General features: G+C 37.5%; 1 pseudogene; it reads left to right on the forward strand.

The window, feature by feature from the left end:
• The first annotated feature begins 14,162 nt into the window (after nucleotides 1–14,162).
• LOC112923865 (centromere protein V pseudogene) lies at nucleotides 14,163–95,003 on the forward strand (annotated as a pseudogene).
• Nucleotides 95,004–118,825: the final 23,822 nt, after the last annotated feature.

The raw sequence follows: 118,825 nt of genomic DNA on the forward strand, positions 1-118,825 counted from the left end.
ACTCCCAAGAAGTTGGAGGTTGGAGTCATTCATTTTCTTCCTGTGTAAAGTTTGAAGGTGAGGAGAACCAGTTTGTTTCAGAGAAGTGTCTTCAGTTCTTAGTAGGAATTTGAGCTGAGAGACCACCACATCCTGAGATGTCACCCACTATTTGTTATTACTTGTAAAGAAAATCTGTGCAGGAAGCCTATATGTAACTGGTTAAACTGAACTTTTCTGATTAAATGTCCATTTTACTAAACTGGCCACTTTCTATTCCATAGGCATTTTCAAGCACTTTCTATGTATCAGGCCCTGCCAGACACTAGGATTATAAAGATGAAAGTGCATATTCTTAGAATTCATAATCTAGTTGAAGAAATAAGTATAGAACACACAAGTTATAATAAAGCAAGTTAACTGCAATGAAGTAAGTAGATTCAAAGTATAGTCACCAGGAAACACACACACACTGACATTTATAAGAGGAAACCACCTGCCCACTTCAGCTTCTGAGCAGCTGAAAGGTTTAGAGATCATCCTAAAGCTTTTGTGAGGATGAACTGTATAATGTTGTAAAATAACAAGCTAATGGGGGGGACAACAGTCTTGGGGGAACATAAACCATGAAAGAGGTTTGTGACTGTCCATTTATGAAATGCATCCTGTTTTCATTCTTGAGAAGTTCCCTGTTTTTCCAATTCACACTGCAAAAAAATCAGGGTCCTCAAGCATTTTTTCCAAATCTGTTCATTGAGAACAAATTTTCCTTCTGCATATTGTACAAGAAACAAACAAACAGGATTGGGAGGAGGAGGATGAGGCCTATGACAGAGGGGCAGGGCACAGGGAGCACTCGGAGCCAACCCCAGAGTCCAGGAGGCCAAGCAGGTGAGGTCACTCTTTCCTGCCATCATTGGGGGAGGTGATTCCCAGTGTATGCAGTATCTGCTGTTTACTGAATAAACTTTTTTCCACATTAAAAAAAAGGATTGTTTATAAAAATTTTTAGGAAATTTTGAAGCAAAAGTTAGCAGCTATCAATAAATAAGAAAGCTCTTGACACTCTTAAAGACAATTAGATTTTTCTTTTCTATTCTAACATCTTCCACACTTGTCAATTCCATTTATTTTTGAATCATTCTTTTTTATTTTTTATTTTTTAAAATATTTATTTATTTATTTATTTATTTATTTATTTATTTATTTATGATTGACACAGAGAGAGAGAGAGAGAGAGGCAGAGACACAGGCAGAGGAAGAAGCAGGCTCCATGCAGGGAGCCCAATGTGGGACTCCATCCTGGGACTCCAGGATCGCTCCCTGGGCCAAAGGCAGGCGCCAAACTGCTGAGCCACCCAGGGATCCTCAATTCCATTTATTTTTAATTATACCACAACGAGTGAACCAAACCACATGGAAAAACAACAGATCTACTTATGTTACTTACATATTGAAAGATCCAGCAGATTAAACTGAACAGAATAAATGTGTATATTTTTCAGTTATTTTTGTTTTCCTGCCTGCTTTATCTATTTTAAAAGATTTATTTGTGAGAGAGAAAGCACGAGCAGAGAAGCGAGGGAGAAGTAGGCATCCCCTGAGCAGGGAGCCAGATGCAGGCCCATCCTAGGATCCTGAGATCATGACCAGAGGGGAAGGCAGACACTTAACCAACTGAGCCACCCAGGCGCCCCTGTCAGCCTATTTTAACAAGCACTACCCAGATTTACTTTAGCATAAAGGGAAAGCAAAAGGAATATGATAGGTAAATCTAGGATTATGTTCAACTAAAATAATAGAATTAAAAATAAAGAGCCCGAAAGTTGTAGACAGTGGTACAGCAGTCCCCCCTTATCCACAGTTTTAGTTAACCATGGTCAGCCACGGTCTGGAAGCAGATGACCCTCCTCCTAACACGTCATCATTGGGGTCAGCAGTAGCCTAACGCTATGTCACAATGCCTACATGATTAATCTCACTTTGTCTCAGCACACTGGCATTTTATCATCTCACATCATCACAAAAAGGAGCGTGAAAAACAGTATAAGATTTTGAGAGATACCAGTCACATAAAACTTTTATTAGAGTATATTGTTATGATTGTTCTATTTTGTTATTAGTTATCCTTGTCAATCTCTTGTCACGCCTAATTTATCAATGCAACTGTACCATAGGTACTGGATGTCCAGGAAAATACATGGCCTCTCCAGGGTTTGGTACTATCTATGGTTTCAGGTATCACTGGGGGTCTTGAAATAGGTCTCCCACGAATAAGGTAGCATTACAAATAAAGCTACTGTAACTTTTTTTGTTGTTCTGTAGTTTGATATTTAGGGCCCTCTAGAATGTAAACTCTTAATTTCCAGAAGGTTTGTGAGTTCTCCCCATGTAGGGTTTGCATATGCACTGGGACGAAATCAGGAAAGACATTCAAATTCACATTGAATGTCTCTTGTGCTATTGGCCATGGCTGAGCACCCCTCTCCCCCAGCATCTTCATTTTTGTTTTTTTATAGCACCTTGCTATTGATACGTTTTATCTTCTGTCTTTACTGCCAGAACAGATTGGCCAAATTAAAAGAATTCCATTTATTTTGCAAGACTGATGTGTCTAAAATATGGCCTTCACAAACAAATGAGTTTTAGGGGAAGAATGAGTGAATGCCTCGACCCGAACTTCTCCCTCTCAAGCTTACCTGGGTGGTTATATTCTTAAGCAGGAGACAAAAAATGTAGTTAGATAAACTGATTTACTAATGAATTATTTTTTCTATTCTAGCAAATATCTTGTAAATAAGGGTGTCCTGATTAGTTTTATTCTGGCAAATAAGCTCTGTTTGATATAAGAAAGAAGGAGATGGGTTTTAGTAAAGAAAAAAGGAATTGATAAAATAATGAATATGAAAAATTAGGTTTATGGAAAGGTCAATACCTGAAATTGTGACAGATAATTTCTCTATTGTTCTAGGATAACTACACTGACTTTGAAAGCAAATCATTACCTTAACACCTTATGAAGTTGTCACAGGGTATAATGAATCAAAGATTATTTCATCATTACATATAAACAAAAGCAAATAAGCAAAGCCACAGGAAAAAGCCCAAAGGACATTTTCTCATTAGATGAACATGTGAGGTCTTACTGGCCATGGGTTAACTACTTGGAATATTTCATATTTTGAAATTGTAGGACCATTCACATGGGAAACAAGATTTACCATCATTTTTGTTCTTTATCCTTTTGCCATTTCACATCATCATGGTGCTTGTGGAGGGGTGGTCCCCTGAATCTCTAACTGCACTTTTAATCATAAAAAACTAGTATTTCCCACCCACCCAACCAGACACACATCAAGAAGTTAGGAAAAGAAATGCATTTAAAATACCAAGTCCCTCTCTCACAAATTGTGGCATTTCATGGAAAACACTATGCCAGACAGCAAGCTAGCATCATTCTTTTATGTGTAGGCTAAGAGGTCAGCAGGATTGCAGCATGGGAGAGAGTGCAAAGGTCTAGAGGCCGAGGACATACAGAACTGACAGCTTGCTGCAATTTTGTTATGTAAGATCAGTTGTTCGGGAACAGATCTGTTAAATCTTGCACTTACTTCTTGTCTGTCACTGGGGTTGACCACTTGAACAGATGCAGATGACAAGAAGAAGGCAACTGTAACAAAACAGAGCCTTGCATCTCAGAGAAACATCTGTCACTGCCCCTTTCATTTAACCTCAGCACCGGGTCCTGTTATACCAGTCTTCCAAATACCTCCTTATCTCTGGGCCAGATGGACCCAGACAAGACCCAGTTCCATCAGACTTGGGGAAAATAGAAAGTAGGTACATGAATACCTAAGGCTGGGGATTCTTGAACAAAGCTACTTCTAAGAGTTTATTATTCTTAGAGCCCCTAACTTACTTAGAAGACAGATAGCAATGAAAGCATAGGAAATAAATTCTACCATCACTAAAAAAACAGCTGCTATTGGCAACTTTTTATATATAGTCATGGTACCTCATAGGTTTTTTTATTCATGCCAACAGGTGATGAGAATGAATATATTGCCTTCCTCACCAGACATGTATAGTAGGCCCTCATTATTTATATATTTTGTATTTGTGAAGGTTGAAGAACACGGAAATCTGTATTTTGAATAAGCTTTCCAGGTGACTCCTACTTTATAGCATTTTAGAATACTGTTTAGGCTCCAAAATAACAGACAAATGGGAAGATTGGCACAGGCTGTGTTTCCTTCTCCCACCCCTCATTCCAAAGGCTTAGTTGGCCTGTGAACCTCTGAGGCAATAAGAGAACTACATGCTGGGAGGGGCTCTTCTTGGGAGTCACTATAGATGCCCTACTGGTTGCCTTTGGAAACATCTGGAAGTGTAAGTCTGAAGCAATATTTAGTTCCCAAACTGCTTCAGTTCTCTGACTTTGGCTCATGTCTCCAGCTTTTCTTCTTGAAGACAAGTAAGGAACAATCCCAGAACAGTCAGTCCATCCATCACCCCTTACACAGCCCTTCAAGATGTTCCCTCTAGCTTTTACCTCCTGCCTCCTCAATACCACTCTCCCCTCACGTTACTCCCTATGCATGGGTCACTTATGCATGGGAACACAGGAAGCCCACTCCTGCCACAGGGCCTTTGCACTTATACTACCCTGGATCTTCGCATGCTTGGTGATAGCTCTCACTCGATTTAGCTCTCTTCTCCTGTTACCACTTGAAAAGCCTTCACTGGATGCTCTATCACTTGCCTATTATCCTGTTTTATTCTTTTTAAAAAATTTCTCTCAGTACCTATATTATATTATGTAATTATTTTTTTAATTGTCTCCACCCTAACACCCCTCCTCAGAATGTTAATGTCATGCAGATAGAGCCTTTGTCTTGTTCATTTGCATATTTTCAGCCTACTATAAAACACTTGAGGGGTGCCTGGGTGGCACAGTCAGTCAAGTGTCCAACTCTTGGTTTCGGCTCAGGTCATGCTCTCATGGTCCTGAGATCCAGCTCTAAGTCAGGCTCCATGCTCAGCATGGAGTCTGATTGAGGTTCTCTCCCTTTTCCTCTGCACCTCCCTACTCATACTCTGTCTCTTTCTAAAATAAATAAATAAAATTTTAAAACAAAAACAAAAATACTTGGCACATATTCAGATTAACTGAATAAATATTTGTCCATAAAGGGATCTTTAGAAATCTTTTGGCCCTATTCTCAATGCTATTCACCTAGTAAGGGGAATCCAAAATGTGATTAAACAATAGTCACTTTATATTGCACTAACACATGTTTGCATTCAGGACACATTATACTTAAAGTTAATTGTAAGACACTAACACACAACAAAGAGAGTGCAAAGTATATTGTGAATGCTTCCTAGGAAAACATTTATCCTGTAATAGGAGGGCCTGGGAGTGTGGATATTAATTCAAAATATACATCTGGGGATTGGAGGTGCTTTAAGTAGTCATAGGGGATTTCAGAAGCAGGAACAGCATGAATAAAAGCAAGTTATATTTTTGGAAACTGGGAGTAAGTACCAGTGACTAGAGATAAGGGCACATGCAGGGAAGTGGAAAGAAATGGTGGAAAGATAGAGAAGTTATGAATAGCTTTTCCAACTACACAAAATACTCTATTTTCAATTTTATTTGAAGAAATGGGAAAATCATAAGCTTTAAAATGATGAAATAACATAATTATGTCTGTATTTTAACAATACCAATGGTGGGAGGCATATGGATTGTAACAGTTCTGTTGGAATTAGTGAGGAGAATGAGTTAGCAAATATGGAAAAGCAGGAGTGGTGGCAATGAGAGAGGGGAGATTGATATTTTCCTGAAATAGAATCAGTAGAATTTGGAGATAGTATGGGTGTGAACAGAATGCATATAAGTTACTCATTTGACAGTTCTGTCCTTTAGATGTGGGGTGGATGGAGAACTCTACTGAACAGGGCAGTGCTTTAGAATGATCACAGAAAGGGAAAACCACGGTCCCCAGTCTAGAGGAGTGTAAAGTAGGAATAAAAAAAAATTGTTAACATGTCAAGGAATTTAGGATATTGCATCAGAATTTAGAATCATTCAGGCCCTGGGTAGGTTTCTCCAGAAGAGATCTACGATAAAAAGAATATACAGCAGAGATGTAAAAAAAAGATGTCAGAAGATTATTAACTTAAAAGCAATGAGAGACACTTAACAGCCAAAGGGAAAATGGATTTAAATTTCACAGTTATACCGACTGACAACATATACCTATACCATCTTCATTAAGATAATTAATGGCAGGAATACCTCCTTTAAGCTGGCCAGAAAGTCTCCTGTGGCTTTTCCCTAACTCAGGCAGATCTAACACTAGAACTGGGTATCCAACTCCAGGCACTTAAAAAAAAATGAAAAAGGAATAGAGACTACTTGATAAGCAGCAAGGGGCCAAGTGGAAATACAGAGAGCAACTGTCCACCCTTAGCCAGTTCTTTTGCCCCCAGCCACATCTGGGGAAATTTTCCCTAAAGTGCATGAGACTAGTGAAGGATGTCGGCTTAACAGCACTTCCATGAGGACTGAATAATGGCAGCTCCCTTCCCAACAATCATCTTCAGGAAGCAAACAGAGAGGCACACAACAATAGGGCTGGACTTCTAGGTATGGTGTGTAGCATGTCAACTGCAACAAAACTGCATTCTGTGATCTAAAAAGCTCCCCCTTCCAGCTTCAGAATATTGGAAATGTAAGGTTTTTCCTCAGGGTTTTATGTACCCTTAAGAATCACTCACAAAAGTAGGGGCTCAACTGATTGCTCTCATTTAGAAGGGTCAAGTTCAGTAAGATTTAGGCACCTTTTATACTCAGCATTTTTTATGGCTAGGTTGTGCTCACCATTTCAAACGTATCTTACATCCACTGTAAATTTTAAACAAAAACAAACTCAATATCCAGAACTAAATATGTCCAGTATGGCTTTCCCTTTCCTTCTTTTGGTGAGATAATTGCATCAATTCTTTAGAGAATTCCTCACGATGATTAGACTGGTCCCAAATTTTCTCACCTCCCCAATTGAGAACATCACAAATAAAACCCTGAAAATTCTGTTGAACTATTAAGTGTTGCTTGCATTTTTGGGTGATCAAATATGAAACATGGAGTGAACTGGAGACTTCAACTACAATTTTCACACACAAATTTTCTTCAGAAAATGGTCTTATTCCTCTTAGTTGACCTTTGCAAAGAAAATGCATGGTCAGTTAACACCTACGTTCAGTGATTTCCAAGCCTTTCTTATTCATCTTTGGCTTCATAAAATATATGTACAAAATGCCATATGGAAATCAAGTAAGTATTCAGGAATTCCTCTTCTGTAATTAATGTGTTTCATAAATAAGTTTTTATGCTTTTTCTGCCCTGATGTATTAGCCATCTGTAGCTTGCTTCAGAAATTTTGAAAAATCTTCCACCTACATATATGTGGTGGAACACACACACACACACACACACACACACACACGTGAGCATGTCCATAGTTATATATTTTCATAATAACCTAGTGCATACTTAAGAGTCCATTTCACTACCATTGCTAGCATTATTCTAATTGAAATGTTTGGATTGAAATTATATAGGAAGATTGTTCTGAAGAGCTTAGAGATCATAAGACTGGCTGTAGAACTATGGGTTGGGAAAATAAAGGGCTGAGTTAGGTCAGTAGGATGACAGGTCTAACTATTTGTCTAACTTGGGTCTGAGTATGTTGGTAAGTTTGATCATTTTATAAATGATTCAAATGTTAGTAGTTTTGCATAGAATAGAATTTAGAATAATGAACATCATCTGCAGGGGATAAAATGGGATGAAGCCTGTATGCTACCTCAGGAAGCCTATTGTCCAATGATGGGCAACAGACTTCAATATATCAGACTTTAGTAAAATGTACTACATGGTAATTATCTCAAAATGAGGAATAAACACAGCACTATGTAAATATTATAATTCTGAGCAATGTAATTGGTAAGGGCTTTAGGGAGGAGATGGCATTGGAACAGGCTCTGAAAGACAAGGGAATAAGAACTGAGGCTGATGGAATAGCACCACTGTCATATCCAGGTCAGAGATAATGAAGGGCTAAAGGAGGCCACAGGGAATTGAGAAAGAATCAAAAGTGTATTCAGGGAATGGTCTATAGTTGTACGAGGCTGGTGTATGGAGTACCTATGATTAGACTTTTCATCGCACTTAAGAGGAAATCAGAAGCCACTTTTGTGTGCCAGGAAAGGCAAAGACAGGATCTAAAGCATGATTCCCGGTAATTCTATTCAACTTTATAATTCACAATTCTATAGGTCAATCCAAAAAGGCCTACTGATGATACTGAATAATTTCCTAGTCCCTAGTGATACTATGAGAGGGTATAGTTTCACATAATTGCAAGGCATCATTATGAACATTCATTTCCTTCAGATTTTTTAATTGAGTGGCTGATAATTGCTCTCTTCACACCGAGGTTCCAGGTGTAATCACTGGTGGTTGTTTTCATTCATCAATAATGTTCACTATATTATGGTGAATTGGTCCATGAACATCTTCTGAAACTCTTTATTAGGTTTCCCTTATTGCATTAGGAAGATCAGCACCACGAACAGATCATGTGCCTGAAGAGCAATCATTAATTTTGTTCCTGTTGCTGAATCTCTCTAGTTCTTTGTAAACTCCCTGTGTTATCTGAGCTGTAGTCATAGTCTGACAATTCATTTATAGGACCAAAGTCCTTATCTGAAAGGCTCCATGCCCTTCCAATATGCTTTTTTGAAGAATGATGAAATGGGTGGTCATCCCTTACTCATGTAGAAAAATCAGGTTCTGTTTAATAAATACATTTTAAAAAACACATGTCAGTGGGAGTGGCAGTAGAAAATGAAACTATTTCTCATCAAAATCATATAGCCATTATGACATAGTGTTAAGGAAAAGAACAAATTCAGGGGACTGCCAGCAAGAAACTGACTCAGGGTAAAGATGAATTGAAGACTGGTTGTAAGACTCTTTGCTGAGACTCTTGAAATGATTAAGGTGTCTACTAGATCCTCTTACACAGACAAAGGACTTCCTACAAAGATTAAGGTTTGGGTCTATAGATGCCCCAAACCATCAAACTATCTGTAATTGAGTCTCCAGAGAGAGAGGCATGTCTCAGAAAGAATTACGGATGTCATCTATTTTGGGGCCTGGTGTTTGGAACTTAGAGTGTTTTTGAAAAGAACCATATTGGGGAAAGCACGGCCAGCCTGAACTAAAAGACTGAAATCCTCTGAGATATAAAAAGTTCTTGGGACCTGCCTTCCTCAGGCAAGAGTCTGTGTGTGAAAACCGTTCACTTGTCTAATGGGAGTTGTTATTTAGCCTATCCCTGTTCTGCATTTGTATGTTGGATGTGTAGCAGGCAAATAACTTGTCATTTTATTAAGAGATCTCTGGATCCAGAAAAGCTGCATTTAGATGTGATGTAGATCACAAGGCTCTGGACTTTGAATTTGATGCTGGGATTACATGGGACTTCAAGAGGGTCTTGGGATGGGGATGGATGTGTTTTGCATATGGCGAGGATATCAATTAATGTAAAGACAGTTGACTGAAAAAAGAGAGAGAGAGAGAGAGAGAGAGAGAGAGAGAAACAACTTTCCCTCCCCTCTCACTGCCTCATTGGTGCTAAGTGTGGCCATGTGATTTGCTTTGGCTAACAGTATATTAGTGGAAATTATATAAGCAAATGCTTGAATCATGCTTGCATGCCTCTGCTTCTGTCATGGTCATAAGAACATGCCCTGGGGAGCTCACCGGTGCCAGGAGAAGGGAGACACACATCAGACATGTGCTCAGCTCCCCCGCTCACTGGCAGCTTCCAGTTATCACCTTAGTCAACTCTAGACCTATGCGAATGAGAGTGAAGCTCACTGCTGTCATGCCACTGAATTTGGGATATCTTTGTTATACATCAATAACTAACTGATCCAAGGCTGTATCCTAAGCACAGACTAAGCTCTGAAGCATCTGTCAGCCTTGTGAGCTATATTATTAGCTCTGTTTTGCAAGAAACTAAAGTTTAGAGAAGTTCTGTAATTGAGTATAGTTTCTAGCCAGGCCTGCCTAAGGCCTGGCTTTAATCCTTTCTTTAATCCTATCAATACCTTTCAGTGTTCTAGAAAATTCAGGTTTGATCCTTTTCTTGAACTTTCCTTTACCCTGCTTTTGGATGGATATACTCAGTGGGTAGGACTAGAAGGCTTTCTCTCTTGTGTTTTCTGTTTTTGACCTGAGTAATAATGACACTAACAAGGGCCTGATTGTGAAGCTGGAAAAAGCTAATCTGCAGCTATGCAATTGCTCTAATTTATGTTGCTATTTCTTCTTCCAGAGAAGTATACTACTCTTTCCTTTCAGGTACACATTTTTTTTTTTTGTTTGAATCCTTCTCAAATTAAAGAGAAAAAGATCTGAAATATGTGCTTGGTGAAAACAACTCACCAACACTGTATGATCTTGATCCTAGTTAATTGCTGATAATTTTAACCTTATCTCTAAATGAGGAATTTATTTATTTATTCATTTTTAAAGATTTTTTATTTTAAGTAATCTTGATATCCAACATAGGGCTCAAACTCACAATCCCGAGACCAAGAGCCCCATGCTCTACCAACTGAGCCAGTCAGGTGCCCTGCTAAATGTAGAATTTAGGGCTTTGTTTTTTTTTGTTGGTGGTGGTTTTTTTTTGTTGGTGGTGTTTTTTTGTTGTTGTTGTTGTTGTGTTTTTTTTTTTTTTTGCCTAGGGCTTTGTATTCTTTTAAATATACTTGAGACAAATCTAAACAGGTTAAAAAAATTGTTGGGGCTAGAGAGAACTTCTTCAGCCTGAAATACTATAGTAAATAAGTCTAGCTCTGAAGGGAAGGGAAGAAAGGAATAAGTGTGTAGCTTATAGGAAAGAAAAAACAAAATACAGATTTGAGCTCACTTTAAGTGCTGGACATATGTTCTGATGTAGCAGGTAGGCCACCTGGATAGAAACTGCCACACAGCCCTTTCATCTTCTTTTGGGTTCCTGGGCCCAATTTCAATGTATGTTTGAGACTTCTCATGTCAACCGAGCAATTTTTGGATACCAGCAGGGTGTCTGAAAATTCAGTTCTGACACTATCTGACACCTGGGCAGAATATCATATTCTATAGGTTAATGGTTTAATCCAACAAGAATGCATTGTCCTTCGCACTTCAGATGCTAGTCACAAACCCAGGTTGTTGCTACCTGTACTTCTGACCAACTGGCTAGAAATCAGAGATTCCCATGACTTCCTCCTTGGGTTCCATTAATTTACTAGAGCAGCTCACAGGACTCGCAGAAACATTTTACTTACCAGATAGATCACTTGTGTTTATTATAAAAGGACAGAACTCAGGAGCCAGATGAAAGAACTGTGTAGGGAAAGGCATGGGGAAAGGTTATAGAATGTCCATGCCCTCTCCAACACCTCCCTGCATTCACCAAACAAGAAGCTTTCTAAACCCCATCCTTCTGGGTTTTCATGGAGGCTCCATTACATAGACATAACTGGTTAAACCACTGACCATCGTAGATTGAAAATCAGTTTCCAACTCCTCTCTTATCCCTGGAGTCAGGGAGTGGGCCTGAAAATCGCAGCTCTCTTTTTTAAAAAAAATTTATTTATTTATTTGAGAGAGAGTGAGAGTGAGCCCAAGTGTGCATACACACAGTGGGTGTAAGGGCAGAGGGAGAGAGAGAAGCAGACCCCACCACCACCACCAGTGAGCAGGATGCCCTATGCCAGGCTTGGTCACAGGGCTCCACCCTGGACCCTAAGATTGTGACCTGAGCATAAGGCAGCCACTTAACCAACTGAGCCACCCAAGTGCCCCAGAAATCCCAGCTCTTTAATCAAAAGGTTGGTTCTCAAGACAACCTGCCCCTGTCCTTAGGTGGGGTCCAAAAGTTACCTCCTTAACATAACAAGATATTTTTATCACTCTCCATCACAGGAAATTCCAAGGGTTTTAGAAGCTGTGAGCCAGGAACCTTAGACTAAGACTAGATATATATTTCTTATTGTAAATCACAATATCACAATTTTCTATGAAAAGTTGAACCTTGACTGATATAGATAGGGGTACTGTCCTGTAAGCCTTCCCACCAAGAGAAAAATGATTGAAAGCAATTCTTGGGAAAAAGTCCTTTTAACTGCTTTAGAGAAAACTATGCCTTATATTATATGTAGTCCACTTTCAGATTTCTTGCTTTTTCTTCATTAAGGAAATGGTGAAAATCCTTAGCCAAAGAAAAATTTCCCCAAACTTCATTGGAACAGAATTGTTTTGTGCAATGTAATTCATGACTCTCCTCTAGAATGTGGCATGGCTAATAAAATACTAAGCAATTCTTTCTTTCTTTTTTTTTTTTTAAGACTTTATTTATTCATGAGAGACAAAGAGAGAGAAAGTGAGGCAGAGACACAGGCAGAGGGAGAAGCAGGCTCCACGCAGGGAGCCCGACATGGGACTTGATCCCAGGACTCCAGGATCATGCCCTGAGCCAAAGGCAGGCACCAAACTGCTGAGCCACCCAGGGATCCCCTTTCCTTTCTTTTCTTAAGAAAGAGAGAGAGAACACATGGACATGCATGGCAGGAGAGGGGCAGAGGGAGAGGGAATCCCAAACAGGCTCCACACCTACTTGGGGCTCAATATCATGACCACAAGATCATGACCTGAGCCACTCGGGTATCCCACTAAGCAATTTTCTGATAAACTCCATGAGAATTAATAAGGGTAAAATTAGTTCTTAGGAAAATTATCACCCATCCTTTCAAGAGTCTATGATACTTTACTTTGCTGTTCTTTTGTATTTGACTTAACAAATGCAAACAGGCCTCCTAACCACAAAACTATAACCAAATGTTTGCCTATCAATAGCAAGATTATAACCAAACAGAAATTGGTAACTCAATTATCAATACTGGAAAAAATTTAAAAATATGTCTGGTCCAATATGTCGCCTCATTCTGCTGCTTTAGGCTACTTACCCTCCGTATCTAAGACGAGGGAGCTGAATGCAGCTCTGGTGGGCCGCACATTATCACAGCGGACCCCACAATAATATTTGCAAAATGCCTGGCATGAAATATCTGCTCAATATTGACCTCCTTCCTTCCCTTTCCATTCCCTCTGTTCAGAACAACCATAACTGTCAAATGATTTTAGGGCAAGAAGATTTGCTCCCAAACACCAGGCTCTTATCCTCACTGTCTGCTCATGACTTTTCACAATTTTCACTTGAAGTATTGCCTTTATGTTTTTAACAGGAATCTGTTCTTTCAATATACTCCATTAATCACAATGATTTACTGTATCTGCGTGGCTGACCCTGAAGGTTGCCTTTATTGAAATTGAGTGCACTTGTTCGCATCCTCTGGGTGGGGACTGGCTCTGTGTGGGGATGAAACAGGTGTGGGGGTTTTGTTCCAATCCCTTCAACTCAAAGAACAACTTCATGGCTGAGGTCAAGCTGAGAATAGATCCCTCCCCACTGGGCAGAGACCTGGCTGCCAGGACACTTTCTGTCGGGTATGATTAAAGCCTACCCCTGACAGCAGAGGCCCGGGGCTGTCCTTCGTCCACTTCGTGCCCCCCACGGTATGCGCAGGCTAAATATCACACTTCGTCACTGCAGGGAATCCGAACCATGGGGACAGGTTATCTTTATTTCGTAGAGGGAAAAGCAGATTCTCAAAGGGATTAGTTCAGTTTTCCCAAGGACATATGGCCAGTGAGTGGTGAGTGGCGGACGGAGGTCCCCACTGGCTGACTGTGGAGTCCCTGTGTCTCAGGGTGCATTTCGGGACCTGCCATGCTACCACGTTGTCTAGGGCCTGCTGTACAGAGCCCGGGCTGCAGACCAGCACCACTGGCATCTCCACGAACCCCTGGGCAATACAGACGCTCAGGTGCCACCTGGAATCAGAATCCTCATTTTACTAAGATTCCCAGGTGATCTGTATGCACAGGGACGTTTGGGAAGCACATCGATAGGGCATAATATGCAGTTGTGAAATAAAGTCCTACAGAGAGTGAAAGAAGTTTCTAAAACATGTAGGATAGGTGAAGAAGGGCTGGTATGGGTCAGGTAGGCCATCTAGAAGACACCGACAGAAGGGATGGAAGACAACATGCCACGAACAGCAGAGCGGGGTTTCTCTGCAGTAAGTGTCAGACTGGATGGGTTCATCGAGGACCGAGTAGGACAAAGGAAAAACGACATCCAGAGACACTGGATAAACGGAAGACACGTTTCAGAACACTCAGGATGAGGAAAAACCTGGTAAAACTTCCAGAGAGAAGAAACAGGTTTACTAGGGAATGAGAAGCAGGGATATATGTCACAAGAAGAACTGGAATCACCAAAAACGTCTGAGGGAAAAGATACTTGAAGCCAACATTTCGTACCCAGCGGATCCTTTATTCAAAGCCAAGAACAAGAGAAACTTATTTTCAAGCACAGTTGATTCAGGTAGATCCTTAGTGGCAGATCACAGGCTGTCCCTCGAGGTTAAGCAGAAAAGGGCTTCTTCTCAGCCGCAGGCCCCCGGCCAGGAAGGAGGCAGCCAGAGGAGGGGCTGCACCCACAGTCTGGGTGTTGCTGTGGAGAGGATCCTGGGGACACCCCGGTGTCATCCCTCGCTCCGCCCACGCGCTGTCCTTGGAGCTGGCTCCCACTCTGCTGTTAGGTTTCTCCTTCGGCCCTGGGGCCTAGGAGGCCAATGAAGTGCTCCAGCTCGCAGGAGGACTGGGTGGCTGCCAGGGGGTGAATCAAACGTCAGCTGGCCTTACAGGGTGAGAGACAATCTGTTCTAGCTGTACTTGGACGCCAAAAAGAGCTGTTCTATAGCATACCGGGCCCTCAAGGAGCTGGGGAAAGCCCGCTGAGTGCCAGTTTACTACAGGGTCGGGACTGTGCCACTTATCTATCACAAGAGCAATCATTTTCTTAGCATGAAGGATAAGATTTTCTGAATAACATTGCCTTAGATGAAAAAAAGTAGGAAACAGATATATGTATAGAAAACTCAGTGCTTAGAATATGAATCAAAATTCATAACCTCTGGATTTTGGTACTAACCTAAGAGGGATACTGGAAAATATCCAATAGACTCCTTAGCCTCCTTATTTCAGATTACCTTTTAAGCCTTAAGGATTTAATTCTTTGTAAATTGTATTTTCATTTTTTATAGATTTTTTTAAAAAATGAAAATGTTACTTAAGGAATATATGAGTAAAATACGTTCAGATACAAATACTCAAGCAATAACTTAATTTTAAAGGAAAAAGGAAAAATCAATCATAACCCACCATTCAATAAATTTATTCCTAGGTTTACTTTATGATCTTTCCTGATGATCATATATAGGTAGAGAGAAAGGGAGAGAAATTTAAAAATGTATTTGTGGATGCATTTTTCTATATTTACAAAATGAGATCACACTATACACATTGCATTTATAGCATGTACATGCATATATCTTTTTTCATCTCACTATATCATGACATCGTTCCATGTTAATATATACATGTAAATCATATTCCATCATATGAATGTATAAGGATGTATTTAAGGACGTATTGGTGGGTATTTGAAATATTTCTCACTAGGGGCTATTGTAAACAATAAGATTATTATGAATTGAATTATATGTCACTCCCACTCCTACACACACAGATTCATATGTTAAAGACTTAACCCCCAATGTGACTATTTTGAAGGAGAGAGCTCTAAGGATATAACAGGTCATGAGGGTAGGGTTCTAATCCTGTAGGACTGCTGTCCTTAAGAGGAGGAAGTACAGAGATTTGTCTATTTCCATGTGTGCATAGAGGAAAGGACAATGCGAAGACACAGACAAACAGCATCTGCAAGCAAAGGAGAACAACCTAAGAAAGCACCAAATGGCGATCATCCTGACAAAAATTTCTGGTCTTCAGAACTGTGAGAAATCAATTTCTGTTGTTTAACCATCCAGCCTGTGGTGTTTTGTTTTAGTGGCCCTTGTGAACTAGGACCAGAGCCATCCTCATGGGTGTGAGGTAGTATCTCATTGTGGTCTTCATGAGCACTTACTTGCCTTTTTCTAGTAATTAGGAATGTTAAATAAGCCTCTAAGACACAAATTTTTAAGGCTTCTGATTTATACTGCCAATTGTTCTTCACAAATGTTTTACCAACTAAAACTCTTACCAAATGGTGGCTTATTTGCTCTCTCCAAAATCCACAGGTTATATTTATCATATACCTTTGAAAAAAACGCTGATCACATATAAGGAGAATGTTGCTGCAAGCCCCTCTGATTGCAGTATAAGGTCCTACATTTCTTCAGTATTATACATGGATTTAGCACGCTTGGCACTAAAAAGATATACTTATTGAATTGAAAGTTACATTTTTAACAGACAACAGACTTTTAAAAGATTATATGAGATTAAATATCGGATTTTATTCTTTTATATCTGCATTTTCTCTGCCTCTCCTAACTCCTGCTACCTCTAATTCCCATGGATTCCATGTGGTCTCCCATCTCCCTGCAGACTCCTTGATGATATCTGTTTACTTACTGAATTCCTACTTCATTTCATTTTCCTTCTATTGATATAGTCAATAAATACCAGTTATTCCTTTATAAGGAAGAAAGGAAAGGAGAGCAGAAAATGCCTCAAGTATATTTAAAAGAATACAAAGCCCTTAAAAAAAAAGCCCTAAATTCCACATTTAGCAGGGCACCTGACTGGCTCAGTTGGTAGAGCATGGGGCTCTTGGTCTCGGGATTGTGAGTTTGAGCCCTATGTTGGATATCAAGATTACTTAAAATAAAAAATCTTTAAAAATGAATAAATAAATAAATTCCTCATTTAGAGATAAGGTTAAAATTATCAGCAATTAACTAGGATCAAGATCATACAGTGTTGGTGAGTTGTTTTCACCAAGCACATATTTCAGATCTTTTTCTCTTTAATTTGAGAAGGATTCAAACAAAAAAAAAATGTGTACCTGAAAGGAAAGAGTAGTATACTTCTCTGGAAGAAGAAATAGCAACATAAATTAGAGCAATTGCATAGCTGCAGATTAGCTTTTTCCAGCTTCACAATCAGGCCCTTGTTAGTGTCATTATTACTCAGGTCAAAAACAGAAAACAAAAGAGAGAAAGCCTTCTAGTCCTACCCACTGAGTATATCCATCCAAAAGCAGGGTAAAGGAAAGTTCAAGAAAAGGATCAAACCTGAATCTTCTAGAACACTGAAAGGTATTGATAGGATTAAAGAAGGAAGACTTAGGCAGGCCTGGCTAGAAACTATACTCAATTACAGAACTTCTCTAAACTTTAGTTTCTTGCAAAACAGAGCTAATAATATAGCTCACAAGGCTGACAGATGCTTCAGAGCTTAGTCTGTGCTTAGGATACAGCCTTGGATCAGTTAGTTATTGATGTATAACAAAGATATCCCAAATTCAGTGGCATGACAGCAGTGAGCTTCACTCTCATTCGCATAGGTCTAGAGTTGACTAAGGTGATAACTGGAAGCTGCCAGTGTGTGGGGGAGCTGAGCACATGTCTGATGCGTGTCTCCCTTCTCCTGGCACCATTGAGCTCCCGAGGGCATGTTCTTATGACCATGACAGAAGCAGAGCTGAGCATCTGCCTTCGGCTCAGGGGATGATCCTGGAGTCCTGGAATCAAGTCCACCTCAGGCTCCCCACAGGGAGCCTACTTTTCCCTTTGCCTGTGTCTCTCCTGAATAAATAAATAAAATCCTTTTTTTTTAATTTCTGCCCCTCCCCCTGCTAGTGTGTGCTCACTCCCTCTCTCTCTCAAATGAATAAAATATCTTAAAGAAAACTTAAAAAGAAAATTTCATTTGCATAATAAATAACATGATCGATCTACCTATAAAAGAGCAAAATATGATCGCATATAGATGCACTTCTTGTTACAGGATTTCCTCATGTACCTATAGCAGGAGACCAGTCTAGGAGGCATCATGGAACTATGAAAATTTGATTTACTTCAGATTGGTAGATCAGGTTTGTGGGAGAATTGACAGGCAGATGTTCTTGAGCTCATGGGCTCGAAGATTTCCCTTTAATATACACAACCTTTTTCTTCCCATATCATCTCAGTCATTGTTCTTACCAGAAACTATACCTTAACTACAGGTCCCCTACTGACAAAGACATCTTTTGCTTTGTGAATCACATCTCTGTCATTTTGTTGATAAAATCATTCTGCTTTTACCATAGTGCAGAATCTCTTTTAACATATTGCCCATCCTAAATTTCTCCCTGATTTTAGTATAGTAAATTTTCCTCCTAATAGTACTGCCTAGCCCTTCCTCATTATGTATTACACGTGTCCTTCTAAAATTTTTCTCTCTTTTTATATGGAGCTAACATCTAAGTTTTCTACATTCTTCTTCCATGATTGGTATTACATTAAAATAAAAATATAAAAATATTGCCATTACCATTGCAAACTGTACTGAAATATAGCCCATTGCATGAATTGTCAGTTACTAGTTTATGTCACAGTTCACAGTTGATGTCACTCACATTTTTTACTGACAAAATTTTCCCACAAAAGGTCTCTGAGAAATCAAGATGAAAAAACTGGAAAAATATTTTAGATATTGTGTCAGGGGAGCATTAGAAGGGATCAAAGAGTCTAGGCTTATTTGATATAACAGTTTGAACATGCAAAACACCAAATTCAAAAACTGACATGTCAGTATTTGGGGGAGTGTAGAAGAAAGAGGCCAAGAAAGCAATCTAGAAGAAAACTTTGTTTATAATGGACAAGGTAGACCCAGGTGAGTCAGGACAACTAAGTGAAGCTTAATTTATCAACATTGACAGTGGCTATAAGAAGACAATTTAGGTTTAAAAAAAAGATGACTTATAGGTGCTTTATGTGGTTATGCACAGTTGCTTACAGTACTGGTTTATTTTACCTAATAGTCAAGTTTTATGAAATATCATTAAAATGAAGATGTTTGAACTAAAAAAGATTTCACTGTGCAAAACATTTATGGAGTGTCAAGACACAATTATTTATAGTGAGATATATTTAAGTATATTACTGGAAACAATATCATTATTGGATTATTGGCTGCTATATGGGGAGATTCAGAATGAGTTGAAGCTGTTGGCAATGTTAAATGAGATTTCCTATTTTTCTTATTTTAATAACACCAGTAGGGCTCGTTTCTTATCTCGGGGGCTGGCAACAAATAGTTGATAGAAAAGAAGACTGCCACCAGGCTGCTCGGGTCCTAAAGTGCTGCTGCAGATGGTCTGAAGCATTTTAGGACCATCTCTTTATTCAGACCAAATCCTCTTTATTATGTTGTGTGCTCTGTCATAAATGCTAACACTGAATTTCTTTTTGTTTGCTGACAACATGCCAGCTAAGCACTGTGCAGTGTTCCAGGGAAAACATATTTTCTTTGAAGTATTTGCTTTATGATTTTTCAAAGGTTTGCCTTGTTGCTAGCTACCTCTTCTGTATCTCAAGTGTGTGTGTGTGTGTGTGTGTGTGTGTGTGGCCCAAAATTGAAGAATTAAACAAAAAAACCTACAACAAAATCCTGATCACTGTTTGGGCACTAACTGGGTTTCACACATTCAACTATCCTCGTAGGTAATGAACTAAGAATTTATTTTCTTATGAGAGAGAGAGAGAGACAGAGACAGAGACAGAGAAAGAGCGCTTGCACATATGAGTGCGCACACCCAGGAGCTGGGGGAGGGGCAGAGGGGGAGGCAGAGGGACAAGAGGACTCTGCATGGAGTGTGAAGACTGACTTTGGGCTAGATCTCAGAACCCTGAGATCACGACTGGAGTCAAAATCAAGAGTGGGATGCTTAACCTACTGAGCAACCCAGGCACCCCAGTAATGAACAATTTATGAAACATTGTCATGACACTTTCATCATTCCTTGAAGATGTCCAAGCTGTTTATGTGTGGGCAAGTAGAGGCTCTCAGTTATTGACTACATTAAGCAAGAGACAAAATGGCATGGGGATTTTTTTTGGACATACAGGATTTCAACATCTCAGGAGTTTATATGTGAGCCTGACAAATATAAAGGAATATTCTGAGTAAAATGTGTAATTATTGCAAAAAATCCTGAGAACCCTGCCATCATTCACTGTGGTTAGCCCCATAAAGTCTATTACCCTGTATTTTGTTTTATATAGCTTATATCCCAAATTATAAGGTAACTACACGTGATATTCTTCGACTAAATAATTACCATAACCATTAGTAGAGGCATTTACACGCCCTAAGTGGCTCCATCTTTCACACAGTTCTTCTTCATTAAGTGTTTTGATGATGATGCTACTGACTGTATCTTTTTGTTGAGGGTAAGTGGAAATTTGACAGTTTTCTCTTTCAGCAGTCCTTAGAGCCCTAGGGATTTGATTTTTTTTCTACTATGTTGAAGACGAGTTTTTAGTTCTAAATTCTGTGATTCGCATGTAAAATTCTTCCCATCTCTGTCCCTTGTGAATTTTCCATTTGGTGTGAAATGAGAAAGCTGAAGTAAATGCTACTAGTAGAATGGTAGTTTAAAATAATCGTTGTTTTGGGCTACACTGTAAACTCCTCTTAAAGTCCTCTCTGTCCTCACTACAATGTCCTCCTGATGCACCTGCAGTGCTCCTGGGTTTTTCTCCCAGGGTCATGGCTACAGCCTCTTCCCCGTTTTTCTCCCTCAGTTTCGCTCTAACGTATTCAATTTTCTTTTCAAATGCCACTTCCTCAGAGAACAATGCTCTGGTCTCCCCATGGAATACAACACCTCATCACTCTCTCTGTTCTATTATCTGGCTTTGTTTCCCCTTGAAACATGTATCTGTCATTACTTGAAAATATGTTTATTGACTCTTTCCCCTTTACTATGTAGATTGCAGTGTTCATAGATTTGTTCCCTGCTGTACTTGGATACGTAGGAAAGTCCCTGGCCTACAGTAGATCCTTACACAACATTCCTAATAGAGGAATAAATATTGGTACTGAAAGAGGACTTCAACTACCCCCATTTTGGCCTCCATCTGCACTTTCTTTTTTTTTTTTTTTTTTCTTTTTTAAGATTTGAGAGAGAGTGGAGCAAGAGGAAGAGCATGAGTGTGTGTGGAGGGGGTGTCAGAACAAGAGGGAGAAGTAGGCCCCCAACTGAACAGGAAGTCCCACCCGAGGATTAATCCCAGGATTCCAGATCAACCCGGATGGAAGGCAGTCGCTTAACCCACTGAGTTGCCCAGACACCCCACCCCCCTGCACTTTCTGATTAAGTTCTTTTCAGCTTATGTTTTAACTCAGGCAAAAGACCCTGCAGGCAAAGCATCCCTTTTTTGGGAATCAAAACTACTCCCTCAAGCAATAGGGACTGGCCTAATACCAATAAGACCCCATGGGATTGACTTTAACACAATGATCAGCCTGACCTTTACTGCCCACCTGCTCTTACCCACTGACCTTTGTCCCACATCTTCTTTATACAAAGCAGAGAAGTACTTTCTGCACTTCAGAGACTTTTTGAGACGTTAGTCAGCTGTCTTTCCAATATTGACCTCACTGAAATAATTTTCTTTCTTGTTTCACCACCACTTGTCTCTCTGGCTTTGAATTTTGTCAAGGCCAATGACTGATCCTCCGCTGTTTGGAACCCTCAGAGCCAGGTGCTCTTGCACCCTTGGGCCTCATTGACAGTAGGTCTTAATGGCTTACCACACTTGTATTTTAATGAAAATTCTAAAATACACTGTGCACATACAATAGGTCACACACACAACAAAACTAGGTTCTGCTCAAAATGTTAGCCTAAGAGGTAAACTCAACTCCTTCCACAAATACACCAAAGCTACACTACATTTGGAACAAATGCCTCTGAAAAAAAAAAAAAAGACAAAACAAAACAAAACCCCAAACGCTAATGACTCCTAAGCACCGGGCAAATGGAGGTCTACACTGACCTCCCTCCAACATACGGAGGTAGGAGACACTAGGACACCACCAGCCTGGCAGTTGACCTCACCCCTCGCGCAGTGATAGGGTGGGAACTCGAAAGTCAGAGCTTCTCCCAGAGGAGCCAAGGGTTCAAACCCCACAGGGGGAACCCCCAGCTTTAAGACCACAACCTGGGAGAGGAATCTTGAAAACCATCTAGCTCTGAAAACCGATGGCGCTCATGTCTCCAAGATCTACTTGGCTACAGAGACTGGAGAAGTAACTCTTCGAGGGCTCGTGTCCCCCGACCCCGCCTGTGCAGGTCCCTGGGCAGGGGCTGCCAGTCTAGGGGTGCCGCATGCCGCGTGCGAAGGTTGGCCTGCGGGGTAGGCATCTCCCTGAACACGCACGAGGCCCTCTGCTGGGATGGAGATGGGGGGCGGGGGGCTCCCCTTGGGCTCTTGCTACAGCTGAAGGATGCTATATATATATATATATATATATATATATATATATATATATATTTTTTTTTTTTTTTTTAACTCCAGGCTTTTTATTTTCTTTCTTGCCTTTTTTCCTTTCTTTTCTGTTTCCTGGCAGATACCATCTCTGTGCCCTCTCTCTCTGTCTTGCTTTAGCTGGCAGATGCCATTTTGTTGTTGTTTCTTCTTTGAACTCTAGGTTTTTCTTTCTGTCCCCCCCCCCACTCCCCCACTCCCCTATAAATGTTCCTTTCCCAGCAGGTGCCAGCTCTGTGCCCTCCGTCTGCCTTACTCGGCCCTGGGTGGCATCTCTGTGCCCTCCTCCCTCCGCTCTTCTCCCGAGCGCCACTGTCCCCTGGGGGGCAGCGAGTAGGCTCAGGTGCCACGGTTTTTGGGGCTTCTGTGAGGGGCGACCTCTGCATCACCCCGCTCCCGTGGTCAGTGGGGCTTATGCTCGGGCATCCTACAGGATTCTAATCAACAGGGAAAGGGTTCTTAAACGGGCTACCACCCGCAGGGCTCAGCAACAGGCGACAGACCCAGCACATCAGCCTTTCTGTGAAAGAGGCCTATTAGCTCTTCATCATTTCAGCTGCAGCTTGAGGGCGAGGCTTCTCATGAAATACATATGTAAGGGCCACCTGCAGCCCTTTCCAGAGACCTTGGAGGGTGGGTGCTATCTCCATGCTGTCTTGCTGCTGCACTCCAGCCTGCCAGGATTTCCCAGAATGCAGCTTTTATGCATGTCTGGTGTGCTGGTCTTTGCTGCTGCCACCCCAGGAATATCCTTGGTGACCTGGGCCTGGTAGCCAGGGGGGACTCGGCATTCCCCGATCTCACAGGACTGTAGTAACCAGAGAGAGTTCATGGTAGGTTGCTGCTTCCAGGGCATTGTAAGGACAGCAGACTGAGACTCACCCTTAGTCTTTCCGTGAGGGAGGCCTATTGGTTGTCCTGGAGCTTTAGCAGGACAATAGCCTTGGCATATCTAGGGGACTATGAATGTACTTTGTGGGAATGTAGGCTGGCGCATGCCATCTTTGTGTTCTCCCTCTACATCACTACAGCTCACTGGTATCTCCCAGACAGGAGCTTATAATTTACATAGTGTTCTGCTAAGTATATGGCCCCTTCATCTTATGTTGTTCACCAGCCTCATTGTCTTAATGAATGCAGTGATCATACCTGCTTTTCTTTCTACAATTTAAATCTCTTCATGATTTAAAATATTTATTGGAATAATTTTTGTAGAACTATTGCCAATTTGCTGAATCTCTATGTAGGAGAGGAAAAGGTTTCTTTTTCCTCTACCCTCTTGAGGTTCTCCAGGTAGGACCCTGCAAATTAGATTGACAGAAGATGAACAAGAGAAAGACAAATAGAAAATTGTGCATTGCACATATACATGGGAGTTCTCAAGGATGAATAACTCAAAGGAGTGGTTAGAACTTGGACTTATGCAGTATCTTAATAGAACAATAAAGTTTTAGATAAGTGACAGGACAAAGGAAAGAGACTGAGTTTCGAGGCTGGGGATTGTGGGAAGGTAAATGTGTGGGGGAACTAATGGGCAATAAAGCCTGGTAAGTAAAGTTTGAGATGTTGATTCCTGTAGTGCATCTCTGGGCTGATAAGGGTCTAGAGTTGTCACTGGTGACTAAATTGTGTCCTTCCTGGTAGAAAAGGGAGGAGGAACAACTTGACAAATTTATGTCCTACTCTTAAGCAAATGGGGAAGGGCCAAGAGCTTTATGTGTATGTGTTTTTCTCAATTGCATTCAGGCTAAAATTTTCTTTGTGCTAATGTGGCATATTTTGTTACCCATTGCCTATTATCTCAATTCACTATTTTTATGAAGCTCCAAAACCCTTTGTCATAAGATGAATACTTCCTCATCTTCAACAAACTTTTCCATTTATATGTCTCTTTATGTTTCATAACTAGATCTGTGAAATTTCCCACACAAAAAAAATCCACTTAAATTATAATCTAGTTTATTTAGTACCCTTTATTGATAATCCAAAAATAATACTTCAGTGAAGGGCTATGTCAAATTTCAGGAAAAATTATTGTCTTTGTTACTCATATAAATTTACTCTTTATTTTCTAGTTACAATTTATTGCAGTTTTTAACATCTAGCTGAGCTTAGAATTTCTAGCTCCTTTTTTCTTTTTCTTTAAAAGAAATCCTGTCCTAATAGGATGTTTCTGTAACTTGAATCTATCTGAGTGTAAAAAATTACTCAGAACAATATAAACATAAGCACTTTCCATTAAGAATTTCACTCAAAAGTGTTTTTCATTTAATAAAAGCTAGTGAAGAGATACCACAAGAAAGAAAGCAAATAACTCTTTATTCTTTCTTATTCCCACAAATGATTTCATTATTTATTTAATTACATAATGTCTTTCTCCGTCTTTGAAGTATTATACTTGAGGATAAAAGTTATTTTTATCTATTTTTAACATTTTTCTAAAAGTAAATAAGCTTTATGGCTAAAACTCATGACCTTGAGGTCAAGAATCCCATGCTCCACCAACTGAGCCAGTCAAGAGCCCAAGGATAGAGGTTTTATGATACTATTCATTGTAGTGTTATCTTGCCAAAATAAAAAGTTTTATGAGATATAATGTGATTGTATTTGTATTCAGCCCTGATATTTGCTCTTTCTCTCCTGTACTCCATTAGAATGTGAGTCAAATCATGATTCCCACTTAGATCCAAAGTAATACAAATTGAGTTACTTGAAACATGGCCTTGCTTTGTGAGTATGTTTTAATTTTGGAACTCAGGCTGACAGAATGTTTCTTTGGTCATTTATCTGGACATAATTCTGAGTACAAAGTTAACATCCATGGAAGTTAGACATACCTCATCTCAACTTCAGTGCTCTAAATTAAATACTTTTATGTTAATCAACCTTTAGGTAAATATTTAACTGTAAAATCAATTCCCAGTTTTTTCTTTGTTCATCAAATAAAGCAAAGGCAACATTAATGTGAGTTCATGAGTGCTCATTTACATTTTATTTTCCTTCCTATTTTCAACTCATGGCCTGCTTTGGCCCTCAGTTATCCTGCTTTGTCCAGCAAAAATCAACGGGGCTGTTTTCCACAATTCAATTTGCCTTTGGGATGTCAGCCAATGCTTTTCTGAGAAAAGTGACCTGATGACAGTTCTACTGGCCTTGTTTTATTTTTGAAACAGAAAAATAGCTAGTTTCCATCTTTCTTTAATTTTTCTTTTCACAGGTGAGAATGCTAAATGACAGCTGTGTGGACCAAGTTCAGCTTTTCACATCAAGAGAACTGACTAATGGGGCATGTGATAAAAGTGTTGCTACCATTTGAGCATCACAATAGTTTCACTCCTCCAAAAGACATCAAAACAAGCATGAAACTTGAAAACTAGAAACCAAAGGATCCTTCGTCATTTTGTTTAACAGGTACATTAACCCCAAATTCTTAATTATTTTTTTAATAACTGGGCTCAGAAAGAAAAGCATCCATCAGAGTCCAAAAGGCAAGAGTCAGAGTTTATAAACAACTGTGGCCACAATCTAAAGTACTTACCAATTTGAGGTTTGTGACAGACCTGCTGGTCCCTTGTTTCATACCCTCATAATAATCACTATTATGATTGTGCTCAATATACAGTTTCCGTGATGACCAGTAATAATAAAAAGGAATAATTTCTTTTTAAAAAATATAGAAGTAACATTTTACTTAATTTTTTAATTAATTAATTAATTATTTTTTTAAGTACCCATACCCAACATGGGGCTTTTTTTTTTTTAAGATTTTATTTATTTATTCATGAGGGACACACAGAGAGAGATGCCGAGATGCAGAGACATAGGCAAAGGGAGAAGCAGGCTCCATGCAGAAAGCCCGATGTGGGACTCAATCCCGGAATCCCAGAATTCTAGGGTCAAGCCCTGAGCCAAAGGCAGATGCTCAACCGCTGAGCCACCCAGCCATCCCCAACATGGGGCTTGACCTCATAATCCTGAGATCAAGAGTTGACTCACTCCACTGACTGAGCCAGCTAGGCGCCCCCCCAAAGTAATAACTTTTTATATCTACCTTTACAGGTCCATTTTAATGCACTCTTCAGTACATACTTTCATTTAATTCTCACATCAAACCTATGCAGTAGATATCCCATTTTACTGATGAATGGACTGAGTCTTGGAAGAGTTCAGAAACTTGACCTCTGATCACATAGCTAGTAAATGGCCAAGCAAATATTTGAACTAGGGTCAATCTGATTTCAGAGTCTTAACATTTACATATTCTTATATATCTATACTATTTCTAATATAATGTCTATATTATTTTAAAGAAGAGTTGCCTGAAACTTGAAATCAGTAGCATCAGTTTAGAGTTTTCTTTGATTTGATAATTTATTTTTAGCTTCATATGTTCATTTTGATTGTACTGCCTAAATGTCAGTATTTGAGGAATCAAAATAATTATATAAAGGGGATGCATGGGTTGAATGTGTAAGTGGGAAATTCTATTTGTTCTTCATGGAGATCTTGGCAGACATTTTAAGGAAAAATAATCTGATAATCTCCATGACAAAGGCAAGGTGTATCATTTAACTTTTAGAGTGATAGTACCCATTCTTATACATGAAGTCCTATGTTAGCATTTGAAATGTGCTTCAGTGAGGCATATAAGGCTCCTTTGTCCACTGCCCAGAGATACCATATGGAATGATTAGAAGAGCATGGATCATTTTGTGTCCATCTACAAAAATCTCAATTGTCATTCTCAGAGATTCCAAATTATCCTCTTGAAAGTATATACCAGTTTTCTCTTTCTAGTAAGATGTAGAACAATTCCCTCAACAATCACAATCAATCAATCAATCAATAAATAAATATCGTATTTTTACTATTTGTTTTAGAGTTGTGAACAAATGTCTATGCTTTAGGGGATGCCTGGGTGACTCAGCTGAGTGTCCAGCTTTTGATTTTGGCTCAGATCATGATCTCAAGCCCCTTGTAAGGCTCTGTGCAGGGCATGGAATCTGCTTAAGATTCTCTCTCTCTCTCTCTCTCTCTCTCTCTCTGCCCCAGCCCTGCATGCATTCTCTCTCCTTCTCAAAAACAAAAACAAATGTCTGTAGTTTTAGGGAAGTAACCTAAAAAGACTGAGATTCACAGAAATCACTGTTTCAATTATACAGAAGTTCTCTGACATACATATACTTGGGAGCAAGAACCTCTCTTCCCTAAGACCTTCCTTTGAAGTTTTCTGTGCTCTATCACTAAACATTCCAACCATACCACCTGTTTGCTTCCTGAACTCTGGGCTTCTGGGCTTCAAAATTTCTTAAGTGATATATACATAGTCTTTGCATTAGCACCAGCATCACCTGAGGTATTTTATAAAAACATATATACTTGGGTTTCTCTCCTGAACTACAGAATAGAATCTCTTTGCATGATGGAGGTACTTAAATTAGCATTCAGATGTTTCTAATGCAGACTAGAGTTCCCAAATCAGCTATATTGCATTGAAGGTGTTGAAATTGCAGACAAATTGTATCATGCACCTGAGATTTTTATGTGATCAAGGTATTGTGGGAAGAGAGAAAATATTCAGACCAATGAAGAAAATAGAAAAATTTCAGCACTGAGCCTTCTTTAAATCTCACTTTCTCAAGTTTATAACAAAGAAATATGAAGGATGTTTGGGTGTTATATGTGTAATGTACGTAAAGCATGGAGTATTACCCATAGTAAGTGTTAATAAGTTGTTCCTTTGTGATATTCATTCATTCATTCATTCATTCATTCAACTAATTTTTTAAGTAAACTGTATGTCCAACATAGGGCTTGAACTCATGACTCTGAGATCAAGAGTTGCATAGTCTACCAACTTAGCTAGGCAGGCACCCTGTGATTTTTAAGTGCCTGTAATAGTCAAGCCCTATGTTAAGTACAAAGATGACAAAGATGAGCTAAAGCAGACAGGGCTTCCTCTCACAGGGAACAGAGAATGTTGGCATAGACAGATAATACTCAAGTAAATACAAAAATGAATATAAAATAACAACTGAGACAAACACTAGAAAGAGGAGAGAGATGATGTTAAGGGAATATGCATAAGAAGGAATTTAATCTCAGCAGAGAAAATAAACAGTGTGTTTCCCAGAAAAATCCAAAAGAAAAGCAGAAGGCTTGGAGAGTTGGAGTATTATAGGCAAAAAGATCAATGTGTGCTTTACAGCCCTGCCTGTAGTTACTCTACATTCTTGTGCTCAGTGAATTTGCCTCTTAAGTCTTTAGACTTGTTACTCTATTATAGATGAGAAAACTGAGGCTTAGAAGAGTTAATATGGGCAAAGTTACATGTGTTCTAGCAGATAATGAATTTATAATTATAAATAATAGAAATAATAATAGAAATAATAGAACCAATAATTAGAAATTGGTTCTGTTTGGAGCTTATGGTATTTCTTTTTCATGTAAATATGAGTGTATTTCAAAGGGCAAATGACACATCTTCTCAAGCTTTGCTTACAGAGGTGTTATAAATGCAGCATTAAATCTATACAGTTGAGAGCATGGAGCAAAAAGAAATGAAAATATAAATATGCTTTCTGAATAACAATTTTGCTATGAGTTGAGAAAAATTGGTATGAACCCCATTGTGGTAGGAATGGCAAAGAGGAAGCATTTGAAATGTCTATTATTTTCCAAAAGAGTAAATCATAATCAATCCTGTATCTCTGGAGAAATTGTAGATGTTAGTGCCACTACTTACTACTAAAGGCTTAAAAGATGAAGATTGATGATTCTTATCACATCCCCAGTTAGATTAATGCAGAAGGCAGATGTATCTTGGAGAATGATGGTAGATTATTATAAACTTAATCAGGTAGTGAATTTAATTATAGTTGCTTTTCTTGATGAGGTCTCCTAAGTCGAGAAAATCATTACAGCCCATTGAATCTGTTATGCAGCCATTAAACTGGTGAATAGTTTTTATCTGTGTCCAGTAAGTAAAAGGTATCAGATTCAGTTTGTTCTTACCTGGTAGGGAAAATAGTACACTCTTACTGTTTTGCCCCAGGGTCTGATCAATTGTCCAGCTTTATGCTACAAATTTGTCTAAACGAAACGTGGTTGTATCACTGTCCTACTGAATGAATGTCATGCTGGTTCACCACATTTCTCACATCCTGATGATATGAGGAGAAAGGGAAGTAGAAGAAACCCTGGAAGCCTTGGCAAGACATCTTACCAGGAAAGAAGGATAGAAATCTGGACAATATAGCATCCTGTCACCTCTGAAAAATATCAGGATTTTTTTCCTTCAAAGTGAAAAACAGTTATTCAATGAATAACTGTTATTCAATTGAATAACTAAGAAAGAGGTATAAATCTTTGGATTTGTGTGTGTGTGTGTGTTTGTGTGTGTGTGTGTGTGTGTGTGTGTATGTATGCTTTAGAGGTAATGCTTTTTACATCTGCATATGTTATGTGAACCTGAAGGTTTTCAGAACAAGAGAAGAGCCCTCAAACTGGTCCATTAGTCATGCCACTCTAATGAAGTAGCTGATATTGTGATGAAGAAATTGCCTGTGGCAGATTGGGAAGTTGAGTGAAAACAAGTCAAGCTCTAAGACAAATATCTATTATGGGGAAGAAGCAAAATAATTCCCTTTGTTTAAGTAACTGTGGTCACATTAAGAAGTAGCTCTTATCTGCAACTAACTCAGTAGATATCATAGGACCAAGAGAGGGAGTGACCTGCGTTGCCTCTCATAAAATGGTGCTATCATATCTGCCTAGCCATTAAGTTGTGGGTACCCAGCAGCACCCTATCATCAAATTGAATATCAAACCAGCGGATCCTGAAGGCACAAAAAAGTTACCTAAGTATACCTACTTAGTCAAACTCTCAGTGTCCTACTCCTCCTTACTGCTACACCTTTGTGAACCTACATTCATGGCCACCTGGGGAGTCAATTATGATGCTGAGGAAAAGATTCAAATCTTAATTACAGATGATGCTGCACGATAAATAGTGTTCCTGAAGGACAGTAGGAAAGAAAGTTCTCTAGGTGGGATTAATTCCAAGGACATCATACTATCCTCTTGGTCTGGCAGAAGAAAAGCTTGAGATAAAGAATTGTATGAATCATGTGTTATGACAAAGATTGGCTGAATGACCAGGGTCTTAGAAACAGAAAAATTCAAGGGTTGGAGACAAGAAGGTGTAAGGGAAGGTAAATAGTTTTTGGGTTTTCTAATATCACCCATTTGGGTCTTATGTGAATTCTTATCAAAAGTGCCCTATTGCAAAGGACAAGCTGACCATTCAATGGATGTTAATCTCATTCTCTTGCCTCTCCAATGCTTCTTTATTAAATTAGCTCATTCAACCAATCAACAAATATTTACCAAATCCCTGTATATTCTGAGTACTGTTTGAGGAAGTGGAATATAGCAGTAACAAAACAAAAAATGCCCACTGTCTTATGGAACTTATAAACTTCTAGTGGAGAAAAGAGATATCAAATAAAAATACACATACTATTTTCAGGGGGTAGTAAATGCTAAGAAGAAAAAAAAAGTATCAGTAGGTAGAGAGTAATAAGGTGATATTCTAGGTACTATTTAGGGAATTTCACGCTAGTAAGTGGTAAATATGTTACAGAGAATTTGGAATAGTGGGAATATACTTGGTTTGTTCTGAAAATAGCAAGGAGGTCAGTTTGACAGCAAGTAAGCAAGGGGTAAAGAGAGGAAGGAGGGGCCTAATCATGTAGAGTCTTATAAAGCTCAATAAAAACTTCAAAGTTTAATTCTGAGATGGGAAGATACTAGAGGATTTCAATTAGAAGATTGACATGATAGAACTTAGGTTTTAAAAGGATCATTTGGAATGCTGTGTGGGAAATAGACTGAAGGAGGTGAGAGAGAGAGAAGGAGCCAGGTTAGGAAACTCCTTAGCAGTTCAGGAAAAGAAATAATGGAGTAGGGCACCTGGGGGGCTCAGATAAGTGTCTGCCTTCTGGTCAGGTCATAATCCAAGGGTCCTGGGGTCAAGCCCCACGTTGGGTTCCCTGCTCAGTAGGGACCCTGCTTCTCTCTCTCCCTTCGTCACTCCCCCTGCTTGTGCTCTCTCACTCACTTTCTGTCAAACAAATAAGTAAACAAATAAATTAATTAATCTTTTTTTTAAAGAAATAATGGATTAAACTAGGGAGGTTGTGGGCAAGGTAGTAAGAAGTGGTTGGATTCTGAATATACTTTGGAGATAGAGCTGACAGGATTTGCTAATAGCTTGGATATGGGTATGAGAAAAACAGAGGTGTCCAGGATGGTTCCAAAGCTTTTGGTCTGAACAACAGAAGGACAAAGTTGACATTTACTAAGTTAAGGAGGACTTTGTGAGAAATATACTATGGGATAGGAAGAAATAATTTTTGGATGTATTACTTTTGAGATTCCTATTAAATGACTACGAAGATATTGAGTAGGTAGTTGTATGGTATGGAATTTGGGGAGGTCTGAACTGATGATATAAATTTGGAAATTCCTGGCTTACAGAGGAAAGTTAAAGCTAAGAGAGTAAATGATATCACCTCTAAAGGGAGTGTAGACAGGCAAGTGATATCTCTGATAGAGCCCCGGGGATGGGAGATGAAAAGGATCTAACAAAGAGGAGAAGTAAAATAGGAAGAAAATGGAGAAAATGAGGTTCTAGAGGCCAAAATAAGCCAAGTTTCAAGGAAAAGAATTGGAGAGTGTTGAGAAGGATGCAGTTTAATTACTGACAATTGGATTTGTTCAAATGGAGGCTTTTAATTGTCTTAAAAAGAACTTGTGAACAAGGCACATGGGTCGCTCAGTCCGTTGAGTGTCTGAATCTTAATTTCGGCTCAGGTCATGAACTCAGGATCATGAGATCAAACCGCTAGTCAAGCCCTGCCTCTGACTCTACACTCAGCAGAGAGTCTTCTTGAGATTTTCTCCCTCCCTCTCTCCCTCTGCCCCTCTCCCATCTCAAATAAATTAATAAATCTTTTTAAAGAAGCTATTTAAATCTGGTGGTGGGTATGAGTGCCAGATTGAGTCAGGTTCAAGAGTGAATTGGAGATGAGATAGCAAAAATAACTAACATTGAAAGCTCCTTTGAAGAGAATAAATAGATTAATGAAGAAATTGATTGTGATGTCAGGGATGGGGGACTAAGCATGAGCCCAACAACATGTATTTTTCTTCCTAGAAATAGGAACCTGGCTACCTATAACTATTTAGTGACGATCTGTGGTTGGAGGGCCCAGCACTGAGCCTCTGATTTGGTACTAACCCTGAAGAGACATGTCATCCCACTAATCACAAAGTCAAAATCATTTTTCTCTTAGGTGTATTTTGGTTAAAAATTCCAATTTAAAGCATCATAGATGGTCTACATCCATTAGAAACAACACATTTTCTATTGCTTAAGAGATAAGGGAGATAATTCTGTTTAAAATTACAACTTAGGAATAAATGAGACTTTCCAAATAGAAATTCATTTTTTTTAAAGATTTTATTTATTTACTCATGAGAGACATACAGAGAGACAGAGAGAGAGGCAGAGACACAGGCAGAGGGAGAAGAAGGCTCCATGCAGGAAGCCCCATGCAGGACTCGATCCCGGGACTCAAGGATCAGGCCCTGGGCCAAAGGCGGTGCCAAACCACTGAGCCACCCGGGCTGCCCAGAAATTCATGTTCTAATGGAGAATGAAACAGAGTCTTCTGAAATGTCACCAACTCCAAATTTTACAACTAAAAGCAAATTCCACTTTTGTGACAAAGAATATCTAACTTGAAATTTGAAAGTCATCACCTACAATTTTTCTTCTCTCTTTCTCTTTTTTTAATGTTAGTAACCTTTTACTGCATTCTCACCAACACCAAATAGAACAACAATCAGGATCAATGTCTCTGTCAATCAAGTATGTGGAATAAATTGCTTTCTGAATTTCTTTTTATTCAAATAGAATGAACATACAGTGTCATATTAATTTCAGGTATGTAATATAATTAAACAATTCTATATATTAGCTCACCTACATTTTTTTTCTTTAAGTAAGATAAGATATGAACCTGTAAGTCAGCAAACATTAGACATTTTTTCATTAGCCTTGTCTGTAACACTTTGAGTGAAGAAAATGTTGCATCTTTTCAGTTTTGGCTGAAAGGATTAGAACAGAGAGAACTCGGTAAATGTATCCCACCATGGCATGGTAGTACCTTTCATTTTTCCTTCTAATTTTACTGCTTCTTTTAAAAAAAATATATTTTATTTATTTATTCATGAGAGACACAGAGAGAGCACAGAGAGAGGCAGAGATATAGGCAGAGTCAGAAGCAGGCTCCCTTCAGGGACTCAATCCCAGGACCCTGGGATTATGACCTGAGCCAAAGGCAGATGCTCAACCACTGAGCCACCCAGGAATCCCCTAATTTTACTGCTTCTTAAGAGAACTTCATTGTACCAATTAGATAGACAATTTAGAAATTGATTAAAGAATTTAGAAAGAATTCAAAGTATGCTCTGGAATATTTTATTTTCTTACTAAAAGATTTAGGGAGATTAGATGATAAATTGAGAAGGAGGTGGCATGAAGCGGATAGAATGACAGAATATTAGGAAGTAGCCTCTGTGGAATACTTCCTGTTAATGAGTTGTGCTAGTCCTCTCTAAACAATGCGCTCATTTAATCTCATAAGTACTCTCAAAAGAAATATTACTATTCATAATACAAGGAGGGAAACAAAAACTAACAAATATGAAATAATTTGTCCAACTTACAATGAGTAAGTGACAGTGACAGTAGTTGAATTTCGCTTTTCTGGCTCTAATAATCAGAGGAAAAGAAGAAGAATGGAAGAGATCACAAATTTTGAGCACATTGCTGGATCTAGTAGAACTGATAAATGGTTTCATTAGTCATTCTTGGTGCATTAATTACATAGAAAGTGAGACCCCAACTCATAGAAGGATCCTGCAGAGTAAGGAAATGCAAAATGTTATGATCAATTCCCCGAAAAAGATAAATGAAGTTACTGATTGTGTGTGTGTGTGTTTGAGATTGCAGTATATGCTTAGAAGGACTGTTAAATGGCATGTTTGTTAGACACATGGGTTCTCAACAAATAGGGCTTTGGGGAAATTTAAGTCCTCAGCTTTGGGTTTGAAAGAAATTTACTTGTCATGTATGGTTCAACAAATACACATTTCCTATAGATAAATGAACATTCAAATGTATAGCTTTGTTTTACCATATTGGTGTAAAAGGATGAGAAAATATAGTGAACTTAAGGTATCCTATAAATTTCTATTTATGCAGTATGTTTTGAAAAATATCTGAGAAATTGTACAAAGAAAACCATTTAGGGATCCCTGGGTGGCGCAGCGGTTTGGCGCCTGCCTTTGGCCCAGGGCGCGATCCTGGAGACCCGGGATCGAATCCCACGTCGGGCTCCCGGTGCATGGAGCCTGCTTCTCCCTCTGCCTATGTCTCTGCCTCTCTCTCTCTCTCTCTCTCTCTGTGACTATCATAAATAAAAAAAAAAAAAAAGAAAACCATTTAATTGTTCTAAACCCACTTTTTGGGCAGCCCCAGTAGCCCAGCAGTTTAGGGCTGCCTTTGGCCCAGGGTGTGATCCTGAAGACCCAAGATGGAGTCCCATGTTGGGCTCCCTGCACAAAGCCTGCTTCTCCCTCTGCCTCTCTCTCTCTCTCTCTCTCTCTCTCTCTGTCATAACTAAATAAATAAAATCTTTATAAAAAAAAGCATTTAAATGCACTTTTTTTCCTAGTCTATTTGATCAAAGACCCCATTTAACATGAAGGGTTGATAAGTGTTTTGAGGAAAACCAAGTCAAGGGAGCACAGTGTGAGGAATATTCTCTAAACTAATAGTTTCCCCCCCACCCTGCCAATTCTTTAAGAGCTTCCTATTAGTTATTAAAGCTAAGTTCATGAGGAAATAGGTACTTAATATAATAACCAGAAAAGGAGTCAAGGCATGATCCTTCTCCTGATATGGATAGTTGAGGATATAACAGTCTATCTTAGTCTCTTTTTTCCTCTATCTTTCCCTCCTTCTGCCTATTTTGTTATAATTGGTGATCAATACATCTAAGGAGATGGAAATTTCTAGTGTACCTTTCTACATGAAATGGTGAATTTTGTGAATCTTATGTTTAGTATCAGATTTCAGTGACCTGTTTCCAGTCTCTCAGCCTGGATTCTGGAAGACACTAGAGGGCAGTGGGGGAATTCATGTATAATAAATATAGTAGTAGTCATCTGAGTTTCTTTTTGTGAACTCAGGGAGAACTTTCTCCTTGGGTTTCAGAAAGGTGCACATGGAGGCTATAGGACATGGTACCAAATGACTAAAGAGCATGGAGGAGATAAAAAGCAAGTATAGTTCAGTAGATACCAAAAAGCTATTTTGGGGTCAAAATCTACAGCCAAATTTTCAGTGTATTGGCAAAAATTAACAGTTGATAAAGACTGTGTCTGAGCATTTCAGACCAAGAACCTAAAGATTTTGAAACGTGTATTAAATTTTTAAAAAACTTCTTAATAAAAAGGCTTTCGCGTATAGATGTTATTAATGACAATGATAAATCAGAAACAGTGGAGAACTTGAATTCATTCATTCCCTCCACAAATATTTATTAAGCATTAATTACATTCCTGGCATGGTGCTGGATGTTGGCCTGATCTCTGCCCTCAAGAAACTTAAAAGGTACAATGGGATAGAATGAAATACCCTACATAGGCCAAGGACATTTCCTTAACATATGTTGCTGAAAGAACTGGAAATTAAGATTAGACACTGTAAATTAACTGTAAATTATTGTGTGTATTTATTTCATACTTAAATTAACAGATAAACGAAGTCCTCATGTATGGTGTGGTGGTTTAGAATGGCAGAGATTAAGAGTGTGGATTCTAGGTGGAATGTCCAACTTAAAATCTTAGGTCTACTACTTAATAGATGTGTGGCCTTGAACAAGTTATTTAACTCTTCAGTTATCTCAGTCAAATGGTGTAAGTATTAGTATGTACCTTAAAAGGCCGTTCTGAGGATTAAATGAATAGTACCTATTAAATGTTAAAGTGGTGCCTGGCACATAATAAATGTGCAGTACATTTTACTATCATTGTAGTTTGATCTTACTATATTAGCTATTGGGTGGTCCAGTTGCTTTAAATTAATTCTTTGTTGTCATTTTAAGAACTTTATTTAAAGACCTTTTTAGGGTCTATTATAAGTAAATATCTGGACAGAACAGAAAAAACTAAAACATATTGTAAAACTCTCTTTGAAATAAATAAACCCACAAAACAAACTTCTTTACCAAATGCTGCCTTATCTATAGTTATTCCTATACATTCAGTCAAATTTCCTGCAATAGCATGATTTCTTAAGGATAAAAGTCTTGTAGCAGGATGCAGGTTATTTCTTCGGGCACTACCATTGACGGCTGTGTGAATTTCATCTCTCTAGGACTGCATTCCACATCTGTAAAATGATAGGATTTTGCAAGACAACCTCCAAAGTCTCTTGAGGCTCCAGTATTTTATAAGGTGGTATAATTAGGGCTGTTAATAATGTTCTGGATTTTCTTTTGGACACACTTGAAGTCGGTAACTTCCCTGGCCAATAAAATGTGAGTGGAAGTGATGTGTGTGTTTTCCAGACAGAAGCTTTTATAAACCAATGCACAAATTGCAACAACCTTTCCTCTGTCTTGGAGATGTTTGAAGCAAGTGTCGACATAGTATTAGTTATAGTCAGCTCCAGCTGGTCCCTGCTGGCAGAACAATGTGGGCCAGAAATAAATCTTTGCTGTTTAAAGGCACTGATATTTCAGAGCTATTTGTTTCATAGTATTAACTAACATGTCCTGACTGATACATGTGGTGTAACCCAGTGCAGAGGCAGCATATATAACATGATGGTCACAATATGTAGTGCATAGTAAGTACTTAAAATGACCTTCCTTATGGCTATCATTATGATTTGTTATCTGACCCCCAAAATTGATAATGAATATCAGGTGGCTCAAATTTGCTTGTGTAATGAATTGTTGAGTAACATTTTCAGCCTAATTTTTGGGTGTATCCCTTTCTCTTTGCAAGGTTTGTCAGTCTGTTACTATCAAGCTCTGTGTCTGTAGTGTAAAATGTGTGAGAACATCTTCTCTTTCAGTCTGCTGAAAATTGTTATGATTAGGTCAGTGTGGTTAAAAAGCTATTGAGCCCATTTATTGTGCCAAGTACTATTTTATGTGACTATTAGAATAATCTTCTGGTGTTAAGAAAATAATTCTCAGGAAGCCTGGCATGAGGTACATTTTTTTAGACTCAGAAAAATAATATGTGAAGTACTTCTGTTTACCATGGCCCTTTAGTCATTGAATGTGGCTACACTCTGGAAGCCTGGGGTCTTAGACTAGAGAGAGAATATGGGGTAAGTTGTGGTGGTTTGGCACCTAAAGGGAGCTCAAGGTTGAGAGTCTGACTGAGGTTAGAGATGAAGTGAACAAAGTACACTTTGTTGATGTCTAAGCTTTAGGCCCTGCTGAAGGAGAGAAGAAAAACACCTAGAGAATATATGTTTTGTAAACCTGTTACTTTTATACTTCAGTTATAGACTTTAGGATAAGGAGCTTGAGGATATCAGAGAAACATTATAATGCAATACTTTTTTTTCCTGCAATTTTTCATTGCATTTGGAAGTCATCATTGTCCATTTCTAGAAGCTGATAAGTCCTACAAAAGAAAAAAGTTTAAATTGCGGTTGATTACACGGACCTAGGAATCTTCTAATATCTAATTCTTGCATAAAAATGTAAGTAACCGGATAGCTCCTGCTGGCTTATAATATGCTTATTTTTTTCCAAAAAAGCCCACTTATCAGACACAGAGCCTTGATCTGGGCATTTTAACATTATGAAAATGAATTCATAAGCCAAGTTTGTCTGTCAGATGTTTTAATTTAAATGTTCTGATGGATGATGAGACTCAGCATGAGGGCATCCAAAATTGTCTTATGAAATTAAAACAAGTCAGGGAAAGAGGCTAGAAAAATCTTGACATTTAGTTCATAATCCATGTGCCAATTTGGAATATAAAGTTCCAGGTCAAGAAAGGTTTTGATTTTCCAAATGTAGACTTTATTACTTAAAAATCAAGTTCATTCCATTGGCATTTCTTTCTAATGACAGAGGTTATACATTTTACCATGAATTTCTTATGGAACACTGGAGAGGTCATTTCAGTAATAATATGAATACTTTTACCTTCTATGGTGAACAATACTATAAATTTCTCTTCCTGAATAAACATAGGTAGCTTGAGGCCATGCTAACATCAGGCTATTTAAAAATGTATACCTAATTTTTTTTTTTCAGATGAATGTTGTAGTTTTCATGTAGCTTAAGTCTTTGGTGCAAGACCACCTACTTGACAGCAATGTTCTACTATACAGCTCCTGCACAGGGTCATTACACAGCCTTATTGCTAATACCAGAGTGGCCTATAGTTATTTGGAGATCCACAGCCAGATGATTGTTAACTGTGGCCCACTCTGTTTTAGTTCAGAGCTTAGAGAAGCTTTGTGTTGGTGCCTTCTTAATTCCTGCTGTCCATCTGTATCGCCATCATGGCAGTGGTATCCTTAATACTATCAAAATGATATTTAAGAATGATAAATAATTTGTTGCAGATGGCAAGAATGATGATGTAGGCTCTTTAAAAATTAGGCAATGTCAATATGCAGCACCAATTCAGAAATCAGATTTGGAGATGAGTTCCTATTGATTCCTTCACTTTGTCTGGATCTTTTTCCAACATTCCAAGTTTAGCCTTATTCTTAACTTTAAGCCGATGCCCAATTTCTCAAGAAGACTTTCTTCCTTGTTTATAGTCTTTTCCTAAACATTTCCTATAACCTCTTTCCCCTTTACATTTTTGTTTTTCTTCTCAAAATATTTTTAAGTATTATTATTCAATGAGACTTTTTGGTGTAATTATCACTATATGCAGTGTAGGCATTAAATGAATGGTAATTTATTAATTAAGTATAATCTAGTTGGAGGTATTATATTTCATGTACAAAACATTTAAATAACAAGGGAGTAACAATAACTATGAAGGGTCTGAGGTTTTACTGTACTAAATAGCTTATAAGTTAGCCTGTCGATTAGTTTTGTGTATGCTAGCAGAAGACAAAAGACTCCTAGGTGGGAGAACAAGGCCTTCAATATTACAGAAGAGCACACTCTATGAGCAATGGCATATTTGAGTCAGTTTCCCTTGCTTCTAAGTTTCAAAGAAGTAATACCCATGGGCCTGATGAATACTTGCATACTTACTGGGTTTTGTTACAGAAGAGCAACTCTATGCTTAGGAAATCTGAATGTTTTATAATAGGCAGTAAGCATGCCTTCCCTTTGCTCCAGAGGGAAACACTACTCTGTATTCTGAGGCTGTTTGCTGTATAATAATCCTTGAAAAGATAGTCCAGAACAAAGATCAGTCAGTGTCTCTGCTTATGAGATATGCAGAAATGCAAAAGATTTATGGAGAGTTGACATTGCATAGACCACATATCTTAAGTGAGCCACATAAGCAGTCCTTGATATAGAGAAATTTAAATAAGGGAGGATTCAACTTGACTTTTATACTAAACCACTTTGGATAGTTCAGAAAAGTTTTACAGAAAAAGTTAACATTAAAGAAATCTTTGAAAGATGGGTAGTATTTGGAGGGATAAAGGAAAGGGCAATGGTATTTCTTTTGGGGAATGCAGTACGAGTTGGGAAGTGCACAAAGTTGATATGTTATGGGGAAACATTGATTCAGTCTTATTACTTGTTAACCATCTGTATCTATTCTGATTGGTCAGTGTCCGTGCTATTTTGTTTAGAATGTTTTTTTTTTTTTTTTTAAAGTAGGCTCCACACCTAGCATGGAACCCAATGTGGGGCTTGAACTCATGACCCTAAGATCACGACCTGAGCTGAGATCAAGTTGGATGTTTAACCAACTGAGCCACCCCAGCTCCTCTGACATTTAATTTTTTTAAAGGATTTTATTTACTTATTTATTCATGAAAGACACACGCAGAGAGAGAGAGAGAGAGAGAAAGGCAGAGACACAGGCAGAACGAGAAGCAGGCTCCATGCAGGGAGCCTGATGTGGGACTTGATCCCAGGACTCCAGGACCATGCCCCGGGCCAAAGGCAGGCGCTAAACCACTGAAACACCCAGGGATCCCCTGACATTTAGAATTTTAAATAGTAGCAAGCATAGTATTTGATTTGGGAGTAGTTTGGTCTCACCTCTATAGTTGGCTGTCCTTCAGTAAGGATGGCTAGATAAAGTCCTCTATTTTTATTTGCTAAATATGGCAACTCTATCTTCAGTACAGTAAGGCTAGGTCTCTACAGTGCAGGAGCTTAAATCCAAACTGATATTTACTCTTGTATATAAAGGGGAACCCATTAAAGGTATTTGGGCAAAGGGTTATATATAAAGAGCTATGTTTAAGGAGAACAAGAATGATAGTGGTGTGTTAGGATAGATGATGAATCATATCTTCCTGATTACCTAAGTTCAGGAGATAAGTGACTTAAGTTTGGGTTTTATGAAGACAGAGAGTAGATTCTGTGAGTACAGCATACATATCATGTAGGGGAACTATGTCCCAAAGCATGGTTATTACATGTTTGCACTGTGATTGTTCTAGGAGTGTGGTATGGAATGTGTCAGTAGTGATCCAACTGAGTGGTAGAGAAGGACAGAGGAGGCTGATGCCCTTTTATTCTCTAGTCTGCTCTGAGTGGAAGGAGCCAGAGGCAGAAAAACCTTTAATAGGCTGGTAAGAAATGATGTCAATGCATTACTTAATATCTTTTAGCATATGAGCCATAATGGAGTAAAAAAGTTTTCACACACTAAGATGTAGGTTTGGATAAGCTTTCATTTATGTAAGGGTAGTAAGTTTTGGTGCCAAAGGTATTGATGAAGGGAATTAGGATGAATAAGACAGTGGGTTGAAATGGGTAGGGAATATATTAATAGTGTGTGTGGGGTGGTGGTGGTGGGTAGGCTTGGAAAGGGGAGTGATGAGAAATCAGAATGTCTACCAGAATTAGGTAATTTGCAGAGTAGTAGACCAGAAACACTAAAGAGGGAAGTAGACAGAGGTAGCTCTAATATTCTAAAAAAAATAAAAGAAAAAAAAAAGAGTTGGTGAGGTTTCACTAGAATAAAATTGTCTTCTCTGGGATTCGATGAGGGCCCTGGAGATGAAATTTAGGCCTTTTGTTCTTACTGTTTAGAGAAAGCATATAATTCTTGTGATAAACAGAGGACAAGTAATAAGGCAATTCTGTTTTTGCTTTTGTTTTTTTCTGAAAGGTAACAGAATAAATCCTTTGAATATCAGATTTGGTTTATTTTCATTTGTTATAGAGAGCAGGTGCTCTAATATACTAACAGCTAATATTTGGGGGAACTAGTATAACTTCTAAAAGTTATGAACATAAGGCAAAAGGGACACATAGAAAGATGTCAGAAGTTTTGGTTGAAGCACTGAGAAGATTGATACTGTATTTCAAAGCAAAGTATAAAAACTCATACATGTTTCGAAGGAGGTATTTGTTTTAACTTTAAAGCAGTGTTGAATTTGACCATTATATAGAAATAAATCACATAATTACTGCAACTCTATCATGGAACTTGACCATAGAACTTTTTATTACTTAAGAAGTACCAGAAAACATCAAGGGACTGTCCTTAATTTTCACCTAGGTACCTACCAGGAATGATCTAGTCCATAGAGTGTACTTTAAGAGATGATAAAATACAGAAATAATTTTCCTTTTTTAATATTTTGCAAATCATGATTGTTGAATATAATGATTATACAAAGTTAATACAGCAGTCTGGGGGTGCATGGTTGGCTCAGTTCATAGAGCATGTGACTCTCGATCTTGGGTCATGAGTTCAAATTCAACGTTGGACATAGGGCCTACTTTAAAAAATATATGGCAGTCAGAAGAGTAGAATCTACGAAAGAGAATTGTTAAGTTCCTAGAAATTTGGTGAACAAAACCTATGTGATAGGAGTAACATTTGTATAGTTAAGCCATTCTAAAAAATATGATTTAAATACACAGAAAGGATAGCCGTTTTTCCCAAATACTATAATTTTCTCCAAACTTATCAGTAGGTGAAGCTTAATTTTTATAAAGAAAAATAATAACATTGGTTATCTTATCTTGTATAACATATTAGAATTTAGTCTTTAGAATATGCTGAATTGAATTCAGGAATGTCTTAATAAAGATAAGTATAAAAAATATCATCGGCCAACAATTACCCCAGGCATATAAGTATAAAATTAAGGCAAAAACATCCTTTTCCTCTATGTATGATACATTATAAGGACTTCTGCCAAAAACAAGACATGGAGAACGCTTTAAAATAATTCATCTAATCGACTAGAAAAATGTATTCCAATTTTTTTAGTATATTTTTTTATTGGAGTTCGATTTGCCGACATATAGTATAACACCCAGTTCTCATCCCGTCAAGTGCCCCCCTCAGTGCCCATCACCCCATCACTCCATCCCCCACCCACCTCCCCTTCCACTACCCTTTGTTCATTTCCCAGATTTAGGAATCTCTTCCAAGGAGTTGCTGTAGCCAAGTTCAAAAAGGATGTTGCCTGTGTTCTCCTCTAGGATTTTGATGGATTCTTATCTCACATTTAGATCTTTCATCCATTTTGAGTTTATCTTTGTGTCTGGTGTAAGAGAGTGGTCTAGTTTCATTCTTCTGCACGTAGCTGTCCAATTATCCCAGCACCATTTATTGAAGAAACTGTCTTTTATCCAGTGGATAGTCTTTCCTCCTTTGTCGAATATTAGTTGACCATAGAGTTGAGGACCCATTTCTGGGTTCTCTATTCTGTTCCATTGATCTATGTGTCTGTTTTTGTGCCAGTACCACACTGTCTTGATGATCACAGCTTTGTAGTACAACCTGAAATCTGGCATTGTGATGCCCCCAGCTCGGTTTTCTTTTTCAATATTCCCCTGGCTATTCGGGGTCTTTTCTGATTCTACACAAATCTTAAGATGATTTGTTCCAACTCTCTGAAGAAAGTCCATGGTATTTTGATAGGGATTGCATTAAATGTGTAAATTGCCCTGGGTAACATTGACATTTTCACAATATTAATTCTTCCAATCCATGAGCATGGAATATTTTTCCATCTCTTTGTGTCTTCCTCAATTTCTTTCAGAAGTGTTCTGTAGTTTTTAAGGTATAGCTCTTTTACCTCTTTGGTAAGGTTTATTCCTAGGTATCTTATGCTTTTGGGTGCAATTGTAAATGGGATTGACTCCTTAATTTCTCTCTCTTCAGTCTCATTGTTAGTGTATAGAAATGCCACTGATTTCTGGGCATTGATTTCGTATCCTGCCACGCTACCAAATTGCTGTATGAGTTCTAGCAATCTTGGGGTGGAGGCTTTTGGGTTTTCTATGTAGAGTATCATGTCATCGGCAAAGAGGGAGAGTTTGACTTCTTCTTTGCCAATTTGAATGCCTTTAATGTCTTTTTGTTGTCTGATTGCTGAGGCGAGGACTTCTAGTACTATGTTGAATAGCAGTGGTGAGAGTGGACATCCCTTTTGTGTTCCTGATCTTAGGGGAAAGGCTCCCAGTGTTTCCCCACAGCAACTTCTTTCAAGATACATCTATGAAGGCAAGAGAAACAAAAGCAAAAATGATATTGGGACTTAATCAAGATAAAAAGCTTCTGCACAGGGATCCCTGGGTGGCGCAGCGGTTTGGCGCCTGCCTTTGGCCCGGGGCGCGATCCTGGAGACCCCGGATCGAATCCCACGTCGGGCTCCCGGTGCATGGAGCCTGCTTCTCCCTCTGCCTGTGTCTCTGCCCCCCCCTCTCTCTCTGTGACTATCATAAATAAATAAATAAATAAAATTAAAAAAAAAAAAAAAGGCTTCTGCACAGCAAAAGAAACAGTCAACAAAACTGTAAGACAACCTACAGAATGGGAGAAGATATTTGCAAATGACCTATCAGGTAAAGGGCTAATATCCAAGATCTATAAAGAACTGATTAAACTCAACAGCAAAGAAACAAACAATCCAATCATGAAATGGGCAAAAGACATGAACAGAAATTTCAGAGGAAGACACAGACATGGCCAACACGCACATGAGAAAATGCTCTGCATCACTGGCCATCAGGGAAATACAAATCAAAACCACAATGAGATACCACCTCACACCAGTGAGAATGGGGAAAATTAACAAGGCAGGAAACAACAAATGTTGGAGAGGATGTGGAGAAAGGGGAACCCTCTTGCACTGTTGGTGGAAATGGGAACTGGTGTAGCCACTCTGGAAAACTGTGTGGAGGTTCCTCAAAGAGTTAAAAATAGAACTGCCCTATGACCCAGCAATTGCACTGCTGGGGATTTACCCCAAAGATTCCGGAAATGCCGGAACACCTGCATCCCAAAGTTTTTAGCATCAATGTCCACAATAGCCAAACTGTGGAAGGAGCCTCGGTGTCCATCGAAAGATGAATGGATCAAGATGATGTGGTCTATGTATACAATGGAATATTACTCAGCCATTAGAAACGACAAATACCCACCATTTGCTTCTACATGGATGAAACTGGAGGGTATCATGCTGAGTGAAGTAAGTCAATTGGAGAAGGACAAACATCCTATGGTCTCATTCATTCGGGGAATATAGAAAATAGTGAAAGGGAATAAAGGGGAAAGGAGAGAAAATGAGTGGGAAATATCAGAGAGGGAGACAAAACATGAGAGACTCCTAACTGTAGGAAACGAACAAGGGGTGGTGGAAAGGGAGGTGGGCAGGGGGTTGGGGTGACTGGATGACGGGCACTGAGGGGGGCACTTGGCAGGATGAGCACTGGGTGTTATGCTATATGTTGGCAAATCAAACTCCAATAAAAAAAATAATTTAAAAAAAGAAGTCTCATGTTCTGTCACCCTCTCTGATTTTTCCCACTCATTTTCTCTCCTTTCCCCTTTAGTATTCTGCATTTCTAACTTTTCTAATGTATTACTTTTAAAATAATGGAAACATTCTAGATTTCTTCTCTAGCATTAAGAATCAGATGCTTTATGGGAAAATAGGAATGTCGATTGACACAGTAGCTGTGAATTCGTGAAGCAGTGGCTCATCCCAAAGAGGAAGTGGCTCTTTGCAGGGTCAGTGCTTTCTGTCTGAAATACCTTGTCTGGCTAATAAAGAAAGGAAGCGTAGGTAAATTTATTGGTATGGATCCCTTTTCTCCTGTATATCCTGATGGACTGTGACAAGTAAAACTGTGCTTTAGCCATAGGGAAAGAAGAAAAGGACTAGCAAAGGGACAGCAAGCTGGGGAAATCAGAAAACTAGGCTAAGTCACAGTGGTATGCCCAAACAGGTTGCAAGCAAGCCACCCACCAAGTAGCACTGCACGGCTGTAGCAAAATCTTTAGAGTAAAACACCAGCATTGTGCCCAGAACATAGAGATTTTTCGGTTGGAGTCCAAACGCAGAGCATCTGTCACTAAGTCACTTATAATTAATTCTGCCTTTAAATTAGCAGCTGTCTTAGGACATTTTGCTGGTGGGTGGGTTGCAGATGAAGATACGTTTAGAATGTAATGGATTTGAGCTTGTCAGTTTTAGGGTGTCTATGTTATCCAAGATTGTGCTCTTCTGAGAACTGTTCATGTCTATAACAGTGATAGTGACCAGTTTTTGACATCTTTAATATTTTCTTGGTAAAGACTAGAGAGACAGCTATTTTAGTTCAGGATTTAGACCATCAAATTCTTTGAATTCCTCTTTCATTTTCTCCTACAGTGTGTATTCACTAAATTTGAAGGAGATCTGATTTGGCTTATAAAAATCATTGTCTAGCCATTCTGCCAAATTCCTGAGGTGATAGATAATAATTTTTCTTTGCCCCACATTATCATTTGAAAGATAGCAGGACATTTCTTAATTCAGGTCTCTTCAGTTGTAGAATCTAGTGGTCATGGTGAGAGCAGGCCACTTTTTTCAAATCTTCAGAGTGGATAGATGATACTAATCCTCCTCATAGCCTTTTGCTGCTGTCTCCCTTTTCCCCTGATACAAATGTTTTCTAATATTGTGTGTTCAGGTAAAACTTGCTGGATTAATATTTTGACTTGAGTTTCAGGCTTGGGTATATCCCATTTTATTTGCTTTTTAGGATATTACTTGAAGCTTGAGCACAAGTAGTGCCTCATCTGCTAACAATAAATAGCTGTTTTTATAAATTTTCCAGATGATAATAATCCTAGGAGCATGTATTGAGCTTTCATTATATGCTAATACTTTGCTAAACACAGTTGTGGCAGGCAGTCTCCAAGAAAACCTCCAATGATCCCACCTCCTGGAATTCATGCTTTGTGTAATTCCACCCTCTGAATGAGGAACTGAGTTAAGTGACTATAACATGATCAAATTTCAGTCACTAAGTTTTGAGGTAATTTGCTACACAGTAATCAATAACTAACACAACTTTAGATGTATTATTTCATCTTTTTAACAGTCTAGTAAGGTAAGTATTGTCATTACTGTTATGAAGAAAGACTGAGATGTTAAATATCTTGTCCAAAGTAATACAACCCAGTGAAATTGGGCTTTAAACTCAGATCTGGCTGACTCCAAAGTCACTTCTTAGCACTGTTAAACTATTCTATCTCCGGTGACAGAAATTTTAAACAGTAATGCATAAATAAAATTTGGGTTTTTCTCATTAATCAGAAAGTTAATGCCATCCAAATCCTCTCTGTCTTTCAGAAATTTAGGTGGATATTGTTCTGAACCTCGGTTCTGGTTGTTGCTGTGCATGCATTACAATGTTCAAATGGGGTTCCATGGCATTGCTTCAGTTCCCATGCCCTCTGGTTCCTCTGCCTCTTCCCAAGTTGTACTCCCTATTTCTAACAGCCTGTTAGGAAACTTGGCCATTTTCTCTCCCTAATCCTATGCTGCTATCCTCTTGAGAATCAGCCTCACTTTGCTATTGACCATCTGTAGCTCTTGAGACTTCTGGAGAAAACATTCACTCTCTTGTTGGGTTATAAATATAACCAAACTCATCTTGATGATGATGTTAGATTAAAATGTTCCCTAGGGGTATTGCTATAGTAGTTTTTCTCCTTTTATGTATTTTTAAATTCTCTTTCGTTTTAAAAATACTTTTTTTGCAACCTGGGATGGACTGCGTGATTTCTATGTAAAGATAGGCTCTGAATAGGGCTGAGGGTCATTTCTTGTGCATGTGCTTATGGTCATTTTTTGTTCCAGGGCAGGTTCATAGCTTTATATTTAATGATTACCACCTGCCAAAAGTTCATTTTTATCTAAGTGAGGTATTACTCTATTTTTTCATTTCATTTCATTTCATATTATTTGCAAAAATGGACACATTTTTCTCATTTTATTCCTGAATGACTCCGACAACCTTCTAAGTATTCTTTCTCCCAACATTCTTTTCCTCTCCAGACTAGCCCCTCTGTGACTTCCAGAAGCACATTTCTAAAACCCCACTTACATCATGGGGTAGCCTGATGGTGGCCTCCAATGTATCTTCACAAAATAACCCGAGGTTATCTTTCTGGGGTTAAATATTGATTGTTTAAACAAACTAAAGTGGAGTGTTTAGAATGAGGACTTGGCTAAAGTTAAGCTTAATCTATTAAAAATTACCAAATAGAGTTATGATGACTATACTACTAATCCTGATTTATATTAAATTACATTCAAGTGTGAAAAGGAAAGGAAAAAAAGTATGATTTTTTAAAATTAAAGTTTTATTTATTTATTTATTTATTTATTTATTTATTTATTTATATAAAAAGTGTGTGGGAGAAGGGAAAGGGCGAGAGAAGATCCCAAGCAGACTCCACACCATCCAGTATGGAGCCCAAGATGTGGCTCAATCCCATGACCCTGAGATCACAATCCTGAGATCACTACCTGAGCTGAAATCAAGAGTCAGATGGTTAACTGACTCAGCCACCCAGGTGTCCCCTCAAAAGTGCAATTTCTAATAGATAGTAACTTCTGATATAATGAAAGTCATTTAAATGTGACATAAATATTATATAATTATTATATGATGTTGCTTAAGGTATATTAGTAGTAATAGAAGTAACACTATGGAGCACCTGGCTAACTCAGTCAGTGGGGCATGTGACTCTTGATCTCGGGGTTGTGAGTTCCAGCCTCATGTTGGGTATAGAGATTACTTAAAATCTTAAACAAACAAGCAAAAAGTAACACTGGTGGTGGTGATAGTAGGTATTTGATGGAATACCTACTGATTGTGACAAGGACCTTATGAAGGTAGCTACTAATACCATCCTACAATTTATGTAGTCTTATCCTAATTTCACAAATTAGCTTACTGCTTTTTTTGTTTTGTTTTCAGATCCTAAGTAACTATCAGTCCTGTTTTCGTCAGTCAATAAAAATCTCGTGTTTTTTGCTCTTCTCTTATAGGCATGTGCAATACAGCAGTTTAGGGAAATGAAATATCTTCTATCATGAAATATTACACTTCTCTAAATCAAGATTTATTATAGCTGTTTGAAGCTTCCACCTGAGGGAATTTTCTGTCATACAAGTCAAAGAACTTCTATTTGTTCTGCCTAGTTTAGCTTTTCTCTCGACTTTGCTGAATAAAATAAAAAGATGTGACAAAAGGAGACATTAATATCCACAAATCCATCTCTGCAGAAGTGAAAATCGGTAGCTTTTATGATTCCTTTGGCAAGGGGCTCCTTTTAAAAGGGAGCAGCAATTATAAATAATACTAATAGCTGTGGCTTTAGTAATAGTAGTCCATTTATCTTAGAACTTTTTAAATGTACTTTTATTTTTCCAAGTGAATCAAGATAGAATAAAGTTCATAGTGTCTCTATTATAGTTGTAATGTAGAGGGGGGTTAGGAAGAAAAAAATGTAAGTAGTTTTTTTTGTTACAATGTACCATAAAGTATCATCAAGCATTACTTGTTATAATGCTTTTAAAGTTCTCAGATCTCTATTATTTCCAAACTTGTTTGATTTAGAATAGTGACCTTGATGGTAATGTTAGATAACAAACTGTGGAAAGATAAATAGACCCCAATCTGTTATAAATGATATCTTTTGAGTATGTGATCAAATAAAAGCCAATCCTCCCAAATGCATCCTTCCCAAGACAAGTCCCCATATGCTTCTTATAAAATCATGTAGTTGAAATAATTTAGAGAAAACTCAACAATAATCTTGGTTAAAAATATAAAGTATAGTATATATAAAAATATAAAGTATATATAAATATATTTAAATATAAAAAAAATATATATATATATTTTTTTTTAAAAGATTTTATTTTTATTTATCCATGAGAGAGACAGAGAAAGGCAGAGACATAGGAAGAGGGAGAAGCAGGCTCCCTGCGGGGACCCTGATGTGGGACTTGATCCCAAGATTCTGGGACTATGGCCTGAGCCAAAGGCAGATACTTAACCACTGAGCCACCCAGGTGCTCCAAAAAACTATATTAAAGGAATAAACAAATTCACCACTTAGTGTACTATTCATTCTCTCACTTCCTATATTTGAGTGCCTGGTATAAAAGTCATATGGAATAAGAATGGAGTTTTGGAGAACTGCTGATGACAATTTTAAAAAGACAAGGTTAAGGTGAACTGTATCTGTTATGAGAAATTTTAACATTTCAGATCAAAGGATACATTCCAATGAATGAAAACAAAATAGTGAAACAACTACTAGTTTAGCTGTTTTATATCTTCCAAGGATAAATGCCTTCAATAGTCTCTTTGCTTCTGCATGTGTGTGCTCATTTGCCCAATTACCTATGATTATTCTTTTTTCTTTTTTTAAAGATTTTATTTATTTATTTATTCAGGAGAGACACAGAGAAAGAGAGAGGCAGAGACACAGGCAGAGGGAGAAGCAAGCTCCATGCAGGGAGCCTGATATAGGACTCGATTCTCGGTCTCCAGGATCATGCCCTGGGCTGAAGGCGGCACTAAACCCCTGAGCCACCCAGGCTGTCCACCTATGATTATTCTTGAATAATCGCTTCATGCTATGTTATTTCAACTGGTAGGAATTCCAATAAATAATAAACAATTTCTCAGTGACTTTGTTCATATTGCTCTAGTGCACTCAATGAATTTGGTAAAGTTAGCAAATAAGAAAACTCATACCCCACAAGGCTGTCCACAGTCTTGAGTGGCTTAAATGTCTTGTTAATAGTTTTGTCAGCCCCAGAACAACAGAATTTTGCATCTTACTCTTCCAACTTACTGCCCTCTTGCCATATCTATATTATCTCTATTTTTGTCCATACTTAAGTGCCTCTCCTAAACTTCCAGGCTTGTTACCTTCGTTTCAATTTGTATTAAATTCTTATCCTTATTCTTCATCTAGAGCCACAATTTTGTCAGGGCTCACTTTATCATATGCATCACATCCCCTTTTCTCATTTTGATCTCATTCATTCAAAATCTTATCCAATTGGTATGTTTTCGTCATTTTGCATAAAATTGTTTAATATTACCCAATAACATATAGGATAATATCCAAAATCTTTAACCTGATATTCAAGATTTTCACAGCATAAACTAAAGTGAAGATGTTCTATCTGATTTCCCTTTCATTTCCTTCACATTCTGCTGCAACCAACTTTATCTTTTCTCTGTCTTGGAAAATGCAATTCTCTTTCCTGCCTCTATATTTTTACTTCTGAGGTTCTCTTTGCTTCTATCCTTCAATGACTGCCCCATCTAAGGCCTGATAAACTCCTCAGATCATTTTGGTTTATAGCGATCCGTCTTGCATTTGAAGTCAGAGAGTCTGGTAATCTCAACTTTCACTGTTCTTCTGTGTGTTTGTCTTTACAATAGAACCATACATATATTTTTCTATGTCTCTCCTTTGGAAATATTTTAAGACCTTTAGGTACTATCTAATTTTTTTAAGTGTCCAAATGAAGCTACTTCATTAGGTAAGTTCGGTATGTGAATTCTATTACCAAAAGACATGCTGTGACACTTTTTCTACCTTTCTCAGGTCCCAGTCCCTTACTGATACAGAAGTATATCACTTAGGCTCTGAGATATATGGATTATGGCACTCAGAAGTTGTGAAGATTTTTGTTAATGGAACATTTCGGTAGAGCCTTTGTTTCTATAGGCCCATTACTACTTCTCTGGCCATCACAGAGTGAACAGCAGGTTTAGTTTGTCTTGGATGGATATGTATGTGGGACAGATTAGTGTCCAATTAATAAAAGCTCAGAGGTTAAAAAGAACCAGATTTTGGGTGAAAAAATCTGTCACAAAGTCTAAATTAATGAACTTATTTTGGTATTTATTTTGAACCTATAAATAGTGGTGTCAATTTTTTTCCTGAATCTTTGTGTATAGTTTCAAATGTTCCAGATATTCTGATACCTACTAACAAAAATATAGTCTTTCCAGATGTTCCCATATATTATCAAAATGTCTCAGAAAATTTCAGCTTTCCATAACTTAAAAATACATTTCCTAGACAACCTCTCGCACACAGTAAATTATTTGATCACTTGTACATATGTACACAAAATATAGTCATTGTCCACATAGGCTCAAAGGGTTCTGAATGGACCAGATAGTTGGTCAATTGAAATAGATTGCTAAAAAAAAAAATAGCCATGTTTTAGAGTAGACCTGAATACTTAGACCTAAAAGATAGAAGAAATAGAGAATTGTTTTTGGTTCAGAAATTGTATTGAGTAAGAACGTCTCAGTCCAATAAGTTTAAGTCATGAACGATTATAGAATTCGGCAATATAACTTATGGGATTTACCATAATTTTCTGAAATAGAAATATAGAGGAATACGAGGTATAGACTGAAACAAATGAGTTTCTGTTGATCCATGGGCTGTAGATTTATTTTGGAATCTTTCTTCTGAATGGTTAATGGGGTGAGGATGAGAGGAAGGGAATGTCACCCACACTATAAAGGTCTTGGAAGCCTAACTGATCTGTGTTCCATACCTTGCTCTTCCACATAATAGATATGTATACTTGGGAAAACTACTTAGCTTTTTAGTATATATCCTTATTTATAAGGTGAAGATTCTAATATCTTCTTCATAGCACGATAATGAGATTAAAAGAAATAATGTATGTGAATTACATAACACTGTGCCAGGCACCTGGGCAGTTTTATTACATTGGCTCCTTTACCTTCCCTTGGTAATAAAAATGATCTAGTCATAAAACTGTATTGTGTAAAATAAGGATTTTATTATTTTTAAGTGCTAAGTATTTGGATTATTGTTAATAGAATAATGATATAATATATAAATGTATGACCTTTTGCTTCTCCACGTGCTTGTCCATTAGAAATATAATGTGAGCTACAAATGTAATTTTAAATTTTTTAGTAGCTGTATTTAAAAAATTAAACATAAATGGGGGAAATTAATTTTAGTAATATATTTAACCTATTGTTTCCCAAATATTTTACCACATAATTAACATGAAACATTTTTTAAGGAGATATTCTGCATTTTCTTTTGTACTAAGTCCTTGAAACCCAGTATAGCCACACGTTAGGTGTTCAATAGCCACTTGTGACAAGTTCTGCTCTATTGACCTCTACAGACCTAGGTAGTTGTTGTGGGGAAAAAACGGAAGCGGGTAGAACACTGCAAAACTTAGGACTTAACCCCAAAACCAATTGTTTTAAACTGATAGGAGATGGTTCATACTAACAGAAACTGAGATAGTGTTAACTGGACAGCATTATCCACCAGGATTCTTTTCTTTTCTTTCTTTTTTTTTTCCCCATTTTTTTGTATATATTTTTTATTTTTATTTTAAATCTGATGCTTTATTTTTTTAATTTATTTTTATTTTTATTTTTTATTTATTTATGATAGTCACAGAGAGAGAGAGAGAGGCAGAGACATAGGCAGAGGGAGAAGCAGGCTCCATGCACCGGGAGCCCGACGTGGGATTCGATCCCGGGTCTCCAGGATCGCGCCCTGGGCCAAAGGCAGGCGCCAAACCGCTGCTCCACCCAGGGATCCCTGTATATATTTTTAAATTGGAGTTCGATATGCCAACATATAGCGTAACATCCATTGCTCATCCCGTTAAGTGCCCCCTCAGTGCCTGTCACCCAGTCACCCCATCCCCCCACCCACCTCCCCTTCCACTATCCCTTGTTTGTTTCCCAGAGTTAGGAGTGTCTCATGTTCTGTCTCCCTCACTGATATTTCCCACTCATTTTCCCTTTATTCCCTTTCACTATTTTTTATATTTCTCAAATTAATGAGACCAAATGATGTTTGTCCTTCTCCAATTGACTTACTTCACTCAGCATAATACCCTCCAGTTCCATCCACGTCGAAGCAAAAGTGGGTATTTGTCGTTTCTAATGGCTGAGGAATATTCCGTTGTATACATAAACCACATCATCTTGATCCATTCATCTTTTGACGGACACCGAGGCTCCTTCCACAGTTTGGTTATTGTGGACATTGCTGCTATAAACTTTGGGATGCAGGTGTTCCGGCATTTCACTGCATCTGTATCTTTGGGGTAAATCCCCAGCAGTGCAATTGCTGGGTCGTAGGGCAGTTCTATTTTTAACTCTTTGAGGAACCTCCACACAGTTTTCCAGAGTGGCTACACCAGTTCACATTCCCACCAACAGTGCAAGAGGGTTCCCCTTTCTCCACATCCTCTCCAACATTTGTTGTTTCCTGCCTTGTTAATTTTCTCCATTCTCACTGGTGTGAGGTGGTATCTCATTGTGGTTTTGATTTGTATTTCCCTGATGGCCAGTGATGCCGAGCATTTTCTCATGTGCTTGTTGGCCATGTGTAGGTCTTCCTCTGTGAGATTTCTGTTCATGTCTTTTTCCCATTTCATGATTGGATTGTTTGTTTCTTTGCTGTTGAGTTTAATCAGTTCTTTATAGATCTTGGAAACTAGCCCTTTATCTGATAGGTCATTTGCAAATATCTTCTCCCATTCTGTAGGTTGTCTTACAGTTTTGTTGACTGTTTCTTTTGCTGTGCAGAAGGTTTTTATCTTGATTAAGTCCCAATAATTCATTTTTGCTTTTGTTTCTCTTGCCTTCCTAGATGTATCTTGCAAGAAGTTGCTGTGGCCAAGTTCAAAAAGGGTGCTACCTGTGTTCTCCTCTAGGATTTTGATGGATTCTTTTCTCACATTTAGATCTTTCATCCATTTTGAGTTTATCTTTGTGTATGGTATGAGAGAATGGTCTAGTTTCATTCTTCTGCACGTGGCTGTGCAATTTTCCCAGCACCATTTACTGAAGAGACTGTCCTTTTTCCAGTGGCTTGTCTTTCTGCTTTGTCGAATATTCATTGACCATAGAGTTGAGGGCCCATTTCTGGATTCTCTATTCTCCATCAGGGTCCTTACTTTCAAGTGATAGAACCAGCTCTGGATAATTTAAGTAGAAAATCAGATTTATTAAGGCTATTAGATGGTTAACAATTTCTGTGACTGCTACAAAACTATACTTGGAGGGTACATAGTCAAAGTCTAAATCATTCTGCAGAACTGGTCCATCAAGACAGCACTGCTGAGTATGAGTGTTTGCACTTGAATTGCCTCCTTGATCAATGCTGGACATTAAAGATAATGCTAGAACCACTTTCACTGCTGCTGGCTTTGGGAAACGGATTCAACTACTATGTTTACAGCCAAAATTGGCAGAATGGATTCTGAACACAATCTACTTCTTTGTATCCCAACTTCAAAGCCAATGTCTACTGTGTGTGCGTTTTATTGGCAGAATCTGGGTCATGTGATCAGCTACAAGGAAAGCCAGAAACCAAAGCTTTCCATTTCCAGAGTAGGCAGTAGTCACTGCCTCTCATCAAGATTCAGAGAGTAAGGAACTCCCCCACATATAGAGAGGCGTGGGATGGGGCTGTTATAATCCAAAAGAAAGGAAGTGTCTACCTAATAATCCTGGGTTTTCTGACTCTCCAATAATCTAGGATGAGGACTTCTGAGGATTAAAAAATTTTAGAAAAATTAAGGTAAAAAAAGTTTATATATATGAAATCTTTTCTTCCCAATATGAAAGCAGTATCCATGATTTGTGGCTTCATTTTATGCCAAAAATATCATGAAGGGATTTATAAAATCTATAAAAATAAGTTTATTTGACTTTCGTTTTTTTCCTGGAAAGATAAGTTCTAAGTATTTAGAAACCAAAGGATATTCCCAGAGCAAACATGTAGGAATGAATGTTCCCATTTTGATACTGAAAATAATTTGAATATTTAAGACAATTCGATGTTTAGGAATCTGAGTAGGCTAATAAGCAACACTCTTATTCTCTGCTTGAATGCAGAACTATTGGAGATAGTTACTTATGTCAGCCAATATCATTTCTTTTACCGCTAGTTTGAAGAATGTGGTTTAAATGAGAGGAACAAATGAGGTTGCTAGTGCTTCCTAGATGGAGACCTACCCGATAGCACTGCCATCTACTCACTGGTTTAAATGGCCAGAGAAGAAAAAGAGACTAATCCTCAATGTGTAAGAGACATAATAGGAGGCTTCATTTGATTTGGAAAGCTGATCTACTGACTTCTCACCACTGGATAGTGAGTGAGCGGTGAGAAAGTGATAGTGCAAAGGTGTAGAAGCCTTACTCTACTTGAAATCTCTCCACAGGAAATCCTGATGAGTGATGGACAGATAGTCCCCATAATATTTCCAACTTTTTGCTCTTCTAAACCATTTGGCTTAGCAATTAGCCAATGATAACCCAGGGATGTGACTGTGGACCCCAGAGGAGCCTATTGAGGAGATCACCTCTTTTCCGGACAGTAATCTGACCTTTATAAGCCATTCTCTTAATTCCAAGCCACGTAGCTTCCTGAAACCTTTAGTGAGCAGTGTAGACTTTGGTCCAAAAGGCTCTAAAAATGAATGAGAATGATACATTATTTAAATTAATTCAAGAGCCTTGCTCTACCCATTGCTTAGAAATCACCTTATTCTGTTTCTCCTCCTGCATTATATCTAGACGTTGGTCTACTAGAACTCACTAGATATGTAATGAGATTATACAATGACATAAAGATATTCCAATAACACAATGCCACCAACACAGAGGAACCCTAAATTTGAATACCTGTGCTACACTATTATCAAGTTATATGGGAAAACTAAAGTTCAAAGATTAGAAACACAAGGAAATTAAATTAGAGAATTCTTAAGTTAAATTCTAAAACAAAGTCCCAAAGCAAATTCTTTTGTTCCTGTGAATTATAAATCCAATGAATTAAAGTTCAATATTTTTTTTTCTACCACTTCTTATATAATAGGAATCTTTTAAAACCCCAAGGCCCACTTGGTGGCAATCTCTTTACATCTGTCTTGGGTCCAGAAGCATTGGCCTATACTACAGGCCCTGGCATAAAGTCATGTATCTCTTTTAGGAGAAATGTGCTCAGTGACAGGATAAACATTGAATGGGGTCAGACAATTCCGCGTAACTCCTTATAAATGAATTATATTTTGTAGAGGAGCTGGGAATCTCCTCTTCCTAGTTAGAATGAGAAATCAATCTCTCATTTTAAAAATGGGGATACCACCATTCCAGGGCACTGTCTGTGGCCTTATGCTCTAGAATTTGCCTGGCCTACTCAGGGATGCTTAGGCCATTCACAATACAATTGGCACACCAGACAGCAGTTGACAATCGAAATTCTTGCCTGAGCTTCTTTGGATAATGGTTATGTTACAGGTAATAACACACAAAAAAGGTACAAACCCCACAAAATTTCCCAGACCTCCAGATGTCTGCAGGAAATTTTAGAAGACATTCTCCTAAAATCCTGGGTGTTCTTTTATCCATCCCAGTATCTATCATCAAATTAAAGGTATTATCCAAATCACCTCTTCCTCTAATGCACTGATCTCATCTCTTTCGATCAAAGTCCCACTTGGTATCATTTAAGAGCATCCCATCATATCTCTGTTCAGGTTCATTGCCCCTAACCACCAGCAAACTGTGGAGTGCTATGATGTAGAACACATTCTAGTTCATGTAGGTGGCTCTTATATATTATGTGATTGTACATTCTTGTACCTATATTCCACAATCTGGTAAATTTTTATGGTCACTGTTCACTATATGGTCAAACAAACTAGTTTTTAAAAATACGTTTTATAATATTTATGTTATCTCCCTTTCTTCTTTTTGCAGTGGTAGAAGCCAAACTCTGGAGTATTTCAAACATTATTTTGATGATAACCAAACTAATGATTCTTAAAGGAATCACTCTCTACTGACTTATGATCCTTTCCTTTTGAAGACAAAAAGAATGTCAGCTACAGTTTTTTCTCTTATGTTTGATACAAGAGCAACTGATGAAATCCCACTCACACATACCATCAAAATGTGTTCCTACCTTGAGAGGAGACCAAGTGGAAGGCCCTGAAGACTTGAATCTCTTCTCTGAACAGGTGTCAACCAATCTGGGGCACATTTACAAATTGTATCCTGCTGTCAGTCCATGATGCCTGGTTGTCGTTGTTGTTTTTTTTTTTTTTTAATCTTCATGGGAAAAGGTTCTATCTATTGGGATAATTGTAGCTTTTTAACACATTTCACTATAATTAGTGAATCTGCATGTCAGTGTTTTCTAGCATATTCCCTGATTGAATTGGAGACCGTTTTAGTTCTCCCCATGACCCGTCAAAGATAAAGAATTTGTTTACTGTAAATTGCACACCACTCACTCCTATATGCCATCTGCTACACTTAACTGCACAGTGCTACAATTTTCTAATAATAGCTCTTTGAACTTAAGAAAAATAGTCAGAGGTGTTAATCATGCATTCTAGGGGAATATTTGCTTCTCTCTACCATTCTTTTACTTCTCGATGGGATTTTCATTTTAGTGTATTAAGTTAAGATGACATTATGCTTCTATCAATAATGCACAGCCAGCAAGATTCCCCTAAGTGGCAGTCATTTAACATAATTTTGAGAGGTGCACTTCCAAGAAAGAATGGAAAGTTTCATACTTCAGAAAGGAATTTAGAGCTTTAGCTTGGCTCTTATTGTCAAGATTTAGGTCAAATCTGTGAAGTTTGCCTCTGGAGCTGTTTCACCTCCGTCTTTACTGCTTTCTCCTTTTTTTCTTCCTCTTTTATGGCAACCTGGGTAATGAAGTTTGTATGTCATGCTCTTAACTTATTCGCCACATTTTTCATTATTCTAAATGGCTCTACATTACTGCCATGTGGGGAAGGGAAATAAGCAAATTTACTTTAATGCATTATTAACCAATAGACCTTGAAAGTTAACAAGGCCAAAGAAACGAGTTGCTGAAATTTATCTATCATCGGCAACATTAGATAGATGCGAGAAGGCTTTATTGGGTTAAGAGTACTCAGAGCCTCTTATACTGTAATAGCAGCCTTAAAATAAGGTATTTTTTCCTGTGGAGTTGGAACAATTAAATTTTTTATTTCTAAAAATAAAATAAAACAATGACAATGACAAAACCAGTAATTCACCACCTCTTTACAAAGTACTACAGTCCATTGCTCTTTGAGAGTTTTGATTTTTTTCACTTGGGTAATCTTAGAGGACACTGCATGGTGGAGGAAAGCCAGTTGGCTGAACTTGAAGGGCAGGTTGACTCCCTTTTTCAACATTTAATATTTATGTTCTCAGATATATCCCCAAACATTTGAGGATTTTGATGTTACAACTTTATTTTGTTATCTCTGAGTCATTGCACCACCAGAACCGTCATTTAACTAACTGTGATGAAAGAGCATCACAGATAGTCTGTCCTGCAGAGGACAAGCTGTAAACTTTTCCTTTGAAATTTATCTTTTGTACTTTGATATTTTTGTTACCAAATGTCCCCTGTGCTTCACAAGCTTGAGGATAAAATGAAATTGCATTTGTATTTACGACCAAATTTCAATGGCTTTAAAACTTCACCCAGTTTACTTGCAAGGTTCCCCTTCCCAAATGTTTCTAAGACTCACCAGGGATGCCTACACATGATCTTTTGATTCAGACCTTTTGTCTGGACCCCACTGTGGCTGATACCCAGATAACTTGATCTATCAGGTATGTCAATCAATCAGGTGCCTCCAGTTTCATTGGCACCCACTCTCCCCAAGTCAATGAGAAAAGCCACAAGGACCCAGAAGATCTACAGAGATATGGCTTTGGTAAATTTTCTGTTCCTCCTGGTTCTTATGCCTTACTTGCTGATTCTATTGCTACCACCATTGAACTTTCCACTTCTCTGGATGTCTTGTCGAGCTATGAGGTTTCCTCTTAGGAAGAAGGGGACATTTCTTTCTTTACTATCACGCTCAGAAGAGAGACCCACAACAAAATTGCTTGGGCCCCAATTTTTAGTAGTTATAATGTTTTAACTCTTTGCACACCCATACAGTCATTTTTCTAGACATACCCATAGTACAAGAGTGACTGAATAAGGATGAGTTCCAAAGTTAACCAAACATGGAATCCAAAAGCAACACTCCTATGTGGAACACAAAAACACATCGCTTCTTTCTTATGGTTCATATTTAGTCAGAAGCTCTCATTGTCCTTTATTACAAAAAGACATGATTTTCTATTTTGAAGTTTAATGTTGATGGCAATGTGGGGAGTAGGGAGAAGAAGAATCATGGTCCAAGTTCGTTATCTTCCATGAGATTTGTATTCTTCTGTGTTTATTTGTGGCACTAAGTGTATATGTTAAAGGAAGGATTTTTTTCCCCACTTCCTCTCAATCCACGCCATTAGAAAGAGAGAATGACATCTCATTTCTATCACTGATTACATCTAAGCACAGATTTTTACTTAATCGAAACTCTTTGTAACTTTTTATATATCTGTGGTAAAATATGTTGGATACTTAGAAAGAATGCATTTATTTTGCTGAAGTAGGGCGAAAAACTTACAAAATGAGGATAGAATGACAGTGTGAGAGTTGGTGTTAAGATGGTAATTGTCATGTAAAAAGTATGTATGAACAACAGTCTAGTATTTTTCTAACTTGGAACAATAGCATTAATTTAACTTAATGGAAAGCATGAAATTAAGTAATGAAAAGATTTGTAAATTATGGGACACATTTTCCCTGACCCCTTTTCATCTTCTCAATTAGTCATGTTCTCAGTAGATTTTTATTCAGTTAACATCTCTTTTAATTTTAAGTAGGTAAGGTCTTAGAGATATCAGGATGACTTAGATATAGTTCTTACTCTTAAGGAGTTCATGGTCAGAAGAAAACGAATAGGTCACACACACACTCATTGCACATTATCAGGAACTCAAAGAGGGTCCAAGATTCCACTCTGGTTAAATGCTTAGCAAGTAAGTCTGCCAGAGTTTCATAGATGCTGGTATAAAATGAGATCTCTGGATCAGAAAAAAGGACTTTTATTACTCATGGTACAATGAGCAGCATGAACTTCATGTTCTCATGGATCCTTTCCCCACCCCCCTTTTTTCCTTGGGGTGATGTGAATGGCTCAGGTAGATGTGTACACAGTAGGTTTCTATCACAGTTGAGGACACTTAAGCTTAGGAAGCTCTTCATCTTATAAAGGAGGCTGCTAGCAAACTTGTCTAACCTTTACCTTGGTGGGAGATAGTACCTTATTATCAAGACAGGTTAAGAAAAAATCCCACCTTCTTCCCCCTCAAAGAGAAACACTGTCTTTGTCTTCTAAGGCAGTTTGCCATACACACATCCTTGAAAAGATATTTGGAAACAAAATCAGTCAGTGTCTTTGCTCAAATGAGCAGGAATGCAAGACCCCCAAGGAGAGAATCGCCTCTCAACATTTACATAACAACAATAATAACAACAGTGTGTTGTATTCTGAAAAAAAAAAAAAAAAGCTATGGGTATGCTACAGAGGAGGGCACAACCTAGCTGAGTCTAGGAAGGGAAGATACATTTTAACTTGATAGAAGGGGATAAAAATCCAGACAAAGGAACTTCAGCAGCATAGAAAACACCAACTGCTGCTCCAAGACTGCCCTCTAGTGTATGGAAAATTTCACCTCTGTGATACTTGGCTTTGGTGACAACTTTCTACAGCCATGGGGTGGAGGCATTTGCTTTGAAGGTAAAAGCCAGGTCTTTGGTATACCACCTAGGGATCTATTTCTCTTGGTAATCCTAAGAATTTATACTACTTAAAGTTTCTCTTATTTAAAAATTTCCTTGTTGCCTTTATGTGACGAGTTTAAGGAAATTATTTCTCCAGGAGTTGGAGAATAGAAGAGAAGCCTACTGGTTTTGGTAGTTTACACCTCACTGCTCGTAGATCATATGTGCATAACATGAGGCTATGGCCAAAAAAATGAAATCATGGAGCCAGAATATTAGAGCTATAGGGTTCTAAGAGTTATCTAGTTGATCCCTCCTTTATTTCCTTTCTTATTTTCTTTATTCCTCAAGGACTTTAATTGCTTACTGTGTTTGTGTTCCATGCTGGGGATACAAAAATGAGATACAATGACTTCTTCCCTTAAGTTGCTGACAAAATCTTAGGAATGAAGACACATGGTCAGTCAATTACAACAAACTAAAATTCTAAGACAAAGGGAATAGTAACTACTGTGGTTAGGGAATCTGAGTTAGATAAGGGTTTCACAAATGAATATTCAGAGAAGATAATTCTTGAATTGGATCTGAAAGGACAGCCAGGAATCTGGGGAAAGAATGCATAAGAAGGATATTAATTTCTATCAAGGGCTTTTTATGTCATGCTAAGGAGTCTGGATTTTATCCCAGTTGGTATCAGGAAACTTTTGGAGAATATTTATCAAGGAAGTGATATGATCAGATTTACATTTCAGAATGATCACTTTGGCAGCAACGTGGAGAATAGATTGAAAGAAGAAACACTGGGGACAGGGAAATCAATTAAGGCATTGTTACAGTGACCTCGGCAAGAGACCACTAAGGCTCTGACGTAGGTCATTAACATACAAATTGAAAGGAGTGTCTATATATTAGTAGTGAAACCAATATAATCGGTAAAAATTGGGAAAAATGAAAAAGAGCAAGGATTCAAAGCTGACTGAGGTTTGTTGTACCTGGGTAGATGGGCTGTTTTCAAACGAGATCTTAAGAAAGAAAATTTGGCAGCAGATTTGAGATTGAATTCAGGTTTTGATGTACTGTGACTTAATCATCTCTGGAGTTGGATATATCAGTATGGAAACTCACTTTCATTCCGCCCTTTCATTGCTTGATCAGTATTTATTCTAATTTTTCATTTCCTTCTATAGCCCCTTTTGAAGCCATAATGCTCGAGCAATGGACAGGCCTTTGCAAAGCATTTTGGGTTCTCTACTCCACTGAGCATACTTCTTTCATCTAAATGCTCATACACCTTTAGGAAGTTCTTTCATGTAAATCTTTTCTTCTTATTGAATGTTACTTGAAAATATTGCAAGGGTCACATGTTTATTTGAAGTTATTTAATTCAGTGGTTCTCTGCCATGAAAATGTTTTTCAGTAGATCTACTTTTTCTCCCCCCGCCCCCGCCCCGCCCCACCGGCTCTGTTGGAAGTGTTTTGATTATTCAGCAAATGTGCAAAACATTCCCAGAACTCTATTCAGTTTGTGCAGTGCTTTCTGAATTTGTTATACCTGGAAATTGTAAATTCATATGATGACTGAAAAAGAACCCCTTTCAGTTCTTTGTTACTATTTGCTGTCTGTGGAATTTGATTTCTTCTACATTATATTTATTCAGCATGAATTAAGAATAGGATATATCAATAAAGGTGTTTTGCACACTTAAAAATACAGGACAATTTTGCTTTTAATTTTGTATTCACGCTTTGCTCCATCCTGTACAATTCAACGTCTTAATAATTGTAATCTTAAGGTTATTGGCAATTTAAAAGCTGCTTCTTCCTTTGTATTATGCTATTTAGTGAGTGTACATTTATTATCAAATATATGTCATCTTTATTTCTTTATTTGACAGAGAGAGAGAGAGAGAGAGAGAGAGAGAGAGAAGAAACAGGGGGAGTGGCAGAGGGAGAGGGAGACACAGACTCCCAGCTGAGCAGGGAGCCCGTTGCAGGGCTTGATTCCAGGACCCTGGGATCATGACCTGAGCCAAAGGCAGACGCTTAACTGATTGAGTCACCCAGGTGCCCATCATCTTTTAAAAAAAATTTAAACAGAATGACTCTAAACAGATTTAAAGAAATTGTTTCTATCAGAGAAATGAAACTTAATGTGGAAAGGATAGACTTGAGAGGCATACTTAAAATTTTCTCAGATGTTTTGTGAGTCTGTACCTTTGCCTGGGAATGCATGGTCATTTTCTGATTTTCCCCATATATGCAGTTGCTTTAGAATGACCTAATATTTAATCTCTGGCTCATAAAAAGGAAAAGATAAAAATGAAGCGGGGGCAAGAGGACGAGAGCTAGCCCTTTAAATCCCCTACAAGTCACTTCAGCTCAAGAAGCAGGGGCTTGCAATGACAGCTTGCAACCATACTGGCCCACCCCCTCCCTGAACTTCTGTGGTCAGGAGCAGCATTCAGCAATCGGAGCACAGATCTTTTGCTTACCCTGTTTCCTGCCAGCTGTGGGACAGGTTGCTCTGGAATGTGTGCACAGCTGCCTGCTGGGGAGGTGGGAGATGAGCAGCGCTACTATGCTCAGAGCTGAAATTGATCAAAATTAACTGCAATTAACTCTCCCTTCCTTCCTCCCTCATTTTCATTCTTGCTTTCTGTCTCTCTCCCTTTCCCTCCTTATCCCCTGCTTTCCCCCCCTGGAGAGTCAGTTCACTGGCACACCCCTGGAAAAGCTGCTGGTATGTGTTCCTTGGGATAAGCTGTGGGATCAAGTGGGCCAGCAGCTCTGTTGGCAGTTCAGTACAGTCTGCACAGTGCTGCATGGCTGCTTCAATATATTGACCCTGGGGGTTATTTTAAGTGGAAGTGTTTGCATCCTGTGGTCGCAAGTTATTTTTAATATATGGATGCCATTCTTCCCTTGCACAGGGTGTTCAAATATGTCCCTTTCCTGCCCGAGCATAGAGTTGCTTTCTCCTACCATTGGTGGTCTCTCCAGTGCTGTCATGTATCAGCAACATCTCATTATTAACGGAACCATTTCAAGCATCAATTTCATAAACTTCAAGTAGGCATTTGAGGAGGCGTAAATACTGCAGGCACTTCTTTCTATTAAAAAGCAACGAAAACAAATCTTATCTTGACCTGTGATCCCTGACTGGCAGTTATCCCGTTTCCACTGCTTGCCCCCATTTTCACACCTCCTGCTTGTTCTTAATCCTACTCCACTTCAATGAAACTGTCTTGTCAAGGTCCCCAGTGACCTCTGTGTTCTAAAATTCAGTTAAGTACTAACAGATTGTTTCAGAGCTTGTTCTTGATATATTTCCCTCTACCCGTTTCATTCTCTCCACAATTGAGTTAATCTATCCCTATTTTTAAAAAAGATATTATGTATTTATTTAAGAGAGAGAGAGAGAGCAGGTGCATGAATGGGAGAAGGAGCAGGGTGGGAGGAAGATGGACAAGTAGACTTTGTGCAGTGTACGGGCCCTGATGCAGGGCTGGACCTCACAACCCTGAGACCACCACGGAAGCCCAAACCAAGAGCAAGTCTCTTAATCATCTGAGCCATCCCGGTGCCCCCAATCTAGACCTTTTTTTAACATACAATTTATATGCTGATGATTTTCAAGTTTATTTATCTAACCCTGACCTCTTCTCTGAGAATCTCATATAAACAAATACCCAATTGACACCTTTATTTGGAGATCTAATAAGCTTTTCATAGTCTACACATTCAAATCTGAACCCTTGGTTTCCCTCTCAAACATCTTCTTCTATTAATCTGTCTCAAACCAGTCATCCTCCTAGTGACTCAAAAAATCAGGGGATTATTATTTCCCTTTTTCTTTCATCTCCCATAAGCACACCACGAGGAATTATTCTTGATTTTTCTGTAATACATCTCAAAGCCATCTACTTCTATTTTTCCTCACTGTATTCTGAGCCACGGCTGTCTCTTAATTGGAAGTTTGACTAAAGTATCCTCTTTGGCCTCTCCACAATATCTTCTTTACAAGCCAGACTTTAAGAAATATAATGGAGTGTGCCACTTACATGCTCAGAACCTTCAGTGCCTCTCCAGTGCTCTTAGAATGAAGTGATACCTACCTCCTCCATATGACCTAAAAGTCTATCCCCCTGCTTACTTCTCAAACTATGTTGCATATTGTTTCCTCCTTCTTCTCTGATTGTGTTCTTTGCTGACTAGTTTTCTTTCTGCCTGGAGCTTTTTCCTTCTAGTTTTATTTACATCTGTCTCTTTTGCATCCTTCAGGTTTCAGTTCAAAGTTATCCCTTCAGGGAATTTTCCATTGACCACACTGTCATCCCTTTTTAAATGCTTTGTGGCACTTACTGCTGAGATTATATTGCTTGATTATTTTTTTACTGGTCTTTTAAGAAATACGTGTCCTCAGACTAGAATAAAATTTCCTTGAGGTCAGGGTCTTTGTCTTAGTCACTGATCTATCTCTAGCTCTAGAATGATATATAGTTCTGGTCTTTAAACTGGAGTATAAATATTCCCAGGGGAACATAAAAATTGACAGTTTTAAGAGAAATCCACTTCTATTCCAGCTTCCATATGTATTCTTTTCTAAAATTGATCTTGAGAATCCATCATTCAGATTTTTTTGCCAACTCCCCTTTAACAATAGTCTCTAGACTACTTTTTTTAAAAAGCAATGTCTATTTCCTGCTTATCTTAATATAATGTATTGCTCTAAGATGTAAAAACTTCTGATGCACCAATAAAATGGTGACAGACGTGATCAAATTTAGAAAGTGAAGCATTCAGATATTCAGATAGCAGAGTCTCATGATTCAGGTGTTTTCCAACTGATTGTTTTCAACCAAAGGGAAGATTAATTGCAATTTTAAAAAAAAAGATAGATTCATATATAATTTTTTTTGTTTGACATAGAACTTAGAAACAGTTCAAAGTACTGAGTGGCATTGCTATAGCTCTTCACATTCTCTTCAACTCTTTAGCCTTAGAATGATATATTAGTCTTACACTATTTAATAGAACCAAATAATACTAAAATATCCTTAAACACTGAAAAGAAATAAAAAATTGGTAGACCTAAAAATAGATCATGCTTGTGAGCAGTATATATCTAGCTGTCATTTGCTGAATGTCTGTAGTAGTTTAGACATCTAGACTAGATTTAGTTAGGATGGGTGTGGGACTTAACTTCTGAAGTCTGGAAGTAGCATGTGCCAAAACATAGGCTAAGTAGGAGGAGGAAAGGAAGTTTAGTTAGTCTAGAAAGTAACAGAGAAGAGAAATGATGTCTTCTATTGCAAGAATAATTTCCATAAACTCTGATATGCAGAAATATATCACTTTATTAATTTAAACTATCATTCTCAAGTATACTGAATAAAGTTCAGTAATGTTTATATCATTTTTAGTATTTAGTATTTTCGGTTTCTATCTCCTGTCTCCAGGGATATATTCATACTTTAAAGAGCTTGGATTTCATCATAACATCTTGTGGTTGGACTTTGGAGAGGGGTATTGGAGAGGAGTATCTGGTTTATATTGTCTTCTGTTCTTTCTGATTTCTGTTTGGTTTTTGGAAGTTGGCATCTGTCCCACCACCATCTGCGGCTGATGTCTGCATTCCTAGCATGATTTCTAACTCTTTTTGTCCATACTACCTCTGCTGACAGTGTCCCTTTGTCAAAACCATGAGACCCCTTATATTTTTCTACTTTCTCTGTGTTATTAATGGAGCTAGAGTGTATTATACTAAATGAAATAAGTCAGAGAAAGACAAATACTCTATGATCTCACTCATATATAAAATTTGAAAAACAAAACAGATGAGCAGAAGGGAGGGAAAAAAAGAAAAATCAGAGAGAAACAAACCATAAGAGACTCTTAAAGATAGAGAACAAAATGAGAATTGATGGAGGGTAGTGGGTAGGGGATGAGCTAAAAGGTGATGGGTATTAAGGAAGACACTTGATATGATGAGCACTGAGTGTTGAATGTAAGTGATGAATCATGAATCACTTAATTCTACTACTGAAACCAACATTGTTAACATATGTTAACTAACTGGAATTGAAATAAAAATTATCATGTATTTTTTGTATCCTTTGGGTAAATACCTAATAGTACAATTGCTAGATCATTGAGTTCTATTTTCATATGTGATCACAGAGATCAAATAGTTCTATTTTCAACTTTTCTGAGGAACCTCCATACTATTTTGCAAAGTGGCTACACCAGTTTGCATTTTCACCAAGAGTGCAAGAGAGTTCCCCTTTCTCCTGCTCCTGGCCAACATCTGTTGTTTCCTGTGCTAATTTTAGCCATTCTGACCAGGCTGAGGTGGTATTCAATTTGTATTTCCCTGATGATAAGTGATGTTGAGCATCTTTTCATGTGTCTGTTAGCCACTTGGATGTCTTTGGAAAAGTGTCTATTCATGTCTTCTGCCCATTTCTTAACTGGATAATTTGTTTTTGGGTGTTGAGTTTGATAAGTTCTTTATAGATTTTAGATACTAACTCCTTTATCCGATATGTCACTTGCATTCCACAGGCTGCCTTTTAGTTCAGTTACCAGAAATTTAGACCGGGGGAAAATCTAAGGTGAGAAGAGTGATCTAAGTTTTCAAAAAGGGGCTGACAAGTCTGGCATGCATTTCAAAAGAATGAGGTATAGAATAAAATTTGGTTAGAGCAGAGAGCATTAAAATTACATCATTTGGATGTGTTGACTTCATCATAGGTGCTTATTATCCTCCACCCTGGTTTGAGCCCTGTTCTCCTGAGGGCAGCTGGAAAGGGGCTAGATGAAGTGGGATACTTTTCAGAGCAGGGGTTCTAGGTGATTATGGCTGAGAATTTCAGTTTAGGCCCTGAACTAGGATCTGAAGAAGTTCTTATAGTTATAATAACTAGTATCAAAGAAAATTTGAAATACTTGAGCACACACTTGGTGCAAAATTGGTCTATGGATGACCTCCTATCTACAGTTCATTCTTTGTACCTGAATCACTATCTCCTATATAACTCAGAACTCTGGGATGGGGACACCTGGGTGGCTTAGCGATTAAGCATCTGCCTTCGGCTCAGGGCATGATCCTGGAGTCCTGGGATTGAGTCTCACATCAGGCTCCCTGCATGGAGCCTGCTTCTCCCTCTGCCTATGTCTCTCTCTCTCTCTCTCTCTCTCTCTCTCTCTGTGTCTCTCATAAATAAATAAATAAAATCTTTAAAAAAAAAAAAAGAACTCCTGGATGGTCTCTGAAAATATTAGCACACTAAAGACAACTATTCTCTTTTTAAAAAGATTTTATTTATTTATTTATTCAGGAGACACACACACACACACACAGAGACAGAGACATAGACAGAGGGAGGAGAAGCAGGCTCCACGCAGGAGCCCAATGTGGGACTAGATCTCAGAACTCCGAGATCATGTCCTGAGCTGAAGGCAGACACTCAACTGCTGAGCCGCTCAGGTGTCCCAAGACAACTATCCTAAAGGGTTACATGATGTAACTTGGGGCTGGCAAACAAAATGTTATATATTTTCTTACACCACTACTCAGGTCATAAACTGCTGACCAATATAAATTATTGGGAAAATGAGATTTACTATCTTCTCCTACTTTTGACTCTTCCTTTTATCACCAGGCCCCCCAGATGCCTATAAAGACATCTCTGCTGTGTCCTCCCTGGCTTGCAAGAGATAAAAAAGAATGAAGATGTGGCAGTCATGTTGTAAAAGCTGTACCCAAGCCCCCCTCCCCCACCGTATTGGGTGTGGATATAAGTTTTCATCTGTTGTATCAGTGCTTCTTAAATAGTACTTAGCTTATTTTTTATAACTTAAAGTTAAAGTCCTGTTGTTCACTCTCTTTCTTCTCTAATATTTTCACATGATATGAATTAATGTGTTCTTGGGCAGTCTAGGATTTAAAAAAATGCTGAAGGGTAAAAATCTAGTGTTTATGTCAAATTTTTTTGTAGTAATTGAAAATAAATTTTGGGTAATTTTAGTTAGTGACAATCTAAGTAGGTTTTTATGTGCTCTGAGTGGGACTGTGATTGCTGAATACTTCATAAATATCTTTTCATATGATTCAGCCCTTTGAAGAAAATCATAATCTCTATGCTATAGAGGAGGGGGTTGCAACATAGTACTTTAATTCCATTTTACTATGAATTTATTTCTTCCCTTGCAATCATTGTATTTGTGTAACATGCTATCTCCTGACTACTTTCCCTAATAGCCATAATCCATTTGTGATATTTAATATAATTCAGAATCTTAAACATGAGCTGGTTTTCCTAATTTCCTTCATCTCACCAGGAATTATTTATTGTTCTTATTCCTCTTGTTTAGGTATATGTCCTATATCATCGCAGGGGTAGCTGTCATGTCACATGTGACATGTTGATACTGATAATCTTGGAATTATCTTCCCCTCATACTGGTGGCTAACATAATGATTATTTTGATTTTTTTTCCCTTAAGCCATAACAATGCAATTTATATTCAGTATTCTCATTTTAAAACATCTGGTAATAATTGATAATTTGCTCTTTCTTTTGCACAAAATACTATTAAATAACATTGAGTAATTAGTTATGTACACATGCCAAGAACTTTATGGACTTGTAAAATAGCAGGCCATTTCAAGGATTTCTGTTTTGGTAGAGACATTTATAGGGAAAAGATGGTGACATTCAAAAATAAATTTAGTTCAAGGTCAATGACAGGTAACTCAATTGGATGGGTTATTATTTTCTCGAAAGAGGTTTTAATCTAGTTAACATCCATCAAAACTGGCTTAAATAGTTCATCAGGAGTACAATTTTTTTTGGGGGGGGGTGAAGTTTTTGTATAACATTACAAAAAAGATTCTCAGAGCAGATTTTGGACAGTTTTTAGGTTAAGGTCCTCCTTTTGACTCAGCCCTCAAAGATCTCTCAGTCAAAAAGCAAGTTTTCATTGCATGTTTGTGCTAAGATCATTCAGTGGATTTTTTTGTCCACTTTTATATATTTTTTTATAAATGGAAAAAGTTAGACATGGGCTTAATGTATGCAGTGTATATGGAATCCATGCTTATCCGATCATTCACAATGTTTCATTCTATATTGATATTCCTTTTCCTCTGTAATAGGAATATTTCCAAACAAAATCCTGTGGCAACTAAAAATCAATATTAGTTGTTATACATAACCTGCACACTAAAATTTTTACCTATTTTCTTTTCAACATGGACTACTTTACTTACCTAAGTCCAGTTAAAGGGTGATGAGTAGTGTTCTTGCTGTTTAATTAACAAAACTAGAGCTATTTCATACTAGGGACCGAGAATTAACTTCTGTTCAAAGTTTTTTTTAAGTTTATTATTTTTTACTACTCTCTGTTTTAAAATATTTTTTTATTGGAGTTCAATTTGCAAACATATGGTATAACACTCAGTGCTCATCCTGTCAAGTGCCCCCCTCAGTGCCTGTCACCCAGGCACCTCAACCCCCCGCCCACTTCCCCTTCCACGACCCCCTTGTTCATTTCCCAGAGTTAGGAGTCTCTCATGTTCTGTCACCCTCACTGATATTTCTTACTCATTTTCTCTCCTTTCCCTTTTATTCCCTTTCACTATATTTTATATCCCCCAGATGAATGGGACCACATAATGTTTGTCTTTCTCCGATTGACTTATTTCACTCAGCATAATTCCCTCCAGTTCCATCCACGTTGAAGCAAATGGTGGGTATTTGTCGTTTCTAATGGCTGAGTAATATTCCATTGTATAAATAAACCACATCTTCTTGATCCATTCATCTTTCAGTGGACACCGAGGCTCCTTCCACAGTTTGGCTATTGTGGACGTTGCTGCTATAAACTTTGGGATGCAGGTGTCCCGACATTTCACTGCATTTGTATCTTTGGGGTAAATCCCCACCAGTGTAATTGCTGGGTCATAGGGCAGTTCTATTTTTAACCCTTGAGGACCCTCCACACAGTTTTCCAGAGTGGTTGTGCCAGTTCACATTCCCACCAACAGTGCAAGAGGGTTCCCCTTTCTCCGCATCCTCTCCAACATTTGTTGTTTCCTGTCTTGTTAATTTTCATCATTGAGAATGATGTGTGAGGTGATATCTCATTGTGGTTTTGATTTGTATTTCCCTGATGGCCAGTGATGCGGAGCATTTTCTCATATGCTTGTTGGCCATGTCTAGGTCTTCCTCTGTGAGATTTCTGTTCATGTCTTTTGCCCATTGGATTGTTTGTTTCTTTGCTGTTGAGTTTAATCAGTTCTTTATAGATCTTGGATACTAGCCCTTTACCTGATTGGTCATTTGCAAATATCTTCTCCCATTCTGTAGGTTGTCTTACAGTTTTGTTGACTGTTTCTTTTGCTGTGCAGAAGCTTTTTATCTTGATGAAGTCCCAATAATTCATTTTTGCTTTTGTTTCCCTTGCCTTCCTAGATGTATCTTGCAAGAAGCTGCTGTGGCCAAGTTCAAAAAGGGTGCTACCTGTGTTCTCCTCTAGGATTTTGATGGAATCTCGTCTCACATTTAGATCATTCATCCATTTTGAGTTTATTTTTGTGTATGGTGTAAGAGGATGGTCTAATTTCATTCTTCTACACGTGGCTGTACAATTTTCCTAGCACCATTTGTTGAAGAGACTGTCTTTTTTCCAGTGGCTGTCTTTCCTGCTTTGTCGAATATTAGTTGGCAATAGAGTTGAGGGCCCATTTCTGGGTTCGCTATTCTGTTCCATTGATCTATGTGTCTGTTTTTGTGCCAGTACCACACTGTCTTGATGATCACAGCTTTGTAGTACAACCTGAAATCTGGCATTGTGATGCCCCCAGCTTGGTTTTCTTTTTCAATATTCCCCTGGCTATTCAGGGTCTTTTCTGATTCCACACAAATCTTAAGATTATTTGTTCCAACTCTCTGAAGAAAGTCCATGGTATTTTGATAGGGATTGCATTAAATGTGTAAATTGCCCTGGGTAGCATTGACATTTTCACTATATTAATTCTTCCAATACATAAGTATGGAATATTTTTCCATCTCTTTGTGTCTTCCTCATTTCTTTCAGAAGTGTTCTGTAGTTTTTAGGGTATGGATCCTTTACCTCTTTGGTAAGGTTTATTCCTAGGTATCTTATGCTTTTGGGTGAAATTGTAAATGGGATTGACTCCTTAATTTCTCTTTCTTCAGTCTCATTGTTAGTGTATAGAAATGCCACTGACTTCTGGGCATTGAGTTTGTATCCTGCCACACTGCCGAATTGCCATATGAGTTCTAGCAATCTTGGGGTGGAGGCTTTTGGGTTTTCTGTGTACAGTGTGATGTCATCTGTGAAGAGGGAGAGTTTGACTTCTTCTTTGCCAATTTGAATGCCTTTTATTTCTTTTTGTTGTCTGATTGCTGAGGCTAGGACTTCCAGTACTATGTTGAATAGCAGTAGTGAGAGTGGACATCCCTGTCGTGTTCCTGATCTTAGGTAAAAGGTTCTCTGTGTTTCCCCATTGAGAATGATATTTGCTGTGGGCTTTTCCTAGATGGCTTTTAATATGCTAAGGAATGTTCCCTCTATCCCTACACTCTGAAGAGTTTTGATCAGGAATTGGCGCTGTATTTTGTCAAATGCTTTCTCTGCATCTATTGAGAAGATCATATGGGTCTTGTTTTTTCTCTTATTGATATGATCTATCATGTTGATTGTTTTTTGAGTGTTGAAAAAGCCTTTCATCCCGGGGAAAAATCCCACTTGGTCACAGTGAATAATCTTCTTAATGTACTGTTGGATTCTATTGGCTAGTATCTTGTTGAGAATTTTTGCATCTGTGTCCATCGGGGATATTGGTCTATAACTCTCCTTTTTGGTGGGGTCTTTGCCTGGTTTTGGAATCAAAGTGATGCTGGTCTCATAAAACGAGTTTGGAAGTATTCCATCCATTTCTATCTTTTGGAACAGCTTTAGTAGAATATGTATTGTTTCTTCTTTAGAAGTTTGATAGAATTTCCCCTTGGAAGCCATCTGGCCCTGGACTTTTGTGTCTTGGGATGTTTTTGATGACTGCTTCAATTTCCTCCCTAGTCATTGGCCTGTTCAGGTTTTCTAGTTCTTCCTGTTCCAGTTTTGGTAGTTTGCGGTTTCCCAGAAATGTGTCAATTTCTTCTAGATTGCCTAATTTATTGGCATATAGCTACTCATAATATGTTTTTAAAATCGTTTGTATTTCCTTGGTATTGGTTGTGATCTCTCCTTTTTCATTCATGATTTTAACAATTTGAGTCTTTTCTCTTTTGTTTTTAATAAGGCTGGCAAATGGTTCATCTATCTTATTAATTCTTTCAAGGAGCCAACTCCTGGTTTTGTTGATCTGCTCTATAGTTCTTCTATCTCTATGTCATTGATTTCTGCTCAAATCTTTATTAACTCTCTTCTTCTACTTGGTGTAAGTTTTATTTGCTGTTCTTTCTCCAGTTCCTTTAGGTGTGAGGTTAGCTTGTGTATTTGAGTTTTTTCCAATTTTTTGAGGGATGCTTGTATTGCGATGTATTTCCCTCTCAGGACTGCTTTTGCTGTGTCCCAAAGATTTTGAGCAGTTGTATCTTCATTCTCATTAGTTTCCATGAATCTTTTTAATTCTTCTCTAATTTCCTGGTTGACCCATTCATCTTTAAGGAGGATGCTCTTTAACCTCCACGTGTTTGAGTGTCTTCCAAATTTCTTCTTGTGATTGAGTTCTAGTTTCAAAGCATTATTGTCTGAAAATATTCAGGGGACAATCCCAATCTTTTGGTATCAGTTGAGACCTGATTTGTGACCCAGTATGGGTCTACTGTGGTCCATTCTGGAGAAAGTTCCATGTGCACTTGAGAAGAATGTGTATTCAGTGGCATTCCGATGCAAAGTTCTGTATATATCTGTGAAATCTATCTGGTCCAGTGTATCATTTAAAGCTCTTGTTTCTTTGGAGATGTTGTGCTTAGAATAACTCATTTGCAGAAAGTGCTGTGTTGAAGTCTCCCAGTATTAGTGTATTATTTAAGTATGTCTTTACTTTGGTTATTAATTGATTGAGATACTTGGCAGCTCTCACATTAGGGGCATAAACATTCATGATTATTAGGTCCTCTTATTGGATAGACCCTTTAAGTATGATATAGGTCCCTCTTCATCTTTTACTACATTCTTTGGGATAAAATTTAATTTATCTGATATGAGGATTTCTTTTGAGATCCATCTGAATGGTAAATGGTTCTCCAGCCTTTCATTTTCAGGCTGTAGGTGTCCTTATGTCTAAAATGAGTCTCTTGTAGACAGCAAATAGATGGGTCTTGCTTTTTTATCCAGTCTGAAACCTTGCATCTTTTGATGAGATCATCTAGCCCACTCATGTTCCAAGTTACTATTGAAAGATATGAATTTAGTGCCATTGTAATACCTATTCAGTCCCTGATTTTGTGGATTATTTCTTTGGGCTTCCTCTTTCCTTTACAGGGTCCTCCTTAATATTTTTTGCAGGGCTTGGTTTGGTGGTCACATATTCTTTAGTTTCTGCCTGTCTTGGAAGAGTTTTGATCTGAAGAGTTTTTATCTCTCCTTCTATTCTGAATGAGAGGCTTGCTGGATAAAGTATTCTTGGCTCCAGGTTCTTCTCATTTAGGACCCTGAATATATATCTTGACAGCCCTTTCTGGACTGTGAGGTCTCTGTGGAGAGGTCTGCTGTTAATCTAATATTTCTCCCCATTTATAAGTTAGGGGTCTCTTGTCTCTTGCTGCTTTGTGGATTTTCTCTTTATCTTTGGAATTTGCAAGTTTCACTATTAAATGTCAAGGTTGAATGGTTTTTACTGATTTGGGGGGAAGGATCTATCTATCTCCTGGATCTGAATGCCTGTTTCCCTCCCCAAATTAGGGAATTTCTTAGCTATGATTTGTTCAAATATGCTTTCTGGCCCTCTGTCCCTGTCGGCATTCTCTGGAACCCCAATTACACATAGATTTTTCCTTCTGGGGCTATCATTTATTTCCCTTAACCTTTCCTCATGGTCTTTTAATTGTTTTTCCTCGGTTTCCCTCTTTGCCATCAACTTGCCTTCTATGTCACTCACTCTTTCTTCTATCTCATGAACCCTCATCATTAGGACCTCCAGTTTGGATTGCATCTCATTTAATTGATTTTTAATTTTGGCCTGGTTAGATCTAAATTCTGCAGTTATGAAGTCTCTTGAATCCTTTATGCTTTTTTCCAGAGCCACCAGTAGCTTTATAATTGTGCTTCTGAATTGGCTTTCTGACATCTAATTATAATCCAAATTCTGTAACTCTGTGGCAGAGAGTACGGTTTCTGATTCTTTCTTTTGTGGTGAGTTCTTCTTTCTAGTCATTTTGCTCAGTGCAGAGTGGCTGTATGAGTGGGCTCAGTCAAGAATATCAACCACAACCTACATAAATTTCACCCTAGATGATTCTGCCAAGGTCAGAGACCAGAATATCAGAATGATATAAAACAAAAGGACCACTAAAGTGAAAAACAAATTTTAAAACAAGGTAGTAAAAAATAAAAGGCCAATACTCCCAAAGAAGAAGAGAAAAAAAAAAAAAAAGAGGCAAAGAAGAAAAAAAAAAGCAGGGAGGGACTGGGAGATAGTGGTGGTGAGGAAGTTGTAGTGGAGGGAGAATATAGTCTACCTGAGTGGTTCTAGAGGGTGATCCTCTTGTTTCTGAGTATGTTAAGTTCTGTATTTTATAAGATACTCAGTCCCAAATTTATATAAACCAGAAATACTTATAGAAGGCCCCAACATTGACCACCAAAACAAAAATGAGATAAAAGAAGGGGGAAAAATGGGAATGAAGAATCTCACAGAATGAACCAGCATGGTATACCACTTGGTTCTGGGTGCATACTGGTCATGTTTTAGAAGGTATTAACTTCCACCATTGTAGAACAAAATGAGGCAGAGAAAACAAAACAAAACAAAAAAACACATATCTTGTATATCTCCCTAAATTAAGTTGAGTATGTTGAAGGGAATCTAGAAGTGGAAAATATATCTAGGAGCTGTAATTTTAGAAATATGAAAGTCAAAAAGGAAGAATCTTAAAAATGAAGAGGTGGTAAAATATTATAATTAAGGTGGGAAAAGAGAAAAAAAATGGAAATTTACAGTCATATAAAAACGACTTTTTATACTGGAAAAAGGAAGAAAAAAATAGGAGGGGTACCCTCTGGTTTTATATACTGTAAATCCCTCCACTTCCCCTGGAGCTTTCCAGCGCTGCTCGGTCAGGAACTTGCTCTTCCCTTGTCCTATCAGCTGGTCTTCTGGGGGAGGGGCTGCTGTGCTGATTCTCAGGTGTGTGCACCTGGGGGAGCCCCCCCACCCCACCCCTGCCAGGTGCAGGGCTCAGTGGGAGCTGTTTACCCTGTGAGGCCTCTGTTCCCTGGTGGTCCTGCTCTGTCCCAGGCACAGGGTGACACCAGGAAGGACAACAACAGTGGCAGCGGCCAAGTCCCCAGCCCTGGAGTCAGCTCCCATGGTAACTACTGCAGGCTCCCAGTCCGCACTGGCCTGGATGCTCCGGGGCGGGGCGCTGCTCTGCACTACTCGGGTCCCTGGGCGGCAGGAGCATCCTCGCGCGGTCCTGTGCCCTCCCTGCCTCTGCCTGTTCCCGGGGGAGCGCCGGGTCCTGGGCTGTGTCCCCCCTGCGCCCTGGACTCCGGGGCCCACGCTGCTGGGATCGCCCTCTCGGGGCCGCAGCTCCCGAAGGCAGCAGGCACAGCCCCTCCCCGGAGCCCCCTCCCTGGAGCCCCCTTCCCGGAGCCCCCTCCCGGGAGCCGCCACCTGAGCTGCTCCCGGGCCGCCACTGCTCCAGCCCTTTACCCGCTCGGCCCGCGGGGTGCAGGGCGCTCTCCCCGGGGTGCACCTCCTCTGTTAGTGACCCCGGGAGCCTGGGGCTCCACTGCCCCTCCTGCCATCCTGCCTGGTTTCCCTGTGAGCCCCTTTCCCTCCGGGAAGAATCCGGTGTGGATTGTTAAAGTTCCCGCTTCTCCAGGCTGGGCCTTCCTGTCCTGGAGGCTCCCACCGCCCCCCTTAGCCCGGCTCCTCGCGGGGGCCCCTCTCCTACTGGATTCTTATTTATTTTATTTTTCCTCCTTCCTACCTTGTTTGAAGCGAAAACCCTTCTCTCTGTAGTGTTCCAGCTGTTCTCTCTTTAAATCTCAGGTTGAATTCATAGGTGTTCAGGATGATTTGAAGGTTATCCAGGTAAGTTGGTGGGGACAGGTGACTTGGGGACCCTGCTCCTCTGCCATCTTGCCCCTCCCCTCACTAAATTCTCCTTTTCCTTTCCAGTATAGATTTATTTTTTGTCCTTGCCTTATTGCTCTGACTAAAACCTCTGGTACAATGTTGAATAGAAAGGATGAGAGCAGACATCCCTGTCTTGTTCCTGATACTAAGGGGAAAACATTCACCATTAAGTATAATGTTACCTATAGGTTTTTCACAAATTCCTTCTATCAGGTTGAAAAAGTTTCCTAAGAATAGTCTTAGTTTGTGAAGAAAGTTTTTATCAGGAAGAGATATTAGATTTTGACAAATTCCCTTCTTGTATCCATTGAGATATCATATACTTTTTTTCTAGTTGTTTAATATGGTAAATTACATTGATTAACTTTTAAATAGTAAACCAATCTCACATTCCTGGAATGAACATTACTTATTCATGGTTTATTATTAATTTTATGTATCACTGGATTTAGTTTACTAAAATTCTGTTTTGAATATATCTATGTTCTTGAGACATACTGTTTTGTGGTCTTTTTTCCTGGTCAAATATTATATTTTTATTATTTATTTTTTATTTACATTTTTAAAATTTATTTTTTCTGATTTAAATTTTTTAAATTTAAATTCACTTAATTAACATATAATGTATTATTAGTTTCAGAGGTAAAGGTCAGTTTGTGGTCTTCCTTACATGTAATCTTTACCTAGTTTTAGTATCACAGTAGTGTTCTTTGTTTTAGAAGAAATTGGGAAGTGTTCCTTTTTCAATTTTGTGGAAGAGTTTCGGAAAAAATGACGTTTTCTTCTAGATATTTCGTAGAATTCATCAATGAAGTCACCTGAGCTTGCAGTTTTCTTTGCCAGAAGGTTTTTTAACTAAAATTTAATTTCTTTAATTTGTATAGGAAGGGTCGCTTGGGTGGCTCAATGGTAAAGCGTCTGCCTTCAGCCCAGGGCATGATCCTGGAGTCCTGGAATGGAGTCTCACATCGGGCTCCCTGCATGGAGCCTGCCACTCCCTCTGCCTGTGTTTCTGCCCCTCTCTGTGTCTCTCATTAATAAATAAAATCTTAAAAAAATAATATGTATACGGATATCCAGATTATCTATTTCTTTTTAAGTGAACTTTGGTAGTTTGAGACTTTCAAGATTTTCTGAGTTGTTAAATTTATTCAATTTATTAGTTCTCTGTTGTATGGAAATTCTATCAAAGTAGTTGGTTGGGACAATCGTGGGGTTTACCTCATTTATTTTCCATCTCTCAAGGGTCATCATTAGGCATTTTACTGCCTAATAATCCAATGTCTTAAAAATCCTTCATATGTTTTGTATGCCTTTTGTTTTTCAGGAGGGAGAGAAAATCCAGTCCCTGTTTCTCCATTTTGGCCAGAAGCAGGGGTCTTAATCCAGGTATTTTAAAATTAAAATTTTAAATTAAATATAAAAACTGCTTAGATGTCAATTTGTCAGGAATCACTGTGTCAGCTCATGTTCATGAACTTAAATATATTTCCATTTATTCTCAGGGGTTATATACTTACTAAATTATAGTCATATTATTAATACTTTCACTGAATGAGACTAATTGCATTGATCTTCTCTTTTTCATTTAACTAAGAAAATATGAAGCATATCTATCTTAACATACTATTGCTAGTATTCCTCCTTTCCAAGGCCAATTCTGTTTTAGAAGGAGAGAGGGTCTGTCCCTTCAAGAGAGTACCAGAGATGATTTGAACATAAGAAATGCCTGGTCACTTTTATTATTTTGTATTTTGGGCCTTATCCTGGATCAGCAATTAAATTTTTGTGGATAAAATCACAGTTCCAAAGAACAAGAAATAGCCACAATATTGGTTGTGTTATTAACCAGAATGGCAATACATTATAACTACTAAGGGAATGTTAGCTTTTTAATTTTTAATTTTTTTTATTTTTTAGATTTTATTTATTTATTTGATAGAGAGCAAGCACAAGCAGGAGGAGTGGCAGGCAGAGGGAGAGGGAGAAGCAGGCTCCCTGCCTGATGCAAAGCTCAATCCCAGGACCCTGGGATCATGACCCAAGCCAAAGCTGGATGCCTGACCCACTGAGCCACCCAGGCGCCCAGAATGTTAGCTTTATAGAAGTGAGAAATCCCTTATTTTCCTATTTCTTTGCTTATAGTTATTTACAGTTATAAAATATGCCAAAGCAGGTCAATTTAATAAACCTTTTATACAGTCCACATATGCAGTGGTTAGGCAAAAATCCTGACATCTGGAGAGAATATGAAGAAAACAAAAATATTTTTGGGCAGCCTTCTATTTATGACAGGCTGTATACTGAAAGACCAATTTTCTTTGTGGACCATCAGTGCTCAATTTCTCTGTTATACATAGCTTCTTTTAAAATTTAATCTTACCACCTCCAAATGTTTTTATTTGAATACATATACATGTATTACACAATAATATGATATTACTTAAGCTTCAATCATTAGTTTTGAAATACAGCTATTCTTATAAGTGTATTTTAAGACAGTATTTTCATGCCCCTAATTTTATTCTGTTTTAATTAATTAATCAATTAATTAATTTTTAAGATTTTATTTATTTGAGAGAGAGTGAGAGAGAGAACATGAGCATAGGCAGAGTGAGAGTGAGAGGCAGACTCCCCTACCTATCAGGGAGTCTGATGCTCAGCTTATCCTAGGACTCTGGGATCATGACTGAGCTGAAGGCAGACACTTAACTGAGCCACCCAGGCACCCCTAATTTTATCCTCTTAAAAATATTAAAAATAACAAAGAATACTACATAAGTAAAAATTATTGTATGGTAACTATACTATTGCTAGTGTCCCTACTTGCCAAATACTGCATCCTTTGTTGCAAGAAGTTTCTATTTATTTTAATTACTTAAATATTTTTTTTAATTTTTATTTATTTATGATAGTCACACACAGAGGGAGAGAGAGGCAGAGACACAGGCAGAGGGAGAAGCAGGCTCCATGCACCGGGAGCCCGACGTGGGATTCGATCCCGGGTCTCCAGGATCGCACCCTAGGCCAAAGGCAGGCGCCAAACTGCTGCGCCACCCAGGGATCCCTTAAATATTTTTTTAATTACTTAAATATTTTTAAGCCTTAGGTCTCAAAGTTAATTAAGTCTGAAGTCTTAAAGTTAATTAAGGGTTTTAGAATTACAATTTAAGTTGACATTAAAGAACAGTAAATCTACTTGGTACTAAACACTTATCCCTAAAATTTTACTCAGATAATACAAATAAGGTAATTGTGGAGTTAGGTAATTTTTAAGCATTGCTTGAAGTTTATAACAACAGTGGTTAAGGTGTTCATTATTTTAATTCAACATGGTTTTATGACCATATTTTAATCTTTACAATCTTAAAATCTCAGTATAATTAGTGATTACTTATCTGATCTATATGACAAATGCAACTTGTTACCAATAAATTAGGCTCCTTGTCAGAGAATAAATTAGAGTCATGGATAAACTAACATGTTGTTTGCATTTTATCCTGGACTGTAATAGTATTTCATTTGTACATGTATTACCATAATTAGGAGTATTAATGTAATTGTACATAAAATATTTATTTATTTATTTACTTACTTACTTATTTATTAAGTAGGCGCAACACACACTGTGGAGCCCAATGCCAAACTTGAAGTCAAGACCCTGAGATCAAGACCTGAACAGAGATCGAGAGTCAGATAAGCCACCCAGGCTCACTGACTCAGAGAGAGGCACTCCTATAAAATATTTATTTATAAAATATTTATCAGTAATTAAAACATTTATATACTAGTAATTTAAAATATTTCTTTAGAAAATGATAAAAACTCAATACAAAAACGTTTCTTAAGGATGACCTGATGATTGTTTATCTTTTATTTTTTTTATCTTAGTCACCAAGATCTTAACCATTAAGTGAAATTCACTTATTTCCTTCTCAGAAATTTTTGTCTCTTTCTGTTAGGGGACTCATAATTATTTTTAGAACCAATCATGGAAGCCTTTCCTGCAACACAATTAATGTGTAAGTTATTGTTTCTATTTAGGTATTCATTTTTTCAATGATCTATTTTTTTTTTTACAAATATAGAGGTGAATTAAAAGGACTTGGCCTTTAATGGGGATTTTGAAATGGATTTAGACTAATTTGGGCATCCCCTAATTGCTACATTTCTCAAACTAACACTTTTTGCAGATTTCTTTTTGTCTCCTAGGGTGTTATGTTGGCAAGGTGGTTCTTCTTTTTTAACAATGTTCTGATGTTCTGACGTACCTTGAATCTCATCCAAAATGGCTCTTTAACAATTGAACGTTTTCTTTTCACTAAGCTTTGAGTTTCAGAATTTGGCCGAAAACAGCAGCAGCCAAAATGTTCCTATCTTTATGTTAGGATATGTGATACCAGAATGTTGTAAAAATAACTAACAGAAGCAGACTTAGTAATTTGGTACTGTTTCTCCAGAGTTTTGTATACAATATTATATTTTGGTTTATTAATTGGAGAGTAATTTTAAAATTGATTTTATTTATTTAATCTTTACATTTTAAAATTATTTCAGGAATTTTAAAAATTATTTCAGGAAGAGTTCTAAGGATTCTACAAAAAATTCCATGTGAATTACCCTCATATAGATGGTGCAAATGTTAACATTTTAATCACACTTGCTTTGTTATTTTCTATGTAAATACATACCTAAGTATTATAATTTGTGAAGCACTTGAGAATAAATTGCAGACCTTTAACAGCTTATAGCACCATAAACACTTCAGTGTATATTTCTTATTAAGGGACACATTTTAAAAAATATATTTAAAAAAAAAATAAATAAATAATATATTTTATTTAAATTCAGTTTGCCAACATATAGCGTAACACCCAGTTTACATCCAATCAAATGCCCTCCTTAGTGCCCTTCACCCAGTCATCCCATCCTCCCTCGCGTCCCCTTCTGCAACCATTTGTTTGTTAGATTAGGAGTCTCTCATGGTTTGTCTTCTCTAATTTTTCTCCACTCAGTTCCCTCCTTTCCCTTAAAGAAGGGACCCATTTTTCTTATTATAACCATTGCACGATTATCAAAATCAGGAACTTAACCCCAGTACAATACTATTATCCAATCCAAAGACCTCATTCAAATTTCACTAATTGTCTCACTAATATCCTTTAGAGTGTACTTGAGAGTACTGGATCCAATCCAGGAACACATGTTGCATTTAGTTGCCATGTCTTTTTAGTTTCCTTGAGTTTGTAACAGTTCCTCAATCATTCCTTTTCTTTCATCTCCTTGATATTTTTGAGGAGTATAGTTCATTTATTTTGGTAAAATCATCCTCAGATTAGCATTATCTGATGTTTCATCTTGATTAAATTTAGACTGTACCATTTTAACAAGAATATCACGGAAATGATATCATGTGCTTCTCAGTGCATACTATCAGGGGGCACATGACATTTGTTTTTCCCATTACTACTGAAATTACCATTGATTACTTGGTTAAGGTCATGTTTACCAGGTTTCTCTTTCCTGAAACTAAAATGTCTTCATGGTGATTTACTTTAAGACCTTGTCAATACTCCTCATCAAGCTTACATCCACTAGTTTTAATATCTATTGATGATGTTTCCCTGGAGGAATTATTAATAGGTGTTTGTCAAATAGGGATTTGTTTAATTCCAGTATTCCTTCTTCATTTATTACTTGGCTTACTACTGTAAGGTAGAACCATCTTATTTATTTATTTATTTATTTATTTATTTATTTATATTTTATTATTATTATTATTTTTTATTTGATGGAGAGAGAAAGAGAGAGCGAGCACAGGTGGGAGGAGTGGTAGGCAAAGGGAGAGGGAGAAGCAGGATTCCAAGGAACAGGGGAGCCCGATGCTGGGCTCAATCCCAGGCCCCTGGGATCATGATCTGAGCTGAAGGCAGACATTTAGCTTACTGAGCCACTCAGGCACCCCATCTCTCTATTTATTAATATAAATTAGTGGACTCATGGACTCTTATTTAATAGGACATAATACATTACTCTCACTATTTACTTTAATTGAAATTGTTCCTTATATTGCCAGTTGGAACCCTTGTGCCCTTTGGCATGTCGCTATCCTCCTTTAAGCATGGTCTTATGAAACAATCAGTGTTTAAGAGGACTTCACACTTGAGACTTGTGTTGTCTTTCTGAGAATACATTACCTTCATTTTTTAGGGCAGACACTGACTTCAAGAAATTTTATTGCTATTTGATTCCAAGCTTTTCTAAAGTGGTTTGTTGTAGTCATGTTAAAGAGACCTTCAGTGGTCATTGTAATAGATTAAAAATGGTCATAAAGTCTTTACGGGCCCTTCCATCAAGTTCTGTGACTCACTTTGACTAATAGGATCTGGCAATTTCTACTTTCACTTCCTTGAGTTTTGCCCTGAGGTAACCATGTAAGAAAGGTAGTTTAGCTTATTGAAGATGAAAGGCTACCCAGAGGAAAATCAAAGCTCCCAGTGAGAACCAGGACCAGTTGTCTGACATGTGAGTAAGGTCACCATGGATATTCTAGTACAGGTGATCCTCCAACTGAATTGACTGCACGAAGAGCTCAGGCAAAATCAGCAGAAACATTTGGCCAAACCACAGTATTCTTAGACTAATAAACCTTTAAAAAAATGTTTTAAATATTGGAATTATTTGTTACTTAGCAATAGTTAATGTACCATTGTGAATTCAAATAATCTCTAAAAATTTACATGTTCTTAAGTACCTTAGAGCTTTTCACTTATAATACATAAATAGATAAAAAGTCGTCTTGAGGGCAGCCCTGGTGGCTCAGTGGTTTAGTGCCACCTTCAGCCCGGGGTGTGATCCTGGAGACCCAGGATTGAGTCCCACGTCGGGCTCCCTGCATGGAGCCTGCTTCTCCCTCTGCCTGTGTCTCTGCCTCTCTCTCTCTCTCTGTGTCTCTCATGAATAAATAAATAAAATTTAAAAAAAAGTCCTCTTGAGTCCCCTTGGCTAAAAGGCCTATTTGTTTTGAATTAGATAGCCCCATGATCACACAAATTGAGCCTTGCAACTGGTGGCATTTTTCATGGAATACTATTTTTACTTGAAAGAAAAACTCAGGTTATTCAGACTTTGGTAGTTGGCAGACTCTTTGAAAATGAATGAAGCGAGTGTGTCACTTCAAGAAAAACATCTGAGGGTTGCCTGGCTGCCTCAGTCAGTACAGCATGAGACTCTTGATCTAAGGATTATGAGTTCAAGCCCCATGTTTGGTATAGGGATTACTTAAAAGTAAAATCTTTAAAAAAAAAAAAAAAAGAGAAACATCTGATAGTATTTATTGCCAATAATAAAATTTTGAGTAAAATTTTTGAATTTTGGAAAACTTGTACGTGCCACTAAGAACCTCGTGGCTTAATAATTTCTTTTGACATTGGTGATGATATTGATTAAAATTATATTTTTGTTTTTATTTTTATAATGAAATTTGTTAGTATTTGGAAGGTCTGCATAAGTTGAGAATCCACATTGTCCAAATGACAAATGCATGATATTGCAAAATCATATATATGTCAGAAAGATCCATTTAAGCATAGTAGAAAAATTGATTTTAATGTAGTGATGTATAAGAATTTCATTCATATCATATCAAGTTCCATATAACAACTAACCTTTTAAAAACTACCAATTGTAGAATTTTAGTGTCAAAGAAGAATATTCACAATTATCTAAAAGTTTATTAAAGAATTCTCCCCTTTGCAACTATTTATCTGTGTAAGTCCAGATTTTCTTTATTACTTAAACCAAAACAACGCATTGCAATAGGCTGAACATAGAAGTAGGTGTGAGAATATGGCTTATCGTCCATTAAATTTGACAAGAAAGAGTTTTGCACGAAAGTAAAACAATGCTAGTTTTCTCATAAAATATATTTTTGTTCTGGAAAATTTTAGTTCTTTTTCATAAAATATGCTATTTTTGCTAATATGAAATTGTTTTATTAGTTTATAAAATAAATATTTACAATTTTTCTTAGTTTTTATTTATAGTATACTGAAAATCAATGGATAAAACTCCTATAAAGATGCTGTTTGGAATCCTCAGTTCTTTTTAAGAGTATAAAAGGAATACTAAGACCAAAAGTTTTAGAACTGCTGCTTTCAGCCAATGGGCAGCTGCATATTAAAAGGTTTTCAGAGAATTTCACTGACCATAAACACAAGCGCCTAGAAGCAGCTTCCTAGATACATAGGCAACCATGTAGAGGATCCTAAGTAAAATGTAATATTCTAGTCAAAAGACACAAATGTGTCTAAAAACAAACCGTGCAGGAAAAAGACAATATATGATCACGAATTCCTCACACATCCCTAGAAATCCTCAATGTAGAGCTTTGATCAAAACCATAAGGCACCATATCTATAGTTCTCATCTGGAGGAATCTAATATTCCCCCACATGCCAAATCACATGCTCTCGATTTGGAGGAAGTCACCGATAGGACCAAAGTAACAGACCGACATTACCTTTCCTAAGCTCTTTCCTTGGATGGCAAGAGTCTCAAAAGCAATTATCTTTTGAAATGTCTGAATCATAGACCTCCAAAGAGGCCAATGCTCTAATCCCCATTATCTATGTATATGCTATGTTACGGCAAAAGGGCCTTGCAGGTGTAATTAAGGTTACAGACGTTAAAAGAGACACTATCCTGGATTATCTGGGTGATAGGATCTATGAGCCTGTAAAAGTAGAAACTTCTTCTGGCTGGAAATGGAAGAGATGGGGCTGAAAGGAAAGTCAGAAGGCTTTGAAGTGTGAGAAGGAGGGGATGGATTGTTGCTGGTTTGAAGATGGAGGGGGCACACATGACAAGGGAAGAAGGCAGATTTAAAGAGCCCAGGGAGGCTACTAGACAGCTAGCAAAGAAAAGGTCGTCTCAGTCTTATAACCACACGAACTGAATTTGTTCAACAACCTGAATGAGTTTAGAAGATTCATCCCCAGAGCCTCCAGAATGGAATGCAGCTCAGCTGATATCTTGATTTCAGTCTGTGGGACTCTAAGCGGAGATACCAACTAAGCCATGCAGTACCTGGACTTCTGACTTAAAGAATCATGAGATAATAGATGGGTGTTGTTTTCAGATGCTAATTTGTGGTAGCTTATTATCATAGCAATAGAAAATGAATATAGTAGCCTTGGGACTTTGATGTGTGAACACTCTGAAAATGAGCCCAATTTTTCATGCATCAGCAACAACTTTCAGTAGAAGCTCAGGTACTGGAAGGCTGGGGCAACAGAAAGGATCTCACCAGTGAGCTTGGAGTGTTCCTTAATCCCTTTAACTCTGGTAGGTCCTTTTGAGAAAAGATAATCTTGATGGGTTCTCTGAAACTGTTATACATGCTTTTGATGATAGTTATGCGCTCATTTTATTACAGCTTTACTACAACTGAAAAGATCTCTAGCATCAAATCAGAGGTTTATCCCATAGTGGCATTTATAGAAAAAAAAAAAAGGATGGTTTAATAATCATGGATAGGTTAGACAGAAAGGCAAATGAATATCCAATTAAAGGTCAGCTGACAGTTGGAATGTATATATTCCAGACAGAAACTAGGAGTTATATTACATTGAAGGTTCTGCCCACGCCAAGGGTGAGACTGTTTTTTCTTTTGCAAAGCTCTTTCTTTTCTTCTTCACTGAATTAACTTCTACTCACATTTCATATCTTGTATCATGTATTACTTCCTCACAGAGGCCTACCGTGACCCTTCTAATTTTTAGCTCCCTATTATACACTCATAACGTACTTCATGCCTCCAAAACTCTTCTTACACAGGCAAGTTTACATTTGTTTTGTTGATTAAGCAATGCCTCTTTCACTTACTAGACTTTAAACTTTTGATAGGCAGGGGCTATGACTATTCCTGTTCATTAGTAGGTCCTCAGTGCTTAGTAGTGCTGGCCACATGAAAAGGGCTCAATACATATTTTTAAATGAATAAATGAATACTGTACCATTTAAATGTGGTAAAATATATGAATATCCTTAATAGGAGTACTGAGCTGCTTTTTTATTTCACAGTGGTTTACCATTCCTTGTGAAGACCAGTGAGATATACAGTATGAATGTTTGAGGGCAATTGCTCTAGTTCATTGTGTTAAAAAGAAATTTGGATCTGATTTAGATAAACTTTGTTCTGATGAGAAACTGGCCCATTTTATAGTTAGAGAAAATTTGGCCTTTAGCAAGTCTACTAAAATCAGATAGAAAATCAGAAGTGAGATTATATTCTTAGGTTTATCACCTATTACTTTAAGAAACAAAAAAGCACCCTTAGGAAAAGAAAATAACTTTTTACATTGCCAAGCAGCAACTGCAGGAAGCTAATAGGAATGGGAGTATATCTATAAACAGAAAATTTAGTTTTTTTTTATTATAAATAGAATAATACACCTGGTGTTCTACAAAGCTCATATATGGAGGGAAGATTATGTCAGGTTTTTGTTTTAGTGGCTTTCTATTCAGGATATGAAATATTGAACCCACCATGCCTTCTTCCTTTCTTCTCCACACTCCATTCTGCTGGTCACCTACTTATTCTTTTAGTGAATAGCTGTAAAATATCATGGTGCTTAGAAAAATCTCTTTGTAAATGTTTTCCCTGGTTTCTTTAGCCAGGAGCCAAAAATATCATATGTTTCTGTTTTGGGAGTGTAACAAAAAGAGCTTCTGAAAAATACGGATGGTGTAGCTGAGATAGGATGGCAGTATTTTTTAGAAACACTTTTTTATAGAACCAGATGGTCTAGTATATTCTCAAACAAATATGTCACCTATAATTTGATGAATACCTTCCAAAGGAAAGTAATTTTTTCAGTAGATAACAGATGGTATCAGTCAAAAGCATATCGAGACACTTTAAGAAAAACTTGATGGCTCAAGTGATTTAACCAACAGGATTTTCTTCAGTGTACCACGCATGTTTTAGGGTCTAAAATTTGTCATCTGCAAATAATTCAGCCTCATTTTCAAACTTTACTCCATGGAGAATTGAATGCAACCTGTTTTATATACTAGCTATAAAAATGATGAAAATTCTAAAGTTGTTTTCTGGCTCTGTTTTTGAAGTATCTATTATATTATGCTAAACAGAAAAAAAGTATGTATCTAAATGTCTTAAAACTATAAACAATTTATACTCATATATAAACATATTTTAATAGAATTGAACTACATTTTACCTATTGGGATGTAAGGTGTTGTTAATAGTGAACTTTTGGTAGTGGTTTTCTTAAAACTATAGACATATGAGCATAACAGAAAAAAGTTCTGAAGCTACAAGTATAAAGTATCAAGAAATACCTAGAATACAAGTCATTTATTTTTGCCCTGATTTTGGCAAATGATACTGTAATAGGGCCATGGTTCAGAAATTATCAACATCCTAGTATGTTGACAGTAAGATCTAATGATATATATGAACATGGGAGGTGGGAGGTACAGTGAAAATTAGAATCTTGTCTTTCTTTATGCCTCATATCCATATATGAATTAAGGTGGAACCATGTAATTTATCATTTTACACAGGTAAAATTTTACCCACATCTTTGTGGGTAAAAAGGACACTGCTTGGTTACTAAGTGATTATAAATATAAACTGGGACTGTCCAGGGAAAATTAGGATATATATTCATCCCAGATGTATACAACTGGTTCTATGATAAATGAGTCTATTGCTTTCTAACTGGTATGTTTTGGAAAGTGGCCACATCTTTGCCACTTTAGACATGGTTATGTGGGTAATGACAATGGTTGTATATTATCTAGAGTATCATTACTATTTCCAGACCTTTTTCAACATTATAAGCAAAAGACATGTTTTTGAGATCATTTGCAATTCTGTTTCTTAACATAGATCTCAAATAATTAAATGTATGTTTGTTTGCTTAAGTGTAATAAGATTGACAGTATGCTTGCAAGTGTGATGTAATAGATCATGGGAAGGCAACAATTTCACTGTAACAAATTTTAAAAAAGAAGATAAATTACAGAATTATGTTTTAAAAAATATTAGCTTGTTATATCAGTAAGGACAATAGATGAACTGAAATTCCAGAGGGGAAAGAGCCATTTTTTAGATGGGTTCACAATTACCAAATCATTTTCTTCTATGGGAGCATTTTGCTTATTTGGTACAGGAAGATGGGCCTTAGTCTAAACAGAGGGTAATCTTGCTGAGGGAAGAACTGGAACTTCTTTTAAAATTGAGATATAATTGACATACACTTAGTTTAAAGTGTACAACATATTGTTTGATACATTTATATTGCAGTAAGATTACCATTGTAGTATTAGCTAAACATCTCTGTTGTGCCACTTAATTATGATTTCTTCTAGTGGTAGGAACATTTAAGACCTAGTCGCTTAGTTTAATGTTTATACTATAGTTTTGTTGTCTATAATCACTGTACTGTGTATTAGATAGTAGTATATACCCTTAAATAATATCTCTCCTATTTTACCATCTCCAGCCCCCGGTAATTACCATTCCACTGTTTTTTGAGTTTGGTGGTGATGGTGGTGGTGGTGGTAGTGTTGGTTGTTGTGTTGTTCTTTTTTTTTTAAGATTTATTTATTCCAGAGAGAGAGAGAGAGAGAGAGAGAGAGAGAACAAATGGAAGTGGCAGAGGGAAAGGGAAAGAGAATTCCAAGCAGACTTCGAGCTAAGCATGGACCCCCGCAAGGGGCTCAATCTCACTACCTTGAGATCACGGTCTGAGCTAAAATCAAGAGTTGGATGCTAAATTGAATGCACCACACAGGCGCCCCAGAGTTTGGTTCTTCTGATTTTTTTTTTTCAAATTTGGCTCTTTTGGCAATTGTAAAAGATAATATGATTGGTTGAATTCAGATCAGACTCAAAAGTATAGTTCCTTTTTTTCCATGTAACATAGTTTAGTGACTGGGTCAAGACTTCTAAAACAGATGAAATTTATTGCAGTTTCCTCGTGTGTACACCACAGTCTAGCTAGAGCAAGGAAGCTAGACATGGCTAGTCTCCACATCAAAATATTTAACATACCACTATATTTAATATATATTTGCAATAGTGTGGAGGAGGAAACTATCGAGCTAAGCTTAAAATCTGTAAAGGACAGAACAGAATCTCCCATAGTTTTTCAGGGCTAAATAGGCAAAGACCTGCCAGAGTCTACAGGAGAAGTCCAGAACATCCACGCCCAAGAAACATTTTTGAACTAACGGGGGACTGCATTTTACTAAAACCGAAACCCAGACGTAACTCAGTGAAATCTCTGACTGAATGTAGGTAGCTAACTTTTTAACTTATCCGCCAAAGAGAGGAAAAGAATAGCCTTCCTTTTGGGAAAATAAACATCATCAATAAGTGCTACAAGTATTTTTTTGCATGATCTAAAGCATACAATAAAAATTATGATAATATGACAAGATAGGATAGTATGACCAGTAAGCAAGAGCAAAAATAGGCAATAAACGCAGACTCCCCTAGCTAAACCAAGAATTGGATATAGCTAACAAAGACTTTAAAAGAATTATTTTGGGATGTCTAGGTGGCTCAATGGTTGAGCCTCTGCCTTTGGCTTGGGGCATGATTCTGGGGTCTTGGGTTCGAGTCCCACATCAAGCTCCCTTTAGGGAGCCTGCCTCTCCCTCTGCCTGTGTCTCTGCCTCTCTTTCCGTGTCTCTCATGAATAAATAAATTAAATCTTTAAAAAAAATAATTATTTTTTAAAAAAATATTTTATTTGAGAGAGAGACTGAGAGAGAGAGAGAGAGAGCATGAACACGGGGAGAGGCAGAGGGAGAAGCAGACTCCACTGAGCAGGGAGCACAGTGTGGGGGCTCAATCCCAGGACCCTAAGATCATGACCTGAGCCAGAGTCAGGGACTTAAACAACTGAGCCCCTAAAAGAATTATTTTAAATATGTTAAGAAATAGAAGACAAGATGAGGAAAAATGAATAAAAAGATGGAGTTTTTCACTTTTTACATCTTTATTGATATGTAATTGTAAATGTACAATTAAATGATTTTTTTTTAGTGATTTTATAGTTATACAACTATCACTACAATTTAGTTTTAAAACATTTTCATCACCTTTCCACATCCCCTCAAGGTCATTGCAGTCCCCCTGTCTCCTCCCCTATTCTGCCCCACTATGCTTTCCTCAAGAATGAGAATTTTAACTTAGTACTAGAAGTTATAAAAGAGAATAAGATAAACATTTAGTAGTAAAAATACAATATCTGAAAATAAGAATAGTTTGGTGGCCTAACACCAAACTGGATGTAGTGGAAGGCAGTGTTCATGGACTTGAAGACACACCAATAGAAGCTCAACCAAAGAGCAAAAATAATGAAAAGAATAAATCAAAGTATAGGGGACACAAGATGCAAGGAAAGTTTGAATACATACATATGGTTGGAGTTCCAGAAGGAGATTTGAGAGAAAATTGGACAGAATCAATATTTGTAGAGATAATATCTGTGAACTTTCCAAAACTGAAAGAAGATATCAATACAGATTCAAGAGGGGAACCTGGGGGGCACAGTAAGTTGAATATCAAACTCTTGGTTTTGGCTCAGGTCATGATTTCATGGATGGTGAGATTAGCTTGCATTGGGCTCTGCACTCAGTGGGGAGTCTGCCTGAGGATTCCCTTGGCCCCTTCTCTCACTTGTGCAAGTGCACATGATTTCTTGCGCACTCACTCTCTGATAAGTAAGTCTTTAAAAATAAAAAACAAAAACACACAGGTTGAAGAGATTCAGTGAACTCTGAACTAATCAAGATAAGTACAAAGAAATCTGTATCTAGGCACATGATATTAAACAGCTGAAAGCCAATGTATAATAAAAAGCTTAAAATCAGTCAGAGGCAAAATAAACACACATTATCTGTAAACTAGCAGCAATAAAGATAATCACTAACTTTTTGGTAGAAACTGGAATCTAGAAAATAGTAGAATGACATCTTTTTTTAGTATATGTGCTACCGACGTGAGCACTAGAATGACATCTTTAAAGAGCTGAAAGGAAAATAATGGCCAATACAGAATTTTATGTGCAATAAAAATATTCTTGAAATATAAGATGCTAAATGCTATACATTAGCTCAGATTGTATCATAGGATGGAAAAAGAACATTAGTGGAAAATATGGTGAAATATGAATAAAATCTGTAGTTTAAGCAGTGAATGTTCTATTTATTTGTTTGTTTAGTAGTATTAGTGTTTTAGTTTTGTAGTGTGCCATGGTTATGTCTCATGGTAACATTAGGAGGCATCTGGGTGAAGGCTGTAAGGAAGCAGTTCTACCCTTACAACTTTTATATAAATCTAAAATCATTCAAAAACATTTTTTTAAGTTATTAAAAAATAAAGTTCTCAGACAAAATCTGAGAGTTATCTGTCACCAGTAGAAGCAGATTATACAATATGTTAAAGGAAATTCTTCACACTAAAGGAAAGTGATTCCAGATGGATACATAAAATTGCAGGAGGAAATAAAGAGCAATGGAAAGTGTAAATACAGGAGTAAATATGAAAGGATATTGGTATTTAAAACAACAATAATCATAGCTATGTGGCTTATAATGTATGGAAATGTAAAACATATGACTATAATGGCATAAATGTCAAGAAGCATGTAAATGGAGTTAAATTGTTGTCAGATTATTGCATTGTTTGGAAGTGATAAAAGTACTAACGTTAGGATGATTGTACAGAGGCAAAGATGAATATTGTAATCTCTGGGGAAACTTCTAAAAAGTAATAAAAATGTAGACAAACAATCTAAAAGAAGAAATAAAAGGAAGTAAAACAATTTGATTAATTCTAAAAGAGACAGGGAAAGATGAAAAAGTGAACAAAGACCAGATGGAGCAAAGAGAAACAATTATTGAGATGCTGTTAAATGCAACTACTTTACTTATTCAATATACATGGATTAAGCACTAGAAAGACAAATGGATTAAAAACAGAATCCAAGTATATGCTCCATAAAGAGATCCATTGTAAATATAGATATTGATTGAAAATAAAAGGATATGGGTTAAAAAAAAAAGGATAAGAGAAATGGCCTGCATCCTCCAGGGCCCCCACAGCTGCCACCTTGGCCCCACAGCACCCCACATGCCAGACGGCAGGGTAGGAGCCCAGTGGTAAAGTTGACACTAGGAGCCCGGGAGGCAGCCCTAGGTAGAGGTAGCCAGAGCTGGCATTGATCATGGTGCTACCCCTTCCAAGTCACAACTGCAGCCAACCCCAGCAACCTCAAGAGCCTCCATGGCCATACTGGACCTGGGCGACCAGTAGGAGCACTGGCAGGTGTTCCAGATGTAGCAAAGAGCCATCCTCCAGGACATGACAAAGCTGCTGCTGGACACCTTCCAATACCGGAGCCTGGTAAAAAACCCAGGAGGCTGCTGCTGTGGAGCTTTGAAGTTTGGGCCTCAGTGGACTTGCATATCTTTGACTGCACCTGCAGCATTTGTAAGAAGTGGAATAGACACTTCATTATTCTGGTTTCTCACTTCAAGCTTCTGTGGGGGTCCTAACCACATACACATTCAGCAGGCCCACAACACAACGCCTCTTTGAAAGATGTAATGTTCAGAGCTTTTACATTCACTTGCTCAAACCCTAGAGGCTCCAGAATTGCTCCCACACTGCCTGGATGAGAGTGCTGCCAGGAATGTGGTCAGTGAGAAATTCAGTGACATCTATTGGGAGAAAGCCATGAAGAAGCACAAGATCATCAAGAATAGGTCTAAAGAGTGAGCTCCACCTTCTCCCTTCCTGAAAAGGAGGAATGATTGGGATCAATGGCTTTGCTGTCCCTCCTGTCCGTTGGTGGTGCTCATGAATGCGGCTGCTGGTTCTGTTGGCCTGTGACCATCTTGAGCTCTGCAGACTGTTAAAACTACCAGTTTCTCTAGGTAGCACTTTGTCCTTCTTCAGCCCAGTTTTGATGCAAGCTAGTTGACATCCTCATTTCTCTTCCCTACTTTTATATGATCTTTTAGAGAAATATTTTTGTCATTGAAACAAAAGAAAGGGATGTATGAAGACATATCAAATAAACAATAACACAAAGAAATTCAATGTGGTTATGATAATATCAGGCAAAGAAGACTTCACTGCAAGAAATATTGAAAGATATAAAAAGGTATTTCATAATGAAAAAGGGTCAATTAAACACAAAGCCTGGGGCAGCCCAGGTGGCTCAGCGGTTTAGCACCGCCTTCAGCCCAGGGCCTGATCCTGGGGACCCGGGATCGAGTCCCACGTTGGGCTCCCTGCATGGGGCCTGCTTCTCCCTCTACCTCTGTCTCTGCCTCTCTCTTTCTCTCTCTCTCTCTGTGTCTCTCATGAATAAATAAATAAAATCTTAAAAAATAAAAAAATAAAAAATAAACACAAAGCCCAAATAATCCTAAACCTGCATGCATTTAATAAAATAGCTTCAAAACATATATAAAAATTGACAGAATTAACTGTGACTGTGTATTTGTCTATCATTTTAATCTTGCCACTTATATTCTAGATTTTGCTCTTGGTAGTGATTGCATTTAACATTTGTGTAGTGTATATGTTATACCTCAATAAAAACATTTATTAAAAAAGTTTATAAAAATGTTATGCACCAATTATCCAGCTAAAAATTTAATATAGTATATTTCTTTTCTATTTTACCAAATCTTCAAGACCGAATAATGAATAATCCTATATTAGAGGTTGCTAGCATGTTTAAGTGATATTTAATAGAAAAGGTCACAAACTCATCATAGTAATAAACATATTGTGACACCCAATATATATAAAGATCCCATTATCCTAAAAACATAATGAGAAATATGGATTCAACTGTGTTTTAAGATATCCCTTCAATATAAAAATTATGGAAATAGCATATTACCATAAATGTCACTAGACCTAGAAAAATCAGTAAATAGTGACTAAACTGAGGAATTTTTAGATAACCAAGTTCTGAAATTAGTATTTATTTATTTTCTGGCATCGTGTTAGACAATGCTATTAAGATAGCATATTATAGTGTACATTATGTTCTTTTTTTTCATTATGTTCTTTAAGATACTTCAATTTCCTTCAATTCTCTTAACAACTTGCTAAGATATTAATGACCAGTATTTTCCATATGAAACACTTGCATTTTCTGGTGCTTAATGGCTACCATATGCTCGTTCATGGTTTTTTTGCTGATGAAAATAGCCATTATTTAGACAAGAATTTGGAGAAGTGCTATGAGAAATCTCTATAGTGTGTGTTTCATTATAAGAGCTCTATAAAGTGACTGTGAGTCTTAGAATCTTTAAAGTATTTGTATACTTTTTGTCAGTGTGTTTTGTAACAATTATTATACACTTAGGAAGCAACTGAAATATATGTTAGTGCTCTATTTAGTGAGGCATTTGTAGGATTGGTGCTGGACTTTGAGGATAGGTTGGAAAGAGAATGATAGTTTTCTAATATCAGAAGAAGCTTACACTGAGAAAGAAAAAAATATATATATATGATGAAATTCCCTGTCTAAAGCTTAGATGTTCATAGAGAAGTTGTGGTTTGCTACCTAGATTCCTCTTCAAGCATAAAGAAGTTATTCCTCTAACTATATGATGCTGACAGACAACTCTCAGTGCTTAGCTCTTTTGGGGATTCTATCAGTTGAAAAAATGCACGTAGCCAAGGGTCATGCCCTCTTTCAGGGAAACCTGTATTCAATGACTGGTTGATGAGTTTAAATAAAGACTTGGTTCCCTTGACCTAACTCTGGACAATTCTGTGAGATCATCCCAGCTTCAGAACACCCTGTAGGGTTGACCGAGTTCTTCACAGAGATGACATTTATCAATACTTCTCTTTTTGTCCAAGCCTTTTACCCTTTCCTTTCTCCCAAGTAATAATTATATTATTAATAAGATAATATCAATAATGAAATTAATACTATATTAATAATATAATATTTCAAATATATTTCACAAGTTTTTAAGTAAGATCTCAATTCTCTCCTTTAAATAGTTTATTTGCAGGGGGCTGGAAAGGGCGATTTGAGTTACCATTATCAGATAGCACCATACACCAATGTTGCAAAGGAGGCAAGAATGATGGGAAAGAGTAGTGGAGCTCTAAATAAAGTCTCGTCTTTAAGAGTGAGTGTGGGGAGAAGGCAGAGGCCTGGAATATTGAAGGGGGTTTGACGAGTACATTTCTTTTTTTTTTCCCTAGAAAATAGAGGACATAAACCACTGTAGATAAATAGAGTTATTATAAAAAGGAATTACAGTAATTAGTGGTAGGAAATGCCTTGCCAACTTAAAAGGAGAGGGCTGGGATTCCATAATAAGAATGACCCATGTCATTTTATTCTCAAATTAATTGTGCGTTTTTTAACAAGGAAGTTCTGCTATTCAAACATGATAAGGAGCATCTTGGAAATGACCACAAAAATTATTTAGTAAGAGTCCAGTAGGTTCCTAACACTGTATTTGGCATACAGAGGAAGTAAAGCCACAGTCTCTGCCCCTGAGAGGAAAACCAATTTTTTAAAAAATTTTTTATAGAAAGGGCTACAGAAGAACATGGTTCAAAGTAATGCACTTGATTGAAAGATGAACAGTATGGTGATATGCCACTGTAATCTCTCAAGTTCATAGATGCTTAAATTGGGAATTAAATGCTGATATTTTGTTGCCCATAAATTTTTGCGCTTACTTCTTTCTCAGGATCAGAGGACTTTAAGCTTGGCACTAGAAGTTTGAACCCTGGCTCAAAGTATCATATCTATGATATTAGATGATCTGATACGTTATTATCTTAACCTCCACCAAATATGTCTTGGAAAATTACTCTTTCTTAAGAGAAATGCAGACATTAAGAGTTGTTATCTTTCTTTCTCATTTGAAGAGACAGATATTGAGGTTTTGTTATTCCTGAAAGCCATGGATTTGAAAGGATTGCTTAGTTTTTTGCCTAACACCTTCTCTAGTGATTCTTCATGCTTCTCATGATTTGTGTATCAGTGCCTTTGGTCTGGCATCCTAAAGAGCTTGGTGTTGCAGGTCTGTCCTCTTCTCTGAGATGTTGATACATACTCTTGCTATCTACTTACTTTTTATTCTTTTGTCTCTAGAAGACTATTACTATAGTCACAGTAGAATTAATCACTGTCCGTAGACCTAGTTTTGTAAGGATTAAATGAGCTCTCTTGAATTCTCTAGAGAAATGAGAGAAATATGTATGTTCCACTAGGTTCTGTACATTTTTCTTTTTTGTCAAAAGTCTGGACCACAAACTTTCCATAGTCTTTCTAAGGTTTACAGGGGATAACCTAATATTGTCTTGCAGAGGTCTTTTAGGTTTGGTTTTTAATTGGCTTGGTGTCCACCACAGGATAGTTTTCATTCACTAGAGGAGTACATGTGTATTGAGAGACAGGAATAAGTTTAACCATCCTATTTCTCTCCAGGACAAACATACAAATCTGGATTACAGGATCAGAAGAAGACTTAGCTTACTGACATAATAAGAAGAATAACTTGGACATTTAAAAGGGCTCAGAATAAGTTCATAAGCCTGTTTCCTCTTTTGATATTACTTAATATAATATCTTAAATTTGTATTTTCCTGTCCACAATTCTCAGTGTATGATCATTCCTTCAGTAGCCAGAGATTTCCATTGTTGCCTTGAAGAGAGTTAAGAGTTACAATTGGAAAGCAAAGAGAAAGAATCATTGGCTGTTCAGTTTTTGACTTCCAAAATAGACTCTTAAAATCCACATCAAAATCAATATTTTCAAAAGCCAAAGATCTTGTTTTACAAAACTTGAATTTAATTGAAAGGAATACAGTCTCTTGAGAATCAAAAGGGAAGACTCTGAAAGAGGTATGCATAGACATTAAGGCTATAAGAAATAGGAAAGAGAACAGAGACAGGTTCAATTACCTCACCATCTAGGACATACCTGAGCAACAACTATCAGTTAGGAATTGTGTTTGGTTACATGTAACAGAAACCAGCCAAAGGTGCCTTAACCAAATGTGTGTTCATTTAAAAAGAAGTCCAGAAAAAGCTGTCAAGGCAGTTCCATGATATCAATATCCCGGACTCTGTCTTTTACTTTGTTATTCAGTTGTCTCTGGTTTTCATAACATGGTGATTTCATGGTCACAAGGCATGGCTCCAGCCCCACATCTGTATTATAGGCCAAAGTTGGCTCCACTATAATTAGTTGCACAGGAGCCTGGAAAAATATACTTTAAAAAAAATAAAAATTTCCCAGGGAAAAAATTACAGTGGATTGGGGGTAGAGAAATGATGAGTTGGATGGTTAATACATTAGGGATGTTGGTGAGGCCTGAGACAAAAGCCTTCCCTGAGGGTACCATATGGAGACAAGTTGAGTGAATATCATTGTGCCAATGCCGTGAGCTTCGTGTAGTCTGTGCAAAGAACCCTCATTAATTTGGGGGGCAGGCACAGAGACGATTTTCCATTGACACTTGCCCAAAGCCTTTATAAGATGTATTTGAATTCCCTCCTTTGGAACTTACTTTTTCAATGGCTTAAAGATGCCTCGAGGATAAAAAGCAAAACTGATAGCTCTTACTCTTGAGCAGGACTATGTAGGAAAAAATTTCCTCCCATTTACTCCTCTGCTAATAATTTATGCACAGATGTCAGAATATATCTTCTGTGATTTAATGTGTTTTCCTAAACTCCTTTTAGCTTCAATTTCATTTTTAAGAAAATTTCAGTGATGAAAAAATTTGGAAAAGGAATGGTAAAAAAAACAAAAACAAAAACCCAAGAGGAAATTTCAAATAAAGCTGTATCTGAGCTTAATACTCCAATAAATTCAAGAAAACTTCACCAACTATTCTCACTTGGAAATATTCTTGTCAGCTTTGGGGAATGACCTTCATCATTGTTTTTAACCTTTGTGTCTGTTTGTGCACTCCCCATTACCTTTGTTTGATTTATATTGTTATCAAAGTTGTTCTACTTCTACTATGGGGACTTTTGGTAATGGATGTTCACGTGCTTATAATTTTTTAAAAGTATGTTGGGCAAACATGATGTTCCTTTCACAGACTATCCTAGGGAGAACACGACATAAATAAGTAATGTCCCCTAAAAGAAGAAGGGAAAAAAGCAGGTATAGATTTGGGTAAATATAAACCTTTTAAAATTTTTACTTCTATCATTTCAGAAATGAGATATTTTTTGTCCCCCTAAAATGCATTAGGTGGATACTTCCAGAGGTGTACGCTTTTATTTTGCTATTCATTTGATCCATGATTCATAAAGCACCTTTGTATGAAACCTGGTTCGTGTCTAAGCCAACACACTGACTTTAAAGATATGTTTTGGCCATATTTTTCTGTGCTCTGACTAGAGCAATCCAGAATGCCAACAGAATTTAAACTCAAAGTTTTTTCCAACTAAAATTTGATAAAGAGAAGCTTATTTAAAATATTGTTAGTAAAAGTAAAAGAGTGACAGTGACTAGGAAACAATAAAGAAACAGAATTGTTCCCCTTTGGAGCTAGAGTTGGAGGGAAGATGGGTAATATTTAAATTTTGGTATTAAAGTGTTTTCCCAAGCTTTCAGAAAAAAAAATAGCATTATCATTGCAGAAAAGGGTAGTTAGATGTTTTATTTTTAACTGGGATCAGAATATTGTGGTTCTGATTAGTTACTGCAAGTTTAAAAATCTCAGAACCTCATTTGAGCCAGGAGCACATATGGGCTTTTAGTGGAAGGGAGTCTGCCTGTTTATATTCTTCTTGACACAATTCCAAGAGTGCCGGATTCCAACAATCACAGACAACTCTGCTCTCCATTTGTTTTGATGAGCAGAGCATTTCACACAATACCAATAAATTCTTTAAATGGTTTTTCTTGTATAATGGGCTTTTACTCTCTTCAGCAACAAAAATCAGAGAGGTAAATAATAGCAGTTAGAGCACAATGATAGAATGTACCAAGAGGGGAACCCACTATTACTCTTAGCATTTTATCCCCCTAGAGCTAAAAGCTTTAAGATAATTTTTTTTGGTTTTCTTTTATTTCATTTTTAGAAATCATTAAAAATTTTTCTACTAACAAAAAAGGGCATCATTTGGGGGATAAGTTTCATGGTAAGCATATATTTAAAAGCTTTAAACATATACTAAGCTGTGTATAAGGGAAGAAACATTTTATGTTCTGCACAAGCAGAATTCTTTGCATTCTATATTTAAAGTCTAGGTCAGTAGTTGACATTATTGGTAAAGGATGAGAAAGTAGAATCTCAAATTCTACTCTACTTTGAAGAGACTGTTAGGAAATGTTGCCTCAGCCTGTTGTTTTTTCTCTCTGTGACTCAGGCACCAGGTATATGGAAATGATACAGTCTAGGGCCTTCCCGATTAGCATAAGAGTTGCTCTTCATTTTTTTTTCAAAAATAATAACCCGTATGTATGTATGTATGTATGTATGTATTTTTGAGACAGGACATGGGCGTGGTGGCATCAGGAGAGGGAGAGAGAATCTTAAGCAGGCCTCATGCCCAGCGTGGAGTTTGATGCAGAGCCCAACATGGAGTCCTAGGTGGGGTTGGATTTCGTGACTCTCAGATCATGACCTGACCCAAAATCAAAGTCATTCATTTAACCTCTGAGTCACCCAGATTCCCCCAAAACTGCTTTAAATAATATACACATATATCTGGCATTTTTATCTTATTTTTTAAACAATACTTTATGATAATCAGAGTATGTGATATTCCTTTTTGCAGATGTGTATGAGATCTTAAGATTTGAAAATGTTAGGTAACTTACCTACAAGCCTAGAGTAGCTAAGACTAGGGTGTCTTGGAGTCTATAGTCTCTTCTTCCTATTAATATTCTGTGGTTTTCCATACCAGCAAGATTGGGTGACCTTCAGAAATTCACCTGGGCCAATGCGCAACATGTCAGGCCAATTGGCTTGATTTCTAGCATTGGTGGAGCCCAGCTGCTCCCTCACCAACCTGAGAGTGGGGTAGATCAACTGAAAGATAAATATCTGATTCTGCCTGGAGCGCCAGCACCCCTTTCTACTATATCATTGGCTATTTAAAAGTAGGGATTCTGTTTTCTGTGGTAGTTTTATGTCTGGCATAGAGTTCTGGGAAGTATTCTAATGAAATACTTGTAGAAAAAGAGAAAGCTATTTGCTGCCGTTCAGATCATTCAGCTATGAGTAAGCAATGCCTAATTGCATGGAGATTACTGTGAAGAATAACTAAATCAATTCACACATGATGTCAAAGAGCAAAGATAATAGCAACTATATAAAATTCAGTTAAATGCACCATTCAATTGCTTTACTTCCCTGACCTGAAGCTGATATGTTGATAAAAATGACTTTCTGTTATTAGGTGCTCATTTCAGAAAGAAATGCTCTATACTGGAGGATATTTTCCATTTGATTAATGAGGTGCTAATATATAAAAAATTAAGAAAACCTCATTAAAGAATACAAAAGATATTTTACAAATGGTAATCCCATCACATAGCATCATCTCAGAGTTCGAAGGGTCCTAGGATGAATTGAATGTTTTACTGTATGCATAAATTTCCTCTACAGCATCCTGAATGCACTATCTCCAGCCTTTACCTAGCTCCTAACATGGACAAAATTATTTTCTTACAACACTCCATTTGAATGTTGGATTGCTGTAATTGTTACAGCTCTTTCTAATACTGAACTGAAATCAACTTTCTCTGATTTCCACCCTGCTAGTCTTTTTTATTCTTTCCTTTCTTTCCTTTCCATCCCTTTTTCTCTTTCTGTCTCTTTCTTCATTTCTTTCTTTTGAGTAAAATTGCTCTAAACTTCCTGGTCTGGCATTTAAAGTTTAATTGAAAAATCACTGGGCAGCCTGGGTGGCTCAGTGGTTTAGGGCTGCTTTCAGCCCAAGGTGTGATCCTGGAGACCCGCGATAGAGTCCCTTGTCAGGTTCCCTGCATGGGGCCTGCTTCTCCCTCTGCCTGTATCTTTGCCTCTCTCTCTCTCTCTCTCTCTCTCTCTCTCTCTCTCTGTGTCTCTCATGTGTGTCTCTGTGTGTGTGTGTGTGTGTCTCTCTCTCTGTGTGTGTCTCTCTGTGTGTCTCTCTCTCTCTGTGTCTCTCAAATAAATGAAATCTTAAAAAAAATCAGTGTGTGGTATAAGGTGTATGAATGTTTAAATATATTTTGTGAATGATCATTTGAACTATATCTTTCAAACTGTGCAAAGGGGTAAAGAAAAAAATTAGAATACTTCATTTTTTTCCCTCCTCATTTGTTTTTTTTTTTTTTTTTTAATTTATGATAGAGAGAGAGAGAGGCAGAGACACAGGTGGAGGGAGAAGCAGGCTCCATGCACCGGGAGCCCGATGTGGGACTCGATCCCGGGTCTCCAGGATCGCGCCCTGGGCCAAAGGCAGGCGCCAAACCGCTGCGCCACCCAGGGATCCCCATTTGTTGTATTTTTAAGCACTTCCCCCAAGACACTGTTTTACTCATCTGAGTGAAATTGGGATCTATCTCAGTTTTGGACTGAACTGGAATTCAAGCATGCATGGGCATGATTGCAATCTGGTGGATGAGTCTATGAGAAGCTTATATGTATTTTAAAAAAATGGAGTGGCTCCTTAGGAAGAAAGTGGGTTGGTTTGTTTGGGCTGCTGATTTAGGAATTGAGACATAGAGAGTAGCATGGTGTTTGACTGTCAGACTGTCCCTACATGAATCTATAGAACTGCAGCCAGAAGGTAGAAGAACTCTTTGCCTAAAGGACTCCATGAAATATGGGAAAAGTGATAGTGCTTTGGCTTCACCAGTTTACAAAGTGTGAATTAGGGAGAGAGATATTATCTCTGCATCTCTTTGAGTCCCTGGGGGTTTACTGGTCTGAGAATTTTTGGTGGTAGCACTCTTGTTCTGGAAAAATTGCACTGCTGGAGTTATACAGGAAAAGTAAGTGATTCAGTAATAGGGGAGAAAGATTGAAACTCAACTGCACTGAGAAAAAAGGTGGGAGAGTATTTAAGGTGGGGTGAATTAGTGGAACGTAACCAGCAGATGGTAGTGAGGTTGGTCTATATAGTGTGAGTCCACCTGTGTTTACTAATTGGCACTTATCAAAGGCAGGCTCCTGCTCTCCCACAGAGACAGACCTGTGCTCTATCTTTCTCAATGATTATATTTCAAAGGGATGGCTCCCAGGTCCTTGAGGAAGACATTCGTGGGTTGTAAGACTCACAAGACCTTGGAAGAAGATTTACATCTCAAAGGGGCAGAAAAGACTTTATAATTGCAAGTTTCCTGAAGTAAATGCTCGAAGAGAAGAGAGATGTGGAGCAGAGGGAGACTAGACTCAGGAAGAAGCCTGTCCAATGTGTAGTCAAGCTGAGGAAACAGTAAGGCCATTTTAGTTAGACTTCAACCTTCTCATGGAATATGGCTGTTAGAAGTTGCCTTGAGAGGCACTGTGCTCAGGTAGTTTCAAGGTAGTGGGCATCCCGAGAAGATAGGGCTTGGAGACTGTGAAAAGACAGCTTGTGATAGTTCATGAGACACTCTTGAAACTCTTGGAAGCACATGGAAGGAGTTCGAAAGGGCTGAGAGTATGTATACTATAGGGAGAGGCAAGATGGGTGAAATTTGGATTATTGCCATGAATAAGATCCTGCAGGTAATCAGCAAAAGGCCTGGGGAAATACTGATTACTGAAGTAAAATATTCCAGACTGACTTTAAAATTATTACACCCTTCAGTCCAAGAGTACATATATCATGATATCTTCTCTGTCCTTCATAAATAGTAGGGTTACTGCGGTAGAATGGAAATAATGCCTCTACATAACTAAAAAAAGATCTGAGTTTCTGTGTGTGTGGTTTTTTTCTAACTCTATCACTTATTAGCTAAATGAGCTTATATGAATCACTCATATTTCTTCTACTTCCTTATCAGGAAATCGGTTATAATATATCTACTTTATAGGGTTGTTATCAAGGTGAAATCAGTGTCTGTGAATGACAAATATGATGCTTTTCTTTTGATCTCTAATGTCTCACACATTACCTAAACACAGCCTTAATGTGACTCCAGTCAAGTCTCTTTAGGACCATTCTGATTTTTCATAATCAGATTACTTCTCTTATTCTCTGCTTATGCAAATTTATTCCAGTTCCCCTTAATTTCAGCAGCACATACATGTTTTAAATAGTTGTTTGTTTGTTTATCCTATTTTGTCTGCCATGTTTTATCTGTCTCCCAGCTCAGCCAGTCTTGGACGTGGACTTGGACTTCCTTCTTATCCCCAGACTCTGTCTCTCAGAAGGGCTTTGTGAAAAAATGGAAGTCACCAACGATCTTGCCCCGTACACCCACACCTAAAAATACACGTGGTGCCATTTGCTCACCAATGTTTCAGTGTTTGGTTAGTGGTTTTTGTGTTCCTTATGCATCTGTTGGAATATATCTAAATTATACAATGTAGCCATAAGCTGCTGGACATCATTATCTACACATGATAAATGATCTAGTTTAGAGAATATCTAAAGAAGATGCCAGAGAAAAATCTGTAATCCTTGATAGAAAATGTGTGTTGATAAAGAAAATCATTATTTGATGGGAAAGTTAAACATTTGCTTACCAGAAAAAATACATTCCTAACTTCAAAGGAATTGCTTATTTTTTCATTAAGTCCTCAGGATTAAAAAATAACTATTTTGAGAGGCCTGTGTAAAGATGCAGTCACAGTTCCTTTGGTATTTGGCCCTTGTCCTGTAGTAATTTAGTCTGAACAAGACCCGAGTGTGTGCTATTCTTTGGCTTTATAGTCCTCTAACCATAGGCACTGATGGCATTCATGATTATGGATTAAATAGGGCCAACTCTTGTCAGTAATTTGTCAGAAAAGTCCCACAGAGATACCCATGGTGCTGCTGAACAATGATGTTGGTAGTGTGTTATTTTGCTTTAGGAAAAGCTACAGCATTCCAACACGGGGTTCAATGCCTGGTACTGGAAGCCTTCTCTCTATTTGATGTAAATTAAACCGTGAGTGCACTCTGCCTGGTATTGCAATTAGCATCTGTGGTCTGACCAAATTCTAATGTGTACGATTGCAGATTACTTACCACTGGATAAGAAATATACTCTGTCATAGCCTTGCTCTGTTATATAATTTTGCCTGGGGTTGTTAAATCACTGTTGCATTTTGCCACTGTTTGCAGCCAGTAAGCTTTTAGAAATTTCAGCATGAAAGGCTCTCAAGAAAACATGAAAATCTTTTAACATAAGGTTATCTCCAGGAGCCTACTTTTTGGTTTAGTTATGTGATTGTATTTGAACAAATGTATTTTTCTTTAATTCTGCTCAGTGTTTTTTAAATTGATGGACTTTCACGATAGGTTTTCAAATCTTGTGCTTTCAATTCCTTTTTAGGAAAGGAATTGTGAGATGAATAAGTTAAAATATCAATTAGTATTTTGCTGATCTGTTTTTTTTTTCATGGAAATACAAACAATAAAAAGCTGGTATTCTTAGGAGGAAATAAAATTTTTGGAAGGCAGCTGCCAGATAATCTAATATTTTATTTACTGATGCAATCTTTCACATTTTGAAGAAAGTATTAATTGAGGCACACTTGGGTTCTTTGTGCGATGGCAACAAAGGACTGCTTAGTTAATGCCAGGGTCAGCAAACTATAGCCCACAGGCAAAATCAGGCCCACCACCTCTTTTTGTAAACTAAGTTTCGTTGAAGCATGACCATGCCCATTTGTTTATGTATTTCCTATGTCTGCCTTTGTAGGCACTGTATGGCCTAAAATATTTACTATCTGGTTGTTTCTAGAAAAAGAAACTCCTGGCCAACTTGTCATTACACTATTAACTTTATCTTGTAGAATCAGAGCTGAGTCATATCCTCTAAACTATGGGAGAATCAAACCACATATTTGACAAACAATTTAACCTAAGACTTTCCCCTCCCTTGAACACTAGCTAGACATTGTGACAACTTCAAGCTTCCTTTTGTCTTTCGTCTTTTTTTTTTTTTTAAGATTTTATATGTTGAAAGAGAGAAAGAGATAGGGAGAGAGAGCACAAGAGGGAGGGGAAAGGGAGAAGCAGCCTCCCCACTGAACATGGAGCTCGATGTGGGGTTCAATTCCAAACCCCTGGGATCATGACCAGAGCCAAAGGCAGACATTTAACTGACTGAGCCACCCAGGCATCTCTTTCTTCTTTCTCAAGTTACTGGGCCCTACCTTTTGTGACTGTGGCACCAGTAATTTGGAATTGATAAAGTATCGTTGGACTGATAGTGTGTGTTTTTACCTAAACCTTTGGAGTTATGTTTTGAACCCAACAGGAACATTACGTGTTTTACAACAGCTTCACAATTTAGGCTGCCTGTTTAGAACTGCCCTTGTGCTATAGTTTATTACACTATAAGGTAGAAAAATATACTTCTCTTTTATCATTGGCCTAAACTGGTCACACACCCTTTTCTAAAATATTACCATAGACTAATAGGAATCTATACCTGTATTTTTGAATAGGATTACTTACTCCTGCATCCCTTGGGAGAAGGATGGACACTGAGAATGCTTATTCTCCTTTATCCCATCCAGAACTACCCATTCTCCATCTGTTTTGAGTTCCTCCAAAAGCAGCACTTGAAAAAAAGAATACACGAAGGATACTATTTTGGGAAATGATGTTACGGAACATGAGCCAGGAGACTGGGTGCAGTAACATGGAGAAGGAGGTAAAGTTAAACCAAGAGTGGGGTTATTAAAGTTTAGTGTTAGTTACTGTTGTGGGCAACTGGAGCTCAATCTAGCTAAAAACTCTCTACAGAACTGTGTAGTTCCATTCTCCAATGGTTTGCTCAAGACATGGAAGAAGATATATTTATTTATCCTGCATTCCAAACCTGATTGGCCAAGGGTTGCCCCGGCAGCCACTAACTTCTTTGCATGTACAGTTTGAGCATGCTGCAGCATGGATACACAGGCTAGCCTCATGTAGGTGTCTCACTCAATGAAGGCAAAAGATTCCTGAGGAACAAGAAACAGCTGAGTTCAGGAGCTTTTGCTGTAGCCAGTTGATATAGGAATGGCCAGAACAAAATGGTGGGCCAAGGGGATGTGAAACAGGACTTAAAAGATATATGTCCCACTGCCCTTCTTAACCTACTCCACACTTCAGGGGTCTGATCTGGCCTAGATCACCCGAGCTCCCTTGCCAATTTGGCTTCTCATTGAGTCTTCATACCAGGAGACGTAACAGGAAATCTGAAGGCAGGAGAATAGAATTGTATTTATTTCCCCATGCTTTCTCCCTCCCTGCACTGTCACTAGATGCAACTCCTATTGGATAGTGCTGCTTCTGTGGTTCCAGCTGTCTTTGGGTTTTGGTATCACCATTCTCTTTATACCAAAAGCCATAAATACCTCCAAGGCACCTTCTCCTACAGCTGTTGCACTTTATTGAATTTAATAACTCCTTTTTCCTCTTTTCTTCAGGCCTAGAGTAGGTTTTAGCTTTCTGCTGCTGCTGATCCTTGGAGCCTGCCCAAACCACTCTAAACAGTCCTTTCATTAAACTTTCATCTGATTAATCCTTTATGCTTTGTTTTCCACCTACATAAAACTGAGGTTTTGTTAGCAGTAAAGAAGGGGAAACATTGTTTGGGTTGGCATTTAAGAGCATCCATTATTCTTGTTATAAAGGCCAAGATCAACAGAAAGCTTGCCACCAGTGTAATGGCTTCCACACATTTTGAAAAATGATGTAGAGATAAAATTCCTATTCAGGGACAATTTTCACCTTTGGTGGCCTCTGCTTCCAAATTTTGAGTTGTTGAACTTGGGAGAATGCGTATTTTACATTTTCATTGCATTATTTTTTCTTTTTATAACACTAATGTCTTTTCAATGTAAAGGATTAAAATAATACAAAAAGGCATAAAGATAAAAGAAAATCTCCCTTAATTCAACCTCCCACAGATAAATATTAACATTTTGGTATATTTTCCTTTAAACATTCTTTTTTTCTCCCCTTAACAACAGAAATTTATTTCTCACAGTTCAAGAGATTAGAAGTCCAAGATCAAGGTGTCCCCAGAGTTGATTTCTTCTGGGGCCTCTTTCCTTGGCTTGTAGATGGAGCCCTCTCCCTATGTCCTCACATGATCCAACCTCTGTATGTTTCTGTCTAAATTTCATCTCCTTTTCTTATAAAGACACCAGTCAGATTGGATTAGGGCCACCCTCTGTATGTCTCTGTCCAAATCTTATCTCCTTTTCTTAGAAGACACCAGTAAGATTGGATTAGGGCCCATCCATTTGACCTCATTGTACCTTAAACATTCTTGAATGGGGCTATAAAAAAAAAATCAGCACCTCAATTTTATGTTTGGAAGTAGGATATGGTAAAAAAAAAAAAAGTAAGTGGGGTAACAGGAAAGGAGAATTAAGTCACCTTGTTGCTGAGTAAGCACTAAGTTTAAATATCTCTTATTATTCAAGGATATGCAAACAAGAAAAAAGGGAATAGGAGGAAAAACAACAGTAAATACTTATAATTCCCCTCAAAACATAATTCAAGAGTCAAAGGAAGACTATGCTTTTTAAGAATATTTATTATGATTGAATACTTATGACAACTTAAATGTCTATGGTGGGGTAGTGGATAAAAAGCATTAGGGTGGATTCATTCAGTGATACTTGTTCACTACTTTGAGAACAGTGTTATTTATTTATTTATTTTGAGAACAGTGTTACTTCAATGAATAGATGTGATAGCCAATTTATGATTCATATGGAGTGTTTGTGAACTTGTTAAAAAGATGTTTGTACAAATGCTATTCATGTATCACTTTGAGAACAGTATTATTTGTTCTATGTTAGTGGAATGAGGTAGAATGTTGTATGCTAAGATGAAGTGATCTTCAAGATATATTAATTGTAAAAAGCAAAGCTTTCATAAAATGATCCCATTTGTATTAACACCAGAAAACATAAATATTCATTTACATGCTTGTGTATATACATAAAACATTTCTGGAGGAAATGAGGAATTATTGACAATTTTCTATTTTAGGAAAAAAGGTGAATATCTGGGATGAGATGTTTGCTTTTATTTATTTATTTTTAAAGATTTTATATTTATTCATGAGAGACACAGAGAGAGAGAGAGAGAGAGAGGCAGAGGGAGATGCAGGCCCCCTGTGGGGAGCCTGATGCGGGACTCAATCCCAGGACCCCAGGATCATGACTTGAGCCAAAAGCTGATGCTCAAACACTGAGCCACCCAGGTGTCCCTGAGAGATTTGCTTTTAATTAGATATATATTTGTCATGTTTGATTGTTTTCTCTTCACATATTATTTATTCAACTGGAGGAGGGAACAAAATCACATCCTACTTGTGCACTCAATTAACTTTCCAGAAGACACAAAATTTCTGAAATGAGAGAAGAAAGAGGACATAAAAAAAGCAGAGAAGGGGTTTCTACAAAGTTGTTAAGTATAAAGGGAACTGTCAAGAAATTTTAAATTGGAAGGAAATTTAAAATATAATGAGGAAATTAAAGTATATGTTAGAATACAGATAAGTAAGACAGATAAGAATCATTTCTTAAGAGAAGTAACAGCAACTTGAAAGACTTCTTTCAACAATTTCCCAGAATTCAGAAGATAAGGAAAAAAGAGAAAAAATTAAAAGAAAGATGAGGACTGGTGCAAAAGGCAAAGAACAGAAGTTCATTCTACAGAAAATTGGTCTTCCAAAGAGAAGAGAAAAAAAATGACAGAGCAAGCATCAGGAAATAATGGTGTAAAACCTTTTTGAGATGAAGAATATCCTGTGGCAGCACATAAAAATTGAGCAAAAGAAAAACAACACCTAAACATACTCTGGTGAAATTTTTTAATTTTAATAGTAAATAAAGAATTTTCTGTACAGAAAGAAAAAGTAGTGAGAACTGGCTGATCTTAACCCAGCATAATAATGAACATTAGATGTCAGTGGAGCAGTGTCTAAGACTTTTGAAGTAAGTAAAAATAATCCGAGATCTAACTAGGAATTTCCTATTTAGTCATGATATCAACCATGTATAAAGAAGTACTTTTAAAAAAAAGTACTTTTTATTTAGTATATATTGATGTACTTATTATAAGCTTTAGAGAATATGCTCCACATATTACTCCTGATGAAAAAAGGATAACTCAGAGATACACTTAAACTAGCCAAAGTTAAAAAAAAATTTTTTTTAAGATTTTATTTATTTATTTATTTATTTATTTATTTATTTATTTATTCATGAGAGACACAGAAAAAGAGAGAGAGAGAGAGGCAAAGACACAGGCAGAGGGAGAAGCAGGCTCCATGCTGGGAGCCAGACTCGGGACTCGATCCAGGGACTCCAGGATTGAGCCCTGGGCCAAAGGCAGGCGCCAAACTGCTGAGCCACCCAGGGATCCCCTTATAATTTATTTTTAACAAACTCAGGACTTCTGCTCCTGAGAGGATGAAGTAGAGATATTCTTTATTCTTGCCTCTAAATACAACAAAATTGCTGCTCATTACATATAAAACAAACATAAGTAGACTTTGAAAGATGGAGAGGAGTTAGGCTAACTGGGGTTCTTGGGACCCAAGGACTGACACAGTACTAAGTTCTCTGGATTTTCTCTTTGCCTCATACATCCCAGATTTAGAACTAAAAAAGGCAGCAACCCAGAAAAAATAATGAGTACAGATTTAAAAATCACACCAAAAGCCTCCTCCTTCTAGCCAAAAGACTGGGAAAGAGGCAGCCTAGAAAGACAGAAAAGTTTTAGACAATAACCACTATACTATAGTCAAACACCTCAGAAATTTTGTGGCCTCACCCTCACCCATGCCAACAAGGTTGAGTAGGGAACCTAGACTTCTACCCTTGTCAGAATGTGGCAAGGTGTCTTATTTGGTTAGGGTGATGTCAGAGAAGGCTGCATAAGGAGCCAAAACTTCCATACCTGTTGGGCAGTAAGGAGGCTTCATGTGCTCTGCTGTGTCAGTGGATACCATATAGAAATCTTGGACTTCCAACCTCACCCAGCAGTAATGAAGTGCTTCTATCCCTCTTCCTGGATTGGTGTCAGAGGATGTCCAGAAGGGAGTCAAGGCTTTTGCCACCACCCAGTGGTAAGAAGGCCACTCACATTTCCCATGATGGTAGCTAAGACCACAATGAGCAACTTTATGCACATAACTTAGATGAACCAATTTCTCAAAAAAACAAATTACCACAATTCACCCAATATAAAATAGATAATTTGAATAGCTTTGTAAGTATTAAAGAAATTGAATTCATTACTTTAAAATTCACTAAACAGAAGTCTCCAGGATTAGATGGTTTTCCTGGAGAATTCTACCAAACATTTAAGGAAGAATTCATATCAGTTGTATACAATCTCTTCCAGAAATGAGACTAAGAGAAGGTATATCCAAATCATTTTATGACACTAGTCTCACTCTGATACAGAAAAAAATTAGTCAAAGACTAATAAAAAATAACTACAGACTGATATCCTTCATGAATTTAGATGCAAAATCCTTAACAAAATATTAGCAAATAGAATTCAGCCACATATAAAAAGAATTATGCATCATGAATAAGAGGGATTTATTCCAACAATGCAAGACTGTTTGAAAACCAACCAATACAATCCACCATATTAACAGGGTAGAGAAAAATATTACATGATTATAGCAAGCAATGCTGAAAAAGCATTTGTTATAATTCAGTATCTATTATGTCAAAAAGAATTTCACATAATTGAATACATATTTACCATAAAGGCTTTTAGAATAAGTAGGAATAGAATGCAACTTCCTAAATCTGATAAAGATCATGTACAAAACCTGATAAAGATCATGTACAAAAATCCTACAGCTAGTATTTTACTTAATTGTGAAAGACTGAATACATTCTCCTAAGATTGGGAAGAAAGTAGAGCAGTATCTACTCTCACCAATTTTATTAAACATAGTCCTAGAAATTCTAGCTAAAGCAATAAGAAAGAAAAGGAACTAAAAAGCATATGAATTAGAATGTAAGAAAGAAAACCTCTTTTTGTTTTCAGATAACATAACTATCTACAAAGAAATCCCAAGGAATCTACATAAAAACTAGAACTAATAAGTGAGTTCAGTAGAATCATAAGATGCATGATAGGCCTAGAAAAACAATTATATTTCTATATACTAGCAATGGTTGTATGGAAATTAAACCTAAAAATAAAATACCATTTGTGGGGTGCCTGGGTAGTGCGGTTGGTTAAGCATCTGACTCTTGGTTTTGGCTCAGGTCGTGATCTCAGGGTCATGAGATGGAGCAATGAGTCAGGCTCTGTGCTCAGTGTGGAGTCTGCTTGAGACTCTCTTTCCCACCCCCTCTTCCGCTCCCCACTTCTCTAAAATAAATAAATCTTTAAAAAAATACCATTTAAATTTTCTCAAAAAACCCACAGAGAAATAATTAAGTATAAAACTATCAAAATGTGAACAAAACCTGAATACTGAAAACTACAGAATTCTGATGAAAAAAAAATCAAAAAGATTATCTAAATAACTGAAGAGACATACTATGTTCATGGATTGAAAGAATCAATATAGTAAAAATATCAATACTCCACAGATTGATATAGAAGTTTAAATAATTCCCTTCATAACTCATACATAATATTTTGTACATATGCACATAGTTATTCTACTATTCTATTCATTTTTAAATGGAACTAGAATAGGTAGAACAACTTGAAAAACAAATTAGGAGGAATCAGTCTACCCAATTTCTACAGCATCAGAACTATATGTTATTGGCCAAAGTATAGATATGTGGATCAATGAACAGAATAGATAATTGAGAAATAGACCCACACAAATATACCTATATGATTTTTCACAAAGGTACAAAACCCAATGGAGGGAAACTAGCTTTTTAACAAATGGTGCTGGAGCAAAGTGGATATCAGTAGAAAGCCAGAGATATATACCTTTGGAAAAATATAAGTAACCTACTAATTGAAAATAGAAGTAAAACAAAAAGTATGATCAATATAGCAAAAAATGGGGGCAAAATAAGTAGGCCTAAAAGAATAAGTCTTGCAAGTAGAAGGCATAAGACGTATTGTGTTAAAAAAGGAATAGAGTAAGATCAAATATACAAATTATGATAATATACTTAAGTGGATTAACCTTTCTAATAAGAAAATGAGATGTTTAGGTATGGTTAACAAACATATATCAAATAAAAGTACAAGAGTTCTAAAAATGAAGATAAGTGCTATATGAGATATGAAGAAGGAACATTTCAAAGTAAAAACTAGGAACAAGATACATAAGGCAAATAAAAACAGATATAAAGCACAGACAGCAATATTAACATCAAAGAAAATAGAATTCATGGCAAAAACAATTAAAGGGGATCAAGAAGATCTCTTGGAATAGATGTAATAGTTATTAATTTTAACGTTCTGAATAAAATAACATCAAAATATATAAGCAAACATTAAAAATATGAGATTTTGAACACACTTTTCAGTTTTTAACAAATCAAACATAAAGAAAATAACATGTAAAAAATCATTTAATAATAGCTTTTAATAGTATGATTTATAACATTTATATTTATAATGTACATAATAAATATACTATGTAATATTATGGTATTATAACATGGCATATAAAATAATAATAATACCATCTGAATAAAATCATTTCTATTTCATTGGCATATTTCAACTTCATTGCTAACAGAATATACATTTTTGTCAACCCCCAATAAAACATTTACAAGAAATTAAAAACCCATTAGTCCACAAAAAAACCCAGAAAACTTCTAGAAAGCAGAATATAATAGGTACATTTTTGGCTCTAATGCAGAATAAACCAGAAATTAATAATAAGAAAGCAAAATATATCCAACTTTTTGTAGAAATTAGACAAATATTAATACAAACTAGCCTTTTGCAAACTTTTTTTTTTTTTTTTTTTTTTTTTTTTTTTGCAAACTGTTAAGAGAGGTTCAAATCAGTTGTTTGGAAAAACAATGACAAAGAAGATGCTAAGTAAAAACTTTAATGGCATATTATCAAAGCTGTTATCAGAAGCAAATTCATAGTTTCAAACTTTTCCATTATTAAACAAGAAAAAAATTAAGCAACTCAGTAATTTATTACAGGCAAAACCAAATAACATGAAGTTAAGCAGGACCCGTGTGTTTTGTTCAGAGCTGGGGGGGCCTAGGCCTGTGTCCTGAAGTTAGGAAAGCAATCAGTAAATGTTTATTAAATTGATATGTGAATGAGTGACTAAATAAGTGACTGAATAAAAATAGAACTTGTGACATAAAAAGAATATTAATAGAATTGCAAATCTATGACTTCCTAAGGAGGCTCCGGCTATACATTCTCGAAGACTCTACCTTTTGCCTTGTGAAAGGAACAGTGCAAAAGCCTGTTCATAGGCAAACAGGGAAGCTGAGCCATGTGTGGTCTCAGATGTACAGGTGGGGCATGTTGGAGGCCTAATGGTTCATTTCTGGAATGTTTGGCACCTTCCAGGGGGGAATCTGTCACTGAGGAGGTCTGCCTCAGAGAAGGCCTGCCTTGTGGCAATTTAGTGGCATTGCAAAAGAATTATTTACCTTCAAAATCCTTTGAACAGGTACTGAAGACTTCCATTTCAACCCCAACATAAAACCTTGCAGTAACAAAGTGATCTAGGTTTACTTTTGAGGTTACTGGTAGCAAAAACCTTTCCTGAACACACAATTTTAAATAGGAAAAGTCCATAGGAAAAGTCCAAGAAACTGAAGGAGAGGGAGGGTTTTTATTGCTACAGGAAAGACTGTAGGATCATTAAAGATTCGTTTTGATTACACATTTTTTTCCAGAAAAGAAAGAGCAGCAAAAAGTATTCCAAGCTAATGACACATTCTGGGGTATACTATATTGACTGTAGAGAAAGTCGCTTCTCGTGGTTCCCTGTTTCAAGTCGAGTGACTTGAACTCTTACTGGTTGCCTTCACTTATATGTGCAACAATCCCAAGTCTTCTGAGGTTGAGATGAAATTATATTTTTATCCACTATCCATCCTTAGTCCTCAAAAAAATTCCCATTATTTTTATCTGTGAAAAAAATCAGCCAAACTGAAATGAAAGTATTCACATTCAAAATATTGAGTAATGTAGATAATTAAAATATTCTATGATGGCCAAGGCTAACATCCCACTCACCTGGCCTCTCACTTAAAAGAGCCCAACACACTCCTTTCGAATTAGATAGTCTTTTTCAAGATACTATTTGGATTTCTAGTTAAACCTCCTGACTTCTCAGGCACCTCACACAAAAGACTGGTTTGCCTCTTTGCTTTTGTTTGGAAGGTCACCTTTGTCAGGGCTGTAATTAATTCTTGCCAGGCTAATAATGTTTCCTGTGACTCACACAGGTCTTGAGGGGAGAAAATTGATAATCTAATAACTGTAGCAAAGTGAGACATCTTCACCTTCCAGACCAGGTATCTGGCTTTCTCTGTTCTTGGCTTACAACGTGGTCTGTGGTTATGATTGCTGCTGGCTGTAGGAGAAATTAAAAAAAAAAAAAGTTTCTTGGCTTTCTGTAGGTTAGCAGCATGTCCTGGTTTTCAAGTACAAAGTCAGATTCTGAGTCAGCCCATCCCCTTACCTGGAATCAGAGGTTTTTCATGCAATAAGATACAACAGCTTAGCTTGCATGAGGTTTTTGGGAAAAAGCCAAATATTCAAAAAACCATCTGCTTGCACTGCTCATAAATCACAGAAATGATTGCCCTTGATCTGCAGCCATTCCCCATTATAGAGGATATTGGTTTCCAAAAGATGTCACAGCATATTGAAATGAGACGGTCTCTTCCAAGCAGAAAATTCCTCTTCACCATTACATTATATAGTGGAGTAGAATTATGTCATGTTAGCCCTCAAAGGCAGATAGGATCTCAGAGAAGATGCAGGTGGAGGGGTGGTTGTAAATTTTGCAACTAGCAGAAAGGACAAGGCACTAAAATTTTTTATGCTTTGCTCCAGTCAAATGCTGTAAGAGTTTGAAATGATTGGGAGCAATGAGTTCTATTTCTGAAGATGTCTTTGAACCAGGTGTCCATCTTGTCACTCGTAATACTGTTTCGCACCAAGAGTGAAGACAACAGCAGTTAATAGAATGAGTATAAAGAATGACTGTACTGCAAATAGCCCTTGAAAGCTAGACACTGTTATTATTTAGCACTTGGGGAACCATCTGCAGAATACTTGGCATTGTGCAAAGCATAAAGCATAAGGGATGACCGGACATCTGGCCAATGGCTTTGATGATCTAAGTGAGACACAACCTTCTGAGAAGCTGGCATGGCACATGCATGCTCCACTCATTTTCCCTCTGTTGTCACAGCTAGTGAAGCCTGGGTCCAAAACCCACAAAGCATTGGGGAATTCCTAATACATTCTTTAACACCCAGGGTTCATTCCAGCTGGGCTGATCTGACAGCATGTTTCTGGGTGATCTATAGGGAGCTAGTTGCAGTAACAGGCTCATATGTAGTATCTTTGTTGAGAAAACAGTTGCAATGAGGGCTCTCATTCTAAGTTTACTTTACCATCTGGTCTGAAATCACTCATGTGGTGTGTACCTATCGCGATTGCCATGAAAATTCTATTGTGATTAAGTGGTGATACGTATCTCAGGTAAGTATTCAGATGTCTTTAATAAACATCAGGTACTATAAGTGTAACCAACCTTGATTGTCATTTTATGGTTTAATTTATTTTCATGACAGCCCTGTGAGATTTTATTAACCTATTTTAGCTACTGAGGATGTTGAGATATATTATGTCTCATGCTTAGGATTGGGAAGTAGAGAAAAGGCCAAAGTGGGGGAGAAAAGGAAAAGATACCATGGCTAAGTGAAAGATTTTGGTGTTTTACAGACCTGGGTTTGTATTCCAGTTCTAGCGCTTAAGGAAATACATGATGTTGGACAAGTTCTCTAACCTCTCTAAGGCTGATTGTTTTCATTGATAATAGTAATGCTACCCCATAAGAATGTTATGAGGAGGGATCCCTGGGTGGCTCAGCGGTTTGGCACCTGCCTTTGGCCCAGGGCACGATCCTGGAGTCCCGGGATCGAGTCCCACATCAGGCTCTCGGCATGGAGCCTGCTTCTCCCTCCTCCTGTGTCTCTGCCTCTCTCTCGCTCTCTATCATAAATAAATAAATAAATCTTTAAAAAAAAAGAATGCTATGAGGATTAAAAACACATAAATGTGTTCATGTGTTATATATGCAGGTATGTGTATGTAGAGCCTAAATGAGTTCTTAATAGTGGGTAGCTATTATTACTCCCATTCAAGAAAGTAATAATTCCAGGACAAACTCTGCTAGCACAAAGAAGTCAGTGTTTGAGACAGAACTGATCAACCAAAGTGAAAATAAAGACTAGGGCAGGATCATTTCCGTTATCCGCCCAACTGGTTA

The sequence above is a fragment of the Vulpes vulpes genome, chromosome 7 (genome assembly GCF_048418805.1).
Source record: "Vulpes vulpes isolate BD-2025 chromosome 7, VulVul3, whole genome shotgun sequence".
NCBI classification, from domain to species: domain Eukaryota; kingdom Metazoa; phylum Chordata; class Mammalia; order Carnivora; family Canidae; genus Vulpes; species Vulpes vulpes.